This window comes from Thunnus maccoyii, chromosome 16 (genome assembly GCF_910596095.1).
Source record: "Thunnus maccoyii chromosome 16, fThuMac1.1, whole genome shotgun sequence".
Classification (NCBI taxonomy): Eukaryota; Metazoa; Chordata; class Actinopteri; order Scombriformes; family Scombridae; genus Thunnus; species Thunnus maccoyii.
The window spans coordinates 21,132,103-21,248,523 of NC_056548.1; the positions used below are offsets into that span (position 1 = coordinate 21,132,103).

Genomic DNA, 116,421 nt, shown 5'->3' on the forward strand with positions numbered 1-116,421 from the left:
AGAGGTCAAAGGTCTGCTGACGGAATCAGCCACCACAAGGCACTTTAGGAAAATCAGAGCATTATGTTCTGAGGCCAAAGTCAATCTGTGTATTGTACAAAAGGACAACTGATCCCATACGATCAACCATACGATCAATCATAAACGTGAAGTGAATGCACATTGATTTAGTCTACAACTAGTCTACAGCAATTGGACTGGAAACCAAAGGCAATAAAAAACATTTTGATGGCAACAGCAGAGGACAACAAATGCAGACGATCTGACAGATAAGATAAGCTAACGGCAGAAAGAAAACCATATGGATGAGAAGTGAAGAGAGGAGAGATTCAGGAGTGGCTCGTCACCATCTCTTCACCATCTGGTCCCCATCACCTCTGCCATGACTCCAATGATGTCACTGTGAGAGGGGATGGTACCAATTACCAACCAGATTGAAGACATCTCTTGTACAAGGAGGCACGGGCTCAGTCCCAGGTCTCTATATCAATAGTCTGCTGCAGAGTCAGTGGGTCAGAAACCTAAAGGGCTTTGCTACCAAGGCCAGTTATCCACACACCAAAGTATTGATCCTATATTTTTATTTAATGGTGCAGAGCAAATCACATTATCAGTACTCAGCTTTGTAGATAATGGCTGTCTAGCTGGGAAAATCCACCACATTTTAGAGCTCTACTGTCACCTCAGGAGCAAGACGAGCAACGCTGGCTCTCCTCTTATTTCTTTATCAGGACCGGAGACGGCTCAAGCGCTTTCCCAGAATCTGTCAGGGCCCAGCGAGTGCAACGCTTCATCCATCACAGGAGCCAGCTCCACAGGCTTTTCATTTTACTGGGGAGGCCCACTTCAGAGGCCAGGCCCATTAAGTTTTCACATTTATGTCCCAACGCCTGTCATTTGGCTCACATCAACCGAAACACTCTTTCATTCTTGCAGTTTCTCTCTCTCGATTCTTCTTGTCCCATTTATCTTTATTTCTCAGTTTCTCCCTCCTTGCCCCCTGTCGCTCCATCACTTTTCTCACTTCTAATGAGGAGCGAACTCGTTTTGAAAATTATGACGTGATCCCGAGGTCAAAGCTGCAAATGAAACACACGTTTCGGAGCTCACCCAAGACAAAGCAAAGAGGGGATGTGCAGCGCTTCCAAAATAAAGCTGCTTCAGTGTGTGCGTGCATTTGTGTTCCTTTCATGGTGTGACTATTAGTTCCCATTTATCCCACATAAACAGAACATCACACTGTAATTTCTGGTCTAACAAAACAATCTCCCTTAATCCTCAAGTCACGTGCATACCAAACAAAATAGTGAGAACAGCGCTGTCTCCCTCAGAAGTTAAGCAGAAAATTCCTCGATCTGCTGAATGGCTGAATTGACCATCTAAACACTATCAGGTTCCTGCTATTACTCCATTTCCCCTTCTAAAAGCATGGCGTGCACTGTGTGTCATTCTGGAGGGCCCGATCACAGACTAACATTGTTGACAGTCAGATTTAGTCTTGGAACAGACCTGATGCCTCAATCGCTTTTCCCCCCTTCATCTTCTCTGACCATTTAAAAGTGGTTCTGGTATCACTGCCAATCATTCCGCAAACATTTTCCCTAATAGGAATCCGATGACTCAAGGCAATTTATCCCTCATTCTGGCACTGCCTAAAATTGTTTTGGGGCCACAATTCTGGCATGATAACATTTGGTCTCAAAGGAGGAGCGATGGCGTCTCTGAACTATCCTTGTTATGGTTCTATACTGTAACAAAGTGATGCAACACTAACCATCAAACACTCATGTAGTCTACAGCATATACCAGGGTGCTCAAATACAACTCTTAGAGGTCCACTTACCAGATTTCCACCACTTCAAAGGTCCAGTAACAGAGCATTAAAAAAAGATAGATAGATAGATAGATAGATAGATAGATAGATAGATTGGGTCACACAACAGAGACAAACACATGGATTGACACTTTATACACCACAGACTTGATGTCTTGTAACTTCAGAGAAGGTTACTTATTTAAAGCTTTATGGCTGTTAATAGGAGAAATAACACCTTTGATGTGTAACCAAGTCGTCAAACTTGAGCATGAAATGATGAGATGTCCAGGCAGATATCCAAGCATGTTTATTAATGAATCTCCTGTATGTGGTATGAGTTCTTCACTGCATTCATTGTTGAAAATGTCATTGATTTTATAATTATTCTGCTGGAGGCTTGATATGACTTCAATTGGTTCAGTTTTGTGGTTCTGGTGATAGTTTTGTTCTAAATGGGCATGTTTGGTGTCATGGTGGCGTTTTACACACTCAATGCATCACTCTTCAAATGCAATCGTATTCCTCAGTCCGCTCATCCTTTAATGCACAGTTTTAACTGTCAACCTTACTTTTCTTTGGAAATGCAAGGGGGTTTTGGGGTTGTTGTTTTTTTTTATAAAGCCATTTTACGTTATCAGCCGGAGCTCCAGCATCCAATAACAACTGTACTAACAGTGGTGACTAGCAGGTAGCTGAAAGATGACAGCTGAAGTTACATGATATTGATTTCTCACTCAAAAGCGGTCTGGGTTTCTGATCCAGAAACAAAACTATTTTGTATGCATGGTATGTACAGTATGTGCCCCTTTTTGTACACTTGCCATAACGTATTCTTCATTCAAAGCAAGACTGTGCAACACCGTCTTCCTCTCAAAAATACAATTATAAATAAAAAGTTGAAGTCATCGGCAATAAATTGCATCCTTGCTCAAGTATAAACACTCAGGGGTCCGCTGAAGTCTTACTTGGTCTGGTATGACCAGTAGTTTATGGTGGCTAATGTTAGCAAATTTAAGATTGATATTGCTGTGTAACAGACATTATGGAGTCAGTTCAACGACTTTATGACTCTTCCCTACTCTAATTGTGCTCCTGTCACACTACATTTTAGTATTTATCATTAGCCCGTTAATACCACAGGTCACCAGTTGTCACTGTTCAGAAAAAGTTACATAGGCTCATTTAAACCAGATTAATTTACGTCTATAAGTCGCTGATTGTGAACGCCCCCGTCGCATAGATTATCTATGCTAAAGTTACTCAAAATTTTGATTGCTGAAGAATCATGGGATTAAAGGCACCCTGTGTTTACATTCAGTATTTCTCACCATGATAACTATCACCTTCAAGGCCTAAAAAATGCATTCCTTCCTCATAAAAAATTGCAAAGCAGGTTTTTATTTATATTGCACACCCATGTTTACATTCACTGGCAGTCTTCGTCTTTCCTGCAACTCGCTGGCACATTCGTACATTTTTTAGCACATTATCACTACCAATTATCAATCTGTGGAAACGCAACAAATCTGTCAACAGGAATATATAATGCATAGAAGCTGTAGCAAATCTTTTTTATTGCCAAACCAAAGATTAAGTGATTTGTTCTACATATTATTAGTTTAATAAAATAGAATAGTTAGTTCATGCTGTCAAACATGAGCATTATATATAATTTCACAGTCAGTAAAACATAACTGAACCGCTAATCATTTTTGAAAGTAATTACCAAGTCCACAATAGGTTTTCATTAACTTGATGTAAAAATCATTAGCACTGAGACAATAACACAAATTCCCAGTTCATTTAAAAACATGTCCCAACTACCATGAAATTTACCTCCCTCCAGCTCTTCATTACAAAACACGCCACAGAATTCAGTAAATCCCATGTAGTATTTCTGTAATAGGTGTTCTGATTGTAACCACAGCTCCTAACTCATTAGACATGAACAGACATGACCAGGGTTGGATTTTGCCATCTCATTTACATGTCTTCATTGTTGTTGTGCCAAGCAAACATTTGTGGGAATCCACATCAGACTGCCAATAAGGCAGCATTTAAAGTAAACATGCTGAACATTCCTGTGTGTTGTGATTGTGGTACAGTGTGTTCTTACACGTTTTGTGGGCAGAAGCACGTATCGCCCTCTGCGTGTCAACACTAAACAGTTAGGGTCCAGAGAGGGAGTATTGATTAGGGGTTGGTGGTGTGCAGACGGTTTATTTACTCTCCTCTGACGCTCGCAATTTGGAGGGAGGAGCTGACAATTTTTTCCTGAACAGCCTCTTTGTCGATTTTGACCTTTTCTCCTCTCTTATCCCCCCGTACCACTCGTACCTCCGTTCAGGAAGGAAGCAGTTGTTGTGAAACACTCTGCTGGCTTCCTCTGTACATCATCTGTCAGCTCTCTTGGAAACAGCAGCAAAGACAGAAACGGTTTTGGACATTGTTCTATCGATCCATCACTGTGTTTAGGTTATCTTGCAGAGCACCAAACATTTACTTTTGAGTATTTTTGCACATGTGCAGCACTCCAGTAAAAACTCCACTTTTATTTAATCTCTACATTTTGACTCTTTTACTCTCTTTCCCCCTCTCTCTCTGCTCTTTAAGGTGTTTATATAATGAACATATTGAATTTGTTACTGGGTCCAAGTCTTATTTCCACTTCACTCTGGGTAAATAAAAGGATAGACCCTATATTAAAACATATTTTTAAAATTATATGATAATTAAACCAATTAGGAGTTGTTTATGGGCCCGTGCTTGGGTTATGGCCACTTTGGGCATGCCATTGAACAATGTGGATCTTGTTTGGCTGACGTTTGAAGCGGTTTGGCTGTTTGGAGGGTCCTGTTAACTGAGACTTTTAAATAGCTGCTTTTTGAAGCTCTGTCGTGCGCGCTGCACTCAGCCCAATCCGTGGGCTCCTGGAAACCCGAGGGGAACATTATCAAATTTAACACAAAAACACGCATTCTGTTTTATATTTTGTCAACCATATCCCTTCTACCAGCCCGCCACCAATAAAAAGACACCGGTTCCTTTTTTCTACAGAGCTCCACCTACTGTATTCTCTCATCTTCATCTTGAGTATCAACCAAGTGTTGATCGTACAAGGCTATATCTCTACTATCTGAAATACATTACTGCCACATTTTGCATCTACATCTGTAATTGTTCGTCTAAATCTGAATTAATTTATATTACAGTTATAAGAAGTTTACAGGAAACTTTTTTTTATGTTCATACTTATGAAAAGTCAACTTTTAAAAGATGAGATTCTACTTTGAGAATTGCATCACTCCTGCTCTCTTGCTGTTTGGAGTTGAGACAAGACGAGCGAGAAAGCATGCATCAGTGCCTTCCCCACGCACATTTCAGAGAGGGCTTTCACAAACCACTGGTAAAAATGTTTGTCTCAAGTTAATGGTCCTCTTCTCACACTTGAGACCAAACAGAACAAACAAAAAGCACTTATGTCAAACAGCATCCTTCATTACATAGGAAAGAGAATGTTTTATTAACTCTAAATAAGCCCCACACCTATCGTAAACACCTATATTACTGTAATGCTATAAAATGAATGAGCGAGAGGAAGCCTTTCAGCCTGATAAACAGCAAACAGCTCTCCATTTGCCTCTGACTAAAATGATTTAATGGCCAGATTGAATCAGTGAAATTAAGTTGTTGTTTCAGTCCCAATGTATAAGCAGCCCGGCCTGAGCCAATGGGAAATCATATTCCTCTAACTCTAGGTAACCGTAACTTCTCCATGTACCATGTGATCCGGTTTATCATGCTCAGGTTTTATCAACACTATGCGCCCATAAATCTATCCACAGTCTGTAATGTTGCTGAGTGCAGATAGACACGTCATAGCAGCATCACGCTGCATGATAAGGCCTTGTTTACTTTTGAATATCAAACAACTTGGTGCGTGCCCATAAAGAACCCACATGCCTTCATGTGTGGGAGGACTCCCGGGCCTGCACTCATACCTTTGGTTAACCATTATCTTACATCAGGTTTAGCATGCTAGGCCGCAACCCAGATCAGGCCTGAAATAGGCGGTTGATGTGAAGTGTGTGTGTGTATCTGTGAGTGTGTGTGGGGAGGGTGAACGACGTAGGCCCGCTCCGGATCGGCGTTACCTGCAGCAGCGACGCAACTGCTGCTCAGGGCCAGCTCGGGGTATTTTTAACTGTCAGCACTAAATGCCTCATTCAGCCCCGGCATACCCCCCCACCCACCTCGTAACCTCAGCCAGAATACCTTCACTTCTGTGTACACAGTACCACAGGCAGGCTTGCCAGCTGTTTACACATGCGCACACACACTCAGACGCTCACACACACACTTACACATACTTAAAAAACACAAATATGCAGCAGGCTTTCTCTGCTATACACACAGACAAACACTCATAACAGAACACATCTATATACACTCAGTCTCCATGAAAACATATTCATATTAGCAAATGCAGACACACAAACAGACTCCTCCACTCATACTGTACACACACACATTATGTGATTTGGCCCGGGCCTGTCCCGTCTGTTGGCGAGTTAGAGGAACGGAATGTGTAAGAAACGGTGCCCACACATCGAGCAGCCGCCCAGCGCTCGAATTGGCATCACACACAGTCGGGTAATATACCAAGTGAACAGCAGGAGAGGAATGAAGACAAATAACTTGTCTTTATTAAACAATAGTGCTGCAATTAAACACACACTGTCTCACCTTCTGTCTCTTTCTCTCTATCATGAGATCTCGGAGATAATGGGTGGCACTACGTGACGAGACGATGGTTATCTATGAGAGCTAGTCAGAGGCCAATCCATCATTTCAGTGAGACAGCTTTATGACTTCTAGTGAATCTCTCCCACGCCACCAACAACACTGGATTTTCAGTCCCAGCCAGAAGAAGTTTTTGTCCCCAGGCTGAAATTCAAAGGCGTTTATCTGACGTTCATCTGAAGTTGTGCTTGTTTGGCAAAAGAACCGGTGCTTTTTCTTGAGGATTGATGAGATCTAAAGTTGTCTCATAGTAGAGGCGCATTTCTTTTTTCCACACCTACTGTTAGGGATGTTTCGACATTGCATCACCCCGTGTGTGCAGCTGTCTCGTGGGTCCCTGCTTTCCCTCTGTTAGCTCCTGTGTCTGTTCAGTGCTAATGAATGAACGAGAGGAGCTGTGGCTGAGCTGCTCTGTATTTTTAGGGCTGTGCGCCTGTGGTCTATGTGGCCTGTCCCATTCAGAGGAGCCATGGGGGGATATTTTTGGCCACAGGCTGAGTTGAGTCCAGGCCCACACAGAATCGCTGACAGACGCAGGCAAGGAGGAAAGAGGGATGTTTTCCTATTGGGAGGAAACCAGGCCTGATTATGGAGGGGAGAGAGAAACCAAGAGAAAAGGCAGATGGATCTGTTTGAATGTGTGTTTGTGTGTAACAGAGATGAGGAGAGAGAAAAGAGAATTTTTCTGATTTCAACATCCTCCGTCTTTGTACCCAAATATTTGACAGGCTTTTAATATGATATTTTAGTCTAATAAAAGGAAGAGAAAAAAGAGAGCACATTTTGTCATACCATTATCAGCTTTTACCTTAAATTGTTAATTTTATTCACTGACACACACACAAGGTCAATGCAACCATATGCCACAGCAGGTTCACATGCAAATTAAAACAAAATAATGATAATTACAGTAATTGCTTCCCAGTTTTATATTATTTTTTCCCTCCGCAGTTGGTTTAGTCCATATTAATGATATTAAAGATAACCCTAGTCTTATTTATACAGCTTACCAGATGCTATTTCAGTTGGCTCACTGATTGGAGCGATTTGCATGCTCCATGTAATGTGGATACAGCTCTCAGGCTATGATTCCCCATATTAATATTTAATTGCCATCAAAGTGTGTTTTCAAAGTATAGGGTGACGCTCCGATCTCCCAGCCCAGTCACGATAGAGCTGATTCCGGAGCGGGGTGAGGAGCGTAGTGTGGTTCCAAAGCAATGAGTTCTCGGTCATCTTATCCCTCCCTCCTCATGCACTGGCACCTGTAGCTCCTCTCCAGCAACAGTAAATCACGTGACCATTTCCTCGCTAAGAAATTCTAATCCTCGTGCCAGATCCGTCCGGGCGCACGCAGCTGCCTCGGCCCAAGACATATTGAAACCCGAGGCGACGGCATTAAGAATTAAAAACGCTAGAAAGTGGTCCCTGTGCGCACCTTGTTTTGTCATCAATGTTCCATTAGTGTCACTTTATTCCGCGCCTCCCCTCCTTCTCCCCTCTGTGTGTTTGAGTCAATATCGGGAAAGCCGGCCCGTTTCTGCCCAAATGGTTACAATATACCATCTTCACGCCTAAAGAGCTGACAAAGGTTATTAAGCTGACCTGCGCTCTGAGCATCAGACAAGGCCAAGCAGATAAATCAGAGCTGCAACAGATATGTTATCGCAAGCCCAGGGAATTTGCTCGGAGATGTCTATGTAGGAGGAAGTGTGAGGGGATATAAGCATGTTGAAGTCCATTAATTATGCTACTGCAAATTAAACCCCTTAAAAATCAAGAAAAAGCAAAACAACATTGAGACACATTTTAATTTCTCTTTAGTGTTGGTTACAGAGAGGGGTACTGGACTTCCTGGACAGTGGCCTTGGTGTTTAGAGGCCTGTCCTGCAGCAGGAAGTCTCATGGATATAATACCTATGTGTGTCTCCAGACAGTGGCCAGTGTGGTGATGTTGATACAGAAGCAGACCTGACACACAGCTGTTGTTTATGATGTGGCTAGCCCAGGTGGACGGCGCACAGCCACAAGCCAACCTGACCTCGAATCCACAGATCTATAGTCCCAAGCAGAGCTGTTTTAAGTCTTTTGGGGGAAGTCTAGTCACGTCTATCCAAGCAAGTCTCAAGTAGAGCCCCAAATCCTTTCGAGCAAGTTTACGTCAAGTCTTATTATGAATTTCATATGCAAGTATTTCAGGTTCTGGTGAATTTCAACATTTTATTTTAAAGCTATTTAAATAGTGTCAATGGCTGAAACAAAATCCCTCAAATGGAAATTATTAAAAATCAAAAATGTGCCATAAAGAAGAAAGATTAGACACTCTTTTGGAGGGAAGGGCTCTAAAAGATTTTAGTAACAAACATACTCAAGTCTCATGTGTACAGCTCTGGTCCTGATACACATACACACATGCAGAGGGTGGCATATATACAAATACATAGACATAGATTTAGACATACATGCATATGCATGTATGCAGGTTGTAAATCCAGAATGTTGTATCTGCATGACAAATTAGAAAAACCCTTCTTTTTCCAGTTTTATAATAACTTCAATTAATTTCAAAAAAGGAGGTTGTGTATAACTGGTAATTTATTAAAAAAAATCCTGGAACTGACCATTATTATATATTTATATTGAGTGAAATGCATTAGGCCTTCCAGTTTATTTGAGTTTCTAAGAAAAGTTAAGTAATTATATAGTAGTTACATAAAAATGGAAGAGGTCAGTTTGACTGAGTTCACAAGAAGCTGTTAATGCCTTAAAAATAATTCACTGGACAGTTCTTTCCACTGAATTATTTTCAGATTCTGGATTCATAATTGGAAAAATTGAGGCAGAGATCCACTTACTAACCCATGTAAGTGAGGAAAGTTTATTTACTGTATATGATGTAGCACCTTTCTAGAGAGAACATCACAAAATGCCTTAATAGACAGTAATAAAAACAAAACGAATGATGGACACACAAAAAATAAACAACAGGCCTGTCTGTCCAGACTAGATTGTTGTATACAATATAAAGACTGTAACAGGTCCAAGGAGCCACAATGGGAAAAGCTTGGTCACCCTCGCAGTTGAATTTGAATCGGGGGACAGTCAGTAAGTCTTGGTCCAGAGTTCTTCCTGTACAATACGGTGCTAAAGGAATTGTTTGAGATTTTTGGAAATACACTGATTTGTTTTCTTACCAAGAGTTAGACAAGTAAATCATAACCACTTTCATATTTGGATGCTAAATATGAAGCCAGAGCAAGTAGATGATTAGCTTAGCAGACTGGAAGCAGCTTCTGGCCGTAAAACCACAAGTGATAAAGTGATGTAACGTGTTAATTAGTGAGCTTTAGAGGTGCTGCTAGCTGGATTTTTTTAAATGTTTGGACAGAGTCAGGCTAGCTGTTTTCCTTTTCTTCCAGTTTTTATATAGTACAACCATGAGAGTGGTATCAATTTTCTAATCTAACTTTGAGCAAGAAAGAGAATAAGTCAAACTGTCCCATAAAGATTTCCCCATAAATATTGATTTACAATGAAATAAAAACTGAATTTATATCTACATTGGAAGACAAACATCTTGTTTGAGAAGTTGTCTTGATGGCAACTAACCCAAAGGCTTTTAACACAACTGTAGGTACCCTGACCTCACATCCACAGCTTCTTGAGCAGACACGGTTAATAGGCTGAGCTCATAAACTTGTAAGTGGCCTAATGCTGCACATTACATTACATACAAGTAATTCTTATCTACCTCTATCTACTTTCCAAAATCATTTCCTAATGAATTATTTTAGGAATTATAGCTTCTCATAAACTTTTCTAAAGCTAGCTCTTCCGTTTTCTGTGAAACAACAATTTCATTTTATGGCTGTTTTGTAGAAACTCTAATTAATCAGGAGGTTTTAATTAACTGTGCCTGCTGTTCCTTTTGTCCACATTCACTGTTAGTAGTGCATAATGCTAGGAAATGCCCTCAGACATTACCATTTACAAATAAACTCCATTCTAGGTAGTTACCAAGAAACTAAAGGAGTGGTACCTTCGATCGTTATCCATTGTTCAGGGACATTGCTCTCCCAGAGGCTTTCAACATTGTATAACAATCCTTATATGGTTTTTATCTTATGACATATGATATCTGTGAACCCATAAGCAGCAACTGTCCTAAAACATTGTTAAAGCCTGATGCTGCATGTACAGTGCATGCATTCAGTTGTACTGATACACATCTATACACACAAACACAAAGGCAGAAACAGAGCTCTCTGCTCCCTGGCCTTCGAGTCATCTCGCTACATCAATAAATACAGCAAAATAGCATTAGCAATAACTTCAACTATATGACCAGGCTCTAATATGATAGAATTAGTATCAGTGTTTTAAGGTTTGGCCATTTAGGTGAAATTCTAAGCCGGGCAGGGAGTAATTTGGACACAGGAAAAATTGATTTTGACCATCAGCACTTTCTCATTTTCAAACAGCGCCTGCGGCTAAATGGGTTAGCCTGCTAAGCACATTACACAGGTAGCTTCTCCTTTCCTCCCCAATGATTATGTGTCCGCCTTGAGCAATTGATATTTCTTGCAAATAAGAAAATTATCATATTCCATGACTGGAAAGAGAAATTAGGGCCTGCTGTTATGGAGCGCAGCCTCAAGACTGAGTGAGGGAGACTGAGGTACATTTTTTCTTTTCTTTTTTTGTTTTTAAGGGTGCGGTGTGAGTATCAAATGTCCTAAGCTATATTAGAATTGGGGCGCTGTCAGGCTTCATCAATAAAAATATACAGTGATAGACTGTAAGTGGTGGAGGGGGAACAAGGAGGGGATGGAGGGACGCTAAGACAGAAAGATGGGCTTTTACTCTGTGCTGAGGCAGAAAAGGCTGGCTGGGAACATATACAGTAGGGCGTGTCATAAGAAAGCTGTAATTTCATTACCAAACTATTCATTGGTCTCATGAATCATACTTCTTGTAAAATTCTTCCTCTAAATTTTTATTTTGCTTCTGTGTCTGATTAAAAACTAAAGAGTAAAGAAGCATTTTATGCAAAACATTTGTCAAAATGTATCAGTTTATTGACTGTCTCACATTAACCTTATAATAAATAATAACCAGATTGCCTTTTTGTTGCAGTGTCACTTCTTACTTGACCTATCTTATCATCCCAAGTAAGCAAAGAAGCCCCGTCCTGAATAACAGTAATGATCAGTGGGCAGTAACACTTTCACTCTGGGCAGTCAGGCACCAAAGAGGCCATGAGGCACCAGTTGCTAGCGATGAGGTGTGTATCATTATGTGGGTTATTGAGCCTGCTCCATATCCAGTCGGTGGGGCCTTCCTCTGCATCACTCCTGCCCTGTGGCCTGAGAGGCTGTCTGCAGACTTGTAGCCGGAGCCCCTGGCGGTCTAAGTGGAACCACATGGGGGAACCTGATAGTGGCGCTTGGCCAGAGAAGTTAACCTGGGCAGTGCGGCAGGCAGCCCCATGCCTGCGAGATGGATGGTCACTGCCGCAGGGCCTGACCCTTCAGCATTCAAACAGTCACACACATACACAATATCATCATGTATGTCTTGATACATGCACACTTAAATGTACAGTATGTTCACTCACAAGGATGCTCGAACAGACACTTTCTCTTACTTGCCCTCATGTACACACTTCATCCATCCTACACCCTCTCAGGGGTTTCTGTGGCTGCGGTGCCCTCAGGAGTGGCCGACCGATAAGGAGCATTTACCGTAGGGCCAGTCGGAATGTGAACAACACCGAACACACTAATGGGAGCGAGACAAAGCCACAGGCCACAGACATCCAGTAAGCAGCAGACCACAGTCCACGAGATGTAAGCTCTCTCCTCCATTTGACCATGCAGGTACACCAACCAGAGTTGTGACTTCCTCAAGTCTTTTGTGTGTTACCGCTTGCTGTGTGGCCTGAGTAACTTGAGTAACTGTCTACAGTAGGCTTGTATATAACAGAGAATGCCCAGCTACTGCGGAATAACAGTGTCATTAGGTTGGTTGCTCTCTTACACCTCAGTACCGTGAAGGATCTTTAATCGGTGGGTCAGTTAATAGGAATAATCAGTCTCTCTCTGTTTCTCTCCTTGTATCTAATGTGCTCTGCAGCCATGTGCTTCCAGTTAAGTTGACGCTCAGCTCTGAGCAGAGGTTAAGTGAAACTACCTGCTCCTCTGTGTCTGGCGATTATTTGCTTTGTCCGCGGCGCTGCCAGATCATAAAACACTTGCGTCCACTTTCCTCCCGCTCTCAAAGTCCCTGAGGTTCATTATTGTTACGCCTGGACATGTGGCTGTACAAGGCCGCCTTTTTAATGTCACGCTGTGACAGCCCACTGAGGGTTTCACTAACAACACGTACCGAAAGCTAATATTTCAACAGCAAACTATTATGCACTTCAAACCTTTTCCAAAAAGATTTCCCCCCTCCTACATTTACACAATATTGATGATCATCAGTCTGGAAGTGATACAGTAAATAATGAAAAATGAGGTTTCTGCAGGCAAATGGGATGAGACATGAAAGCGGACTGGAGTGCTGGCTCTGGTTTCCTGTCTGAATGGCTGTTAATTAATGGAGCAGACGAAGGCCATAATTCTTCACTGGCCCGAGACTGCCACAGTGCCAGGCAGTTCAGCGATCACAATCATACACATGCTGCTGGCCTCATGCGTACATTGTTTTGGGGTTTTTTTTTCAGTTTTAAAGAATTCGCTTCCATTGGTCCTCAAGGAAACTCAAGCCACTTTTCTCTTTCTCCGTTTCACGCCACACACACTGCATAAAGAGAGAGATAGGGAATCAAGAGTCGAGATCAAGGCTTTTTCAAACCCTATCAGTTTGGAAAGCCAGTCCGTTCTAAATGATTTCCAAAACCGCAGGTGATTCGTCTCTGTCTCTCCCCCTGACTTCATTTGCAGGATTCAAAGATCAAAAGGGCATGGAGATCTTCTAAGATGAGCTCTAATCGCTTGAACTCCAGCGCGGTCATTAAATACAGTAGTATGGATGTCTCTGCCCGAGTGCCAGCTAAAAAGTCCCGCTCTAAATTTCTGCTCTCTTTAGCAGACGCCACTCATGGGGAAACATTGGCGCCTCCCATAGACTGTGATTAAAGTAAATGAATGAAATAAGATACAAGGAAATTGAAATGATTAGTTTTTATAGTAACCACGACGACTGGCAAGGCCCCGCTGCTTCAGAATAGGAACGACGGAGCCAATAAAGAAATTGCATTCAACTGTAAATGAGGGGGAGGGCAAGCAGGCAGGGAGGGTATATGCACAACATAGCAGAGTAAGACAAAAATTACATTGATTATGTATTCCAACGCATGGATTTTTCTATGAAATTTGGTCGGCTTTCAAACATGGTTGAATTTCAGAGGTACATTCAGAAATCCCCTAAACAATGTCTGGTTTAGATCATTGACAGACACTGACATTTCTGTCATGTAATTCCCAGAAATACTTTTAACATGCATGTTTAAATGTTCAGACTAAAGAGTTTCTTTTTTTTTCAGGCATCTTGGAATTCACTTAATTGAACAACATATTTTTATCATTAGAATATGTAAAAAGCTAAATTCCTCTCTCACCATAATGAGTACTCAGTCACTCTCATGACTCATTCCTACAATTTAATGTACATCCCTTTCTAAAGAGTGCATTCATATATTATATTCATGCTGACTTGTTGATGTTGTTTTATTTTATTTTATTTCAAAATTTAATATGAGGATAAACCCCTTGAGATGCACCATCTCATTTTCAAGGGGGTCCTCAGGCACAAAACATGAAAGTGAACAAACATTGAAACAAAAAATAAATAAATACATAATAATAATGATAATAGATTAAATAATCCAATGATGCAAAACAATCAACATACACGTAAGGGCTCTCCCACCATCCTAAACCACATCCACTACATCTGTTACATGTGTCATCTGTACAAAAAATTAACGAGAAATAAAATAAATGAACAGACCAAATAACATTATGTCAAAATACTGAGTCTACTTATGAGCTAAAAATGAAGGTAAATAAAATCACGAACAAGAACAAGTAGATGTAAGATAAACAAGCAAAGAAGTTTTGAAGTCATGGAAAGAAGTAATCAATCTGAGTGAGATAGGCAAATTATTCCAGTCTGATGGTGCTTTAAACTTAAAAGCATGTCTCCCAGTTTCTTTAAAGATTCTAGGCACAATTAAAAGAGGTTGTTGAGTGTATCTAAGTGAATATGATGATCTGAATGGAACTAAAAGCTGTTTTAAATATAAAGGATAGTTAAAGTAAATGCATTTGAAAACAAAAAGGAACTGGTGAAAATGTCTCCTAGAGTGAAGTAGTAGCCAGTTCAGTGTGTTGTACATGAGACAATGATGTGTGTGGTAAGGACACCTCAGGACAAATCTACAAATATTATTTTAGACTACATTTAAACTGAAGATGTGTTGGAGATAAAAGCTGTTGGACAGTTTGTTTTCTTACTTGGAGAGTAGGCCTAAAAGAAAAGAATCAATCCAAAGTCCCAAGTATTTAAACATATCATCTTTAATAAGTGGAGACCCATCAGTAAAATGAATAGCCAACTCAGCAGATGAATTATTAAAATTATAACTAGTACCAAACCACATACTACAAGACTTCTGCTTGTTTAATATGAGATTATTTAAAAAAAAACATTTTTGAACAAAAGAAAATTCTGATTGCAGAGAGCTTTGAATTTTAGTTATATTGGAATCAGATGTGTATATAACCGTGTCATCTGCATATACCTGAACAGAACAACGAGAGCAAATTTTTGGAAGATCATTAATTAAAATAGAGAAAAGTAAAGGTCCTAAAATGGATCCTTGAAGTACACCCTTTCAACAGTTAAATAACCCAATTGATTGTGATGGTTAAATCAATAAAAAATTGCACCTGTAAATTGACCTTGACCTATACATCATTGGTAAATTTTACAAAGGCAGTAGTGGTAGAAAAATTAGACCAGAAACCAGACTGAAATGGGGATAAAATATTGAGATCATTAATATACTGTGGTAATTGATTAAAAAGTAACTTCTCAAACATTTTAGTTGTAGTGCAAATAATAGAAATCAGTCTATAGTGGATCTCCACCTTTATGAAGTGGAGTGACTTTCCTACATTTCCAAATAGATGGAAGTTTATAAGTAGATAGGGAAAGATTATAGATTATAGATTTAGCCTCTAAGCCATCAGCTCCAGGAGCACAGCCAACATTTAGGGCAGAAATAACTTGCATAATTTCAGTAGATAAAATACATCTAGAAAAAAATGAGCTACTGGTAATTGAATTTCTAATTTGATGATTTAAGTAAGATTAAACAAAAGAGTAAAAACTACAGAGGAAAAATAATGATTGAAAACTTTTGAGATAATGGCAGGGTCATGGACAACTTCATTACTAACATGGATCTGTGCAACAGAGCTTTTACTGGGACTGAAGATACTTTTCATCCTGTTCCAAAACTGTTTAGGGTTACGAAAATCTTGAGAAAGACTATTTCTATAATAGTTGGACTTAGCATTCCTAGTTTTTGTCATACAGAAATTTCATAAATGTGTGTGTGCTTCCCACTCAGCTGGATCCCTAGTTGTTTGGTATTTTGCCCAGGCTTTATCTCTAAGTTTAAAAAGACTCATCAAATCTGAACTAATCCATGGTACATGTCTACCTTTAACTTTCATTGTTTTCCAAGGGGAATGCTTATGAACAACTTTAATAATTTCACTCAAAGAAAATTCCATGAGTCTTCAACATAACATATCAGCTGAAACCTACCCCAGTCTATTGCAACATCTTGAATAAAGTCATCAATATTTATGTTTTTACACTGCCTCATACTTATGTATCTTTGAGGAAGATGGGGGATTTTAAATTTCCAAACTCAGCAAATAACAGAATGGTCGTTAAAATGATCAGAAAGCACCTCTGACTTGATCATCCTATCTGGGTGAGAAACAAACATCAAATCTAGCAGAGATGATGATGTTTCAGTAACTCTGGTAGGTTCAGTAATAAGTTAAGTTAAGTTTTTATCATTTGAAGAGGAACGATCAAACCAATTTAGATTAGAGTCCCCTAAAATAATCAACTCAGACAGATAATTAAGAGAGCCAATTGTAGACAATATATATTTAGTGGATTCAGAAGGTGCAGATGGAGATCTATAGAGATTTCCTATGACTAAACGTTTATTGTGATGAAAACATTGTCAGTTTGAGAAATAACAAGTTGTGACCTCAATCTCCTCACCCAATGTTCAGATGGATAACTCTTGAACCTTTTACGTTATTAATGATGTAAAAAATTTAAAATTAGTATGACAACTGCATACATACATAGCAAGTCAGATGAGAGAGGGATGAGAAAAGGAGAAAGCCACACCAGAGCACAAGACACACACAGACATAAACAAAACAAAAACAAGACAAAAAACAAACAAGCAAAAACTATTTACCCACAAAAAAAACAAATGGAAAAATAAATTCATCCGCCCACCCTCCCAGTTTTGCAGTGTCAACTTATTTTTGTATTATATTTTGTATTTTTACTCTCCCTCTTCCTACACCTCACTCTTAGTCTGTGTCTTTAGGCGTGGGTGTAAAAGGGACCGCATTCCCAGCAGGGACAGTTAAGTCCCTCACGAGGGGAAGCAATCAGACCCAAACCTCCAAATGATGAGTGTCGTCTTCTTCCCTCCCCATCCGGCCGGAGCCTGTGAGTGGTGGTTGGTTTTTGTCCGATCCTCACCACCACTTCTGGGCTGGGGTTCCCCACTGAGAACCCACACGGCTGAGCTGGAAGGGCTGGGATAATGAGACACTGTGGGGACAACAAAGGCATCTGCCCCTGCTCTGAGTCACATCACTAGTGCAATATGTATGTGAAATTCCCAACCTCAAATACAGTATGCAGAATCAGAGTTTGGACAGTGACGCTGTTGACTGGCAAATTACAGACATTGGTCATGGTGGACAAAAAGAGTGGTATATTTCATAGAATATGCTTTGCTAGTGCACATGGAGTAGCAATTTTAAACATGACTGGAACTATAAATACCTCACATTAGCAACTGTTTTTCAAGTCTTTTAGTTGAACCTCTGCAGGGTAAACAGTGCAGAATCTATTTTCAGTTAAATGTTGTGTGTCATTTTTCCTGGTATTAAAGAGGGAAATGAAACACAGCATCTAACATTTCAATGAATGGGACATTAATAGCCTCAGTAATATTCCAAAACCAGAGATGTGGAAGCCTCATTAACACTAACAGAGGGGAGAAAAAAAAGCCAGAGGAAATGCACAATTTGTGCAATAATTAATTTCATGTGAATTAAAACCATCCAGTCAATTGACCACTCCTCACACTCCTTGCACCACCACCACACCACCCTTCACTGCCTCTCTTCTGTTTGATCCCTGGCCTGTGTCCACCCCCGCAGTGCCCTCTTTTATCCCCCGCCCACCTGGCATGAGAAGAAAGGCTGCCTCTAAAAAAAAAAGTGCAGAGTGGGTCGGGCCCAGCGGGCATCGTGCCATGCGTACATTTTCACATTCTCTCATCGCCTGTGCTGTGTTTCCTCTCCAGAAGCCATACATCAGCCACCGCTGGGCCTGCGCCTCGCCCTGCCCAGCTCCTTTACGCCTCACAACACGACTACAAAGTCATGGGCCAAATGACAGGCGTGGAGACGATGTACAGGATGACGGGGATGAAGAGAGGGGGGTAGGTATTTAACATGGAAGTATTAAAGTGAACACAATTCACATTCACTCTCCGGTAAATTAAAACATTCAGCTACATCAGTGGGTGTCTTGCTGTGAAACTGGGTGAGGGTGTGGATGTCATGGCTGGTTGCCATGGTGGAAGCTTCAGGGCTTCCTAGTAGAGCACAAATTGTCACATGCACCAGTGGCCAAATCCAAACCACCATGACCATGGGTGGAAGTGACATCATTCGCTATGGCTTGGCAGGCAGCGATGATGGCATTATAATAGCAATGGCGTCGCTCTGAAGGAGTGAGCCAAGAATTGGTTAACCACCGAGGAAAAGACATGGGGGCACAGTGAATGACAAGAAAGGAAGGGGAGGATTTGTCAGGTGGCGGTTAATTGATCTTGTTTTTAGCCAAAAAGACCCAGTAATGATCAGTTTTTAGCATTGCTATATGGATGACAATGCCAGTCTGCCAGTCCGCCAGTCGGTCCACCATTTTGGTCCACATGGAAATATCTATTGGAAGAATCGTTATGAAATTTTGTACAGACATTCATGGTGCCCAGAGGATGAAGCCTAATGACTTTGGTTATGAGTTTTACTCTAGTGCCACCATGAGGTTCACATTTGTGGTTTTGAGTGAAATGAACAACAGTCCATGTTCCCCTCAGGATGAATGATAGTTACATGGTGGTCCCGCAACTTTTCATGATCAGGAAAAATTTTTAATTGACTTAGGTTTATGACTAAATAATTATAATTATTAATCAATAAATAATAATTATTTTTATATAACTTATTTGTGTTTAGTGCTGATTAGCTAACGTGAACATGCTAACTATATAACTTCTTTGTGTTTAGTGCTAATTAGCTAACATTAACACACTAAATTAAGATAGTGAATACAGTAAACACTGCTAAACTGCTAAATATCAGCATATTATCATTGTCATTGTGAGCACGTTAACTTTGTCAATATGAGCATATTAGCATAGTAACCTTAGCATTTAACTCGTAGCTGTGCCTGAGTACAGTCTCACAGAGCTGCTAATATGGCTGTAGACTCTTCACAAATGCAACGCTAAACATACATATTACATGTGGTGCAACAAAAATTGTGCATCATACATTAGTAACAAATAAAATTTACAACTGAAATTAAAACTAATCCTTTGCCAAAGTATGTATGAAAGATTTGATCAATCAAATAACAAGTTAACTAACTAAGTAATCATTAAACTTGAACTGAGATGCTACAGAAAAGTCTATCCATCTACCAAACTTACTTAACAAATACCAGTTTTTCTTAGCCCACTACAAATTTACAGCAGCCTTCTTAATTGACACAGTTTCAAACACCTTTTTTAGGTTTTTGCTGTCAGGACATTGAAGCTCTACACTCAGCGCTGGGGCTTTCAAACGAATGATACTCCCGAAGCATCCTGAATGTGTGTTTATAAACAAGACTCAATATTATTGTGATGTCTGAGCTGAATTCGATAGATTCCTCCTCTGTCAGTTGGGCTTCCGCTGCAATATGATCCGAAATTACATTCAACAGCAACAGGAGACGGGCACGGCTCATTCTCTCTCTGCCGTAGCGCTCCTGCTGCCTCTCTAACTTCATCACAGGGGCTCAGCGGGCCCCGTGAGGGGCCATGGGAGTCTGAAAACACCCTGGTCCATTACTCAGAGTGAGAGGCTAACCTGGAGTTAGAGTGTCTTGGCTACCTCCATCAGAGTCCCATGTCTGGCTAGAAGCGTTCCCTCAGAGGCTTTTGGCTTTAATGGACTCTGCTAAACACATTCTCTCTGTATATTACCTTTAGGATTGGCCCCTATCTGGTTTCTATATACTCTGTTTACACATAGCTCAAGCTTGTTCTGCCTCATGCTCGTCTTTCCTTTTTTTTCTCTTCATTTCTTCATATATTCCTTCTTACTCTTTCTCTACATTCCTGTGTTTTTGTTTTTTCACGGTCGACAGCAATTCTCTTTTTCCCTGCACAAGATTTTAAAAAGGACCTCTAGTCTGAATTTGTGCTGAATATTTTCCACGGCACTCTGTCTGCTCCTCCCAAGAGGGTCAGATTATAGCCCACATTAGGGGAAACACCTCATTCATTCACACACATAACCCTACATCACTGCAGATTGTCTGGCTGAGACAGTTCATTGACTCTGGAATATCCGTCATTGTTTTCCCTGTCCTGTTCAGCGCTCCCACGTGCACGTCTGGTTTTAATGACTGTAAGTCACCCACAGACTCCATTATAACTTGACACACCAAATGGTGCCAATACCACACTGGAAATTTTTACACTTTAAAAATACATTTTTTTCAGTCTATTTGAACAGCAGCAATTGTCTTTGTCATTAATTGCATTTAGTTGTCATGGTTTGATTCTGCCTCCAGTTCTGAGTCATCACTTTATCATCTCACCTGCCCACCAGCAGGCCTACTGAGTTTACAGCCTCAGCTCATTTCATCTGTATATCATCCAAAATCCCTTACAATGTTGCCAGAGGTGTGTTTTATGTGTTTTTATTATGTTGTCAGGTGGTCTGTACATCCATCCGTCCGTCCCATTCTCTTGAACGCGATATCTCAGGAATGCCTTGAGGGAATTTCTTCAAATGTGGCATAAATATCCACTTGGACTCAAGGATAAACTGATTAGATTTTGATGGTCTAAGGTCAAAGGTCAAGGTCACCATGACCTCCAGTTTTCTATCGATTTAGACCCCTAAGGTACTTCCTCTCCCTGGATGACAACCAGCACAGGGGTCCTCCTGTTCCTCTGGTAGTCCACCACAAGCTCATTTCTTTTGCTGATCTGAGCTTCAGGTGATTATCGTTGCACCATGTGACGAAGCTCTCTATCAGTCCTCTGTACTCCTCTGTAAAAATAGTCTCTAAGTGAAGACAGCAAGTTTCTCGCTGGAAATTATTCACTGGAATCATACATGTCAATATAGTGAAAACTTCCATTTCACCAAAAAATACACTTAAGACCTTTCATTAACTTCCTTCAAAGTCTTCAATATAAATATTATATGAGCCTGGACAGACATGGATGTAAACTGCAACTTGACTGGTTGGCAGAGGCATACAACCATGAGGCGGTATTTCTAGTTATTCTTTATTTGGTTGCCTGCTTGTAAATGCTCTGATGACCATCTGCCTGCCCATTCACTATACAATCTGTGTAGACTTCTGAGGTTCAAATAATTGAAGTGATAATTGCTAGTTTCTTAACTTTTTTGCTGTTGTTGTTGCACATGAATCTTTACAAGGCAATGAGAGGAATTTGTTTAAGAGCTGTCATAGCACTGGTTTGAATATAATATTGTTTTTCTGTCTGTTTTCAGTTTAATTTGTCATTCATTCATCTATTTATTATGCATTATATATGTATTTCTCTTTTCCTTTGTAATCTCCCAGATATAGTTTGAGGGTTTAAGGAGAGGACTGCTGGCAGTGTGGGCGGAGTAAGGTGGTTACGAAATGTTGCTATGGGAGGAATGGGAAAATTGTGGGCATGCTGTATGGTTTGTGGACATACAGTGCAATATATATGTTGATATGTGTCTTCATTACCACCTTGCTGCACCCGCATAGTGTGTATGTTTATGTTGTAAAAGCACTTTTTAAAAAGCTGAGCACAAAAGCACTGTGCAAATGTACGTTGCATTCATGTGCTACTCTTAATTGCAGCAATTCCCTTGAAATTAATAGATTTTGGTTCAGTAAGCGCTTCCTCTGCTTTTGTTTGCTGGTCTACAAGCCAACAGTTTTATAAAAATCTGCTTTGTCTTCTTTGTCTACCTTCATGTATCAGATCTGTGTCGTTGTGTTATAGGGCATGTGCTAAAATGTATTGTAACATGTAACAGTATATAATGCTATGAATACTTATTGGACCTTTTTTTATGATTGTAAAGTTTATTTGAAAATGCTTGTAAATTGTGTAAAATACTGAAGTACAAACTGCATATATTCTTTTTTCCAGATTTTTCTGTATCAAGGTGTTGATAATTTCTCGCATCACAAGTTCTACTTTATTCCCGGGGGGAAATACTCCCCACCTTGAAAATGACTAAATTAAAATTTTCTGCCTCACAAAATAAGTTGGTTCATGAATATAAAAGATCTTTTTAAGCCCTAAATAGTTCAGAGAATAAACCATACTGACCATGAAGAAAGAGCTCATTTAGCAGTTCACAGTGGTGTTGTTGTTGACACTTGTTTTAGATATTTGGCACTCGTTTGTTCATCATCAGATTTGGAATTAGATCATTGGCGCCTTCAACTTAACATGAAAGGAACTGCAGTTTTTGCCCTAAACAGATTGTTAGTTCTCAGAGCCCAGAATTGGGTGGGAACGGGATTCACATTTGTGTGTGAGTGGTGTTCTGCGCCCACATGCATTTTGACACGTGTGTGTGTGTGTGTGCCTTTGTAAAGTTATTTGATCGGGCAACTGATTTTGCGTGTCAAGCCAGGGACAGATAGGGAAGACTGTTGGCCTACACAGCTGCATGTCCAGAGGCTGTTCGCTGGCCACCTCTTATCACAGCCCTCTACAACAGCGTATTGTTTGGCCAAGTGAGAACTTTACTCTCTCATTAAGGTCACTGGGTAAGAGGATGGGAACTCAGAAGCGGAAACCCATGACACTTCTGGGCCCCGCTCAAGGGGAGACACTCGTGTTGAACTTGTGTGTGGGTATGGTGGTGAATAGATGCTTCACAGCAGATATGGAGCCCACTGCTTTCATCTGTGGTGAGAACTCAAATCTATTGGTGATTGTGGCTGTGGGAAACAGAGACACAATTGCATAAGTAGGAATAGGCATGAAAATGTGGCATTTTTATTTAATATTCTCACTGAGGTTTAATACGACTGTCATTTCTGGTAAAACATCAGGGAAATGCCTCCCTCTTGTGGTAATTTAGAGTGTAATGGGTTGCAGGAGAAAGTGGCTTCAGCCACTCCTTGTCATCACTTCAGTGTTTTTTCCTTCTCAGGATGAACATCTCACAAACACTTCCCTCTGATAGTCCCATTTGGCCCCACTTACCGGAATCGCTCAAACTTTTTTTTTATTGCAGTCCTCTGAGTTTATATTTTTGCTGCACTTTAATTTTGATCAGTAATTATGATCATAAAGTTTGTGGATCATTCTGAGTTCCTTTGGATGACAACACAGGAGACATCTGTGTGCCCGCAATGTACGGGCCGTGGAGCTGCTCTCCCTGTGGTTGCTGCTAGTGGAAAACCCATAATGGCCTTTAATTGGGACTTTAATTGTGTGCGGTGGAGCAAAAGCATTGACTACAAAACTGGTGGTATTTGAGTGCATACATGCATCTTTTGTGTAAGTATATGTGTCGCTTACCAAATCCTCTTCCTCTCTTGGCCTGTGAATGGCTTCAGTGCGAATCAGAACGGCTAGCACTGTGTCAAATCATATATGTCATGATATATATGATGTTAGCATTCTTTTGCCTTCGGGGAAAGAAGTTAATTGGTGAGTCGAGCTCGAGAAAGACACACATACACTGGCATTTGTGCTGACACAAAGATGCATTTGGTGTGAGGCATTTTATAGGGACTGCCGTCCAAATAGTTCTGTATTCACCCCATTCATGCATGCCCTTTGGATATGTTTAGCAGCAGCAGTTCTGAAATCAATGGGATGCATTTTCAGTGCTATGGATGGCTGATAATGAGGTGATGTGAGGAATAGTTTGAAAATTTGCTTGTTGACATATGACTGTGTGAGAGATTGCAATTTCTCACATAAAGTAGAATATGTATCGCTGCAGTAAGTATTTGTAATTATTTTGGCAGCATTGCAGACACATGCTCTCTCTCCAAGGTCTTATCATCACCTTATATGTTATGTTAACAAGCATGCTATCTGATATGAATAAATAGAATCGGGAAGCATGGATAAAAGAGAGAATGGATGAAAGGCAAGAGTAGTATAAATGAGGTGGATAAAAAGGTGGCAGAGCTAAAGAACAAGAGGAGTGTGGAGGGGCGGAGAAAGGAGAAAGATGAAACAAGGCTGGTTGTGCCTGTCATGATTATCCTGGCACCAGTGGGAACATTTGGATGAGATGGAAAACAAGACGCCATCTTGTGTTCCATTCATGTCTGCAGTGCCTTGGCCCCTGTTCCCTATACATACACACACTCACACATACACATCCACACAAACTCACACTGGCAGAGCGAGGCAGGAGCTTGTGGTTCCAGTCCAGTGACAGCGGCCTGTAGTCAGGGTGGCGACGCTTCAGGAGTAGCTCCTCGTATTGGAGAAGCATGTTTGTGTTGGCCCTGAATTAATAACTTTTCATTTAGTGCGGAAATGACAGGAATAGTAATTAAGGAAATGGAATGATTTTATTGGCCATGATGTTTATATTAAGTTCCAGATGTGAAGCAGCTGCTTGCGCAGCAAGAGGCCCAGCCCCCCATGTGCTATCTAGAGAAACTCTTATTAAGAGCAAGATAACAGCACCAGTCACATGTATTTCTGTGTGTATAAAAACATATAGTATCTCATTCACAGCATGTCAAAAAGTGAACTAATATCATGTCCAGTTTGATTAATGGGAGACGGTTATGAAGGACCATGAGGTCTGTTCTGTATTTATAAATGCGCCCCTAAAGTGCAATTTATTTGCAGATATAATGTTACTCTATTTCAGGCCTGATTTGCCTGACTGGAAAAGTTAATATTGAGGAGTGGTTGTTCAGCATTTTTGGGTGGCCTCCCCCAACACATGTGAGATCCATGTCATACTGCACTAAAGTTCAGTATCCCTTAAATGGCAGTGACAGCATTGCTGAGACCCTCACGCTGCCTGTCACAAAGCCAGTTTGGATTTCAAATTTAGATCAATCCAATCTCTACTGTTACTTATGAAGCTGTTGTCAACTCATGTCAAGCAGTGGCACAGAAACAAAAAAAGACTCTTTTTCCTTTGCTTAAACCATATTGTGCATATTGTTCCTACATTGCGCAAGTGTTGTATTCTCTTTCCTGATTAATGTCAACTATAATGTAGTTTATGTGTCCCCAAACACCGTTTAATTATTTAAATGTTGCTAAATTGAGAGCTGCTGTACATTGGGTTTATACATGACATGAACATTAAACATGAAGGTACAATTGTTACATGAGTTTGAGAGTTTTGTTAAGCTTTTTGTCCATTTCTGGTTATTCTCCGTGGACTGAAAGCAAAACATGTTTTAGCTTCTGAGGAGGTGAGTGACGACACCCTGAGGGGAGTTCAGCTAACATATGAAAATGCTTGAAAACTGTAAAAAAAAAAAAAAAAAAAAAAAAAAAAAAAATGTGTGTGTACGTTTCAAATAAATTAACAGATAGTGATGAAGGACAACACCCATAAACTGTAAACTCTCACACTCATTTTGTATCGATGTCTGGAAATTTGAAAGTCATATACACCACCCTCTCTTTTCCTGTTGTTTTGCAACTGTTCTGCACACTGCCATTATAAATTTAAATTAAGTACAGAGGAGAAGCTATTTTGCTTCATTCTCTTTTTTTTCTGGTTACTTTTCTCTTTTGCATGGCAATAGTAGAGTCCTGCCCATTAATGTAGCCAATGATGTTTTGTTCTGTTGTGATGTTCTCCCATCTGGTTTCCAGTGAAAATGCATCACTTCATTAACATTGCCTGTGATCTAGAGGATGCTTTAATCTAAGACTATAAACTCCATTTAATTACATCCTCCAAAAGAGCTCTATTAGTATAATGCAATCAAACAGAGAGCACATCCATTTTGGCAAGTCAAACATGCTCAAATGGCTCTTGAAAGTGTTTACTTTTGTCTTCTGATCAGATCATAGAATCATATTTGGAGGTCCAAGGTTATGTTCCAAGGCCCTGATTGATACTTTTGTTTTTCGTGGGTAAAAATAAGTTGCTATGGTAAGAAGTTTGAGATTCCATTTCTCTACAGCAAAAACAACCATAACAATTGAGTTTAGGGGAGTCTAAACAGACTCTCTGTGTGGCACACTGATGACTTTATGGTTGATCTTTCATGCCTCTCACTGTATAACCTCCAGTCATATTCATAATTGCTGTCTGTGTGCATCGTGCCAGTTTCCATTAGTTTGGCAGTATTCTTTGAATTCAAAATTTTTCTTATTTAAACTTCAAAAGGCAGCAAAACGGCCTAGTTTAAAATTATATACAAAGACATTATTGTAAAACTCAAGCTGCCTGGAGATTATTTTTGCCATGAGTGCCGCGATAAAAAAAGATCTAACATATACACAACTGATGCAACATTACAGCACATTATTATGAGGCTGACATGTTGATATATCAGATTTGTCATTGTTTTTATGTCTAATAACTTGGCTCTGATGACACAAATCTGCAGCTGGGTTGTCAAATAGAATAAGACTGTCAAAACCTCAGTTCCTGTTCAATATCCCCTGCTGGAAAACTTCCTTAAAAAAAGATAAAGAACATCTACAAGAGATGTGGTAAATAACAAAACACAATCTGTTCAACGAGTACAAGCCTCCAGCTCTTTGAGTTCATCTATTTTTATGACATGGGTCAATAAAGGATTGTTGTCCTCTTTGGTACTAATATAGTAGGTGCCTTGAGTTGTTCTGTAAGTGACTGAAAAAAGCTGACACATATTTCAAAATGAAGTCTATCCTTCTATAATTTATACATGTAGCTTCTTTGTTGTCAAGTCCCTTTTTCATGCAGTGTTACAGCTATTTTCCCCAGCTCTTACAGGGCATTAGATCATCTGCTCCTGCACATTCTTCGAGTAAATCATAAGAAATTCGTACTGTACACAAGGTCATAAAAATACTATGATGTTATGTTGTGAATAGCTCTGCAGTAAATAACTTGGAGGTATAGATATTACATGGGTAAGATGCATGTGTTTTGTCTTTAGGAGGTCAAAATAAAAGATTTATTTCATGATGAAGAAATAAAGTTCACATCATTCAGATGCTTTTGAAATGTATTTTTCACTCATTTTTCTTAAAATAAAGGATAACTCATCCAAATTAGAGAAAAAACATGTTCATAGTGATGAAGGATCAGTGTTTTTTGTTGTGTAATTTAAATCCATTTAGCAGAAAATTGTGTTAAACAACCAATTAAATCTATTCATAACATTTATGTACTGTATATATGTGTATATTTTCTAACAATATAATTCAACATAACCATTTATCCATTTTGTAATATCTGGTACAACGTCAGACTTCTGCTGTGTAGTACAACAATGGCGTCCTGTTCTGCAATGCAAGCTGAAATGGGGGAAATGCCTCTGCAAATTAGGAGGGTCAAGCCTATGTTGGCAATATTGGGTTAATTTGCAAGGACGCAGTAGATCAAACCCTACAAAGGCCATTTTGCAGGAGTGTTGGGAGCATAATAAGTCTGGATTTTTCAGTTTTGGTTGGATGGGGAATGCTAAGGCGCAAAATGCAGGTCTATGTAATCTCAAAATGAGCCCCACTGTTCCATCATCAGCCATACATTCTTGGAGATTCATTATGCCATGTATAGATACAAGTCTGCAGCAAAAATTGAAAAATAAACTTAAACTGTTACCAAAGTTGATAACAGTACAAAACTATAAAGATCAAGGCCAACATAAGATATTTATATTTACAGTTCAAAAGAACCGGAAACTTGGCAAACAGGTGCTGGATTCCTCATCCTACATTGTGAAATAGCAGTGAAAAAGAGAGCATCAGACCATCTTTCAGTTTACACAGCTGAATTACTTGGAACATTGTCAGCTTTACAGTGGGTGGAAGAAGTGTCGTAATTGCCTCTGATAGCTTATCAGCGCTTTCAAGCATTAAGTCTGGAAAGTTGTCATGTAGGCAGATTATTGTGTATGAAATCTTTCATGTACTACTCAGGCTACATTACAGGGGATGGGATGTCTCCTTCCTTTAGGTTCCTGCTCATGTGGGGGTGGAAGGAAATGAGATGGAAGACATATTAGCTAAAAAGTCAGGTTAAAACTATCATTAAGGATTATATTTGCAAAACTTGGCACTTGACACAGGAAGACATCTTTGCAGTGCTCAAAAATATGTTAGCGTTGGTGGAATACAGGGCAAGAGCCAAAGGGAAGAGATAGTTATTACCCGTTTGAGAACAGGACATACAGGTTTAAATCAAATACTCTATAGAATAGGCAAGCATCCTACTGGAGTATGTACACACTGTAATAAACCTGAAACTGTCAGACGTACTGATAGATTGAAACAGCTATATTGAAGAAAGAAGGGAATTAGCATCAGTATTAAATGGTGAAAAACACAATATTACATTGGGGAATCTGCTAGGAAAGACATTATGGAAAGTACGTGATCTTCTGATTAATTACTTAAGAGTTACAGGAATAATAGAGAGAGTTTAAGTTTTTTTCCCCTGCCGAGCTACTGTTTCACACTCCAGTCCAGTAGGTGGCGGTAATGCAACTTTAAGCTGGTTTGCCAACCGCCATTAAAACTCAAAGAAGAAGAAAACAAAGACGACGAAGAAGACGAAGGAGCGGAAGAAGAAGAAGAAGAATGGCGTCCTGTAGTGAGGTTAGTAGTTTCTTCATTTTAATGTCAAATTACCCAGTTTATTCGATGTTTTGGCAGATCATAGTCGGTTAATATAATTCCTTTGAGAACAATTTGTCATTATGCGGGAGGAGGATGTGTTCGTGCTCCACACTTGTTGTTTACAGTCTCGTGCTGTGGTGCTAAGCTAATGCTACTAATAACGGAACATCTTTTCCCTTCGCTCTCCGATTGTTTGATAGTTTCAGATAACTAGTCTGTAATAGACAACAGTCGGCCACAAAGCAGTCCTTTTCAATTGAGTATTTACACAAAGTTAACGGTAATGGTGTAATTTGCAGGAGTCTACTAACGTTACAGCCACCGAGGAGGAGGCGACAGAAAGTGTTGCGTCCCAGAAAAGAGAAGCGAGGCTACGAAAATTTCGAGAGTTACATTTCAAACGGGTGAGTTATTTAACTAACATTGCATTTTACAGCTGTTTGGTTGTGTGTAGGTGGTAAACTTGACTGACATCACCTGACACACAAGTGTGACAAACAAATTGAACACGAGAAGCACTGTTTATGTAAACAGTGTCAGTTTAAGACATATTCATTTTCACTTCCTAGTCAAGTCATCAGATATTTTCCTCCACAGAATGAAGCACGTAAGCTCAATCACCAGGAGGTTGTGGAGGAGGACAAGAGACTGAAACTCCCCACTAATTGGGAGGCTAAGAAAGCCCGGCTGGAGTGGGAGCTTGCTGAAGATCAAAAGAAAAAGGTATTTCAGTCTCTTAAGTATGTAAGTATAGTACCCATAAGCTCCGTGAAGCTTCACATATTCAGCATGATATATACAGTACCAGTCAAAAGTTTGGACACACTTTCTCATTCAAGTTAATGGGAAACTGTGTCCAAACTTTTGAATGGTTATTGCAGTGTTTCCCACAGAATCAGGTTGTGTTTGTGGTGGTAGAAGGTGGGGAACTTGTTATTACAGTCTATGGTCAGCGCTTTACAAAGGAATGTAGACACACAATCTATCTTTAAGTGTTCATGTGGAAATAGTGCCTCTCAAGTGTAGATGGTGTGATGTGACTGTAGGGTAAAAGTTCAGAGGAGGCTGTTTGTGTGCAGCGGGGGGAGAACAAACCAGAGCAGGTGTGTCTGTGTCTGTTTGGGATTATGTCAGCGTGGTGCAGCTCCAGAAATAGAAAATCAATTTGTGGCAGGCAAAGTTTTATTGTGGCAGGCTGCCACAAATAAATAAATGAATGTATGGGAAACCCTGTACTGTAGATAGAGATGTTTTGAGTGAGTTAAACTGAGCTGACTGACCAAAGCAAAGTGCAGTAGGAGCATAATGTCCTAACATCGTGCTCCATACAGGGTGCTCTTGGAGAATGGAAAACATCCACCAGTAAATTGTAAATGTTGCCACAGACTTCAAACTGGGAAAACTTTACTCTGAAATATCACACCAAAGATTTTAAGTGAATAATTTTCATATACAGTAAATCTCCAAAGCAACATGTTTTTTCCTGCTTTGCATTAATGAAATATCAATACTTGTCTTTCAGGATTGTGCTTCCAAAGGTGAGGACTATGACAGAGTGAAACTGCTGGAGATCACTGCTGACGATGCAGAGCGGTGGGAGAGAAAGAAGAAGAAGAAGAACCCAGACACAGGATTTGCAGGTTGGTGGAAGGGTCTCCAGTAGTAGTGCAACGGATGGTAAAATCTTGGTCACAATCTGTGTCAGACTGTATGATATCAATTTGAGACTGTCAGATTGTGTCCATGGTGAAGTGTAGCAATAAAACGTTAATAGAAAACAGTATATGAAAGCAGAGACACGTCATCAGCTTGCATCATCCATCTGCTGATCTGATGTTTTGAAAATGCAGATAAGTCACACAAATTCATTTTGTTTTTTGTGTGCCATGGATGTATGAATTGAGGAGTGTGTTTTCTCCCTAAACTTTATTTTTAAAAACTGCATTTAGGAGATGTCACACTGGACAGTGTAACATTTCATGTCGTATTCTGATTTATTATATCTGGTTTATTTGTAGACGTCATAGCAGCAGTCAGAGAATTTGGTCTTAAATTTATGACACTTTCAGGGTTTTGCCTCAGGTTGTCTTTGGTTGCCAAACCTCCAAATTGGTCATTGGTCAGTGGAAGTGTCTCACAGTGCGATCTAGGACCACCGTTTTGGATTGACAGCCAAAGATTTTACCATGTTTCTCTCATGATGGTCAACTTTAGTCTCAGGCAGCCCAAAATCACACAGTGTAAAGGGGCCTTAAGTCTACCCAGTTGTTTGTTTGTCCTCCTCGGGATGATGTCAGCAGCTCACCTGGTGGTGCACCTGGGGCTGCTGCATATGAGAAACCTCCAGCACTGGTTTGCACAGTTTTGGCTGCATTCAAGCCAGGACAACAATGTCCCGCCATGGCTGCAGGTATAGGTTTATTCACCTGAGGGCTTTCTCCTCCCTCCTCACACCGTTGGGAGGAGGAGCGTCTTCACACCTCACACCTCACAAAACAGCAGAGCATGCGCACGGCAGCTTTCAGGAAGTCCGACTACAGAAGTTATTAGGTGGTTGGTTGCCCACCCCCGGTGGGTATGAGGACGCACTCCACCAGGGGCATCGTATCCTCTATGGCGCCAGTGTCCTCAGTGGAGGACATCTGTTTGGCTGCTTCCTGGTCTTCCACTTTGACCTTTATGCAGACAGATCTCAGGGACATGACAGGTGATTCAATGTTTCATTCAATGCTTGTTGCACTGTCTGGGGGGGACCTCGTCTGGAGTAGGCTGAGGTGTTTTGGTAAGCGTCCAGCTTGTTACTGGCTTTTTGCAGTCCGGTGCAAGGCCCTCAGGCAGCTGTCAGGCGGCTGCTGTTTCTTGGTTGTGGCTGGGTTTGGACTAGTGTCAGTTCAGGCCCAGCTGGGAGTACATCTCATCCCTAACGGCCTTAGCCTTAGGTTTTAACCAATAGCGAAGCCTGTTAGAGGGTGGAGTATGCATGACATAAAAATAGTAGTTGCCTGGATGCAACTCCAGTTCAACGAGTATGTGCGTAGCCCTCTAACCACAAGCCCAGCTGACCTCAGTTGTTTGTTTGTTGAGTTTCAAAGGGAGACGAGCAGCAAGTGCGCTGGGGCTTTATACTGGGAGGGTGCTGTGTGGTAGCTATGTTCTGGTTGGGCGGTGAGCATAGAGGTCTTTCTCAGGTGCCAAGACAGAGCCTCGTAGGGTAAACCAATAGCAAAGCCCATTAGAAGGCTACACACATACTCATACATAGAACTGGAGTTTTTCTGTTGTTATCTGGCAGCATCTAGGTGTGGGATAGTTGAAAGGCTACCACAGTACCACCCTTATCCTGGTTAACTGTCCGTTTTGCCCCTTGAATATTCTAGCTTATTTCTTGTCTACTGTATACTTACAGCTTAACATATGATTTGTAAGCTGTCTGAAATTTACAATTCACCTCTTTTGCTTGGAGATGTTTTGTCAAATTTCCAATGTGGTTTGATGTATTCTAGAGATTATATATAGATAAGAAGAGGCGGTGCTGTACTGGAACTCGTTATCAAAGTTGCAAGCTACTTTCCTCCCTCAAATGCTGTGTGTGACTTTCCAAACAACTTGTATTGAGGTAGGTGGGTGGAACCATGTGGATGCCATCTTTTGATCACCCAGCAACACATGCTGTCACAAGCTCTATATTTCAACTGACAAATAAACAACTGTGTGAAGCAGTTAAGCTCAAAAGTAAGATCTAAAGACAGCATGCTTATTTAGCTTAAAGTTTTTAAAAAGGAATCTAAGCTGATTACACATTTCTTTATCGATTATAGGAAATCATGTTTCTCTCTCTATCACACCTAATATGATCAAGGTTGTTTAACACACTGAAGTGGTTGTCACTTACTGATTGTATTGACTTTGGAATCCTTTTGCAAGCGTTTATAGTCACGTCAGGAAGTAACCTGGAAGCACATAGCAATTGGATCAGGGCTGCTCTATTTTAGGCATGGGTAAACCCCCCCGTCACGCCGTAGAACCTCAGTCTATTCATTTAGTAAATAGTAATTTAATACAGTTTACTGTTGAGGAAACAAGTGGTACACCGTGATTCTTTTCTGCTGTGCTGTAGCATGTTTGTTTAAAAAGTCTTTCCACTTCCTTATCACACAGTGTTGCCACTAAAAATGGCTCCACCTAAATTATACATAGTGTACACAGCAACACTGGTTGCATGTAAGGACCCCTTGGGTTATTAATCCTCTCAAACTGCTCCCAATTTAATCTACTAAAAAAGGGGCTTGTTCTGTCTCCTAAATATGGCTGCCATCTGTTGCATCAAAACCTCGTCTGAATTAAAACCTCTGGGGAGAAAATTATCACCAGAGGGGCTTCAATAGAGGAAGGGAGGAGGAGAGTTGCCTCCTCGTCCCTTCTTAACCAGCCGCAGGTTGTGTTGCTGAGCCTCGTGCCTGCTTGCTGTTTGTTCCGGTAATTATAACTCACTCAAATTTTCTTTCTTTCTCTCTCTCTCTGTGCCTCACTCACACACACTCACACAATGGGCCGCAGGTTATGCTGAGGCCCAATTCAGACAATACCAGAGGCTCACCAAGCAGATCAGACCAGACATGGAGGGCTACGAGAGACAGAGAGAAGAATGGTGAGTTAAGTCCGTCCCATCTTTTCTTTGCTGTGACAGTACTGCATCTGTGTCCTTGATGCTCTCTCCAGACAGCTCAAAATGGGAAGAAATGTCCTCTGGCAATACTAGACTTTTGTGCATTCCCACTAAGAGGCCCATAAAAATGATACATGAGGATAACTCTACTATTAAGAGCATAACTGTGAAATCTCTAGTCAAGTAAAATGAATTGTAAGGATTTTCTCAGCGTAATCCTCTTAGAATTCACCCATCACATGTGCACAAAGCATTTCCTATATGTTAACTATAGTGCCCCATCATTTGCCCTGGGGTTAGTGCTGACATAAATGCCCATCCCCATAATAATTTAAAGATTTTCAAATGTAAATTCAAGGCATACACGCTAAGGTCGAAGTAGAGTTCAGGGCCTGCATGTTTTTTACCCTTAAAGGCTTGCAGAACCGTGAAGGATGCACCGACACATTTTGCCCTGAAGTCGCATCATCTTCTTTCATCAGGATGACTGTAATTACAATGATGGGATAGAAAAGCCAGTTCAAGTATGTTAAAATGGTGATTATCTGTGATAATGTATTTCTAATTTCCTTTGCTGGGGTTCCACAGCGGTGAGGACTTCCACCCCACGTCCAATAGCCTGATCCACGGCACCCATGTCCCTACAAAGGAGGGCATTGACCGCATGGTGGAAGATGTCGAGAAACAGTAAGTCATACTCAAAAACAGACAGATATGCCATATCCCTTCCTGACCCTCCATTAATATCATCTCAGTCTCAAAATCACTGCGTGTAGACTGAGATAACAACTAAGATAAAGCAACGTACTGACTGACTATTGCTTTCCCTTCTATCCCTGCAGTTTTCTCTTAACTAGCTAATAAGCTAAACGCTAAATAATTGATAACTTTGAGAAAATATTGATCCCTACATAAGTCAGCCATTAGCTACTTGTAAAAAGGTCCTCAATAGCATTTTGTCCCTTCATCACTATCAAACAGAATCACTGGTGAGCTCAGCTCTATCAAGGCTCAACCTTGCTGATTGTGATTGATTTATTCAATTAAAACAGCCAAATTATTTTTCCATCCATCTCAGCATGACGGTGGGTTCAGTCAGACCTTTTCCGGCACTGGTACACCACAAACTTAATCTGGAGATAGTTCTCGATGATGTGAGACTATTTCAATCGTAATAAATTGTGTGGAAGGACTGAGTTTGTGATCTCTTTGCCAATTTGGATGAGGGGGATGTTTTGTGTGAACCAGGGCCTATCTGATGAAATCAGCCCCGGAGTGGAAATCCTGATGCAAGTGGCTGATAGCAGGCAGCTCATTACTATCTGCATGGGGTGATACTTAGATGGGAGGAGGCCAACTTACCCAACTGGACTATTTTAAACATGTTTACCAGGGTCCTTGTCAGCACACGGCTCCTGGGCAGACCATAGCAGTCTATGTGCATGACCTTTCATCTGTTTGATATCTCATGTCACCACAAGGAACCTCGATATGTATTTTGGTCAGTGGGTGTTGGTAGATGGTTTGGCAAACCTTTATGAAAACCACGAGAGGCCAGTAAAATCATGTAACAAAAGATCAAACGGTACCTTTGGTGTCTCATATTTAACTTAAAGCTGCTTCAAACCGTTTAGTTCTTCTACTTGTCCTTGTTAAGTTTTTGTCTTTGCTACAGAAGTCCCTTTCACCTTTGATTAGCCTGGTCTTTCCCTGAGCCGAGCTATATTTGAGACAGTCTAAGGCTTGTGTTAGAGATGCGACTGTGGGGCATTAGACAAGAGTTCAGCTGCCAGGGTATGACGCACAACAATGCTTTGAAGACACATTGAATCAAGACTAGGAGCTCACAAATTGACAGTATTTTCCTCTGAGTATGTGAGTGGGTGTGTGTGTGTGTGTGTGTATGTATGAGTACGTTACGTTTTCCATTGCCACTCTCCTTGCCAAATGTAAATGCACGGCCCCAAATTATTGCCTGCAGCCAATTATTGTTATTGGATATGCCATGGATAGTGGCCATATTGGTTTACAAAACCTTCACTAAGCTGCTTTTATTTGCGATTGTCAGAATCGAGAAGCGGTCCAAGTACAGCCGACGCAGGGCTTACAATGACGACGCAGACATCGACTACATCAACGAGAGGAACGCCAAGTTCAACAAGAAGGCGGAGCGCTTCTACGGCAAATACACAGCAGAGATCAAACAAAACTTGGAGAGAGGCACAGCTGTCTAGTGGGTCCAGTCACCTCATGGACATGTTCATTGCTTCAGTTTTCTCTTCATTCAGGAGTCTTGGATGCATATTTTTCTTCCAAGAATACATGTATTTCATAGCTAAAACAGACTTTGTTGTAACGCTGAGTTTATTTTGAGCTGAAAGATAATTCAATCATCTGTAAGATATGTAATGTTTGGTGTTTCTTTGTACAGTATAGGAAGTGAGAACAGTTATGAGTATTCTTATCCTTTTTTTTTCTTTTAAATAAACCACTTTCAGTTTTCCAGTTATCTTGCACACTTATTGGTTTTTCTGCGTGTGGTCTCATGACAGAGACCTTTCGAGCGTGAGAATGAACTACCATTAACTAGCATCAAAACCCTCGGGGGCACGTTGAGCAGAGGATGCCAGCCAATGAATGTTTTAGTGTAGGTGCACATAGAGATAAGGACCAACAATTGAGCAATTCAATTTATTCATTATCACCCACATCTCAGTTTAACCAACTTGCCCCAAGCTGTGACATGAGCAGGAAAGCCTTGTGACTGAAGATAAAAAGAAAAGAAAACAGGTTCCCATGCGAGTCTCCCATCTCTGCAGTCCTGTCGGTCAGAAAGTAATGGCATTGCTCCCTCTACAGGGCAGACAGCTATCACTATGTGTGGGGGGGAATGTAGTATTAACAGTGAATGTGTCCTTACTTGAAATGCAACGTTACATATCATCTGCATCACTCAATCTTCTAAATAAGCCTCAAAATAAATTTATGAGATGCCCTCAAAGGGTAGTAAGCAAAGACGTTTTGACAGAAGTTGTTTATGTCTTGCTGATGAAGGCTGGGGGCCGGGGCGGAGGGGGGTCATCAAATTATGCCTTTGATAGCTGACTCAACTTTAGAGCTGTTATGGAGTGTATTAAGTGTTCATGTGTATGATTGTGATATTTTTGTAGTTTTATCTGATTAGCCCAAGGATATTGGCTGGGGATTTTATATGGAACAACGGCATAAATTGTTGTTGTGTCTCACACACGATATGACACCTTTGATTCTTTCAAGGCCAACTGCCAGTTGAAATGTTCCCCTTATATAACAAAACAATTTAAGCCTAATAAACATAAGGAAATGACTGCGTAACAGTTGAGTGTCAATAGGTGAGTTTGCCTGCAAGTGACTAAGTGGCACTAATTCTTATTTTTAAAAAGAAACCTACAAGAAAAAAACAAAACATGCATATTCACGATGAATCAGTCATAAAAGAATGACAGGACGAACTTGTCTGTCTTCTCTGCATTTCCTCATACAACTAGGAAGGAGTGTGCTATGTGTGCACATCACTACAGCTGACGTGTAGCAAGAAAACAGCACCTACTCCCTGCTCGTAATTTCTGTAACTGTGTTACGTGTTTTCATGTCTTATCTCCTATCAGAGTAATTATTCAGAAGTGCAGGTCAGTTTACAGCAAGAGACACGCAGTCTGGCAGTTAGATTTTACCTTTCTATTACAACAGATTGTGACACGCATCTAAGTTATCAGCCTGAAAAATCTTGGGAGGATACATATTTGTCACTTATTCTATTAGATAAGTTACCTCTAGCGGTAATTCACTAGTATTTTCAACTTAGGCCAAGAAACCGTCAAACTCAGTAAACACATGCTTTAGGATAAGACGCACATAAGCCACAACAGCAGGATACATCAAGTCACTCGAGAAGGAACATGTTCAAGTCTTGTGTTAGTAGACAGTTGATGGTGATAGATGGTTGGATCATCTGAGCTGCCAGAGAAAGAGCTGAGAGTGTGGTAGTGATACATTAATAAAGGCTTTTTCTCAGAGCAGATGTTTTGACTAGTCCAATAGTAGGAAAAGCACAGGTGAGACTTATAACATTAACAAAGGCTCCGTCTTATGCAAGTGTCCCAGTGAGCACAATGATGCACAATACCAGAACTATTCACTTTATCATTCACGCCTGCGATTGTCCTACTGTGACATGTCAACATGAAAAAGGCCTATTGTAAGATTTGATGCATGAATTTGATGTACAGTAATACAGCCATGTCATTTCATTTCATTCATTTCTTACATCCCTCAACAAACCGGACATGTAGGCTGTAATTCAGAGGTCTGTAACCAGGATATTACATAAACCCAAAAATCTCAATGAAAAGAAAACGCCCCTAGCAACCAAGCGGGGAACTGTTTAAAAAAGAAAAAAAGTTTCTGTATTATGTGATAATGCTGACACTGTGTGGTCATGCTAGAAAATGCAACTAACTTGAATGAGACCTGTTGACATTGTGCAGTTGTAAGAGGACAGAAATATCACGGCCATGAGAACATGTATTTATGCTGGAATGTAGGAGAATCCCTACTGGCAAAACTACAACTAGACATGCACACAAGGCCAAAAAACAAACCCTGCACCTTTTTTGTGGTGAAGCAAATGTGTCACCCTGTTCTCTATCTCAACTGCCTGATGTATTAACCCGCATGTACATGTACTCACTATTGTAGCTACTGCAGGATGATTTATAGATTTCTTTTTCATTGGTGACAATAAAACTAAATGTTCCATGTCGTTGACACTTAAGGATTTTTATTGATGTATTTTTATTGAGCTAAAATGATTAATCGATCAACAGAAAATTAATCTGTAACTGTTGAACAAAAATGCCAAACGTTTGATGGCTCCTACTTTTTAAAATGAGGATTTGCTGCTTTTCATTCTTTAAACAAAAGCAAATTCAATGTCTTTGGGTCTAACTGTTAGACAAAACAAGACCTCAGATAAAATCACCTTGGACTGTGGAAAACTAATGGGCATTTTTCTAGTTTTCTGATGTTTTATAGACCAAGTGATTGAGATTTTATGCTCTATAAAAATGGATTTACCTGGGTTATTTTACAATTAAACAGATGTCTCTTCATGTTTATTACTACTTGACTGTCCATTAATGCATCATTATTTTCATACAGACTAGTAACTGACATGTACTGAGGAACACTTTGGATCCTCCTTAGCGTTCATTAATAGTCTGTATAACCATTGTGTCGTCATATGATTTAGTCAGTCTTGGGAACATCTGAAACCTGACAACTTTCATTCAAGGCTCAAAATTGGCTCACTGACTGCAAATCAGCAATATATGTGACCAATTAAAGAATGAAAAGACACATTATGTATTTTTTTAATCAAATAAAGACTTTATTGAATTTATAAACAGCACCATATAAAACTAAGGGAAAAAAAATTATCCCACCTGAACGAATTCTTCAATTCTTCCAACTTAACTCTAACATCTGAAAGAAAACATCTGCTATAAAATGATTGAACATAATATGGACAAAATATTTACAGTATTTACAGTGTCCATGTACTCTGCCACACTAGTGTGACGTTTTGAGTGTATGTTTGCGTGCGCTTGACGTTTGTCGTGATCTGACTGGAACCCAGTGGCCGTAAGGCTTCCTGCTTTCATAGCTGTCCACTCTGGGAGTTACCTTAGCACAAGACGGAGCTGCCACTGTTGGTTTGGCCACAGAATTCTGAAGGGACAAGATGAGGAGAAACAAAAAGTAATTAGAACATGTTCAGGGTAATGTGAAGCAGTGTTTTTGGCTTTTAACATCAACAGTTTAATTAAAATAAGAAGACATTGCAATTTAAGTCACTTACATTAATGCTGAAAGAGATGGTTTTCCTTTTAGGGGACATCTTTGGGCTGAACTCATCAGGCTCCACATCACTGCTCTGTTTCAAAAAACAAAAATCAGACTTAGTTAGATATGAGTGTAAAACTTGTGGTAGAGCTTTGACAGTTTGTGAAGTTCATACAGATTGATTATAGGTGCCATTACTAATATTATAAAGCACTTCTATTGTATAGGTAATCATTTAAGTGTTAGCTTCAACAAACTGCAGCTCTCATGCACATTTTCTCCTCACACTGCTGTCAAAGACTAGGCCATTAAAATGAATGTTTCAAGGACAGACCTTGAAACAGAATAAAGATAAAAACAAATTAAAAAACAAAACTGCAAACAAAATAAAGTAAAGAGGATGTCTTCTCTGTCTAGAGTGGCAGAATGATGGTGACGTAGGTTTCCCAGACCCTCAGCACACGCCTCATGTACCAACTTATCTTTGGCATATGGAGAGGAGTTCTTCATCTGTTTTTAGTTCTCGACAGGAATAGTCACTATAATGCAGCCCACACGCCTGCGCTCCATCAGCGAGTGGAGGATTCTGCTAAATAACAATGACCCATTTCAACTGCAAGCACAAATACATTCGTCATGTCAAAATTCTACAGCCTGTATGAAGTATGAAGTCAGTGAAATTCAGTGTCTGAATTGCTTGTGTATCTAAATATCTATGTGTGTAATTAGCATTTACAAAGACTGTGCATCATATCTAAATGTGAGATAATCTGTGTATTTATAATTGAATTCAAACCTCTAGTTGATGAACTACGCATTGTGAACATTGCAAGAATTATCAGTTAACCTTTCACGCAAACACATATTGTCGTCACCCAAGTCACATGACAGCCCTTTAATCCCAGGTGCCGATGAGTGAAGGAGACCACTGTCATGTTATCTATGAAGACAGGAATAAATACAGAGAGCATGTGTATTCCCTCAGGGGTCCAAAGGTCAACACAAGACACAGGAAATTCAACACAACATAGACCTGAAGCTTAACAATACACAACTTTAGAGATTAGCACTCTGTTTGCACACTGTATCTTTGTTGCAACTTTGGTAAAATGGTGCAACAGCTAGAAGCAACTTATTTTAAAAAAGAAAAGAAAACAAAACAGTACAGCCAAAGATATGTGTATCATTTACCCATATAGTAAAAAATTAAATAATGGACAGTGCATTGTCATGCACGAGTGGTTTGGAAAAACTGATCCCTAAAATTCTCATCACTTGCCTTGTCCAAGATAGAAGAAAGTACTTACTTCTAGGCCTTTAATTACAATTTGTGCCAAAGCCTCATCTTTACTGTGTGATACGTTTTGTGTATACCCATCATTCACTCTCAGACACCCACCTGTGATGGAGTCTTTTCAGGGTCTTGTCTCACCCATGTCTCTGACACTGGTGACTCTCCGCACTGCTCTGACAGGCTTGGTTTCACACTCTCAGGAAGTTCAAGCGTCTCCAGTCCTAGGATCTTCACAGCATTGGCAGCAGCATCTTTTAGGAGTTCTCTTTTATCTGTGGAACAAGTTAAGAGTAAATTTTAATCAGTTGTATGATTTAACACTTTTACCAACTTCAAAGTCTGCCTCTCTAGGCAATAATTAGAAATACACAAAATTATGTTCAGTCATCTCATCTAATCAACTTACCACCCAGACTCGAACTGACAGAACGTCCTGAAGATCTGGACCTTGAGCGGCTCCTGCAGCTTCTGGGTGAGGATTGGGAAATTTGGCATCTTAGCCGACTCCCAGCCCCCCTGTATCTTCTCAAACCACTTGAAGACCTGGAGCGGGACCTGTAGCGCCTACGACGTGAGTACCTGTCTGGCGAGGGCGAGCGAGAGTGGGCCTTGTAGTGCCGGGGTGGGGAGCGGCGGTAGCGGCCACGGCCATATCTGCGATGGTTGTCACAGCGACAGCGGGAGGAACGTCTGTGGCAACGAGGGTGAGAGCGGGACCTGGCGCGAGAGGAAGACCTGCTGCTGGATGAAGATGATGTTGAAGAAGAAGACCTGTACCGTCCCCTGTTGCTACCCCGTCCCCTGTAGCTGCCAGAGCTAGAGGGACAGCTGCTGTCACTGCTGGTTCTGGTTCTGGACCAAGATGAGGGAGGACTGTTCTGGTCAAAGATAACATTGATGCCATCACTCTGACGAGCAAGGGCCATTTCAGACCTTGCGTCTTCTCCCTTGGCCATTATGATGTCTTGTGCCACAGGCTGAAATGAAACAAAAATGTGCAGGGATATTTAAGAAATGTTCACTTTTTACAGTAACCAGTAAATCTCGAATGGGCTGGCACATTTGCCCTTTCTAGTCATTACAGCAATAACGTGCGTCATTAAATCTTTTCAGTTAGTGCCTCAGTGTTATCAGCTTATTGCTCTAACAGCTGGTTGCACAACAGCTTTTCACTCAGCACTGCCCACAGCGAGCACAGCAACGTTACGTCACTGCAACGGCCAACTGGAAAATTCCGGACTGATGCAAGCTAAAGATAGCTTGGCTAGCATTAGCTTAGGTCTGTTATCGCTCGAAGATTTCATATTCAATTCTGTAGAATTTGATTCAGAGGCAAGTTCGACATAAACATTGCAAATACACATGAATATTAATAAAGAGTAACTTAACACCCAACTCTAGCTTGGCAAAACAAAGTTTTTATGCTAGCGTGGCCTTTCTTACCTAGTCGACTGTAGCTCGAAACCTTCGTACGGTTATCGTCGATATAGATCTGTAGAGTCGCCTTCAACAAAGTATCACGAGTTGATGATTTTCAAATATAACTCAAAATGTTCAAATTTGGTGGTTTTAACTAGCGGCTAGTTATTAAATGATTAAATAGGTTCAAAAACGCGACCGTTTCCTCTTCGAAGTTCAACCGTCTGCAGTCGTCACTCCAATGAAGCGAGGCGGAGCAAAAGACTTTAAGTAGCCTCTGGAAAATTCCAGTCACGTGGTGAAGAGAACGATTTGATTCTTTTGAACGACTCTTTGGATCTGTTTGGTTTGAACCGAAAGACTCGATTTGCTCCGGGCCAGAGTTGTTTTTTTTAATGTTGTTCAAATGTGACATTGTCGCATGTGCCCTTATTATCCAATAATGTGCCGAGCTGTCTGGATTCAGGACAGTAGGAAGCCATTTCATCAACATCATTTAAACTCTGACAAAGTTGTTCAAAAGAATCAAATCATTAGATCGACTATAAACCAGCAGGGAAACAGCCATACAAGCAAATGCAAGTGTAGCAGAAAAAATACAACAGCGTGTTGATCCACCAAAGTGAAAATAGAGTAAATGCAGAAAGCATTATTTACAAAGCAAAACTATCCTTCAAAGTAGGTTGTGAATATATTCATTAAGTCCTAGTACTTCTCAAATGTTATTAATGTACTCACGGTCTTTGCGTGTTCATGTTGGTTTCATGTTAAGGTTTACCCATTGATTATATGGTGCAGATAAGGAAATCATCTCATCTCATGTCGCTACATTCATTAGATTTGGGGAAAATGTACTTAAAGTGTGAAATTAAAGGTACACGTTTGGTCCCTCTGGCTGATATATTATTATGTAAGACATCATTGGACTGTTAATACTGAAGCATCAGTGTGTAAGCAGCATGTTATTGTTGTAGCTGCTGGAGGTGGAGCTAGTTTTAACTACTTCATATACAGTTAGCTAGTTTAATCCAGTGGTTCCCAACCTAAGGGTCGGGCCCCTCCAAAGGGTCACCAGATAAACCTGAGGGGTTGTGAGATGATTAATGGGAAAGGAAAGAAGAAAAACAAAGTTTTTGGACTTTTTCTCCAGTTTTTGAATTTTGATGAAATATTGGATCATTTGAACATTTATTGAAATGAAACCATGTGAGAAGTTTAGAGGGAAAAATCGCTATTTGGTGGAGCTGTTCACAACTTATAGACATCTGAAATGTGACCCTGACTACACACTGCTTTTTGTAAGACGTCAAAAGCTAAAAAGGTTGGAAACCACTGGTTTCATCTTTAACAATGTGTTGTATTTTAAAAGCTTGTTATATTATCCATTGTGTCCGTGTTGTACTTAAGTACAATACTTGAGTAAATGTACTTACTTTTCACCACTTTACGCTTGTTTCCTTTCTCCTAATTAAACAAGTGCTCTCCTCATCTGAGACTCATGCGTAATGTGACAAAAATGAGGGAGGGGAAGTTTCCAGGCAGGGTCCTATTCATGGATGTACCAAGGTCCTACTCTCTACTATTCACGAGCTCAGCCACATGCAGGATTAGCATATATTTTGTTGATAAGTCACAAATTCTTTATATAGGCTACAGTTGGTGTCTCAAGAAGGTATTGACAAAATGGCATAAGATCAAATCAGTGCACATTCCATAAATACAATACATGCTTCGCGACAACAGAGCTGCATTTTAGGCAGTGCTGATATTTTTGATTATATATAGATTTTATATATAGACTTGTCCTACAGACACAGTCTGCATTGATTGGTATTGTGAGATAATCCTAAGCATCTATCCATGTTGATTCTAGAAAAATAAAAAATCATGAATAGAATGTCATTTTTTTAACATTATATACTTCAGACGACAGCAATTATGTAATTCCGTCACGGCTGTAGGTCATAAGTAAACAATACGATTATATATGTATTATAATGTTTTATGTTGTCATAAGGACTAGAGCCTTGAAGGTGATGATAATGATGATGATGATGATGATTATTATTATTATTATTAGTAGTAGTAGTAGTAGTAGTAGTAGTAGTAGTAGTAGTAGTAGTACAATTTTGGGGTGTAAGAGTGGGAAAACATTCATGTTTCAGCATGTGGACTTAACTTGATCAACTGAAATATGAGGGGTAAAAATTCCTGGCATTGCCCTTTAACTATAACCACAGCAAGCACGAGATCTCGCGATATTTTTATATAAGCTCAGCTCTGTTTACGTTAGTTGCTTCCTCCTTTTACACAACGCTTTAAAGCAGAGTCGCGTCCTCTCCACTCGTCTCGTTTGCGCGCCGTCGTGTTCTGTACACCTGCAGCTTGAAAAGCAGGCTAAGTATCGACAGGAGATGGATATTCTGACAGTGTTACCGTCCAGTTTTGGATATGTCATATTTACTTACCTCTACAGCTGGATAATGCTGGGCTATCTCGCGGTCAAGGTTGGGGCTGCCAGAAAGAAGTACGATGTTAAGGTAGTTAAAATTTTACTTAAGAGGAAAATATTGAAAAAAGTTAGAATTGGACGCTCAAAATTGTTTAAAGGTCACTTTACTGTGTTTCTTGCTCTTTTGCATGATTAACGCTTGCTTTACTTTGCAGTATCCCACTATGTACAGTGATAAGGAACAGGTATTCAACTGCATCCAGAGAGCACATCAGAACACCCTGGAGGTTTACCCTCAATGGCTTGTTTTCCAGACCATTGCAGCTCTTGTCTATCCAGTATGTATCATTTTTATACACTTAATTATACACAACCATAATTTCTCTGTGTTGTCTTTAGTCTTTTGCTGTACTTTTTGGGCATAGAAGTGAATATTAATGTCCACAAAAATTGTTACAACTCATCATGTCAAACGTGTGGGAGGGGCAAACATTCCTCATGATCTTTGGCATGAATCACCAGATAACAGTCAAGGCTGAAAAACAGTGTCACAATGATTAAGCACATTTTCACTTAACTAAATCACCCTTGTTCTCTCCCATTGACTCTGATTCTGTGTTTATATACTCAGCTATCAGCATCTGTGCTGGGGGCTATTTGGGTGACCAGCAGGTTGTCCTACGCCTGGGGCTACTACACTGGAGGTAAGACTGACACTGGTTTAGTGGAAGTGAGGACGCACTTGAACTCAATTTACCCACAAAAAAGATTTTATATACATTTCAAGGTTGAATAAATTTATAATACAGACCAATGTAGCATCAGAGTATTATGTGTATATTTGGAAATATTATTGCAGTATATTATGATGTGGAGTTATATCAGGATAGAGCCTTTTTAGGAATAAAACACACTTCTGAAAATATAATAGTTTGTTCCTAGTTGTTTGCTTTGTAATGATCACTGTATAAAGGTAACAGTCAAACCTATCACTGCACTGCTGATAAATAGACAATATATTTACTCTCATACTCAGCAGTATAATAGGACCATATCATTGATGCATAATAAGATACCATTTTTGTAATTTTGAAGAAAAGGCAGCATAACACTGTAGCGTTAGGTGTGTAAAGGCTAAAGTTCAGGTGTCACAGAGGTTACAGAGCAGTGATTTCCTGAACTTTTTTTTTTTTGGCTCTTCTTTATTGCTAGTTTTGTCAATAATTTACACAAGATATGGACATGTGGATCATAGGTTATTACTGAACGGTTATACAGCTAATACATTCATAAATGAGTTTTATGTGTTAAAAAGTAAATTACAGTCATTGCTGAAGTTAAATGGTGATAAAACAAGTAATTCACTTTCATGTATTAGCTACAAAATATTAGATGATTAAAATTTTAAAATCAAACGTCCCTTGTGAACAAAATTTGTATTCACTGTTCATACTTAATTGTATTAATAAGTTTCAAATAATTCTGCCTTGGTTTAAGTTTGCATTATGCTTTTTTATGTTTTTATTCCAGATCCAGCCAAGAGGATGAATGGTGCCTATGGCTACATTGGATACTTTGGAGTCATCATCCTTTCCATATCTGTAGCCTTGCAATTGCTTGGAGTTTTTTAAGATCATCTTGTATTTGCCCATCTGGCTGAAGTGTTTACTCATTTATACTGGCTCGCATGGTACTTTGAAATGTAGACTATCAACTATAAAGTAGCTGTACAGCTTGTTGAACTACTAATTTCAAATTATGATGCACAACATAATATTTTATGGACCACTAACTTAATAGTTGATGTCTTTTTTTGCAATATTGATTGTGAATGTATATTCAATGTAATCAACAACAATAAAATACATGTTGACTAGTGATACAGCCCCAAGTGTAATCTCTATAGCAGTGGGTACAAACTGCCACAAGGGATGGTGAGATAAAACTGAAGAGTCTTCAGATGAGGAAAATAAGGAAAAAATCATATTTAGGCTTCACGAAGTTATGTTTATTTTTATGTTTCCATTTTATTCTTGAGAATTAGTGTATTTTTTTAATTATTTTTCTGTCAATGTACAGTGTTCAAATAAAACAATGGAAAATAAGTCTGTCTTTGGTTGAACAGGTCACAACTGGTAGACGTGTGCAACCAGTGACAGTTTGTCCCAAGCAGACTATTCGCTGCTTCTTTCCAAAGGGTCACGAATCAAAAAGGATTGGAACCCCTGTTCTGTTATACCCTGATCACAGTTGCAAGGATTATAGAGTGTAAATAATAAAGGGTCAGCAGCAGGCGTGAATGCCCCATGTGACTCACACATGATGTCTCTGTCACTAATCCCCCAAATGCCTCCAAGCCAATCTGTAGATCATCTTAACAGAAAATGTAATGAAAATGTTCTGATGACTGTCTCAGGAAAGTTGCTTCCACTGAGATAACCAAAGTGTAAACTTTTTTTTTTAAAAATAATAAATGAATAAATAAACACCACTTTTTACATATGTTGCTGCTTTCTCTGCCACCACGAACATCCCTGAACCCCTATTTAAAGTATTTCCATGTTTATTGTTTGAGTCCAGCATTTGTTGCAGTTTGCAATATCTTCATAAGTAACTTTACTTGTGCTATACTTATGCAAAGTTGTAAAGTTTGGCGAGCATTTTTAACATTTGCGCAGATATTCAGAATTCCATGCTGAAATATTGTATTAAACTAGAAAAAGCGTGTTCATGTGTGTTGTTTTATATTTCACTTTTAGTACGAACTGTTTACAGCATGATTTTACTCCCTTCTTGTACGCTGTTTTATGATTAACGATGTTAAAAATCCCTACATCCCATATATGGCTACCACTTTTTGACTCGTCCATAACCATTTTGTCCCACGACACCTGAAGGCACCAACATCAACAGCGTCTCAGAGGTTCACTTCATCAAATGGGTGTGGGGTGAACTGCGCATGTGCATGACCGAGCTCTTTCGGAAGCAAAGTCGAGCTTAACCAGGGGGTGCACATCAAAAACCGAAAATAAAAGGTAACAGTTCCCTTTTAAAATGACATTGTGTTAGAGCAACGCCACCGAGGTGTATGTTTTTCCTCGATAACACCGTTGTCGTTTGAGTTGTGTAATTATTTTCAGCGACTTCGTAGCGAGAAGGAACCTTCAAGGAAATGATAGCTAGTGCCAAAGCGATGAACAAAAGAGCCCGACGACACTCTGGTGTTTTTTGACCTGCTTTATAAATAAACGGCGTGTTTCCACTGTTTTGAGGCGGATACGTCGACAGCCTTGTTGTCGAGTAGATGTCACTGATCATTTGCGGTTGAATATCTCGCTGTTGTTGGTCTGTGTGGGAGTCAGGAAGCTGAGCATCATCCTTACTGTACAGCGATTGCGCACAAAGATATTCATTGTTTGTGAATTCCGATATAAGTTTTTTTTTTTTTTTTGGTGGATATTGTATTTAGCTGTTACATGTCGGTCAGTATATATAATGGACGCCTGTGTTGTCGAGATGACGGAGTTTTTTATAAGTTTCTAATGTTGTTTTCACTTTTGTCATTGTTCGACCTGACGCTGTTTTCCCAGAGTCATGTCAGGATTTCTGGACGGGATCCGGTGCGGAGACTGTGAGTGCAATGTGGACTGGGGTGAAAGAAGAAACACCATCGCATCTATAGCTGCTGGAGTCCTGGTATGTCACTTATTTCCCCAGCTAGGGCATACACACTGTATGTAGCCTTGCCTCTAGTTGCAATTTATTATGCACAGCTGTGAATTCCTGTTTAAGAGTTATATATTACACATTCTCATTAAAACTTTACATGTCACCATAATGGTCATTGAGATCCTCAGGCTTACTTTGCATCCTGTTTCGTTGCAGTTCTTCACCGGTTGGTGGATCATCATCGATGCAGCAGTGAAATATCCTGATGAGGGACAGTTTCATCACGCTTATCACACTTGTGGAGTCATTGCCACGGTGGCTTTTCTCATGTAAATATGACATGACTTTGCAAACTGTTCCTGTTTCATGAAAATATTGAATCCTTGAGTTTGACAAAAATCATTCTCATCACAAGGTCCACTTACATGGTGTTTCTGAAGCTTTCAGCTGTCTGTAGCTCAGTTGTCATCTCATGTTTATGTTGTCACATGACGTCAGTATGGAATTTCGGTCACATAATAACAGTTGTTATGGGGTGAGATTGTTAACACTGTCTCTGAACTGTCTGTTCAAAGATGGCCTCCTTAATCTTTTTCCAACCATCCACTGATTCCTTGTCGATGAATTTGAACCCTTCCCAGTCGATGCGGTGACTAGTTTACGTCTAGTGCCCACACAACAAAGTCACATGACCAAAATTCCATATTTAGGTCATGTGATAACAACTAAACCATATCCATGACAACTGAGCATATCTGTTCGCTTAGGAATCAATCAATCTTATCATATGTTTGTATTTAAAGTTTCTTCTTTCTTTGATCCATCTAGGATAAATGCTGTGTCAAATGGCCAAGTGAGAGGAGACAGCTACAGCGAAGGCTGCATGGGACAGACAGGTGTGTATGATAGGAAACATATGGTGAACTACTGGATATTATGAGTTAAATTCCCCACAAACATTTAATTTTCTCCATTTCCCATTTCTTTACTGGCTAGCTGAATATTTTGATACTGTTACATCCGGTTGCAGTACTTACAGTATGCCTTAATTTCAGACTGTATGTATGACCATTACAACATTTAGTACAGGCTGTAAAACACAAACCTTTAAAGATCCCCTCCAGACATGTGAAAATACTCTTTGTGCGTAAATAATCATTTGTGTCTAATACGGTTTTTCGACAAAAAAGTTCAGTTAACAAGTTAAAAATTCTTAAAATAACATCTTCTCCTTGTCCTTCATTGAAAATCCAAAATCTATGAATATGCACATATTTTTCTGTTCAAAAGTTTAACTGCTGGACACAAGATGTTTTCAGCTTCACTGAAAAGTCCTTTCTCAGTGTATGTGTGCTGAAGGCTCCATGTTTCCACATTACATTCTTATAAGCTGCATATTGGACCACTATTGGCTCCAAACTGGTTGCGATGACACAAATCCTGCTTGTACATACACGTCTTAATCTCAGATTTATGGTGAGCACAGAGAAACTTTCCCCCTTCAGTAGATAAGTGTGGAAACAGCTTTCTAGTGTTCAACTCTGCACATACATAATTCTGCACAGTGAAGCTCAACCATCCAAGCGAAGTAACAATAATAAAAACTTGCGGTTGAGTGGAGGTGAACCTTTAAGAAGTGCTGTGTGGAGTCACCCAGTAACCCGCCCTTTCTTATCTTTGTTTGCAGGCGCTCGTGTCTGGCTCTTCATTGGCTTCATGCTGGCTTTTGGCTCCCTCATTGCCTCCATGTGGATTCTGTTTGGAGGATTTGTAGTGCCTCGTAAGTCCTGTTTGTCTGCTTTCAGCTTGCACCTACTGTATAGTTTTTGCGGTGTGACAACGAGAGGCTCTTACAGTGTTTTTTGAAAACTGTAGTGATCAAAGATAAGCCAATTTGATGCAGTAACTGAATATACATACTATGCTTTATAAAGTGAATCAAATTTGATATAGTTCTGGTGTGCTATTGTGCAAAATAATACATACTGCCTCATTTTTTCACCTCTGTAAACCTGTTGTCTTTTGCAGAGAAGCCTGTTGTGTACCCTGGTATTGCCATTTTCTTCCAAAATGCATTCATCTTCTTCGGGTAAGTTAATAGTCCTAAGCGGCGTCTTATTTCCAACCCTTGCTTACACTTCAGCACAGGTATTTTGCAAATTGTGTTGCTGACATTACCATCGTTTCTCCTGATTTAGGGGTTTGGTCTTCAAGTTCGGACGTACAGAAGATCTGTGGCAGTAATGGACTCTGTGTGTCTGTTTGTCCACTGTTAAACACTCTGCTTTCTATATTGTATGAGACAATATGCTTTAGTGGTTATCCACTTTATATAGAGACTTTTTTAGCTTTCAGATTAACACATTTAATTTATGTTGTTTGCTGTATAAAAAGGCTAAATCATATCTAAGCACAAATTTTCACAGATTCCTTGAAAGTTTGAATATTTTCAAAAGTGGCACCTCTTTTAAGTGTCTGTTTGCACTCAGACTGCATAGCCATGTTGGTATAATGGTTTACAACTTGTGTATAACAAAATGTGTATTTTGGGAGCTATACTTCCCTGAACTGTCCACATCTCTTTTGGGTATACTGACTTCTATGACATCCTTTAATTTGACATTTATTTGTCTGTAGAGTGGAAATATCAAATTATCATGGTACAAAATATCATTGAGAGAAATGCATATTTCACATTACTGTACACACACATATTTACTGAATGTAATCATGTGGGACTGTTTGTATTCCTCTGAAATAACACTACATCAGGTTTAAAATGTTGCAGTGATCCGGATTTATTGTTAAAGGTTAATTAGCTTACACTGCTGACCTAAAATCAACAAAGGTTTCACAACTGCAGGGTGTTATTTATGTACTGGAGATGTGTTTGACTGCAACACATCAATTTGCTCGTGTAACATCCATGGCAGCATTAAACAGAAACAAACGGAGCAGTAAATGAGTCTTATATTCCTCCACATCTCAACCTTGCTTTTTGTCCCAGTCTTGCACACATAAAAACATCTAATAACTACTTTGCATATACATGATATAAATGTATCGTATGGAATGTAATATGTTGTATGAAATTATATACACTGACATGAATGAATGCAAAAAAAGGTTTGTACTTCCAGGATCAGACTTGGTCTGCTTCTTTTTCCATCTTCTTACTTGCGCACTACAAGATGGGGAAACTGCAAAACAGAGATATTTTGTTCAGTTCTGTCTTATTCATTTGAAGAAAGGAAACATTCCAAGTGCATTTCTGGTTATTATCCCTGTAGATAATTAGAATCAATAATATTTTTTACAGTACAGTGAATTATCTTCTGGTGGATGTTTTGTTTCCTTGTTAAAAAATTAATTTTGATCACCAACCTCCCAGAAAGCCTGATCATCAAAACATTTGTTGTCTTGAGGGGGTCTCCAGAAGTTCCACTTCAGCAGCAGCCCTTTGAATGGTGACATAAAAGTCATAAGGAAAACAAGCTAACAAGTGACATATAATACAGCACTGACTTATGGATGTCAACCTGAGTAAAAGGTGTTTACATGCCGTAAAAAAGAGGCAACTTCAGGTGACTCCTGGATTTCACAAAAATAGTGAAAACTTAACGTAAAGTAAAAATGTACTGCATCTTGTGGTAATATTTCACTTTCGATTGCATTAAGTTACTACAGGATAATGCAAAAAAAAAACAATCTTCTTGTATGATTGTACAAACGTGCAGATAATCAAAACCTTACCAGTAATGATTCCCGTCAACAGACTCAGACTTATGGTGATGAGGAGAGCAGAAATGTGAAACACAGCAAACCTGATTGCCCTGCAAATGGAAGACCAATTAATAATAATAATAATAATATTCATAATAATACAGTTAATTTGTACTGCACTTTTCATTCATAGTGAAACTCAAAGTGCTACAGTATTAATAACATAGAACACACAACACAAAGAAAATAATAAGAGTTAAGATGAAAAGGCCTTCCTGAATACAAAGGTATTGTGAAAGACCATAATATTGTGTTACACCTTTAGTGTGTTTATGTGTTAATATGCATATGACATGATAGCACACTCTTACATTCTGTGGTCATCAGAGTCTATAAGCTGCAGGATGAGATGTGCCAGCCATCCCAGTAGACCAGGGAGCCCATATGTGCTCAGAACAGCACAGGTGTCATGGCACTGAAACGCGAGCAGCATGTGGATCTGGAAGATGAGAGGTTATGAGGAGTTGTGATGACTGGATTATTAAATCAAAGGGTTAAATGTCTTCATGTGGTGATCCAAACCTTGAGGTATCGGAATCCAATGGTTGATACAACAGCGGCAGTGAATCCGATTGTCATGGCCTGCCACGGTTGATGAACCGCTGATATGGAAACCCCGACAGCAACACCGCCAGCAAGGATACAAGACTGCATATGGATCTAATAGAGGAGTGAAGACATAAGCCCCATTGTAGATCAGATGTTGCTGGTATGAAGCACATTGATAAGATTTATTGGTGGTTGTCATGGTCTTAAAACAGGTATCAGTCCTTCTACTCCAGCCATTAGTGACTCTATACATGAAAGAGCATAATATTGTGCTAACATATTAAATGTCAGACGTACTGGGTTTAGTTTTCCCTTGGGACTGGTGAGCACAGACACAGCAGCTGCTGTTACAGCACTAACAGCCAGGGCCAGGTAGGTGTTGCACACTGCCCCCAGCTTCCTCCCAGGAATACGGTCATCCACAAGGATTGCGTTAAAACTGGGCCAAAACATCCACAGAAACACGGCCCCTGGAGAACAGAGACAACAGATAACAGGAGTAAGAGGTTTGTTCTCTTTCTCAGAGACGCTTCACCAAGGTGGATGCTTGCTTTGTACTCCCCCCTACAGCCCTGTTTAACAGTAACATCAGAAAGACAACACACCTAACATGGAGAATAATCCTGTTTTGCGGTCAAATGTCTCTTTCTCAAATTGCTGTTCTGATCCTTTCCGATACAGGATCCACGTCAGCGTGAGCCCAAATAAGGCCCCAAAGATGTGAAGCAGCATGATGCTGTTCAGAAGCCGGACCTAGAATCAGGAAACATTATCATTAGCAAATTACCAACAAAAGCAGGATAATCATATTATTTACTTGAGTAGCGTGCACAGTGTGTGTGTGTACAGTGTGGTGTGAATTTTTTTGTCCTGAAGGGTGTTAAAAGTTGCTCACCTTCAGCAGAGTCTGGAGGAGCCATTGATTCAGGACAAACCCTGACACCTCCAGCAGGGCAATGAGGATGAGGTGGACAGGGTTGGTCTTCCCCACCACAGTTCCAATTGCAATGAGTGCAGAAGATGCACACATCTCAGCAACCACCAAGCTATGTTAAAATGTAACAAGAATTTACAAAACTATATAATATATATATATTATATATATATATAACAAAAGTTAGGAGTGAAAAGATATCCTACAATATTATGTTCCTTATATTTGCACATTTAACTGATGTTTTAAGTTACCTTTGTTCCATCATGTAACTTTATCTTTCGCTATACGCCATACACACATACTGTATAAGGACAAATGGATCCAGAAGAGATCCGCTTATCAGAATTAAAACATGATCACTGTACCTTTTCAAATCTAGCCTGATCTTCCCTCTGTAATACCAGGACTCAATGCCGTTGAGTATAATTGCCAACTGGGTGGCCATGACAGCCACAAGGAGGTTGAACCCTGTGCCACTGAAGCCATACCGCACTAAAAAAGTGCATAAGAAGCCAAAACCTAGAATCACCATCACATTCACATCCTGGAATTCTGCAAAAGAGGAGAAGAGTTAAAAACTGTCAGACACCTGAATCACAATACAGTCCTATATGATCTTATATACAGTCATTTTCTGCTGTATTTCAGCCCAATTTTCATGAGACAATTTAACAAAGTCATCTGGTCCTAAAGTTTGAGCCAACTCTATGAGCTTATCAAGGGCCAACAGTAATAACTGCAGCCCCTCCCCAATACTCTAGGATTCTGTATTACTTTGTTTTGCTTTTTAAAGTTTCTATACGACGTTAGTTTAAACATAGTTTCTTCGTTAATGGGCTTTTCAGATGAAACATGAAATGCTATACATTTTACCCTCACCATTCCCACTCCAAACTCACAACAAACTCACCTGGGTAAAAGTTGCTGAATGTAGTCCTATCTTTTTGTACGTTGTTTTCAATCTCAGTGCAAAAGGCATATATAACAATGAACCCTATCTGCAGGAAAAGCAGAAAAGGTGCCAAACGGGAGCGCAGACTTGGTGCGTACCGCGGAGCCATTGCAGATCTTTGCGTACTTCTCTTTCAACTGACGCATGTGTCGCCCTGGCCCTTTGAAAAGGGGCGCAACCGTAAGACCTTACCAAAGGCCCCATCTGAAAAATATCCCATGATGCACAAATACAGAATATGCATATTTGTATATTTTAGTGAGCCCGTTAGCTTTTTTTTTTTTTTTTTTGCCATATATACAAAAAAACGATAACAAAACTAACAACAACCAAAAAATAAAACAGGAAATTTGTCAACTGCTTATTCATGCCCTAAAAATATGAATTTACAGATTTCTTTTTAAATATTTGAAAATTCCTTTTATATTTCAGCTAAGAAAATGATCAAGGTCACTTCACCTTACATATTCTCGCTCTACTTTTATCCTTTTATTAATTAAGCCACTTTGTTATGGTCCAACAGACAATACTGAACAAACCAGCCACAGGTAAAGTTAATTATATTATAGGCAACTGCCAAAGACACCCTTTTGTCAAATACACGCTCACACCAGGCACATAATTTAACGTGGTAACCAAACATAGATGGCATACAAGGCCCTGGGGCAAGTATGTCAATGAACCACAGACAAAGGCTCTGATATAAATAACCTCGCAATGCTGGAATGGATGTTTTTGTATGTGGCACAAAAGGAATTTTTCCCAAAGACTGCATATTTTCAGTTCATAATAAACCAAAGGCAAAAACCTCTAAGAAAAAAAACCCGCCTCTGTAATCAGTTGATTGGTCAAGCAGCGATGCCCGATTTGTCCACAAACAATCTGATTGGTTAAACGTCAACACGTCCCACACACAGCGGCCCTCATCTATTCTCTCTCCCTTGTTTGTCTTTGGTGGAGGCGAGCTGAGCGACCGGACACGGTGCAACATTAATGGCCCATCTCTGTATCCGTCAAACAGAGAGGCCTCGACGGATAAGATTGGTTGGATATAAGGACCGTCTGACAACTAAAACACAGCGCGGTTCGGGCTTTATTGAGCCTGCGCTAACAGAAAAAGAGGAGGTTCCCGAATAGAGTCCTTTATTTATTTCTTTGTTTCCAGTGTGGGGGGGATAATAACAGCGACATACACCACAGGCACTTCATTTATTATCTTTGTCCGTATACACAAGAAAACTGGATAAGATTACAGTGGTTACTCGAAGGCCCAAGCCAAGAGGAGGAGGATGAAGCGGCGCAATGCGGACTGCAGCAAACTCCGACGGCCGTTAAAACGGAACCGAATCACCGAGGGTATATACGGCAGGTAACTTACATGCAGACTGGCTCCTCACGACAATAACGGGGGCACTGAATGCACATGGCCCGAAAGCTGCAGAACATGAAACTTTCCTGACGTTAACTGTTTATGTCAGTGCCCTGCCATGTTTTCGTTGTACATTAGCAGGTAGCTGTTAAGCTAGCTGTAGCGCTAGGCCCCAAAAACAGCCTGTTTTTGAACCATGTCACAAGGTCTCTTATAACAGCAACGTCCCCGTTTGAGAATGAGTTGTAGCGGATATTTGGATACTAATTAAACAACACGGACTATCTACCGTTTGCTCACGTCAGTTGTCAACTGCCAGCCGCGTTAAAATTAGCCGCTTTCCTTGTTAGCTAAGGTAACTTGAAGGAGCTAGCACCAGCAGCTTTGTCTGCTCATTGCCAACTTCACTACATGCGCCTTATTTATTCAGTAATGATATAGCTAATGTTAACCATCCACCAGTTAATAAGACAGCAGTCAGATTCGGTAGTGCTTCTGCTGCACTGTTCAGTTTGAACAACTTGGAAGTTGATTGGTTGTCCTTCCCAGCAACACCTGACAGGTCCGACCTCTCCGAGACTTTCTACTTATCTGACAAGACAAATGCTAAAGGCCACTAGTTACACATGTGGCATCTAGATCTACAGATGTGAGGCAGTCCTTGAATTATTGAACAGGTGCCCCATCACAAAACAGTCATGCTTTCGAGATCAAAGAGGAACAATCCCTGCTGTGTCACTTTCTGGGTCTCAGTGCTTTTAAATACAAAATAATGTCAGCTGCAATCCAATATATTCATCCCATTCAAGTGGCATGGATCGTGAAACAGGAAAGACGGCAAATCCATCACAACAACGTAACCGGGTGTATGCACCTCCTCCACAACCCAACATGTTGTCATGTCCAAATTTTTAAAGCAGCGTCACCTAAGAACATATCAAGGTGCAGCCACAGACCTCTTACAGAATGCTTACACAAGTCTTTTACATGTTTTTGTATGTGTCCTGTACATACGCCCAGTTGCATTTCATAACATAAACCACCTCTACTGATCGCAGCACACACAGGCATCTAATCTATCAAACAGCCGCAAAAAGCACCAGATATTCTATACATTTTACACTAGATTCACCTCCTACACATTCACAATAAAGCTGAATCTCTTTGTTCTAACATTATAATGATTTCCTATATATTGACTGTAGATGATGAAGAGGAGGGCCATTCTTGTCAACACATCACATGGCCAATATGAAAAAACACTCTTGAAGGTTGTTGTGTGTATGTGCTCCATAACATATTGTGTCAATAGTTGTCCTCTCTCTCTTTTTTTTGTAGTACCTTCCTGTACCTGAAGTTCTTGGTGGTGTGGGCACTGGTGCTACTGGCAGACTTTGTACTGGAGTTCAGGTTTGAGTACCTCTGGCCATTCTGGCTCTTCATCCGGAGTGTGTACGACTCCTTTAGATACCAGGGGCTGGTGAGTGGCTATATCCTGTCATTAAACATGCCTTCATAAAGATAGAGAATGAGCAATGTCTTACAGATGGCTATCTCAGCATTTTGTTTTTTCCTGTTTGACACTCATCATGTGCTAGTTATCACATTTAGATTACATTGCCTTTTTGCAGGAGCTGTATCGCTTAAACGCCATGCAAATGAGAATGAGTTGACTCTAGCATGATAAGCCAGATTACTGTTTGTGAAACATGACTTGTTGGCCGTGTACGTACATGCTTTACTGGGCTTTGTACAAGCACATATGTGCATGAAAAAGAAGAACAGATAAAGTATCGCTTTGACAGCAGTGTGTTTGAATGAAAGGAGATATGAGAACACATAGTGGTGCCTCTTTGTGTCCAAAGTAATTCAATCCAAAATCAGACTGAAACTGAAATGAAGTCTTAATTCTGTAGGTCATTTGTCACAACTGAACTGTAAATGGTTGTTTGTAAAGTACAGACACACACACAGTAAGACAAACGTGTCTCTCACAGTACATGACCTTTCTTATCACTTCACCATGAGTCCAGTAAGTGAAACCAAAGAAAAAAACCAACTTGACGCTTATAGACTTAGGAAATGTCAGCTTTGATTCAAATATGTCACAGAGGGTTAGAGGAGAGATTGTTTGCTGACCAGCTGCAGGTGAACATGGATTATACCGTAACACACTTATTGCAGTGCTCTGATTTCTTGTCTTACCGGATTTCTCCCAACACATAATTTCTTGTGTGCATGTAAACATAATCAGTGATTTAGTTCATTAGCAAGAGGAAAAGAGAGAGTGTGGAGTAAAAGAGTCAGACCCTATCCCTTCAGAAGCATAGAATAAAACAGAAGATGATTACGTTGATTCTTAGATAGCCAGACTCAAACAAAAAGAAGTGTAAACTTCATGAGAACCCGGGAGGCAACAGAGGGCTGATCAACAGGAGAGAGCAGTTACAAATATCAGAGGTAGAGACTCATTATCCATTGTGCACCTGCTGCAGCAGAATATAAACACTGGGCGACCATAAACAAATTTCAGCTTTCAGCCAGTCTTCCGTCACCTCAGTTGAATTCTGTTAGACTCTCAAAAATGACAAGCTGAACTACAGATCTGATCAGACTTGCAGGTCATTAGTCTGTCTGTCTGTTATAATTTATGGTACATGTTGTCTAAATCTTGTATGCTAATGTTAGTCAATCATAGTTGTAGGTCCATTGTGTAGGTGTGTGTTTGTTTTGTGTGTCTGTGTCTCGCAGACATGCAGAAAGAGAGAACTGAAAATGTAATATTGGTGTAACCATTCTTGGCACAATTTTCAACCCTTGTCTCAACCATTTCCCTTTTTTCTCTTTTAAGGGAATGGTTCAAATTGAGATTTGATCTTAATCTGCATTTTTATGTTTAGCAATCATACATTCTGTTGACTTAATGTGCTTTTCATTTATCAGAGTTGAGTGTGAAATACTAACCAGGATAAGCAACCTCCATCTCTTTCTCCTGCATCTGTTGCTGTTTTATCATAGCCACCTCTAATCTCCCCCAACAGGCCTTCTCAGTATTCTTTGTGTGTGTGGCGTTTACCTCGGACATCATTTGCCTCCTCTTCATCCCAGTACAATGGCTGTTCTTTGCTGCCAGTACCTATGTATGGGTCCAGTATGTCTGGCACACAGGTAAGGCCCTCCTCTGTTTAGATGTCTTGATATTTGTTCATTTAAATTCTGCATTTGGGAAATGCTATTAATTTGACTAAAGATTTGCGAGAGACCCATAAATGGAGAACAAAAGCTACCTCGAGACCACGGCCTTTGTATCTACGTTAGTTCTGCAAATGCAAACAAATGAAGGAAAGAAGGAAGAAGCTTTCTGTGTATTTACACTGTGGACCTAAAGTTGTAAATTGACCGAATTCTTACATGTAGAACTTGTACAGGTTTGAGTTGTTCTTCTTCCACTGCAACAGGGGAGAGTGTGAGAAGTGTTGCACAATGCCCATGCACATCGATGTTGATGTTATTTACAAATAGTTGGCTTGCTTCTTAGAATTTTGCGTGGTGTGTAAGTGAGCTGCACACCGCGGATTAGCTGTCAGTCTGATTTAGCGGTATCCTCCTGTGTTGACCAAAGGCCAGGTGTCAGATTGAAATCCTAGTGCCAGTTGGGGGAGGGAGGAACACAGTGTGGTCCCCAGTTGCTTTCTGAGCCATCCAACTTTACTCACCAGTGACATTCATACATCCATTGGTCATGGGAGTATTAATATCTCTTACCACTCTGCAGCCTGGTGGTGAAAGTGTCTGACTTAATTACAGCCGAGAAGACAATGGGTAATGTTCGTATCCTTACCTCTCTGTCCTGAGGCACCTGGTTCAGTAATGGTGCGGCAGTGGGGAGATCACCACAGAAGTTAAATGTATGTGTGTGCGTGCAGATCTTAATTAATCAAGTCTAATGATCCCGCCATTGTCCGTGTTCTAAAACATTTGTATGGGACAGTCACATCATCTAGTGGGCACTTGGCCCAAGTCAGCAGTGTTTGTCTAAAAGCAGGTCAGGGTGTCCTTTGATATTTCTTTCTATACTAGTACCATACCTGAGTTTTAGTATAAATGATAAAATAATACTCAGTTCAATACCTCTCTTTGCTAAGTAAATACATTTTCAGTAAAAATATTTTTCTGTCATTTAGAAAAACAAGCTCATATGCATCGTTTTGACACTGAAAGACCTATAAGAACGTTGTCTGAATACAGCATACAGTTATGATTCAGGTAGTATCTCGAGAGAGACGTAAACAATGACTGAGCATTCTTGCCAACTTTTGCAGTTTTTGATACTCATTGCTATGGACACAATGTGGGTCTTACCTCCAGCACTGAGGTTTGATGCTCAGTTCTAACACCTTCGTCCTGCTTTGTTTCCTCAGAGAGAGGCGTCTGTCTGCCCACCGTGTCTCTATGGATACTCTTTGTGTACATAGAGGCAGCCATCAGATTCAAAGACCTGAAGAACTTCCACGTGGACTTGTGTCGTCCTTTTGCTGCACACTGGTGAGGCCCTGTTCTGTGTTAAATAGAGGCAGTGGAACGCTGACGTATTTCGACTGAAACGCATGTTTCGGTTTTGTGTGTACTGTGAATGTGTCAGCACGGTGCAGAGGAACGATGTGGACTAAAGGCAGCATTATATGAATTAGTCTCCATCTTCAGTGTCACATGATTGGTTACATTGTGGGCCTCATGCCTCTTTTTTTTGCTCATTTTCATGGTGAATCAGAGTAAATTCACTTAAATATGTCTGTTGCGCAAGTAGGAACTATAAATATGTATCGCTCCTTTAGCAAGATGCAAGATTTCCATCACTTGTATTTATGTTATGTTAGCCATTAGCTTTCAGAAAACAGTTAATTATAGTTATAAGCAGATAATTAGCCTATTTATTAAAAAAAACTGAAATTGGCATTGCTTCTATAGTGTACGTTCATGTACTGCATAAGGCTAAGAGAGGTCCACAATTTTAATCTAATGTGCTTTTAAGACCTTTGAGCTGGATTTGGATTTGGCTATGTTAACTTATAATATGTTGTGAGGTCAAGCTGTTTACATGTCTCCTTGATTGAATCAGTACTTAGTGATTTTGATCTATGACGAAAGAGTTTACTTCCTGTGTCCATCTCTGCAGCATTGGCTACCCAGTGGTCACGCTGGGCTTTGGCTTTAAGAGCTACGTAAGCTACAAGATGCGCCTCCGGAAGCAGAAGGAGGTGCAGAAGGAGAATGAGTTTTACATGCAGCTCCTGCAGCAGGCTCTGCCTCCAGAGCAACAGATGCTTCAGAGGCAAGAGCGAGAAGCAGAGGAAGGTAAGATTCATGTGCACATACATTCACATGAAGCACCTGGCTCAAGAAATCTGAGGTTCACGTACACTCTCTACCAGGACAGAACAATAAAATCACATTATGTCATTAATTTGACATGCACAACTCACAGTATAGAGATTTCTTCAAGTGTGCATAGTGTTATCTTGTTGCTCTCTATCAAACAAACAATGCTCATTACCATCTGGTTTGCTAGCTTGCCTCTGTGAGTCAGTGGTGACACAGTCATGGATTGCGTATTTGAAAGATGTGCCAGTCAGTCATGCATCAGTCAAAACTGTTGTTGGAAACTGGAGCAGCAAGCAACAACAACAGTGATGTCTTCAGTGTGATACAGATGTGATATGGTGTTTTAAAGTCTTGTGTAGCATCACTCCAATAATGCTCTTTGTGCAACTGATGTTGTACATGAAGGCCTGATTAGTACAGAGTACTGTGTCTTTGAATTGTGTCTTTGTTTGTGTAAAATTGGTTAAAATCATAATCATCCATAGCTTTGTTTTGTTCTTGAGAGGTTTTTCGTTGGACCTGGGGAGAAAGTTCTCAGCAGATTTTGGTCGGAATCCTTCAATTTGATGATGAAAAATACAGACCCTAAAAACATAACTATTATCAAGTTCTTGTTAGTTTGTCATGAATCTGTTTTGTCAAACAAGCCAACGTTACTCGAACGTACACTTGCAGCACATGCTTTTCCTCTTCAGCCAAAGTCTGTGGTTGCAGGTGCACCTGGCTCATAGTTTAAACAAACTATGCACACAACGATCACAAGAGGCTCTGCTCGTTGGGTGTCATTAGGAAAAGATTTGAAAGGGGTTCTAGTTTTTCTTACAGATGGAGAAATTGATGGAAAATTGTCACTAGACAACCAATATGAAAAAGACAACGATCAATTGAGACACAACACAGCAGTGTGGTTGTGTTGTGCAGTTGTTTGGCCATTTCACACATTTCAGTGCTCATACTGGTTACAGTCATGTTTCAAATAGGATGTGGAGAGTTACACACTGGTCAAGAGAGGAAAGAGAACTTTGTGAGATTTTCTTTAAGATGAAGTCTTGTAGCAGTTCTATATATTTCATATACCATATGTATCTCTTTCACTTCCCTCTTTGTTCATACAGCAGCAGCAGCAGCAGCTAAAGGAATATCTGAAGTGGACACACCCCCAGTGTCACAGAATGGCGCGCCCGCCAATAAAAAGACATCGGCACCACTGCCGGAGCTAGAGTATAGAGAAAAAGGGAAAGAGGGAAAGGGTGGCGGGGAGGCTAAAAAGCAGCACAACAGCAACAGCATCCTGCCGTCATCAGTGGACTCTAAACTCCAGGAGATGGAGTATATGGAGAACCATATGAACAACAAGAGACTGACCACAGAGCTGGGCAGCACAGAGAACCTGTTGCTTAAAGAGGACAACAATTCCTCCTGCTCCTCCTCTTCCTCCTCCTCCTCCAAAAACTACAAAAATGCTAGCAGCAATGCCGCAACACTCAACTCCTCGCCCCGCGGCCATAGTGCTACCAACGGCAGTGTGCCCTCCTCTAACTCATCCTCCTCTTCCACGGCGAAGAACGAGAAGAAGCACAAGTTAGCAGTGAAGGGGACATCGGGTGGCTCCCACAGGGATCCCACAGACAACTGTATCCCCAACAACCAGCTGAGCAAGCCAGAAGCACTTGTTAGGTAAGAGACACATGCACAGACCTGTATGTACTCATTAAACCTCAAGCACATTACAGTTGTGGCATGATATATGTTTTTTTTTTGTTTTGTTTTTCTTGCTTCACTTGCTGCCATACTTTGGCTCTTTGGCTGGCTGCTGTTTTATTTTATGCTTCACTCAAAAACTATGTGTTTCCAGTTTTTTTATGGATTGCACCAGTTAGTTTTAACAGCTGGTGTACCTGGAAGAAACAAATGACCAGAAATGTATGATGCCAAAACAGATCATCACAAAAATGGCCAAATCTGCCCCTATTCCGCTGATCAGCTGATCAACTTCTGACCTCCCTAGTTAAGGCCATCCATGATGGAAAAAAACTGCACAAAGCAAACAGATGGTCATGGTTGAGTCTCATGTGGTTTTTATGTATTTTATGAGTCATTTCCCAGGGGTAAAAGTAGGTTTAGTGTTGGGTTGATGATGGCAGATAATTTGGCATAATGTGCAGTGTATCATTTTCTTAGCGCCCCCCTGTGTGTGTGTCTAATTTTAGCAGCGGTTTACATTTTGCAATCCCAATTTTTGTCGCAGATTTTTCTCTGTACCTCACAGATGGCAGCAGATAAAACAAGACAAATTTTAAAACAATATCTGTAGCATCAAATTAGATTCTTTCTCAGGAATTATGCTGAAAGTTTGACTACGGCAGATAATATTTCTTTCCTCAGAGTAGGATATTAGAAACTGCTGTGAAGCTTCACTTTCTGCTCCTGTAAGAATTAGTTACATCACCACACACCCAGAAGCATAAATGCTTAGTTTTCTTTGTTAGGCTGTGTATTTGACTGATTTAAAAGACTTAGGTTAGTCTTTATTTTATTTTTAAGTCTAAATAAATGAATGTGAACATGCCTTGGCTTGGCTCCAATAATAATTTAGGCAGTGCTTTGCTGAAGAAGCTGTTTGCTACCATGTTCTGGGCATGTGCCTGACTTTCAGGCTACAACATCTGGAATGATGTATTCATAACTATATACATGTAAGGCTGGGCGATATGGACAAAATCATACATACAATACTTCTATGGGTATTGTGACAATATTGTAGAGACAACTATTGGTGCTTTCACAAAATATTTACACAATGAGATTTTTGATAAATGATCATGACTAATGTGTATATAATGACTAAGTGGGTAAATGCAAATAATAGAACAGCTAGAACAGTCTGGTAAGTTCAGAAACTTACATCACTGTAATGCAGCCTTTAAAACCAGGAAAAGGCAACACTTATGCCATGTCACAATATCCAAAATCTAAGACCATATCTAGTCTCATATCACGATATCGATATAATATCGATATATTGCCCAGCCCTATATACATGTAACTGTTTTTTCTATTTTTTAGTTTAGTTTAATGTCATATAAGTAGCATGTCAAGGTGTCTCTCTGTTCTTGCTCACCCGGGATAGATTGGAGCAGGACGTTAAGAAGTTAAAGGCGGACCTGCAGGCTAGCCGGCAGGTGGAGCAGGACCTGCGCAGCCAGATTGGCTCGCTGGGCAGCGCTGAGCGCTCTGTACGCACTGAGCTGGGCCAACTGCGCCAGGAGAACGAGCTGCTGCAGAACAAGTGAGTGGCTCTACTTTCCAGTAGGTCGGAGAAAGGTCAGACTCGTGATCTTTTTGGTTTCGGATCATTACAAGCTTAGGGGTATTGGGGTGCTGTCATGTCATGTGTCAGTATAAACAAACAGTCAGGAAAGAGCAGCTGTCAGCAGAAAACCATCACATCAACACTGCAAAACAACTTTACATTTACAAGTTAATTTCTGCTCAGGAAATCAATGCATATTTTTCAATCTATCTGCAGTTTCACTTTCATTCAAAACAATAAGCACAGTTAAGAAATACTGATCCTTCCATCCGTTATTTCCTGTTTGCTAATGTGCTGTTTTATGATATGTATGTGTGTGCTCTTGTAGGCTCCATAATGCTGTGCAGGCAAAGCAAAAGGACAAACAGGCAGTGGGCCAACTGGAGAAGAGGCTCAAAGCAGAGCAGGAGGCTCGTGCCAACGCCGAGAAACAGCTTGCAGATGAAAAGAAGCGCAAGAAGCTAGAGGAGGCCACAGCAGCCAGAGCAGTAGCACTAGCAGCAGCATCCAGGTAAGATAACATCTGATATTTGAAATGCAGTGTTCAAGTATTTTACCAGAATGGATTGTTATACTCCCGACTTATTGTTTGTTTCTTCATTTATTTTAGTTTTTACTTTTGTTTGTTTGTTTACTTATTGTGTGTTTATGATTTGTTATTGCCATCAAAATAAATTCACTTAATTTCTTTTCCCAGAGGGGAGTGCACAGACACGCTGCGGCGGCGGATAACTGAATTAGAAACAGAGTGTAAGAAACTAACAATGGACAACAAGCTCAAGGAGGACCAGATCCGAGAGCTTGACTTGAAAGTTCAGGTAAGGATTTGTTTTATGAATTTAAAATTCACAGTTTTAAAAAATTGTCTACACTTTTTTAAGTTTAAAATTCTTGTGTTTGAGTGAAGAAAATAAACTATTTTGTTCATAATCCTGAGAATTCCTATAGAAGCCAAATTTTGCGTGCATCCCACAATCCACTAATGGGTGTTCAAGTCTAGTGAAAAGAGTGTAAAATCTGTACATATTCAACTTGAATGGCAACAGAGAAGGATGTATGTGCTGGATGAATTTGCCACTCACATCTGTTATGGAAGTTGTTCAGCATCTGTTGGGGAAAATGGAAATATCAGCCAATATTTATGTCAGACAGCATTCACACTGCTCACTGAGCCATTTACAAAACATGAAATTTTGCCAAAGCATCCGGTCAAGAGACGTGACCCTGACTGTATATCTCTTCTCCCTCGTCTTTTAAGGAGCTTCATAAATACAAGGAGAATGAAAAAGACACAGAGGTGCTGATGTCAGCGCTGTCAGCCATGCAAGACAAGACCCAGCACCTGGAGAACAGCCTGAGCGCAGAGACCAGGATCAAACTGGACCTCTTCTCTGCGCTGGGAGACGCCAAAAGACAGCTGGAGATTGCACAAGGTCAGTCCGATTCACAAAATATTTATTCACACACGAGACTCGGAATACGAACTCTCAAAAGTTACCTCGTTCTTTTTGACTGACTCGTTGATGTCGGCCCGTTTTCAGGTCAGATCCTGCAGAAGGAACAGGAGATAAAAGATCTGAAGCAGAAGATAGCTGAAGTGATGGCCGTCATGCCAAGCATCTCCTACACAGCCGACACCAGCAGCATGACCCCCGTGGCCCCCCACTACTCCTCCAAGTTCATGGACACCAATCCCTCCGGCCTAGACCCCAACGCCTCCGTTTACCAGCCACTCAAAAAGTGAACGCTTCGTCCCGTCCCTCCATCCATCCTCCCATCATTTTTATTTCCCCTGCAGGCTCACCACCTTCCAATCTGCTCGGCATGTCTGCGGCTGAGAACGTTGTTTTTTTTCTTGGGTTTTTTTTTTGTTTTCTCCTCGCCAGGTCAGAAGGATGTTGTATTGTGTGACTGTATTTGTTGTAGTTAAAACAAAAGACAAAAAAAAAAAACTTAAACGGACATCACATGTCAACTAGGAAGTCCCGGTTGTTTTTGGGTTTTTTTTTTTTCTTCTCATAAGTGTCTAGTGAAACCTCACAGATTCGGGTATGTATCTTCATCTCAAGGGTGTTGCTCTCCCTTTCCCACCACCACTGCAACTACCTGCAACCAGTTACCTGCTCTTTTGGTCCTGGGGAATAACTGCTTTATTATTTAAGTTGATTTTTTCCCTCCTAAAATTGGAAAACAGTTCTCCTTTATCTGTCATACAGCCCGACTCGGATCCCAATTTATTTGACAGATTGTTTTTCTCCCAAGGTAGTATGGCAACATCTGTAAAACCAGAGGAATGTAGTGCAAAGTTAGCACAGCCTCTCGCCCTTGTTGTATTTAATTTATTCTTTTAATCTACAATCAGACACCAAATTAACCCTGCTCTCAGCTGCTTTGGGGTTTGGTGGCAAATTGTTCTTTTTAAAAAATGTATCATGTGGTTCTATTTGTTTGCTCTTGAAGAGTCAAGTGTTGATTACAACAAGTTGGAAAAGATCTTTTGATGTTAGCAGAAGCAGACCTTGAAAATCTGTAAAGCATGAATGAAACCCAGGCAGCACCAGTGAAAACAGCAGTTTGGTAACCCCCCCTCCTCCCCCCCTCCTGCTTTGAAGAAAGAGTGCAGAAAAAGAAGCCTGTGTTAAAAGTGTACAGTTCGTCTTCTTCTGCAGTCTTTCATCAGTTGTCATGATCACAGTGCCTTGAGTGAGGACATAGAGTGAGTTTCATAATGAGATACAACCCACCCCTTCTGAATGAGTTGCAAAGCATCTGGCTAAGCTGGAAAGGATAAGAATTTGACCCCCACCCTGTAAATTGGAACAAAGTTGCCCTCGGATGCTGATTTGGCTTTCGGACTCCCTACTGATTTCCCCTCTGGTGAGGAAGCTGATCCATCATGCGCAGGCGAGGGCAGCTCTGTCCCTTTATACATGTCACATTTAACAGATACACCGGACAGCACCAAATCCAAGACTTGGTCATTCTGTCCTTTTTTCTTTATAATCTATTTGCCAATTGGTCAGTAAGTTGAGATGATGTTAGCCACCACAGAGTCTACTGCACACAGGTTTCCGGCTCATCACATGTCCGCTCATCTCTACTGCTGTTTAAACTCCAAATCCCTCAGTTTAGCTGCTGCCACCTCTTCTTCTTTTTTTTCTTTCTGAATTTAAAGTTGCACTGTAGGAAACAGATGCTGTTTGAAAGGGAAACATTTGTAAAGATGGACTGTGCAATGTAAACAAGAGACAAAGCTTCGGAATGCCAACTCTAATATCGCATTCAAAATAATTGTATTTAATTGATCCTCCACTTCAGTTCATGTGCCAAGAATGGAATGCTTGTTTCTCTAGTAATGTGATCAAGAATGTACTGCAAATACATTGGTCGACATGTTTTGTCAGATATCCAGTTTAATATCTCTTAAAGGAAGTTTCTGTAAAGCAGGAAGAGAAAGTGGTCACCTGTTTGAAGTAGACTGTGTAGTTAAAAGTAAGGGACTAGAAAATCCAATTTCTTTTTGTGAATGTTACAGTATTTGCAACTGTCGGGCAAAGTGGCTGTTAAAAGTTTTCTTTATTCCTGTTTCTGGTATTATTGTTATTTTCCTGCAGGGAGAAAATCGCTTGAGTCCGATGTGGTTCCACCATCATCTGAAATGGTCATTGTTGTGCGTGTGGTTTTCACCTACTGTATATGGAGAAGCTTTTTTTTGCTCGATTGCTGTCATCGGCTCCTGGGGGAAAAAAAAATGTTGTGAAAATTACAGTTTAGCCAGTTGTTTGGTCAACTGATTGTTGAAAGTATAGAAAAGTGTTTTGGTTTTGTTTTTTGTTTTCTATGCCCACAGTCACTGCTCTGTTTCTCCCCAGGTCTGACCTTGGCTGCGCTCTCGCTCTGTGAGGTTTACAAGGAATAAACATTTTTTTTCTTGCAAATTGACTTTCTGTTTGTTATTTTGACCATGTGTACAGAAATTTCAAAGCAACTTGTCAGCTTTGATTAGCATGCATAATTGATGTATGGCATCATATGTCATTTGATTTTTGTTGTAATCATATTGAAGAAACATTTTTTCTCTGACTGAGCTCTAATGCAATATATTGTTACAGTAATTTAAATATATAAGGCAAGTAAAACACAATATAAAGAATGAGTTCTATTATAAAATTTAAAATGTGCAAAATTTAAAACTAGATAATATTAACTGCCATATGCTGTATTTGAGCCTCACAAGATGTATTATCATCTTACTGCCACTAGGAGGCAGTATCTATCTGTATGTTGCAGGTTAAAGGAGATTATCTCTGTCTACGCAGACTCTGGTTATTAACTGTCAGGATCCACTAATTCCCTCTTTTCACGACTGCAAAATCCCATTCAGCTTTGACAAAAGGAACTTATAATGATTTATTCATACCTACTACTAATCACAGCTAGTCAAAACATGGTGATAACCAACGGTTATCCCACAACGCTATCTGGAAGCTCTAGTAGAGCGGCATTAGATTTGGTAGGTAAATGAATTTGACCCTGTGTGACAGGGGGAATGCTAGTCTTCAATGTTAAAACTGGGTTTTTAACCACATCTTTCTACACTCCTCTCTTTGTCTACATTTCAAACTCAGAGGTAATCACCATGGGGGACTTTCTGCACTTGCCTGACCTCTGGGCCTGACATTTCAGTCAGCAATGCAATCATAAAAGGGAGCAAATTATGGGCTGCCACACAAGTGATTTGAGGAGGGTGGGGGTGGGGGATAAAGAACCCCTCTTCCAAGGACACTGAATTTCAGTACATGAAAGAAGCCCCTCTGCTCAGCATTCTGTCACATGCCAGGTTTCCCCAAATACGCTTGATTAACCTGTGCAGCGAGACAAATGTGAGTAAAGCTCCCTGCTCATTTTCTCTGCATTAACTGGTGCCTAGGTTAGACATAAATTTGTTTTACACTCAATCCTCTATATTTTATTGCTCCTCCAGTTCCAATTTTGGCACCACACTGTTTGGCACAGTCGACCATGTGGAATTAACAGATTATAAAAGGTCTTTTCTAGCAGTCGGTATTTGGCACAGCTGTACCTGCAATGCCCGTTCGGTCTCTGAAATCTACAGTAAATCCAGCTGTTCAAAGAGAAGAAACTCCAGGCACAGCTCTCCCATTTTTCTTGAACCTACTTAATTAACATAATGTCTGTGAGCAGTTTTCTCTGTGAAAATACACTTTCCACTCTTTGCCTCTAGGCCTACCCCTCTAGAAAATATGGAACATAGTGAAACATTAAAAATGAACTAGTTTTCTCAGATGATCACATAATATAAAGTGAATGTGCTGTGCAGGTAAATAGCAGTGTGTGTATAGATAAACTGTACTCACATGGTTCAAGCTGTGATACTGCTAACTTGTGTTTGTCCTCATGTATAAATCAATTATGCGTATTTTATCTTTCATACAAACCCTCACAGTGAAGAATCATCTCAGTTGAATGTTGGGAAACCTGCTCGCAAGCTCCTCCACAATGTGCAGTTGGACCTCTCTTCTCTCTCCAAGCAGAAACTCATTGATTTTTTTCCCTCTCAAACACACCTACTGTAACTATTACCTGTGTTGCTGCTTTAAAAGTCAAAATATGTCTTGCACGCTTCAGTAACTGGCAGATTTACTAGCATGGTGCACTCTTTTGTCTCAAGCCTCTCAGTGAAGCACGGTTGTAGCTGCCAAGTGATTTAAAAGGAGTGCACCTGCCCGAGTACAGAGGCACCCTTTAGTTCACAATGCTACACTGATGTGGTGATAATTCTCCCTTTTTATCTGTTTTTGTTTTTTGTGCAGAATGAAGCCGGTTCTTTGTCACTGCCAACCCAGCTTCAGATTGCAGATAGGAGTGTGATGGTGTTGCCTAACATGTCCTTGGGGACATTTTAGCCTGTTGCACTCTTGTGTCTGAGTTTGTCATCTCCTGTGAAATCTGGTACTGCAAGATTTTTTGAAAGCCATTCACGCTGGAGTGACTCATTTACAGCGTGATGATGTAAGCTCAGTGAAACTCGGTATAGAAATTGGGCTTGGTATCATTTAAAATGTTTTTAGAGTGGAGCCAAGACAATAGCTAAATATCCTTTTAAGCAATATTTCCACGACTAAATGTGTAATGTCTCAACATACACAGCTATACAAGAACTTTGCCTACAAAGAGTCTGGCAACATCCCACTTTAAATCAATATGTTATCAAAGAAGACAGAGTAAGACAAAAGCTACTACAGTATGTTCTATGGACATATTTTGGTCAGTGTTGGTATTGAGGATCCATACCCAAGCGCAGACAGAAAAACATTACTTGTGGATATTTTTGTACTTTATGTATAATTACTGATTCCTTGCATTATCTAAAAAGACAATGCTCTGCAGAAAGAGGGACTATAAAAGGTCACAAAGGGTCATCTTGAGCTTGAAATTTTAACTGTCATGTATTTTTAATCATGCACAGAGGAGGTCAAAATGACATGCATTGCTGTTGGCTGGACTCTCCTCCAGATGTTCATCAGCCCAGGCCTGCGGTTTGTTTTTGAACAATGACTCACTGACATACAGTGCCTCTTTCATAAAGAAGTCTATGTTCTTTCTCCCCTGCAGATGATTACTTGTATGACATTGGCCATCAGAGTACTGAGGCAGAACGTGAGGGCTAGGGTTACATGCAATACAGGGAATATGATGCACTTGATCAGAAATAATGCTATTATATTTAATGCATATGTAACAAAATCAAACAGACAATAAATAGGAGAGTGATATATGATTTTCATCCTGTTACCAAAAGGAAAATATTAACAATAAACAAAGACTTACGGTATATACTCAGAGGTTTATGTTTTTATAGCAGCTTTTATGGCGCTTTATGTCAACCAGAAATGGTGAGTCAAGTGAAGTAGTCCCCCCTCCAACCTATTATTCCTGGTCATGACATTACTGACATTTCCTTTGAATAGACGACGCTTTTAGGAGCTAGGGAAAGAAGAAGCCATGTGGCTGAATTAAACATGAGAGAGGTTTAAGCACAGACCGTGATATGACTACCAAATCATTTGTCACAAAAGACACTGGGTGGGAGTAAAACTGTACCGTGTATTAACAGGAACAACAGCAGCAGCGGCGGCAGCAGCAGCAGCACCGCCCGCCCGGGATGCGAGTGCTGCAACAACCTCACTCGCGTGATTCCACAAACGGGCGTCACGCACATTATCCGGTTAATTTACATACATAACACCGCCCACGGGGACGAACATGATAATCTACCATCGATTGAAAGCTAACCGTGTGGAGGGGAGAAAAAAAACAGCAGGAAAAAGTTCGCAGGGGAGAGGGCTGATTTAAACCAAGCCAAGTGTTTCGACAGAGACGGACAGGGTTGACGGGGTGTTTGCCCCACTTTTGGACTGCGATATGGACGCTTTGAAATCCGCTGGAAGGGCGATTATACGGAGCCCCAGTATCGCCAAACAGTCGTGGGGTTCGGGCAGACATAAAAGTAAGTATTCAATTGCTCAATACATCAATACGAAGGCGCTAGCATGTGCTAATTTGGCTAAACCAAGCTAGCCTCGACGAGAAGCTAACATTACAACCGGCGTTTAACGTTACTTAGCGTTACTTTACAACTCGCCAGCTACAGTTGTTGGTCACAAAGTAGCTGTCAGTGTAGTAGATGTTTGACAGACCCAGCAACTCAAACGTGTCATAGCAGAACACTAGAGTGGCTAATTAAAGTCGTAAATGTTTTGTTATGCTTTTGAACTTGACTCTCAAACTGACAGCAGCGCCCCGCAGCTTGTAAACTGACTCCTGTTGAGGCTTTTGCGCACAGAGTAGCATGTTCATCACCCTAACTGGTTCCCCAAACCTCCAACTTGCCGGAATGAGTCGCTCAGTTGTGTAAACTGAGACTAAAGGCGGACTCGTATCATGAAAAAAAAAAAAGTTTGAAGGTCTTGTGTGGAAATCCTGTTGTTGTCTGCCACGTCACTCTGCCAACCAACTGACTGACACGGCTTTGAAATGGACAACAGAGTCTCAGCAGCGGGGAGCTGAAAAATGCTGCGATGTGGACTCATGAGCGACAGGAGAGAGGAGCAGGAGAGACAGGAGTGAGAAGGCATGATAAAAAAAATGAGTGGTCGTCTTCCTGGCAAGGCTGTACAGTCCTAGCAACACACTGTTGCTAGGCGATACACTTTGTGAAACAAAAAATGAGTGGCTGTATATAAGGAGTGATGAATTAGATAAATAGATACTTTATTGTCATTGCATGTTAAACACATCGAAACTTGGTTGGACAGCAATCGACTCCACTTAGCAGCATATATATGGTTGTGGGTTCTTTTAAAATCTTATAGAGTCGTCTAATTTAGCTCAAATTAGGGGTTTAATGATCATGAGAGCCACCTCAGGATTAGCTTGGGATTTCCCCCATGATGTCTGGCTTCAGCTGCTGCTCAGCACCCTCCAATGTGTACAGCCATCACCCAGGCATGATCACATTGACTATGCTGGCGTGGCTTTCACATGCAAACCCTTTTTATGTTTGCTTGTACAAAAGGGGAATGTCCCCTGCCTGCTCACACCCCCTCCCCCCTCCCTCTTTTTTTAATTTCATAGACAATAGAGCAGTTGGCAGCGAGATGTCACACGTGCCGGTCAGTGCAATTGATGCTTTGTTTTGGTCCACTCCTCTCTGAGGGGGAGTGATGCACAATCAGCACGGCTTGTCCACATCTGACCAGGCAGTGGTCACAGAAGGCTAATGACCAATTAAATCGCTAATACAGGGAAGCTGAGGCTGGTAGTGAACTTTGCAACGACTCCACATTCAATCTGTGGCAAAAGTCAACCTCCTCACTTCTCTGTCGCTGCCACAAACAGACAGTCAAACAGCTGATCCTCTCAGTCATTTTGTATCTATCACATCAGTTTCTCACAAAATAGGTTCCTCTTTTGTCTGTGATCAAGTGACTGTTCATCATCTTTTTTTCCTAGATGTAATTTATAGACTTAGCTCTGTTCGAGAAGGCACCAGTGTACTGCAGTGTCATGAGTAGAAAGCAACTTGTTTTTATCTTGTAGTGTCAGTTAGTTTCTGCTCTTTTCGCATGAGGTGCATGCATTGTAATTTTAGACAGCAGAATAAAAATTGTGGGAATTCTTTGATAATGTGCCTTCATACTTGGGTTGTTTAACAAATGCGCTATTTTTAGTCTTAGACAGATCCATAATTTGAGGCAAAGTTTTGCCACATGTCTCAAGTATAATTGTCTCTCCCTCCTGCGTGCGTGCGTGTGTGTGTGTGTGTGTGTAGGCTCGGCCTTGTCAAAGCAGCATATTCACATCTTTGGCATCTATCAGCACTGCATTCCTTTCACCCCACTGTCAGTTTTACATCACAACAGCTTCCAGTATTGTTTTCACCGAACTGCCCGGTGTCCTGTTGATGATCACTGCACACCAAAATAAAAGGCAACACAAATGTCTGTATGCCCTGCTTTTGCGGTTATGTGTCTCTGCACAGGCAAGAATGTGTCGGCTATGTCATTTCCTGCATGGTTTTAAACGGCTCAGTTGCTTTTTCGGCAGTCTGCTGAGCTGACAAAACCTTTTCACTGCACTGCCCTCTCATTACATCCAAATAGTTCCCATTTTTCAGAGGGGGGTAAATGGTATGCAACATCAACCATCTTTTTAGGTCATAAAGGCCCTGCTTTTCTGTCTTTGCCAATCTGAAAAGTGTGGGAGGCAGAAAATCCCTATCTGCATTGAAGAGAGACAGCTCCCTCCTACGTTCACGGTCAAGGAGCTGTCTTCTGTGCGGTTGTCAATATTGAAACGGCTAGATATCAGGATATCTGCTCAGCCGACACATGCAGGTGGGTAAAGGGAAGTGAGTCTGACCTTAAACACCTAAATGTGTTGTTGACACTTTCCCCTGAGGTGGTACCGGTGGGTGTAGCTGTCAACTAATTTGCATTTTGTGCATTAGCCTACTTAGATAGTGTCACTGCAGTGATAGAAGTTGAGGCTGGTTTTAAATAAAACATCTGTAGTTTCAACTTAAATGTCATAATGATTAATGGCAGACACAGTAGGCACTTCACTTTACAAGCAGGCAGCTGTTGGTCTGTATCCTCTCCGTGGCCTGCACTGGCCAACCCCCCCCCCTCCTGCACCTATGGCCCTGCTCTGACCAGTCAGTGGTATGTCCCCTACACAAAGTCATCCAAAGGCTGGTCAGGTTGTAATGGAGATTGCTTCTTGCAGGATTCCTTTATGGTGTTGTAAAGCTCTTATTGATTTATAGCCCTGTTGGGTCCTCTGTATCTCTAAAGCCGAGCTCAGACTACAGAAGTTTTAGGCCGATTTATCCTCAATTCACCCCTCCTGACATTCGGAGGAGAAATCTGGTCTGGGACCTTGGTCGGTACCGATTTTCGGCTTATTATCTGGTAATGTGAGGAATTTACAGATCCAATCTTAAACCTCCAGAACTGCTCACAGACTCATCGGAGCCACCCTGATAGTTTCAAACATGTTTGATGTTTAGGATTTTCAAATCTGGATGATTACGTCACTACTTTCCAAGCGGGACCACAATAGCAAATGAGAGAGACGTGTTCAAAAGGAGATGGAAGTGAATGAGAGGACTTTTGAAATGGCGACCACAAAGAAACAACAACAAGCTGTTGTACGGGTGTGTTGGACAGCTGAGATGGAGGAAAAGCTTGTCTATGTGGCAAGAATAAAACACGACTGCCCGTATAATGTGCCTTTTAAGACATATCATAACCGTACCGGGCAAAGAGAAGCTTAACTAAAGCAAGTTTTACACCATGTCAGTCGCGATTTTGTTTACATCTACTTCCCCATGAGATCACATATGGTGGTGCATTGCTCTCTCTGGTGTGATAATCTTAATAATATCCTGTAGTGTGTAATGCGCCATTATTTTCAGATCTTGTAGTGTGTGCGTATTTCAGATTAGAGAGAAGAACATCTGAAGTTTCTCCTTATGTGCGTGATGCATAAGCTGCTTCTGTGTGTGTATGTGTAGTCAGTGCATGCAGTCACGTGTGAGTGAGTGTGTGTGTGTGGATCAGCTTGCACAATCATGCTTTGTCACTGTTTCTCCAAGAGGACTGTTTTTCATCCTGCGGGGAAATAGATGTTTGACTTTCTCTTGCTTTAGCTGACACAGCAGGAAAAAAATATGATACTTTAAACATCACAATTATTATCATTACAGCAGTAACTGCATAGGCAAAAACGAGCACTAGATTGCAGAATTTGTGAAGAAAAAGCCGATCTATTTCCATCCGTCATATTGACCGCGCTATATTGCATCCAGTCGACTATGATTAGAAATGTACATCTGCTCTCATGCGTGTCTGTCGGCGCAGGATCTTGCCGTTATTATTTCAGAGTAAACATCATTTCCTTTTCCATGTAAACTGCAAAATTATCCCTATAAGATATTCAAATTAAAAAAACACATTTAATGGCAGAAACAAAATTATAAACACACTACTTGTAGAAAAAATTGCCCTCATATCGGTTTGTTACATGACAGTTTTCTTATGGAAGGAAATGAGTCTTTTCTTCGCCCCAGTTTTTAAAGTAGCGGCTTCTTTGAAAGACTAGGCCGTTCTGTTTAAGCCAGTGGGGAAGTCTGGGTCAGAGGCACTGTGGTTAACCAGTTCGCCTTCCTGGTAAGAAATAATTAATGTAATCTCCTTCGCCCATATGTCTAGACATATGGTCAATGTTTTAGTTCACAGTCCTTAAGCCTCATTGTCATGTCTTGGTGAAGTGACGACTGAGACCTTTTATAGCAAGGGGGGAAAGCCTACAAATCCCAATTAAGTATATTTAGACAGCTATCTCAGCTTGGAAACAGTTACGTTGTTTGGTCGTTCTCTACTCTTCAGCAATTACAACTCCTTTCCTTTTAATCTGCTTTGAGCAAGTGAGGTAATGATTTGACAGGTACAACTGTGGGAATGCCAAGAACATTGTCTAAAGACTTTATTGGGCACCCACAGCAGCAAAAGAAGGTTCCAAGTTGTCAGTCAAGCTGTGGGGGTTGAGGAATGTCTTTGGGGTGTTTTGGCCAGTACTGATAAGCAACCTGTCCTTCCCCTCGCTCCACTTTAGTGAGCGTGTAATTCAAGTAAGACTTGCTCTTTTTTTTTTTTTAGTGCCCACTCTAAAACGTTCCTCCTAAGAGCTTCACATGCTTTTGACTCAAAAACACATAATTGCATGGTGGCTGTGTGAAAGAAGATGCAACAAAAAACCTATTTTTTTCTTAAGTTTTTTTTACAAATCCCCATAGCTATTGCTTGGAAAAATCACTGTTTTGCTCTGTCAGTCACACAACACACCCTTTATCCTAAACTCACCTCGCATATGAAGTCTCTAGGAATGCAAGCCAGATGATTTTTCTTAATGGAAGATTCCTCTACATCTCATTGACCTGTCCCTCTCTCCTCCTGTTATTTCCTGCCAATGCCGTTATAATTACAGGTTGAAACATGTCTGCCAAGAAGCACATAAACATATTTGAGTGTTGATGCAGAGAAGGGCTTTCTGGATATCCACAGTTTGCAGAGACGTGCAAAGGAGGTGATATGCACAACTCCAAAACTGCATGAGTAAATCAGTGATCCCGTGTGTCAAACACCAACCGGTTGAACAAGAGGAATATTAATCAGCCCTCAGGGTAGTATGTAACCAAAACAAAGAATCAGTCAAAGCAAACAACTGATTTATTTCTTTTTGCACTGGTTTGGTACAGCGGTCTTAACAGGTCATCTTGGTTTCTATATAAGGAGACCTGACCCAGGACCGGAGTTATGTCGTGTCCAAATTTATATTAAGTCTAATTGGATCCAGGTAGGTTCCTGTTCTGTTGTCGTAGGTCTCAGGTCAGCGTGTCCGTCAACATGTCGAGTACCCAGGTGGATCCAGGCAGACTCGCTACCAGCTATGATCAGGTGGTGCGTCATCATCATTCCAGAGGAAAAATGCTTTTAGGCTTTTTGACTGCTGTTAGTTAATTGGTGGCACATCATGCTTTTACCAGTTTTTGTGTTCTCCCTCTATTTAGGAGTGTTCAAGTCAGCAAAGTTCTGGATCAAGTCTAATTATCCTTGCATTTCAGACCTGTTCTGTCTGTCCTCTGGTTCCTTTCCAATGTGGTCTCTTCCTTTGTGAAAATGAATCTATGCATGTCAGGTTTGGGTAGATTTTCTACAGATTTAGACTTGTGAAGGCCCCTAGTTTAGGGCGCACTGCTCCCCAATGTTTTGTTTTTGAATTATGCACATGTTCATAGACTTGAAGATGCACCCAGCCCTCTGCATAAAAACGCATCCTTATTTGTCTGTTTTATCTGAGCTGCAGTAGATACAAGCTTCTCCTCTTTAGCATGGCTGTACTCAGAGTGCTCTAAGGATCAGTTTCATAACCCCGATTCTTGTTGTGAGTACATTCTGGCCTCAGCTGGTCATCAGCTGTAATCCCTGACTGGCATGATCACTCATTTCTCTTCGCTCTCCTCACTTTCCTTCTTTGAGTGGATTTAGCCAATGCTGAAAGACACGTGTCTCAGTGTTAGGATGGCTATAAGACTCTTATCCTCTGCAAATCCTTTCCTTTATCCAACTGGAATTGTTTTGAATGGTCATCAAATTAAAAACGGACTGCATCACAGTCATGCAACACTTCCCCTGTATCTTTGGGAATGCTCCACCACGGATATGTAAGAATATTTTAAGCCTGCTGGATAAGCCTGCTAAGATGAAACTAAAGGAGCATCCTGGTTCCCGAGGACAAAGAAAAGAGGACAGAGGCTGTAAGGGCATAACAGATCCCCACTGACTGTTCATCTTACTTACTTTGTATCGATTGTTCCTTTTAGTGAACTGGCCTGTCTTCTGCGGTCATTTGTACCTAATGCTGTTATTTGTGTATGTCACACAGAGAGACTTTGACCCGGGTCTCAGATAATATGTTAAACATTTCCTGTAATCTGCTCCACAGAAGCTGAAGTTAGGAGTAGGAACAATAGTACTAGATTAGTCTTTGTACGAGGCAGGGACAGTGACAGTCGCCCCATGTGTAGTAACACACTTTCCTTCCTTAACAATGCTTTTTCTCAGCCTTCTCACATAATGTCTGTCCTTTGTTAGGCTTCGGAGATGTTGGTGCTCATCTCTGACCTGCACTGGAACGAACAGCCTCAACAGGATATATAAGGTTACTAATTACATGGCTAAATGAGACTTAACCTCAAAAGACAGTCTGCAGTAGAGATGTAGCACTTAAGTTTTTTCTGCGGCGTAGTTAGAGGTTGTCCAAGGCTCTCTCTCAACAAGCTCTGTGCTCTGTGTATCCCTCCAGGCATCTTTCTTCATCTGAGTCAGCAGTTTCTAAATTAGCCCAAAGTGTCCTGATTGGAATCTAATAATGCTGGAATAGGTCTTTTTTTTTTTCTTTTTTTTTTTTTTTTTTGCATGTCTTGTTGTTGTGAGATAAGAGGAGGTCATCTCGCCACAGGCGGAGGTCGACTCTGGCTTTAAATAGCTGAAGATTCACAAGCAAATGTTACTTTGGTAATTGCTTGCAGTTGGAGCTAAAGCTAAGTCATAGTAGTTGCCTACTGTTGATCTTTTAGACACTTGTTTGTGATTGGTCTTAGCAGACTATGACTTGCACATGTACACACAAACACATCTGAGCTGACCACGTGAAAGTCAGCCAGTTTTTCCTCAATATCCCGGGCAGACGCACATCTCCAACCAAAGCAAGAACTCAGTGGCTGTTACTCGCCAGATTTCTGCACTTGCTTCGCAGTGTGGCAGCAAATGTGTTTTAGAGCAACAGAAGCCCCAGTGGAGATGTATTCATTTCCCCATCTTGTTCAGGAGAAGGCACGCAGGTGGGCAGGAGTGCGTCCAGCCAGTCCGAAAACAATGAGTCATTCACAGTTTGGGATCCAGAGGGGCTCAGATGAATGCGCCAGGATTCTCTCCTCTCACTCATTCACCAAAGCCAGTGCGACACCACATGCGGAGAGCTCTCAGTGCTCAGAGGCTCCTTTCAAATCTCAACAAAAGGGAAACTGTTGATATAGCAGGCTCGACTCGTGGAGCCTGCTGTGGAGTGCTGGGACTTTGACGATTGACCTGAGTCTTTATTTATTGTTTGTATAGCCCCTTTATCACTACAAGGTAGCACCTCAAACGACTCTTCTCGCCTTTTTTTTTGGTTTTCCATCGGGCTGAAGTTGTGGATAGTACCTGGTACCTGGTACTTTTTTTGGTATCATCTCTGTCGAGGTTCCAAGCGAGCTGAGCCGATATTAAAAGGTGACATGAAACACCGCAGACCACTGATTGATCAGTCATCTCTGTCATTCACTGATCTCTCTCTCTCTCTCTACCGCTGCTCCCTCTCCTCACTCCATCACTGCCGTGCCGTCTCTCTCTCTCTCTCTCTCCGCTTGCTTTCGCTCCTCAGCTAAAAAAAATTCACACATGCAGAGGAGGAAAATGAAACTAAGAGCGTCTATCTCCACAGTAAATGATCTGCTGAGTGTTTGATGGTTATTTATTTGTGCTTTGGAACGTAACTGCCTTGAAACAATCAGGAAATAACGTTTTATTTCTCTCATTCACAGGCTGTCTCTCCACCATCGCTCTCTCTCTCACTCTCTCTCTCTCGCTCGCTCGTGCTCTCAGGTCACTCGCACTCTCTTTTTCTCTCATCTTTTTTTAAAATGAGTCGGGAAGCCGACAACAAAGTCTAACTTTTAACGTTATCAAACGAAGAGAAATGTCCTCATCTCATCCTAAACTGGTCCTAAATCGATACTAGAGTACTTGTTTTATGATTGAAGAGGTACACAAGTTTAAGTAGCTGCGCTGTGTGTGTTTGATCAATCAGCGATGGTCATACCCCGACCCACACTGAGGGGGTGCTGCAACGGAAAACGAAATCTGAAAAAGTAAAGCGAGTCGAGCTGGTACCATGTAGTGGACAAACGGCATATGTTTAAACCAGGCTGGAGCCATTTCTTTTCTGCTAGTCCCCCTCCCATCCACCCCTAGAATCCCCAAATAATAATTCACGACAGACTCGGTTGAATATCTAACTGCTCCAACTGATTTCAACACTGCAGCGCCTCACTCATGTACTCACAGCTTTACTAACTTGATCCGGTGTCACTTGTAGTATAATGTCAGTAACAAGGATGTGAAAAGATTTTCCCAGATGCTGCTAGAACATGAACTCATATTGTCTGACATAATGGCACTAAGTCCGACTCAGTCACGCCAAAGTCATGTCATCTGGTCAGCTTTGTGATTGACGAATCGGTTTTGCGTTGAGAACTGTGACGACGGAGAGGAAGAGTGGACATTTTCATCTTCAATTCATCCTTGTCTGCTGGAGAGTTATATATATGTATTCAGGGAAACATTTTCATCCATTTTCCAGCAGAGAAACACTATTAACGTTAGCTGGAAGCAAGCTAGATCACAGTGATGAAATGAAAAGTTGTCAGGACGGCACTGTGATTTGTGTTTTTATGCCTGTATTGCTGCATGCATCTCTCTCCCTCTCTGCTACCCCCAGAGTATTAACTTCATTATTTAGCAGGCATTCACAGCATAGCGGAGCACTCCTGCTGTTTCCACGGTGATTAAACTGTTGCACCCCCCCCCCCCCCCCCCCCCCCAATTGTCCATTACATTTGTTGTATGAAGGGTTTTGCGTTTGTGAATTTATGGTGGGAAATTTTGACTCACTGCTTTCGTTTACATTACCTCACTTCCTATTTCCCTTTTATCTGCTTGTTCTTCATTTATGAACGTCTCGATGCCTCTGCCTGTCTTTTCTCCCTCCCCCTCCATCCGTCTGTCCGTTGTCTTCCCTTCTTAAGGCCAGGAAGAGCAGATCATCTCTCCTCATTATTGTCACTGTCACTGGCTGTTAACAGGGATCGTGATAGCGATCCTCTCTGACCCTCCCGTGTCCAAATCGCCAGCTTCATTTTCTGTGTGCTCGCTTTGACCAAAATACCCGCCACCGCCACATCCACCACCCTTCTCATGCTCTAGTGCTGCACAGGCTCAGCCCTCAAATCCCTTTGATTATAATTCCTGAGTAGTGGTTGACCAATATGGGTTTTCCATGGCCGATATTCAGAGAGCAGGGTGGCCAATATATAATGCCGATATCATGTTTTTTTTGTTTTGTTTTGTTTGTTGTTGTTTTTGCACCTGATAAAATACAACAATTTAATAATAATAACAAATGAGACACAAAATTGCTGAACTTAAATGAACATTTATTTAACACTAATGTTATTGTCTGCATTGTCTCTGTTTGCTTAAGTATATCTGTGCAGTGCACTTATTTTAAATTGAAAAAATGATCAAATAAATAAATGTCCACAGGTAGTCAAAAAACTAAAGATTGTAAAAAAAAACAAAAAAACAACAACTTATGAATGAAAAATAAAGTTTTAGTGCACTTAACAACAGCATTTATAAGCAGATAGTAGCATCTACTTGTTTCTGAGAGAGAATGAAAACTTGTAAAGTTAAACAAATAAAAAATAAATAAACAATGTTAGTGCACACAGTAGCATCTCTTTGTTTGTGGTCCCTAACCCTAACCAAGCGGCAACCTCAAGGGCTGTAAAATGAAGCCAATGCAGAAGTGCCAAAAACTGCACTTCCTCAAATGGTAACTTGAGGCTGGCTCCAAAAGCAAGTCAATCCCTCTAGACCCCCCATTTTTTTATAACTCACCTGTTTAAATTTTATTAAACCGTAAAGTTATGCATAATGAAGGACATGGCTGCTTTGAGTGACAGGTCCGCCAGCCGCTAGGTGGCTTGTTTCAGCCATTCGGCCGGCCTCTTTGCCTATTTGTGATTGGCTGGGAGTTACATGGCGTCACGCACTGCCAAAATGGCGACAGCCGGAGCGGCTCACTGTGAGCTTCAAAACCGCTCTTCAGAAACCGACAGGTGACGTCACGGTAACTACGTCCATATTTTTATACAGTCTATGACCCTAACTCAACCAAGATGGCGGCGTGCTAGGTTGCTTCCGTTTCATGGGGCCTTTAAAGAAGAGTCTAAGACCATTCTAGTGCGTTTTCCTCCACCACGGTCTTGTGTAAGCACTAGAGGAGTTAGCTGACCACAGCTTGGCCTGACACTCAGAGCTCTCTGACAACAGAAAGACTGACTGGATTTCTGCCCCCATCCACTGAACCCCACAGCTCCAGTAATAACCTGCCTGAAATCTGAGAAATATTGGCCATTGTTGGTAGTACACAGTATAGTTTATAATAATTATGTTTGGGACTCCTACACTTTAATTATTTGCATATCTGAGAAAAATCAGGGGGAATACAACAGGAGTGATGTGGTGTACGCTAGTGGTGTAATGGAACGTAGTTGATCGTGATCCGTACCACAGTTTGGCAGGCATGTGAACTGTGGATTGATTGCAAAATTTAATGTCTCATTGGAGACAAAGTAAACAAACTGCTGTAGCCAGTCATGGACAGACAGCGTGTCGCTAACAGGGATTTTGAAGAGCAGGCATCTAACAGGTCCGAAGTGACATCTGCAGGTATGTTTACAAGCTGTTTAATGTGCTGCAACCAAGTTGAGCACTTTTCCCCCGGTGAATGTTTGTTTGGTGGCTCATTCAACAAGCTAAGCTGCAAGACAAGACGTGTGTTCATGTTTGTAAGTTATCATCAAGTTTTGATGATGTGGACACAGGCTGTTGTTTCATTCACTACCATGTTTTAAGGAGGGAGGTATCATGCCTCATATTGCACTTGAACAGTTGAGTATTGAATATATTATATATTTTAAGATTTTATTTAAACTTTGGACATCTTGAATGTTTTTTCTTTTTCCATTTTAAGCCCATGGGTAAAAGTTGCTTTAAGTGTTTTACAGAATAAATGCAAAGCAAAGTTATATTTGTTTTTTTTTTTTCTGCCGATCTGAAAAATGATCTGATCTGTGACTCAAAACCGTGATACGATCTGAACTGTGAGTTTTGTGATCCGTTGCACGCTTAGTGTACACCCAGTCTCGAATAATGCTCATAGTTTCTTTTTATTGATTTGTTTGTAATTTTCACACCACAGAAATCTGCTGAAACGCAGACCACAGGTTTTAATTTGAAATGTGTTTTAACACATTCTGACATTGTCATGCAGTCAAGAATACACTCAGTCACACTTCTTGTGCAGAAGTATATTGCTTTAGTGACCTGTTATCACACTCGTCTATGGTAGCATTCAATCCAGAAGTCAGATGTCCCTGTATTATTAAACCTTTGTCTCCTCAGTTGACAAAGGTTTAATAATACAGTGTGATATATAGATTTTTAATGTTTGTAGACTTGTACTAGTTCAGATGAGGTGAACTGCAGAGAGAGGAAGTATCTGCTTGTATTTTCTTTGTTCCCCTCCTGGCTGAGCCTCGCCAGTGGAGTGTTGAGACTTGTCTGAAGCAGGAGGAGACACAGGGCAGGAGACACAGGGGATGGAACTAAGTTTCCATCTGACTGGCAGAGTGGAGTTCACACTGGCTGTGTGATTACAGGCTGATTACGCTTCAGTGAGTGGATGCCAATGGGGTTTTGTTTTGTTGAGGGTTCTAAGTATGGCAAACTGCTACACTAACAGTTATCCCAGCACAAACTAAACATCAAATGTGTAATTATAGACAGTTATGTGTTGTAGTTGCACAATATCATTCCAAAACTAGACCAAAGGTAACCAGAACAGTTTTATTTTTCTGAAGCATATGAGAAAAATTAGTCCCTGAAATTCTTTCCTTGGACAGAGATATAATTACTCATGCTTAGAGTGGTTAGTGATATAAAACAATTTATAAGGACCAATAAAACAATGTTCAGTTAAGTTACCATTTCCTGTCTCTTGAGTTTTTCCTTGTGTGCTGAGATTTTGTGGAGCCTTTCCTTGTCTTAGAGAGCATGGGCAGGGTCAAGAATCCCATTGAGACCTTGTATGTGAAATTGGGCAGTACAAATAAACAGAGACCTTTTCTGGGTCAAAAATGTCTCATGATTTGAGCAACTGTAGACTTTAGGCCTTTCTCAATACAGAGTACACCAAGTTTCGACTTGTGTGTGTGCACTTGGGAGTTCAAACTTGGCAAGTTGAACTTGGGAGGGGAGGATGAACACTGAATTTACACTTGCACAACAGCATTATTGCTGCTTAGCTTAGCTTAGCTTAGCCTGGCTCCAGTCTTCACACTTCAACATAACTAAATAATCTCCAATAAAGTAAATAAAATAATTGCCCAATAAAAAATATGGACCTTAACTTGGCTTTTAGACAAACTAATTTGGCATCAAAAAATACTGATTTTGACTTTAAGACCGATGTTTGTCTTTTTTATTTTCAAGTAGTACTTATTTTTGTGAAATTGCTTACTTATAAAATACTTTTTATAGATGTATAAACTGGTAATTTCTCACTTGGAAAGAATATGAAAACTTAATATGGTGACAGAATAACAGCTGTGGGACAAAAATGATAACATTTGTGATTCTGGCTCAAATTCTCCACCATCAAACTGGTTGGCAAGAAATGCATGCTGGCATGTGTATTTTCCCCAAGTTCAGACTAGTCGGTTCCCAAAGCCTCTTAGACAACACGGGTGGAGAGAGAGCACCTCAGGTCATTTGGACAGCACTTTACTCGGTGGAACAATTCTTGGGCCGTGACTGATGAAGTTTCACAAGCCCATGAGAACAGAGAGTAGTACAGACAGGAATGATGATTGAGAAAGGCCTAGTGTGTCTCATGAGGTCATCATATTTAAATCCTCCAGCTGTGTGGATATTGTATATGTTCATGAATATTCATAAATGTCCAAGGTTGCCTAAGGAACTCAGATGTGAATTGTGTTTTAGGCTCAAGTCTTTTTGTTTGTACATTTTCATGCAAGAGCCTTGCAACAGAGCAAAGGGGATTCTCACTATTCTGTTTGAGCACGTTACTATAACTAATTCTTTATTTAGAAGACCCCCTTATCGAGTCTAATTTGGGAGTTAATCCAAGGTTGACAGATGCTGGGAGAGATCATTTCTAATTTTTCAAACCCCCCTCCCCTCTAATCATTTGGCAGTCAACCAGCTGATATTTGTTTTGCTTCTGTTCAGCGACTTTTCGCCTACAAAAGTTCCCTGGTCTGGCATGAGCCTCTCTGTTGTAGTATAGTTGATATTTACGTGATGGTTTATGTGTGTGTGTATGTAAGCTGGGCAGCTGTAAAAAGTTTTCCAGAGGATCAACGTTCAGGCACCTGGCCTTGCAAAGACTTGCAGATCAGGAGCCAGAACAAGGCCGAATGAACCCCTCTGGTTCATTATCCACACTATTCTTTGAAGATGATTGGCTAATTAAACACCCACACCTCTTTTTTTTTTTTTTTTTTGCTCACTGATGTTGGCAACAGCTGCAGCCCTCTACCTGCCCCCCCCCCCCCCCCCCCAGTCCTACCCCCTTGCACTCAGCAAACATCAGTGCTCCTTTGCGTGCTCTCTCTGGCTTATTTACAGGCAGTGCCACCCAGGCGAGCAGCGTTCACTGACCAGCCAGAGCTCCAGCGTAGCCAAGAAGCCTTTGAAGTTTGCTCTAATCAGCACCCCAGCTGCAGAGAGCTGCCATGGAGGGGTGCTGGTGGTGGGTGGGGGGGGGTTGGTTGTATGAATGCAAATGTGACCAGTATGAAAATGGATTATTACTCCATACAAAGCAGCACTCACTGGGTAAATACACCACTCTAAAAATGGGTTCGGCTCATGAATTGCTCATTTGAACTGTCAACATGTTTTTTTGTTTTTTGAAGAAAGGTGTTGTTTCGTTTCATCGCTCACTGAAACTACCACAGTGAGACCGAGTGTTTTTCTTCTTCTTCTTCTTTTTTGCGGCTTACTCTTCCTGAAATAGAATACTCATCTGTGCCTTCTGTTTTCACACTGGGCTAAATATTTCTCATCATCTGTGTAGTCCAGTCTTTCAGTAGCCTCCTTAGTATTTCTTGCGACGGGGGATTCCTAATACTCTGCAGTCAGGGTGAACTGCTGCTCATCCCTAGAGACCTCCTGCGAGCAAGCATTAGTATGGGCAGTCGAAGCACAGGGGCTAACTCCTGATATCTTTGCTGGACCAACACAAGCCGGCTGGTGCTGCTGCGTGTGTTATGTGAATGACATCTCTCCTAAGCCTTGAATCACTCAGAGCATCTTCAAAGCACATCTGACAGATTGTTGAAATTCAGTGGAGCAGACCTGTCAGCAGCATTGCCTTTTTGTAAACACCGAAAATCTCTGGACTTGAGCGTTCACTGTTGCTTTTGTGAAGACAAGCACGAACTGAAGGTTAGAAATGTCATAGTAGCTGAGGTTAAGCCTGCAATACTCCCCATCATGTTTGTGTAACTGTCTGCAAATGTTCTAAGTGGCTACACCTCATAATGGACATTTATAGTCCACTAGGACCACTTGGTAACTTGATTTAGGTCACGAATAGCATGTGGTGATTCCTCGCCACAGATTATATTACAGTATGGGTGCTACTTATCCAGGCACTAATGTAACTACAGGATCAGCAGAGGAGGACAGCTTGATCTGTTCCCCACACTTAGGAGCTTGAAGACCTTGACCTTAGAGTGGGTGTTCACTGTCAGCCTCACCCATTACTTAAGTATGGGTTTGGTTAGAGCTGCATTTTTAGACCATTAAAACCATTCCCCACAACCACTCAGGCTTGACATGGTTTGGCTGGAGAAGAAATGAACGTTATAGTTATGAGTCTGCTGCTGTCCCCAAATGGTTTATGTTTCCTAAATGATTAGGTTCTTAAGCCAAATGATAGTGTTCACAAAGAATAAATGCATTCAAAAAGCTTTAGAACTCCTTCGCTTACTTGGCTGAGTAATGGCTATTTTTTCAGGTTAACTGTATTGTGCAGCTGTCAATCACAACAATTCACAATATGTCATTGTATCTTTGACGTCCAGAAAAAGCAAATATAATTTGAAATGCCAATCAATAATATTTCACAGTTGACATGAGGAAGCAAGTAGCACATTTTTACTGCACTGAGGATGAGGTTGTCAATGAAAAAATGTATATAAGAAATTTTATTATAAAAATAAAGAGAATAAACTTAATAAAAATAAACTTAAACCTTTTTTGGAGTGCCAGCATAGAAAAACCATTATCGATTAATCAGCAGATTATTTTCTCTCTCTATTGTTTGATCAATAATATATCAGAAATTAGACAAAAATATCCATCACACTTTCCCAGAGTCCAAGTTTACAGAATTTAAATGTTTTGTTTTTACTGATTAATGGTCAAAACCCCCCAGATACTCAATGTACTATCATATAAGATCAGCAAAACAAGTAAACATTCACATTTGAGAAACGGGAACCAGTGATATTTGGGCATTTTTACCTCTTTAAAAAAACAACAACAACAATAAAGCAACTAACAAAATGGTGGCTGATGAGTTTTCCCATGAGTATTGGAAAGCACTCTTCTTACCGTTCATAATTGGCTGCACATCTTCTTGCACAAAAACACTTCTGTTTAGATCACTCTGAAGGTACTGGGTGCCATGAAGACCACCCAAGAGGGAAGGGGTTTTATTGATGGCTATGTCTTCTGATGGGCCTTTTTAGGAGACAAATGGATCCCTCTGACCCCCGCTAGCTCTCTCACCACATAGTTGCAAGTCCATAAAGCTTTTATGGGCTTCAAGATTACTGATATTGTCAACTTCCTCTCTGAGATTTTGTTCCTGCTTTGGCTTTATTGAAAAAAAGAATTGTACAGCTGGTTATTTAAGTTTGGTCAGTGTGATCTGAAATGTTGCTGAGTGTAAAATAACTAGTATTGACTGTCATTGCAGTGTAATTCATTTGCATGTGTCACCATGAAACAGGAAGTTGTGGTGACTAGAATGTACAGTGCCCAATCTGCCCCAAATTTCTCATGCTTGATAAGAGTCCAGGCCTGAACACATCTGCATGTCAATATTGAGTCATAGTCATAACACCACTTGCGGACAACCAGAAGTAAGCTTATGTGACATTAATATTATTATATATATATATATGTTATATATTATTGAGAAGCCCGTCGATTCACACAAGTTGTTCTTTTCTCTGCTCTGCTGGTCTTTGCTGCTTCATCTCTGTGGTTTAGTCCCGTGAGCAGGCACCCCCGGCTATCTTCATAGTGATACAGTATGAAGCAGCTCACCCAGCTTCCCTCTGATAAAAGAAAACAAAACTGCAGGCTCAGTGTTAAATTCTCAAAACAAAGTTTACTATACTGTGTTCTGGATGTTACTGTCTCGTATGCTGGAGGAGATGAATTTTTATGAATGACTTTAGTAGGAGTACTGGACAGGATTGTAAATGAATCCTAGCAAGTAGTCACGGGGCCAGTTTTTAAACATTTTATTCTCTTAAATTTGGTTTTATGGCATTTATGCTTGATTAGTCTGTATACAACATAGAGTGATAGATGAGAGGAAATAAGGGTTTATAAGTGAATAAAATAGTACATGTTATGGGCACTATAGGCTGTCAGAGTGGAATCAGGAAACGGGGCAGATAAGAAATGTGTATGATATGATAAGAGAAAAGTTATTGACCCTATGCAGGGAAGTTGAAAGTGTTACAGCAGCAGAAGGACAGAACAGCTGCACAAATGAGGGTTTTGGTTAAATGGGATATAAGCATCTCTAGCTCTTTACCAAATTCGGTCACTTGTCTAAGGCTGTCAAACCACTGTCAAAAAAGCAGTAAACAATGCCCATATATAGACATTACTGATATTATACGTATACAGTAGCAGAGCTATTTCTCAGGTGGCCAAATAGATGAGCCACCTTTTGATTTAAATTTGCAAGAAAAACTCTGCACCTCATTCTATATACTGAAATATTTCTGAAAAAGGTCCTGAATTATTTTAGCCAGTAAAAATAAATTCCATAAGAGCGCTTCCCTGCCTTCAAGGAGAAGATCAAAAACATGTGCTCATTACACACACCCATACTGAGGACATGGTTTGACCTCAGTCACATCTAATATAGTTGAATATGTTCTCCTCCGAGTGGCCTGAGAGAATGCCGCACTGTACTGACACATGTCTGACAGAGCATCTCTCAGCTTACATCACAGTACAAGCAGCCAGTTTGTCGTGATCAGAAGTGTCACTGGTGCGTGTCTCTCATCTGCAGAGCTTCCAGAGAACTGGACGGACACAAGGGAGACCCTTCTGGAGGGGATGGTGTTCCAGCTCAAGTACCTGGGGGTCACCATGGTTGAGCAGCCCAAAGGAGAGGAGCTGTCTGCGGCGGCTGTCAAAAGGATAGTGGCCACGGTGAGAAAGAACACACACACACTCATGCTCTTACGTAAGCAGCCAAGACACACACACATAAGCATCGTAATAGCTTGAACACAGGGTACACAAAATCTCTTATCAACGCAGTGCTGTTCAAGAAAGTATTCCCAGAAAATGAGTTTCTGTCAAGCACCTATAATATTTTTTTCCCACATCATCACCCCTGCCACTTGAAAACAATAGACACCCAGTAGTTTCCTCCTGTTCATGACCTGACTGACACCTCAGTGAAAAGTGACTGGTTGGCTGCCTACTTCTCCCCCGAGGCCCCAGCTGACATTTAGAGGAGGATGCAATTAGTTTGGACACTGTTGCTCCGTATAAGGCTCAGCCAGCTTTATCATGGTAGAAAAGGCTTAATGTTATTGGATCTGGCAGCTCAGTGGATAATGAAGTTAGCAGTGGCAGAATGGTGGGACTCAGGACACGGTGATGTATAGAAGAGGAGGCCGAGGCTCTGATTGGGCCTAATCTGCTGGATGCCCTTGTTGACCCTCCAAAAAGGATGCTAGGCTGCTGAGTTGGATATGTTTTAACCTGTCGTGTTGTGTAATCTGTTTTTAGTAATATTTTGTTAGGCTGTAGTTGTGACTCACACACAGGCTCGTGCTTGTTTTCTTCAATATGTTTGCTCAACTTTGTTTGTGTTTGTTTGACAGTGTTTTTGACAATCAAGCCAGGGACTTTTGACTCTCCTCTTTTGACCACACCCTCCTCTCTTTCTCTCTTTCTCTCCCCTTCTTCCAGGCCAAAGCCAGTGGGAAAAAACTCCAGAAAGTCACATTAACGGTCTCCCCTCGCGGAATCATCCTTTACGACAGTGCCTCCAACCAGCTGATAGAAAACATCTCCATATACAGGTAAGTCGCCCTCTTTCAACTCAATGTTACTCACATGTTCTGTGTCCCTGAAGCAGTTGGGTGGCCCCGGTTATGAAATACTTTAACCACAAGCTTTTCCTTATCACCCACAATAAAACAAAACTCAGTGCTTGCTCTCATTCATCACCGGATGGACGCGAGTGCAAGGAGGTGTGGTACTTTTGAGGAGGCGTAAAGTGTTGCTGTGTGTGTGTGGGTGTGTGTGTGTGAGTGTGAAAGAGAGGGAGAGTCTATTAGCAGTACGTCTCATCAATCTTAACTCTCTTGGGAGCACTACAACAGCTGTACGTCTGATCTTTCACCTCAGGTCTGACTGACTATCTGACACACACACACACACTCACCCTCTCTAATAAATGCCTACAGATTTCACAAAACCCCTTGCCTGCCACAGCCTGCATGCTTAAAGCTGCCCAACCTCCATTGGCCTTGAGCTTATGAGTCAAACTTGAATCACTTCTCTAAAATTCCACATTTATGAGTCTACATATCAAGGAGAGATGGGACAGCTGTGGCTGGAGGCATTATGTTTTTGGGTTGTCCGTACATCTGTCCGTCTGTCCCATTCTTGTGAGCGCAATATCTCAGGAATGCCTCGAGGGAATTTCTTCAAATTTGGCGCAAACGTCCACTTGGACTCAAGAATGAACTAATTAGATTTCGGTGGTCAAAAGGTCAAGGTCACTTTGAATTCACAAAACACATTTTTTGGCCATACCTCAAGAATTAATATGCTAATTATGACAAAGTTATTAATATGCTAATTATGACAAAGTTTCACACAAATGTCTGACAGGATAAAGCCTTACATGTAGCCTATGTGCATGAACGGTACTAAAACAAAGTTCACTTTGCTTCACCATCGTCATATTACAATTATTAATCTTACATAGCCACAAACAGATACATTACCTCATTGCTATGCATCCTGCAAATGGCCGTTTTTAAGGAATATAGTATTATAAAATAAGTAGTGTCTTTCTTTTACTCTCTTCCAAAACAAATAAACATGCTAGCTAAGATCTTTATGACACGAGGCAGTGGTGCGCTGGGAAATGCAGTTTTTATTCCTGGAAAACACTACCGCTTCTGTCCACAGGGGCCGCTAAAATCAACACAAAATGAAAGTTCCTTGTAGTAACTTTAAATTCCTTCAAAGTCTTCACTACGGATATTATTATGAGTCTGGACAGACATGGATGTAAATTGCAACGTGACTGGTTGGCGGAGGCATACAACCGTGAGGTGGTATTTCTAGTCTTTTCAAGCATGGATAGCCCTGTGTTGAATAATTTCTTATAAAATCTGACAGATTGAGGGCAAAATCTCAATTGCTGACAGATTTCTTAAAGTATCCTGGAACAGTTCAATTGACAAGTCATCCTCACTGACCATGTTTCTGGATTTCCAGTGTCACCTTAGAATGCTCTTATATTTTAGAGCAAAGTTTCAATTTTCCCACCCATCCTCTCTTCCCAGTTCAGTATTTTTTGTAACCAGGATGGGAGTTAATTTCTCAGACATACAGCATTTATCTATATTAAATCTGGTCTCTACATCATTGGGCTGTTTTTTTTTAGATTGAACCCAAGTAACATTTCACATTCAAGTCCCTGGAAGGAGGGGCGTGGTAGAATGACAAACATCTGTGTCGTAGGCTGAGATAAAATTGAATCGATATGGTTCTTAAATTGCTGTAAGTGCATCCTAACACACTGAGATCAAACTGAACATCGACTGTCTTGTGCAACGTGGATTCACTGACAATTAGTGTTCCCTCTATGATTATTTTCACCATTGATTCATTTGACAGTTACTGTCTCAATTAATTGTTTGGTCTATAAAGTTTCAGAAAAGAGGGAACAATGATAATTATAGTGTTCAAATTGCTTGTTTTGGAAGGAACAGTCCAAAACAAAATACCAAGTTTACTATCATATAAGACAAAGAAAAGTAGAAATCTTTACATTTTAGAAGCTGGAATTAGAGAATGTTTGGCATTTTTGCTTGAAAAATTGCTTAAATGATTAAGTGACAATGTCTACATCACAAATCTCTCAGAAAGCGGTTGCACAGTCTCCTTAGTTTTTGTGCAAAAAAACCAAGGCTGCAGCTAGCGATTATTTTCATTATTGATTTCTTGATTAATAGATTAGTCGCGTCGTCTACAAAATGTTAGAAAAAGGTTAAATAATGTTGATCAAGGTGACATCCTCAAATGGCTTGCTTTCTCCCAACTAACAGTCCACAATCCAAAGATATTGAGTTTACTGTCATAGAAGTCTAAAGAAACCAGAAAATATTCACATTTGAGAAGCTGGAACCAAAGAAGTTTGGCATTTCGTCTTTATAAAATGACTCAAAAAGATAAATCGATTGAATAGTTGCTGATAATGATTAGCCTAATTTACAAAATGTTGCAGCTCTAAAAAAAAAAAAAAGGTCAGTGCACACAATCTCATCCTTTTGCAATGCTTCTCTAGTGGAAGTCTGCCATGAATGTTGATTCTCTTGTTTGAAGAATATCAATTAAAAGGTGCAGCACTTAAAAGGCTGACTGCATGAGGTGAATCCAGCTGTGACCTCAGGATGGTGTGAAGACATAAAGCAGCTTGTCGTATCTCGCACCCCACTGGAACTCTCCTCCCCAGACATCTGCTAAAGAGATGGAAGACCAATAAAAGAAATAGATTTGCCTAGACATCCAATTTCCCCAACGCCCTCCCTCCCAAACATTTCCCTGTAAATCTCGATTATGTTTTTCAGACCACAGCTGTGATTCTTAAAGCTCTCCAAACTTTTTCTCCCTTGCTTTTTTATTGATTTATCATTTCCACTCCTTATATTCTTTACTCATCAGTTAACTGAGTGTGTGACTATGCCACAGTGAAGTTAACAGTTGGAGCAGAGTGCTGATGCTTGAAGGAGAAAGGAAGGACAGATGGCAGACATTCATTATAGCCTTCCTCCGTCGTTTTGGGTCTCCCTCCCCAACTGGCCAGCATGCCCGTCACTTTGGTCTTTGGCGTAATGGCATCATGATCAAACAGTGGAGAAAAGCTATTTGCAGAGCATTACAGCGTAATTTAAAACCCCCACTCTGCACCTGAGACTGAGGAGCAAGACTGACACCTCTCACACATGCCACACAGAAGAATGCGACAGTGCAGCTTCGCACCTGAGTAGATCACCTTCTTCTACACCACAACAAGCCAGGAGCACTCCCCTCCGTCTGTGTGTGTCTTTTCATGTACCTCAGAGTGGCCAGGCCCAATGTAAAAGCTATAATTTAAAACTCTGTGTGTGTGTCAAAGTTGTTAAACAGGTGGACACAGTTAGGGTGTGATGTAGCAACTTGTTTGAAAAGCAGAAAGGAACAGCATCCCTTTGGTGAAAACAGTGCAGATGTCCAATGTTCGGTGTCGATTAACGACATTGTTCAGCTCTGTACCTGCACACAGCTGGGGTGTGTATTTGATCATGTGCAGAGCGTTATGAGCGTTAGGCTTCGAGATTGCCGGGGATTTTTTTTTTTCTATAATAGTTTAGAGAATTGCTAGATTGAACAGTTTAAATCAGATTTCTGGACTAGCTTAAGGGCTTAGCGTAGATGAAGTTGCACGATAGCCCCACCTGATCTGTGATGACTATAAAGTCATTGAGTTTTTATTAAAGTGTGTGTGTGTGTGTGTCTCTTTGTGTGTCATTTTCTCAGAATATCATATTGCACGGCGGACAAGATGCATGACAAAGTGTTTGCCTACATCGTCCAGAGCCAACATAATGAGACTCTTGAGTGTCATGCCTTCCTCTGCACTAAGAGAAAAATGGTGAGTAAATGAGTCTGCGTAATTATGTGTCACTGCACAAGTAGGCTGTTTATTCCAATGTGTGCAATAACATTCTCATCTTTATACTCACCAAACGTTTATGAGCAATTGAATCAAAATGTAAAAGAAAATGTTTTACTGCCTCTCCGGTGTCGTAATCCAAATGAACGCTGTGGGTTACTTGATGATAAATGCAGGCTGTAGGTGCAAATGTAGACTTCAGATTCTGCATACAGCAGAATTCTGCATGCAGGTAACCAATGCAGCTTTTGCTCCTGGCAAAATGTGGAAAGCACTCTATGCAGATATTGCATGTTGCAAAGAGACCTCAGAACAACCACACAGCCACTTTTAGTCACACTTGACTTGTATGTACTGTATGCAAATGTCCAAGTATTAAGTCAGGAGCTAGACAAGGAGTGAGCACATGAAGGGCGGGTAAGCTGTCATCCCTCTCTGGCATTCCCTCCATCCCTGGAGGTTTGCTGAACGAGTGAGCCGCTCCCTCCTCTTCCTTCCCCTCACTAATTTTGCTCTGGCCAAAAGGCCACATATCCTCCCAGTTACGTAAACAAGTTGTCATGGAGCCCACGAGTTTTGCTTCCTCCACTTCAAATATCTGTGTAGGAACTCTTCCTTGCGTCGTCGGTCAGTTCCTGTTTTTATCGTGCTCATAGTTCCTCACGTTCCTGGTGTTTCCTTCCTGTGGATGAGATGCATATGAGTATTAGTCATCTAATGTTTCACTTTATTCTCTGTCTCCCTATTGTCTGTTTCTCTGCCTCCCTCCAACAGGCGCAGGCGGTAACCCTAACGGTGGCTCAGGCTTTCAGAGTGGCGTTTGAATTCTGGCAGGCTGCCAAGGAAGGTACGCATGGTCGCCCCCGACGACCAGAGTGTGACGGATGAGTGAAAACGTTCCCCTCCTCTCTCTCCTCCCCCACTGTTGTTATTCTCCACTCCTACTGTATACATCCGTTTTCTAGCATAGGGTGGCCAAGCAATGACTTTTATCCCGAGGTTTCCCGGGCAACGTAGAAACATACATTTTCTCATGTCTTCCTGGTCTTGCCCTGGACACCCTCTAGGGGGGTCATGTCATGTGAAATACTGTAGATCTGTTTGGCTGCTCCTGCCAGTCACTGTTATTTTTTTCTCTTGCACACTTACACACTCAGACAGAGGAATGTCTCAATTGATTGAACCTGTTCCTCCCTGCAGTGGTTCAATCACCACCACGGGAGCAGAAAGACCTGTTTCGGTTTAGCGACGCCTCTTTATAACAGGCAACTTAGTCATGGCTAAGACTCATCTAGGTATCGACAGAGGAGAGGGTGAAGAGAAATTAAGGTTAGCCCGGGGCAGAGGTGGTCTGAATGGAGTAAATCTTCTCCATCTCCTTGATGGTGAGAATAGGACTCAGATGTGTGAGGACTGGGATTTTCCCTCGATATATTTCATCTTTACTGCACCCCAATCAACAGAAATGTAGTTCCTCCTCATTACATATTTATATATTTTTTTCATTCTTTTATGTCAGACTTGTAAAGCACTCAACCCCTTTGAAATTGCCAGCACCCTGAATAGTTGACTATTGCTGAGGAGATAAGCAGACGGTGCATGTTGAGGCACCACCGTGGACACAGCAGGCGATCAAAGTGCTGTGTAAGGACGGTGTCACACACAAGCAGCTCGTTCTTTTGTACAGCTCAGCAGAACATGCATGTAATTTACTGCATGTATGACTCCAGTGTAAATGAGCGGTTCTGAGGACACATAATATTGGCTTCTACGTCACCCCCCCCCCCCTTTCCCATCCTCATCTTTACATGTGTGTTGGTGCTGTTTGAATTCTGTGATTATCCATTGTTGCTGTCTGTCTTGTTTTGCACCTGGCACCTTGAGTCTACCCCCCCCCCCTCCCTTGTCGAGTTATTTTCTTCTTTCTCCTCCCCCCATCCCAGCACTCGCTTCTGTTTATTATAAAGGAGGAGACGAGTGAAGAGGAGGAGAGCGAAGGAGGGGGATGGGGATGAGGAGAGAGGGCAAGAGAGCATGAAAGGCGGGGCAGAGAGGGTGTTGGGATGTCGAGAGAGAAAGGAAAATGATTGTGTGCGTGTGTCAGTGGGAGCTCAACCCCATGACAGATTCAGTGTCAGTGCCATTGATCCTGTCTCATGCGAAGGCAAGCTTATTTATTCAGTCCTTCAGAGACCCGCACTTGCACTGTATGAAAATTCCAGACGCCTTTTTTTTTCAGTCACTCCACATTTCTACCACGTCTTCTTCTTCTTCTTCTGCTGTGGTGTTGAGGAATGTTTTAATGTGGGCACATTTCCATTTTTGGAGAGAGGGGGGGTATTTTTCCAAGATCAAGGCTGTGCCTCATGCCTCTTCATTTGTTTTTGTTTTTTTTTTTTTATTTCTGAGTTGAATATTAAAAACTGCAAATTAGTGCATGCATCCTTCTCACTCTTTCACCTTACACTCTTTCTCTCTCACTTAACAACCCCATCTCTCTTTCTTTTCTTATGTATCGCTCGCCCTTTCTCTCGAATTCTTTACCTCTCCTCGTTTTCTCCAAGAGGCAAGCCTAGTTGGCCGTTTAATTTGGTGAGCTATTTTCTCATAGTTCGGTACAGTGTCACTGATGAAGGGGAACTGATGCCAAGCTCGTACGAGGTTACAGTGGGGAAAGGAAGGATTTTTTTTTTTTTTTTTTTCCAGAGTAGAGTAGTGGTGTTCTCTTGTGGCAGAGAAGAAGAAAGTAAGATGAAGAGAAGGGAAAAAAAAAAATCCTTTCGAGTCTGTTTCATTAAAGTTACAAGACCCCAGAGGATCAGGGCAGGAAGAGAGGGTATCTATGTATGAAACGAGCAACAAACTAGGCAGACAAACTCTCCTCCACCACCCACCGCGGTTCTCCGCAGCCCACCACACATTCCTGACCCACATTCCTCCGTATATTACAGCTTCCATCTCTCTTTATTGGAAATCTGTGTTTGTAGAATATTCACTCTAAACACTGCCGCCAGCTTTGAACTGGTGTATCTTTAAGTTGGTTCCATTTTTTTGCAGATACTCAAGTCAGAGTGAAAACCAAGACCATGGGGGGGGGGGGGGGAAACAGGTGCCTGGGGAAAATTTTGTAACACTGCCATCGCTAAGCTACCTGGGCTTATGGGAAATGGGATGTTGTTTTCCAGACTAAGAATAGTTATGAAATAAAGAACACCTCCTTTCTGAAAGCAGCTTTCTTTAAATGGAATGGATATGGCCATTTAATCTCTGACCACATCATTGAAAGCCTGAGTGGTGGTTGTTTGATCTCTGCCCTACCTTCACATCAGGGGAAAAGGAGGCTATTTTAGATAAGGCAGAGATGGATGTTGATGTGAGCATTTGTGAGTAGACTTGAAGTAGTTTAAGAGAGCAGGAAATACAATGAAACTTAGTGACCTGCGCTATGTTATAAACCTTCTTCTTGGCAGGTGAGAATGTTTGGAGCGAGCAGAGCTTATTATCCGTCTGACACAGTCTGTTTAAATGCTGCAGTTACTGCACTAACTGCTATGAAGTATGAAGTGTGTTATGATCTTTGAAGCCCTGGCCTCTAGGTTTCCGCTGGCAGATGGCTTGAGTAAAGGCCTTAACCTTATCTGCTAATTTAGTCCTCCTAATTTATTTACACACGCTTATACGCTTGGTTAGCGAAACATTTAATACAAGCATTTTCAGCAGTTAGACAAGTAAACAGCTCCTGCACAGCTCCTGAATCATAGCCGTTCTTCACTGACAGCTCTTTCTTTCTTTCTTTTTTTCTACTTTTTGTCTTTCCCAATCTCCCGTCATTCCCCCACACAGAGAAAGAGAAGCGAGTGAAGTCAGGTTCAGACGGGGAAGGAGCCAGCAACTCTCAGTCGGAGAGCTCGGCCAGCCTGGGCAGCCTGAAGGGAGGAGGTGAGTCACGTCGCCCATCATCACGTCTTTCTCTCACTCACCCTCTCTGTCACAGTGGTCGTAGCCTCAGGGGGAGGAAGAGTATTCAGCCACTTGTCAAAGGTTGGCCTATATTGAGGCTGCGGTTCAGCTGATAACAATCTGCATTTCCCCGGGTATTCTTTCTCCCTAGCATCATCACAATGAACAGCAAATGACATTTTTGAGTGATTATGTATGATGATAATGGTAATGATGATGCTCTCTTTAATTCGGAAACATTAAAGGGAATTGCCATATTGTGGATTCATTAAAAACAAGTCTTGGTTCACAGATTCTCTGTGACGTTTTATGATATTAGAGAACTGTTCAAGAGACAAACAGTAACGTTTTGTGCAACTATGGTGACACAATCGCAGTCCTGTTTTGTGAAAAGCATGAAAGAGGCCTACGTTTCTCTGACCCAGTTGTTCAATCAGATTCACTGAGATTCCAGGGCCTGAGTCGCGATTCATACCTTATAAACATGTAGCAGACAACCTTAAGGCATTATTAGCTCCATGTATTGTCCTCAAATAAAAGAAGACAAGGAGCATCCTGTTGCCTGTGGCACAATGGCTGTACACTCATTCTTCTGTGTTTGTGCATATGCCTTTTCCCTGTCACACTTAGTACACCAACGACCTAATGTTCACATTCTCCCTGAGCCGTTTCAGAAGGCGGCAGTCTTTTTTTTTGTTGTTGTTGTTGTTTTGTTTTTGCAACTCCAATAACATCTAAAAACCCCAGCTTTGGACTGAGCCTCCCCCTCTGCCCAGCCAGGTGGCCTCCAGCCAGAGAGGGATCTCTCTAAATCTGTTCTGACACTTTATTTGGGGCTGTGGCCCTGGGTATGCTGTATTTTATGGCTGACATGGGTTTTATGGATGATCCCTAGTGAGAAGACTCAACAAAGTAGGACTTGGAAACAAATCGTGGCAACAGAGAGGCTCGTCATGCGTTCGGGCTGAACATTATCCCGCTGATCATTCAGTGGATCATTTGGTTGCCAGTGGATTGGATTTCTGTAAAGCAAATTGGCATAATTGTACAACTGAGTAATACGTGGTAGAGGCCTCTGAGTGCCTTATGAAACAGCCAGAGCATTTCTCTCTTCGCCAGAGGTTCCGTCCTAAAGCGGTGATTGGGGACAGCACAGCTTTAGAGCCATCAGAAGGTTACATTTATGTACCCTTCACTTTGGCTGATCAATCGGCATGCCACTGAGTCAGAGGGACTCACGGGATCAGTGGTGTTATCAGGGTTGAGTCAGCTTTATTCATGAGATATGATACCTACGACTCTCTCCCGGCGCCAGGCTTCTTACAGTGGCTACATAATATTAATGCTACTTCATTGTTAGGACGTTCTGCCTGCTTGATCCTCTTCTTTACATAGTTACATGCATCAGCTGGTTGTTTGCTCTCAGAGCCCCACTTCCACCTTAACAGACACTCAAAGCTGTTAACTCGGAGGGATTACCATCAGATGACCCTTGAATGACAGCTCCAGCCCCACAATATTGCCTACTTCATAAAGGGAGAATTCTCTAAATGCCTTCGAGCCAGTGTTGACAGAGAGGACAGGATGGAGAGAATCGCTATCGCAGGCTGACTCAGTGTGTGAGCCTCTCTTTTGAGGAAATGGTGAAAAGGTCAGTTGAGGATATTAAGCTTTGGCATAGAAGAGTGAGCATAGCAGAGTTAAGTTTAGAGAAGCCATTGAGTTTTTCCTGTTCCCAACGGACAACATTAGCCTAAAGACTAGACAGAAATTAAGGTTGACAGATTATTGACAGACATTAATCATCAGGCGAGGCCATTACAAGCCAATCCCATTACAGATCAGTGGTGTCACCGTGCTTAGGCGTGCAAGTCAGGGGGTTACTCCATGCTCACTTATCACAGAGTGACAATGCACAGATGGTCATATCGATGAGATACATCAGAGGCTTGATAAGGAAATGTGGAAAACACTTTGTACTGGGCTACTACCACTAATGTATTCTTACACTTACATTGAGGTTTGAGGATTTTCATGCATTTATATGTAAATTGTCTGACATCTTTCCTGCTTTGTATTGCAGAGGTAGCCACAGGGAAACTTCTGGATTTGGCAGAGGGGGCCAATATGGCGCTGGTCCACTCAGGAACAAAGCAGACCGAATCGGATCCTTTTATGGTGCATAATCACGCAACAGAGAACAACAATACTGTATGGGTAAGACAAGAGTCAGGGCTGGTCAGTGAGTTTCAGCTGTTTAGGCTCGATATGATGCACTGTACCTGTTGTATTCAAAGGAGTGGATTCTACAGTTACGCTGCTGCTACGCTGAGTAAGACAATAGCCTATTGAACAGAGCTGGTCTTATCAAATGGTCACATAGCTGTAGAGGGTGTGGGGCTACACATACATTAACCTCTTCAGACCATTTTATGCTAGAGAAAAGTGGTGAAAGGTGATTGTGTGATAGTTAGCATACACATACAAGCAAACGTTTGCATGAATAAACACTGTTTACTTATCTCCTGACCAGAATTTAACTTTTTAACTTCATCTTTAACCACTTCACATGTTCTGTCTGGCAGGAGTTGGAGGACGGTCTGGATGAGGCTTTCTCAAGGTGAGAAGAAGTGTGGATTTGGTTTTCCTCATATCCCAGTCCCAGTTAAACAGCCACACAAGCTGCTGCTCTGGAAATAGCGACCTGTGGTTTTGGGCTGCTCTCTGCCTCTGCTTGGCTCACCCCAATGCACTCCTAACGACAGGAGACAGGCTCAGTTTACAGGCCCTGGCACAGCCGACACCCGCCCTGAGTCACACTGCTTCTGTAGGCTCCGTTTACAATCGTCTCAGGCCCACACACCCATTTCAGATGAGCTCTCCCTCTCAGGAAGCCTATGATTTTAAATGGGGGGCACATTGTTGTAGGATTTAAATCACAAACCTATTGGAAAGTTACTAATTTTGGTTCATAAGTTATTTAAAAGAAGCTACAGCATTGTGGTGGAATAAAAGCAATGAAGACTCAAGAAGAGTTCAAGTCTCATAATTTTCTGGTTCAAGGCTGACAGGAAAGCGCATTGTCTATGCTAATTGGAATTCCTTAAACTCGGTCTACGCCATCAACAAAGTAATCAGAATGAGGCCCGAGTCCTCTGTGATTAATGTTTCAATTTAGTCTGTATCAGCGGCTCACTCAGATAAGCTTTGGTGGTCTGCTGTCAGGTTGCACAGTGCAACTGTTTACAGCTATTTGTTTTAGGCCGCCGCAAGGACTCATTCAACCCTTTATTAGTGCATTTATTAACTTTGGCTCTGCTTTTCATTCCCTCTGCTAATTTGACAGTGGCCCCTCTTTATTCTTACTTTCATTTAGTGGAGGGAGAATGGGCTCCACAGTCTCTGTAATCAAGCACTAAGAGGCTATTTTAGCCCCCGTTATCGGATGATTATTTGTCTGCACACACTGTAATTACACCCCAACTCTGTTAATCTTCCATTCTGTGATTAATGAGGACGCTCCCACTGTAAGCAACGAGGTATCCAGATGTAGATTTCTTTAACTGAAGGATATTCAGGGGCCTGAGGGCCAGGTTGACGTCTTTGTCCGTCAGAAGAAGATGATTGTGCTGGTAGATGTTGGAATCAGAGCAGAGGTGATAATTAGAGACAAGTAATGGTTCTGTGAATGAGGATAATGCTGATTGATGGTGTTATTTTCACTTTACCTGCTGTTTGGTGTGTAGCACATGGGTGTGGTTTTGCGTGAGGACTGAAATATGCTCCGGATTAATGAAATGTTTTTGAGTTGAGTAACCTGAATGTGCCTTGTCATCACTGTACTTTGAGTAAGCTCCTCTACCATATTATTTCACACAAAAACACTATAAACAGCAGAGAGTAGTAGTTATAGGATGTAACTTAAATTAGCACTAGAGTACTCAGTATGTAAACATTTCACTGGCACCAGGGCCTCGTGCGCTGAGATAACTTGAGAACTGAATCATGTAACAGGCAGCATCATAAAAAAACATCTGCTCCCTTCCTGCAACACCAAAGTTTTCAATCTGAGCATCAAAGTGGCTATTCCCAAGTTGAACTCTTTTTTATCTTTTGATTTGTGACATTTCAAGTCTCTTAGATGAGTCGTTTTGTTCATATATCTTTCCATAGAAACTGCAGATCTGCTCATAAGTTGTCAGGGATATTTTTTGTTGTGAGAGACTGTACTGCCATCTGGTGGCTGTGAAGTGTGGATTTACCTTGTAGATGTAAAAGCATCTAAAGTGCCTGTTGATCATTATAAGAAAAAGCCAGTATGGTGTGCATATGTTTTCTGTCTTGCGAAAAGAAAAATTGTGGTTAACCCACTTTGTTGTAAGGCAGTTCAGAACAGAGTTTAATTGTTATGTTTCCTTTGCACCCCCAGCCGCAGTCTGGATAGCTTTGAATCCTACTCAGGTAACGTCATTCACTGGATCTAGTGACTTCCACCTCATTCCCCGTTAGTCACCCCACTATTCAAACCTGCTCATCTGTCTGGATATCAGTGTTCAACCAGATAAATTAAAGCACAAGTAGTTTTGCATTTTCTTTCAAGGCCATCAACACAGACCAGAACCCTCATCCGACTTGTTCGCGGGAAAACCCCTCCTATTACCATTCCACAGTTCAGTCCATCCCTGTGCTTCACGAGACACGTTTCTCTGCCACAGAACCTAATGTTGTCCTCCACTGTGTCCACTTCTTCATCACAAATATGTTGTTTCTCCAACTCACACATCATCAGTCTTGTAATGTTTAATGTCATGTCACTGAATGAAATGTCCCGGTGAGACAAAATGCCGTTCACATGTACATGTAGGTCTAACATGTTTGTGTTTAAATAGGCCTTGTGTGCGCATATTAGAGCGGTCTCATGTTGCTAATTTTTACGTCCACACTTTGTCCCATTGTTCACGAGCATTTTAAAATGTCATGCATTGTTATTCGTACTATCAGTAATCTTTATTACACTCCAGGTTTTATTTTGGCAGTTGCTAACAAAATGTCTCTTTTCCTCTGCTTCTCCAGACTCGCTGAGTCTCGCACTAACCCCCAGGTCCTGGACATTGGGGTAAACCCTCAGGACTTCAACACTGAAGAGTGCCTGTCCCCAGGCAAATGGGACCAAGAGGACACAGACTTCCCCGCACAAAAAGACTCTTTTGGGTTCTAATGTGAAGCCTCCGCCAAGAAGGAGAAAAACAGGGAAAGATGAGGAGAAATGGTGGGTAAAACATGTTTGCATACTGGAGAAGTGGCAAAACAAACGTTTGTTACATCAGTAAGGTTTCCCACCTTCTCCCTGCTGCCAAGTCCTCTGAGTGGTGCAGTCTAGTGGCTCTCGGATGCTTCTGCATCGACACGACCAGAGAAGGGCAACATGAGCAGGCTGCTCACAGAACAGGCCAAAGCAATACAAACCAATTTATCCCTTTTCTACAAGAAAACATGCAGTCATTTCATGTTTGTTACAGTCAGTGTATTACTTCCTTTTTTGGTGTCTGTTTACCCATTCATTGTATGTAATGTGTTTGTGGTATGTGCTTTTGTACATTATGTTAAAGAAAGCGTGTGTGTTGATGTACAGTATATAAATGTACAAAATGAGACATGATAACTAGGACTTGTTCTGTTTGGAACAGTTTTTTTATGTGAGGTAAAGGTCAACAAGGGTGCTGTCACATATTTTATTTACTTCAAGATTTAGAAATGTAACTGGATTAGAGGGAAAAGTCACTGGTGAAGGTCACCAACACACCAGTACTCATATCAGTCAAAACTATAAAGTTACTACCTGTGTGCTTCAAGGCTTCAGCCTTTTTTTGGGCAACAAAAGCTTTAAAAAATGTGTGTGTGTGTTAGTCAAAGGAGTGTGTGTGTGTGTGTGTGTGTGTGTGTGTGTGTGTGTGTGTGTGTGTGTGTGTGTGTGTGTGTGTGTGTGTGTGTGTGTGTGTGTGTGTGTGTGAGTGAGAGAGAAATTGATGAGAAAAAAATGACAATCCTATTTTTTTTTTGTAATGCAAAATCTATTTTTGCACTCAACATTAAACCATCTTTAAAAGCACATATTTCATGTAAGGGAATTTAATGTCAAAAAGCATCAAACCCATGACTTAGGCTAATTTACACTGCCTGGATTCACTCTTCCCCTTGGATTTTTTTATGTCATGTTTTACAACTTTTTATTCACAGTGGATTAACTAATCTTTTTGGATTGAGCCTCAACCCTTTTGACAATTAAACAAGTAGAGCATTTTCTGATCTCTTTGATAGCAGCGTGAGTTTATTAGCAACACAGTTCAAGCTAAGCCAGGCACACAAACATGTCTTGGTGGGAAATAGGAGGGAAGCTTTGATTTGTATGGAGATCACCTGTATCGCACAAGGTGATCTCCATTCAACTTAATATTCATCTTCTCAAAACAATTAGCTATACATGCAATGATTTAGGTGATATGAAAGAGCAGCTGTCAATTCTGTATGTTTGCTCAATTTGTAGAGATTCATGTCAGCAATCCTCATTAATCCACTGTGATTCATAGCTGTAAAACAAAACATGGAGGCCAAGAGGGTGATTGTGTTTTATTGGCACTCTACCACTGTAAATTAAATTACATTGTTACATTGACTTTGCTCTTTTTTCCAGGGATGGTTCCCAGTGTTATTTTTGGCATTTTGTTTATGTATGAATTAATTTAATTCATCAATTTACATAAACTTCAATAAAAGCACATTTGCATATGAGTAATATTTATTCCAAGATCAAATTGTTCAACTTTTTTGTAAATTCTCATGTGCACCTAACTCTAACTGCTTCATGTTATCTGTTACCTCTTTCTTTTATTTTCTTGCATCTTTAGTCTGAATCTAACCAGTGCTCAAGCTTGGAAGGTCTATGGCAAACTTCAACCCATTAGATTTTAAATGTCCCGTGTAAAATGGGAAAATGTGATGTTTGATGTTGAATAGAAGGTCACATGGTTACCATAAATGGAGGTTCATCCTCTGAAGAGGCCTGAATTTCAAGAGCACATTCAGTGGATGTATTTTGTTCACATATTTTGACCAAAGGAAGTGACCAATCAACAGACTGACATCATAATCTCTGAGCTTGTTTTATCCTTCCAAAACACACGACTACATCCGAAACCATTTTAAGTTAGTAAGGCAGAAATGTACAATTTTCAAAACATAATATTATGTTGCTGTTGCCTTATGGTGTAAACACCATAATAAATCTGGCCATGGGTGAGATTAGACCTGTAACAATTTGTTATCTTTTTCAAGCAAATGTCAGATATTCTCTAATTCAATCTTCTCCAGCATTCTTCACAGTTCTGTGCTGCTTTTTCCGTTTTATATTATTGAAAACCTACATTTTGAACTGTTAGTCAGATAAAACAAACAATTTGAAGATGTCACCTTGGACTTTAGGAAATTGTGGTGGCCATTTTCCACTATTTTCTTACATAATACGGACCACACAAGGTCAACATAATGCAAATAACTGAGTTGCCTGTATGATGTGCTATATTACACTACAACTACATAAACATTGATAAATTCAATGCAAATGTTTATATTTCAGGGAAAGAATAATTTTGGTTTCACTGAAGAACGCAAACATTTTTCTTCCAATCTATCACTCTTTGTACCATCTGCTTTGCCACACTCAGAAATCCTCATCTCCACTTGTGAGCAGCAGCTCTGTAAAGCAATTCAGCAGATTTACTATCAGATCTGGCCCAGGGGGTCTCATTTGTATGCTTAATTTAGTTCTCATTTATATTGCATCGAATATTTCTGTATTACTGTACTTAAACATGTTAGACACCAGTTCGGCAAATGAAAGGTATGCACATGCAGGCACATAATGTTCTGTTGTTTTGCATTTGGAGGATCAGTAGCTGAATAATAGAGTCAGATATACTGTAGTGGCCTCTGGGGGGGAGTCGGTGCATGTTCTTGACCTGGAATGACTTCTGTGGTTAACTCAGTTTGTACAAAAATGTTTTCTGTTGCAGGCCAGTAATCCCAGACATACAGATGGACTGGGAGTGTTAGAAACAGCTGTATGAGCCTTTTGTTACCAGACTAACTTATAAATGATCAATGTATGAACCTGATCCTTACTAGAAACAACTAGACAACCACTCTGAGCTGGCCCTTTGTGGGACCGCACTGCCATCTGCTGGCAGTTTGGGAAAATTTGGAGTTCATTAATTTTCTATTAGACTACGATACAAGTGGTTAGACACATTTACTTTTAAGGCCATATACCAATCATGTATATGGATGAAGGTCTGGTAGACTGGAGGCTCGCTCAAAATAAAGTGAAGTACTGCATAGATCTAAGTATACAGGAATTTCTTTTACTAAGAAAGGCCATATACCAACGCCAAATTCAGCTTGACCTCTCTAAGACCAAGCTCCTTGTCATGCCAGCAAGTCCTTCCGTACAACAAAACATCAGCATCCAGCTCAAATCAACCCAACTCATGCCCACAAAATCTGCCCGGAACTTGGTCGTCATGGTTGATGACCAACTAACCTTTAAGGTTCACGTGGCCTCAGTTGCTCGATCGTGTTGCTTCGCCCTGTACAACATCAGGACGATCAGACCCTACCTGTCTGAGCTTGCAGCACAACTCCTGGTACAGGTTCTCATAATATCACGCATCGACTACTGCAACTCCTTACTGGCAGGCCTCCCTGCATGTACACTCAAACCCCTGCAGATGATCCAGAACGCGGCAGCAGGTCTGGTCTTCAATCAGCCCAAAACAGCACGTCACCCCACTGTTGATATTTCTCCACTTGCTCCCAGTTGCTGCCCGCATCAAATTCAAAACCTTGCCACTTGCTTACAAAACAGCAACTAAAACGGCTCCTGCCTACCTGAACTCCCTCATTGAGGTCTACACTCCCTCCCGCCCACTATGCTCTGCCAATGAAAGGCGCCTGGTACAACCACCACAGCAGGGCCCTATGTCACTTGCTTGACTCTTCTCCTCTGTAGTTCCCTGGTGGGGGAATGAGTTACCAAACTCTGTTCGATCTGCAGAGTCCCTCTCAATCTTTAAGAAAAGACTAAAGACCCAGCTCTTTCGTGAACACCTCTGCACTTGATGGACTGTAAGTAGAGAAAAAATAAAAAAGACAAAAAAAACCCCCAAAAACTTGCTTCTATGCAATCTATGCACTCTATGCATTGCCTTGGTGCACTGCCTGTTGGCATCGACGTGTTGTATCAGTCTCATATGTACGTCACTTTGGATAAAAGTGTCTGCTAAATGAAAAGTGTAAATGTAAATGTCAGAAGCCTTGTTTGACTGGTTTGTAGAAAACCACTCACTGTCATTTCACAGTCTGATTGATCCCTGTGCTTTAGAAGTTTCTCTACAACAGACCATGTCATGTTACATGTTAGCGATGTGTGTAGTTCACATGTAGCTCTATCATATGTTTTTTCATGTTTGAATAGACGTCTGTATGTTAGAGCAATCTCACATTGAGTTGTCACTGTAAGGTGAGCAAGGGTATCGTTTTTTTGCAATTCCTTTTTCATCGTGATTGTTTTGAAATGCCACTATTATGATTTATGTTTATATCTAGAGTTTTTTCACACAGAAATACCATTGCACAGTTTCAGGTTAAGCCAGGTTCAATCTAAGATTAAAGGTTGTGCAGCAAATGTCTTGTCATCAACCTGTACTAAACCTTCACCTTTGTCCTCCTCCTTAAATTGAGTTTGTTCACTTCAGCCTTGAAGTGCAGATCTTTGTCCAGAGTAAAAAAAATGGGTCAAAGCAGAGGCCAGAATGAATGACCAAGGTATCAAACTCCCTGCAAGGCTGCAAAACTGAGCGCGATAGTGTTATCATATGATCATTTTTTCTACCTGCTGAATAAAAAACTACAAACCTGTTAAAGATGTTGGTTATTCCTGAGAAAAATGGGACAGAGCTTAAATCTGTCTACTAGTAAGACCCATATGGAAATATCCAGATCACCAATGGACATCCAGTAATCCACTGAATTTGTGTCCAGGAGATGTGAATACGAAAAATCTGCTGGCACTGTACAGGCGGCAGTGATGCTGTAACAGGATGTAAAAAGTTATTCTATTAATAGCAGAAATGAGTTAAGCAAGTTGCAAATTAAAAAACACATGGGCAAAGTACAGAGCTGTGTCTGAAAAAAAAAACATCAGTGATCATATTATGTAATTTTTCATTATGGAGGCAATAGGTGATCTTCTAAATTTGTGAAGAAATTCTTGAGTTAAGTAAATTCAGCTGTGGCTAATGAGAGCTGAGTTAACAAAAACAAGTGATAAGACTAGTGTGTTAATTAGCAGTAAATGCAGTATTGGACAAAATGAAAGTTCTGATGGTCTGATGATGGCGCTGGATTAAAAGGTCAGAGAATCATCAAATGATTAGTTCATGGGGAAATATGAATGTACGTCATGTCAATATGTCCAATAGTAGAGATTCAAAGCCACTGACAACTTCATTACCTCCCTGTAAGCCTCTGGTCGGGAGGTCAGAGATCACATTGTATAGTTGTATAACAATTGAGGAGCTGATGCCCCCTTTTTACAAATTTAAATTGACAAGACGTCTTCTCCGAGCTACACCATGACATTAGGCTATGAGGGTGCTGCACCTGGTTTGTTATTCTGTTTTAGTGTTTGAAGCAATGTCAAACTAATTACTATACTATACTATACTATACTATACTATACTATACTATACTAGCACTGTAACTGTTGGGTTTCTGTTGCTAAACAGAAACCACTGATTTGTGTCATATTTTTACATTTTTAAATCCTCTGGGCAGTCAGCTACATGTCAGATAAGCATCAATATTTTAATTGAAATGTGTTCACTACAGCAGGTCTTGAGACATAATATCCATGGCTAACCACATATTTGACTAACAAAAGGGCTGATCCCAAAAGTATTGAGAGATGAACTGTTGCATTGTTGGTTTTGTTTACAATGATGAAAATATACAATATCACAAGCCTCATCTTTTAAAATATAAAACGAAGAATATAAAAGAAGGAAAGGGCTTCAAGAGGATCTTTTGGCAATGTTAATGATGATAACTTGAAACTAATAGCTAGAAACTGTAATTCAGAGTTACTGATCGCTTATGACATATTTTCTGAACACAAAGAATTATAGTATATTTAAATAGATATGTAGATATGGTTAGGGTGTGTTTGGCCCTCTGAAAGCCTTTTTCCTTCTGTTATTGAGTAATAATGACCCACCTACAAAAAAAGCATTAGCATATACAGGGTCTTCAGAAATGTTCCATTCAAATCCTTGTAAATAATCATTTACTAGTCTCTATATAAAGTAAGGAATCTCTGTCTGTCTGTCTGTCTGTCTGTATGTTTCGCATATCTTGAGAACCGTTCATCTGATCTACTTCATACCTGGCAGGTGGATTGCTGGGGAATCAAGGAAGTGTAATGTTGATGTCTGAAGTTGTTTGGATGAGCGGTTCTTAAGAAATATATAAAAATACCTCATAAACAACGTTGATTTGCTTCCTCTGAAGAAGAAGAATGGAATGGAAATACAGACAGCACCACTCTGCAATTGCAACCCAAATTGTGATTTCTGTAGATGGATTTTTGCAACTACGGAACACAAAACTCTACCCTCCTTCAGTCTTTTTCATGCTAATTTTCACACTTCACACAAAGAGTTTTGTTGTGTAGCTGACATGTAACATGCATTTAACAAAGACATCTCCTCTGCAAACCTTCTGCTCTCACAGTAAATGAAAGAGTGTAAACACAGCGACTGCACAGCAGTGGTCTCCCACAGGTGGTTACCTGTATGTAACTCCAATTCTACAGTACAAATTAAAACACAATACCGCCTGACGAGAATTACATGGAATTACCAAATTAAGTTGAATCTACTTCACTAAATTTTAGAGGAATATATTGTATTTTTGTGCATTGCATACACTACCAGCTATTATTTATTACTTTTTAAGTTATGATTTAACGTATTTTTCATTTGTTTTGTGAGTGTTTGTTTGGGACCCCCTTGAAAATGAGATACATCTCAAGGGGTTTATCCTGATATAATACATTGCTACATGAAATCAGTGGCTCGGAACCTTTTTGGCGTGTGACCTCTTGTAAAAATCAGTGTGTAGTTGTTTCTCTTGTAAAAAAATCAGTGTGTAGTTGTGGCTCATTGTCACATTTCAGATGTCAATGAGTTGTTAGCATTTCCACCGAAGAGACATTTCCCCACTACACCTCTCACATGATTTCATTTCAATAGCTGTTCACATGATTCAATATTTCAAAAAAAGCTAAGATCAGAGAAAAGTTAAAAATTTAGATATAGATTTTTGTATCAGAATTTGTTTTTTTTCTTCTTTTCTCTCTTGTGATTGATTCATCTTGTGGTCCATTGGATGGGGCCCGACTCCAGCTTGAGAGCCACAACTAAACTAATATTTAAGTAGCTCAAACCGGCAGCCCCCTGGACCCTCTTCAAAAGTAAAATGCTGCTTACACATTGATGCATCAGTACCAATTTAATAATGTTACATATCATAATTTATCAGTTACAAGGGACTTTTGAGGCCATAATTCATTTGGAGGCCCAAGGCAGCTACTTAGTTTGCTTGATGTGTGACAGCTTGTGAGAGAGAAAAGTCACAGTTTAAAACACTGAGGAATTAAAAAACAGAACTTCATAACTGTCACAGTCACTGAATTTTAATGACCTGTTTACAACAAATACATGGAGGGAAGAAGAAATGTATGGAGATAGGGATAGAGGATGAGGGTAAGGGTGAGAGTGAGGGTGAGGGTAGGGTGAGGGTAAGGGTGAGGGTGAAGGTAGGAAGGGTACAGTGGTGGGTGAAGTGGGGGAGGGGTTTGGGGAAAGAGGGGGCTGTCACTGTTGTTATTTATTGCAACTCCAGCTCCAGAAGCTCTTCTTCTTCTTCCTTGAGCTCCTGAAAAGAGAAAGACAGCATATTTTGAGTTAAATTCCAAAGCTCTTAAGTTATCTGAAATCAGTTATTAGAATAAAAAAGATGAGCTGAGGCAGCAAACCTGAAGCTGAAGATTTTCCTCTGTGAGAGGTTGGATCTCCTCTTTCCTCTGTGTCTCCTTGTGGATCCAAATTTTGTCTCCTCCAGCTCTCTCTTTTCTTTCTCCCACTGCTGTGATCTCCTCTCCCAACTCTCACACAGCATTGAGAGCTCCTTTCTGGTCTATCTCTTTTTTCCTACTGTTTTTTCTGTTTTCTTCAGTGGCAGAGAGCTTACTTTGCATGGTCGTCCTGTTATCCAGCAGCTGCTGTCTGTCACTTCTCCAGGCAACCCAATTGCCAGAATAAAATATTGGCATTGTACATTTTGGAAAACCAAGGATAAGCTGAATATCTACGTTTCATATGTAAAATCACTACGTTTCAATGTTGGCCATTATGAGTTGAATAATGATGATCCCGACGACTCGCCAAAAATGCCCGACTTTGTCAATACAAAAATGTGTTCCTGTATTATTCAGTAGGAAAATGGCTGCAAATATCTCAAAAACTCGCCAAAAATGCCCATCGAAAAACGAAAAAATGAAAATAGATGAAAACGACTGCAAATGTCTCAAAAACGTGCCAAAAATGCCCGTCGGAAAATGAAAAAATTAAAATAGATGTAAAGGACTTCAAATATCTAAAAAACGCGCCAAAAATGCCCGTCGGAAAATGAAAAAATGAAAAAAGATGAAAACGCCAGTAAATATCCCGACGACTCGCCAAAAATGCCCGACTTTGTCAATAGAATAATGACTGCAAATGTCTCGAAAACTCGCCAAAAATGCCCATCGAAAAATGAAAAAATGAAAATAGATGAAAACGATTTCAAATATCTCAAAAACGTACCAAAAAAGCCCGTTGGAAAATGAAAAAATGAAAAAAGATGAAAACGGCCGTAAATATCCCGACGACTCGCCAAAAATGCCCGACTTTGTCAATAGAAAAATGGCTGCAAATGTCTCGAAAACTCGCCAAAAATGCCCATCGAAAAATGGAAAAATGAAAATAGATGAAAACGACTGCAAAGGTCTCAAAAACGCGCCAAAAATGCCCGTCGGAAAATGAAAAAATGAAAATAGATGAAAACGACCATAAATATCCCGACGACTCGCCAAAAATGCCCGACTTTGTCAATAGAAGAATGGCTGCAAATGTCTCGAAAACTCGCCAAAAATGCCATCGAAAAATGCAAAAATGAAAATAGATGAAAACGATTTCAAATATCTAAAAAACGCGCCAAAAATGCCCGTCGGAAAATGAAAAAAGATGAAAACGCCAGTAAATATCCCGACGACTCGCCAAAAATGCCCGACTTTGTCAATAGAGGAATGGCTGCAAATGTCTCGAAAACTCGCCAAAAATGCGATCGAAAAATGGAAAAATGGAAATAGATGAAAACAACTGCAAATGTATCAAAAACGCATCAAAAATGCCCGTCAGAAAATTAAAAAATTAAAATAGATGTAAACGACTTTAAATATCTCAAAAACGCGCCAAAAATGCCCGTCCGAAAATGAAAAAAGATGAAAACGATTGTAAATGTCCTGAAAAATGCCCATTGAAAAATGAAAAAATGGAAATAGATGAAAACGACTGCAAATATTCCGATGACTCGCCAAAAATGCCCGACTTTGTCAATAGAAAAATGGCTGCAAATGTCTCGAAAACTCGCCAAAAATGCCCATCGAAAAATTAAAAAATGAAAATAGATGAAAACGACTTCAAATATCTCAAAAACGCGCCAAAAAATGCCCGTCGGAAAATGAAAAAATGGAAATAGCTGAAAACGACGGCAAATATCTCAAAAACGCGCCAAAAATTACCATGAAAAAATGAAAATAGATGAAAATGGCTGCAAATGTCCTGAGCATCGCCAATAATGCCCAACTTTGTCAATAGACAAATGACTGCAAATGTCCCAACAATTCACCAAAAACGGCTGACTTTGTCAGTAGACAAATGGCTGCAAACGTCCTGACGACTCGCCAAAAATGCCCAACTTTGTCGATAGACAGACGACTGCAAATGTCCAGGCAACTCGCAAAAACGTCCGACTTTTTCGGCAGAAAAATGGCTGCGTCTCGAAAGTTGGCTGCAAATGTCTCGAAAACTCGCCAAAAATGGCATCAAAAAATGAAAAAATGAAAATAGGTGAAAACGACTGCAAATGTCTCAAAAACGCTCCAAAAATGCCCGTCGGAAAATGAAAAAATGAAAATAGATTAAAATGGCTGCAAATGTCCTGAAAATCGTCAATAATGCCCGACTTTGTCAATAGACAAACGACAGCAAATGTCCTGACGGCTGGCCAAAAACGCCCGACTTCATTGGTAGACAATTGTTGCAAATGTCCCAACGAATCGCGAAAAATGCCTGACTTTCTCAGTAGACAGTGAACTACAACTCTTTAGAAATGTTGATATGATAAGTATTGTAGAAATGTTGACATGCTACGTATTAAACGCCTTGAAATGTACAGATTCATCTGTCCATGGTTTGCAGAAACGTACAATGCCAACAGTTTTACCTGGCAATCAGGCTGATACAGGAGTACCTCTCCTTCAGGACCATGATCTTTGCAGCAGTCCTCAACTTTACTTCCATTTCCTGCATCTCAGCCTTCATGTGTTTCCTCATGTCCTCCGTCCCCGTTATAGTCCTGTGCAACACAAATACAGAAATACATGAAGACATTTTCATATCACTGATAGCTGTATTTTTCCTTACAGGAAAACAGTAATATGTTAATACTGAGAGGGAATAGATATCACATTTACAATATATACTAGAACCATTTGATAAATAATTTATTTAAATTGTATGTATTCATATCAATCTGGGTAGACATTCACAGGTATCCATGTTTTCATCTGACTGACTGTGAAGTATGAGTTTAAATTTAGACGACATTGTAAATTTGTATGAAATGTAATCTCGACATCCATCTCATTACAAACTGCATCTGTGCTGATAAAAATGTATTTGTCTATTGTAAGCTTTAGACACAATACAAAGCCATCAAAACATGCATAGTCTTGTGTTAGTAGTGCAGTGGTGTGTCCTGGGTTGAACATCTTACCCTGCTGGCTCTGCTCTCTTATCTTGCCAAGGTGGCTGATAACATTGAAAATTATCCAACACGTGAGATGGAAGTAAGATCTTGTTGTGTATCTGACAAATGTCTCTCTCTGAAGACAAATGTCTCTCATTTCATGTTGAGAGAGAGTGTATTGTGTTTCTAACTTATGAGGAACTCACTTATAGACACTTCTAGAATGTTCTAGAATGGATTTGTCATAAAAGCTGATATCATAAAGGCCCCAAGCGATAATTGACGCGTGTCATTTGACGCTAAGTGCCTGTCTGTACAGTAAATCACCTGTTGAATGATTGATGGGTATTTATTCGTGCTGTAGAACGTGACTCCCGTGAAATAATCAGAATATTATGTTTTACAGCAACAACAGGCTTTTGTCCTGCAGTTCGTGGACACGGCTTTATGTATCACACCATACTGAAGTTTCCTTCATTGTTTTCACTAATAATATTATAATGTAGCCTATACCATCACATCCAGATTCATAAAAGTGAAAATGTTTCCTATAACAACAATGATTTTCATTCCGTTTTTATATGAGTTATTCTGAGGTCACACACACCTTGCAGAGAGAGTATGTGTTTGTAATAACAGTGCAGTGCGCGGTCGAAACGTGCCTGTTTGAAACGGGTCGATAAACAAGAGGCTCGCCGATCGCTCGTTTATTCAAATTTTATTTATATTTAACGTGTCGAGAGACCACATTGCACCAAATTTGAGCCTGCACTCCCTTGTGTCTGCAGCAATGCACCCTCCGAGTGTGAAGTCGGATGAACGGTTCTCGATACGAAGGACAGACAGGCAGACAGGCAGCTTTAGGCTATATAGAGAGATAGAGAGATGTGATTTTTTCCAATGTCATTACTAATAGTATCTCTGATGAGAACTTGAAACTAATTGTCAGAAACTACAGTCCGGTTACTGACCTTCACATCCACGTGTACACTTTGCTTTTTCTCATCACTTTCATCCCTCTAAACTAGTTATCTAAACACTCTAAACTAAAGCAATAAAATGTAAAAAGACCATTATGTAATCAGGCAAAGTACTGAACCTCTAAACCTTTCTTTTCCCTCTATGCATTCTTTGAAAAACTAAACTAAACTGAAAAACAAAACAAATACAGAAGAAAAGGACCAAGCGATATTTCCTACACTGCAAATGTTAATATGATGACAGAACAGAGATCATTTCCCCATGTTAATTTTAACTTTTAACTTTTTTAAA

The 116,421-nt window shown here is 40.7% G+C and overlaps 7 protein-coding genes across 14 annotated transcripts; 5 read left to right on the plus strand and 2 right to left on the minus strand.

Annotated features, from left to right (window-relative positions):
• Nucleotides 1-28,971: 28,971 nt before the first annotated feature.
• On the plus strand, nucleotides 28,972-36,225 carry syf2 (SYF2 pre-mRNA-splicing factor). Its single transcript, XM_042389231.1, has 7 exons — nucleotides 28,972-29,033; nucleotides 29,354-29,458; nucleotides 29,652-29,777; nucleotides 30,577-30,694; nucleotides 33,612-33,702; nucleotides 34,309-34,407; nucleotides 35,789-36,225. Exons 1-7 carry the CDS (start codon nucleotides 29,016-29,018, stop codon nucleotides 35,952-35,954), a joined length of 723 nt encoding a protein of 240 aa, XP_042245165.1. The 5' UTR covers nucleotides 28,972-29,015; the 3' UTR covers nucleotides 35,955-36,225.
• A 2,899-nt stretch (nucleotides 36,226-39,124) lies between these two features.
• rsrp1 (arginine/serine-rich protein 1) lies at nucleotides 39,125-42,572 on the minus strand. 3 transcript variants are annotated; one of them, XM_042388186.1, is made up of 6 exons: nucleotides 42,341-42,572; nucleotides 41,304-41,874; nucleotides 41,003-41,169; nucleotides 40,086-40,189; nucleotides 39,620-39,694; nucleotides 39,356-39,489 (listed from the first exon to the last, which is right to left on the minus strand). In XM_042388186.1, the coding sequence occupies exons 2-6, from the start codon at nucleotides 41,851-41,853 to the stop codon at nucleotides 39,441-39,443; spliced, it is 945 nt and encodes a 314-aa protein (XP_042244120.1). In that variant the 5' UTR covers nucleotides 41,854-41,874; nucleotides 42,341-42,572; the 3' UTR covers nucleotides 39,356-39,440. The 3 variants fall into 3 exon arrangements, with proteins under 3 accessions (XP_042244118.1, XP_042244120.1, XP_042244119.1); XM_042388185.1 differs by having other exon boundaries at nucleotides 40,086-40,192; XM_042388184.1 differs by lacking the exon at nucleotides 40,086-40,189 and having other exon boundaries at nucleotides 39,125-39,489.
• Nucleotides 42,573-44,592: 2,020 nt separating this feature from the next.
• On the plus strand, nucleotides 44,593-46,648 carry mgst3b (microsomal glutathione S-transferase 3b). The gene is made up of 4 exons (XM_042388541.1): nucleotides 44,593-44,856; nucleotides 44,984-45,106; nucleotides 45,400-45,472; nucleotides 46,299-46,648. Exons 1-4 carry the CDS (start codon nucleotides 44,731-44,733, stop codon nucleotides 46,397-46,399), a joined length of 423 nt encoding a protein of 140 aa, XP_042244475.1. The 5' UTR covers nucleotides 44,593-44,730; the 3' UTR covers nucleotides 46,400-46,648.
• A 1,047-nt stretch (nucleotides 46,649-47,695) lies between these two features.
• On the plus strand, nucleotides 47,696-51,579 carry tmem50a (transmembrane protein 50A). Its single transcript, XM_042387984.1, has 7 exons — nucleotides 47,696-47,803; nucleotides 48,359-48,464; nucleotides 48,654-48,766; nucleotides 49,266-49,333; nucleotides 50,125-50,217; nucleotides 50,466-50,526; nucleotides 50,636-51,579. Exons 2-7 carry the CDS (start codon nucleotides 48,363-48,365, stop codon nucleotides 50,679-50,681), a joined length of 483 nt encoding a protein of 160 aa, XP_042243918.1. The 5' UTR covers nucleotides 47,696-47,803; nucleotides 48,359-48,362; the 3' UTR covers nucleotides 50,682-51,579.
• rhd (Rh blood group, D antigen) lies at nucleotides 51,211-62,503 on the minus strand. 2 transcript variants are annotated; one of them, XM_042387983.1, is made up of 10 exons: nucleotides 61,511-62,503; nucleotides 54,072-54,258; nucleotides 53,665-53,815; nucleotides 53,375-53,522; nucleotides 53,067-53,239; nucleotides 52,743-52,880; nucleotides 52,532-52,659; nucleotides 52,191-52,270; nucleotides 51,822-51,895; nucleotides 51,211-51,637 (listed from the first exon to the last, which is right to left on the minus strand). In XM_042387983.1, the coding sequence occupies exons 2-10, from the start codon at nucleotides 54,236-54,238 to the stop codon at nucleotides 51,611-51,613; spliced, it is 1,086 nt and encodes a 361-aa protein (XP_042243917.1). In that variant the 5' UTR covers nucleotides 54,239-54,258; nucleotides 61,511-62,503; the 3' UTR covers nucleotides 51,211-51,610. The 2 variants fall into 2 exon arrangements, with proteins under 2 accessions (XP_042243917.1, XP_042243916.1); XM_042387982.1 differs by lacking the exon at nucleotides 61,511-62,503 and adding an exon at nucleotides 54,617-54,922.
• On the plus strand, nucleotides 55,574-68,664 carry maco1b (macoilin 1b). Of its 2 annotated transcripts, none has more exons than XM_042387981.1 (11): nucleotides 55,574-56,027; nucleotides 57,366-57,507; nucleotides 59,069-59,195; nucleotides 60,449-60,572; nucleotides 61,204-61,382; nucleotides 62,528-63,086; nucleotides 64,540-64,698; nucleotides 65,051-65,233; nucleotides 65,420-65,540; nucleotides 65,981-66,155; nucleotides 66,264-68,664. In XM_042387981.1, exons 1-11 carry the CDS (start codon nucleotides 55,948-55,950, stop codon nucleotides 66,464-66,466), a joined length of 2,052 nt encoding a protein of 683 aa, XP_042243915.1. In that variant the 5' UTR covers nucleotides 55,574-55,947; the 3' UTR covers nucleotides 66,467-68,664. The 2 variants fall into 2 exon arrangements, with proteins under 2 accessions (XP_042243915.1, XP_042243914.1); XM_042387980.1 differs by having other exon boundaries at nucleotides 55,578-56,027; nucleotides 62,525-63,086.
• Nucleotides 68,665-71,879: 3,215 nt separating this feature from the next.
• Nucleotides 71,880-104,626, plus strand: ldlrap1b (low density lipoprotein receptor adaptor protein 1b). Of its 4 annotated transcripts, none has more exons than XM_042389167.1 (10): nucleotides 71,880-72,253; nucleotides 90,106-90,248; nucleotides 91,020-91,132; nucleotides 94,869-94,983; nucleotides 95,779-95,851; nucleotides 98,848-98,943; nucleotides 101,048-101,181; nucleotides 101,550-101,584; nucleotides 103,394-103,425; nucleotides 104,038-104,168. In XM_042389167.1, the coding sequence occupies exons 1-10, from the start codon at nucleotides 72,169-72,171 to the stop codon at nucleotides 104,082-104,084; spliced, it is 873 nt and encodes a 290-aa protein (XP_042245101.1). In that variant the 5' UTR covers nucleotides 71,880-72,168; the 3' UTR covers nucleotides 104,085-104,168. The 4 variants fall into 4 exon arrangements, with proteins under 4 accessions (XP_042245101.1, XP_042245102.1, XP_042245100.1 ...); XM_042389168.1 differs by having other exon boundaries at nucleotides 101,048-101,142; XM_042389166.1 differs by lacking the exon at nucleotides 103,394-103,425 and having other exon boundaries at nucleotides 71,881-72,253; nucleotides 101,048-101,142; nucleotides 104,038-104,626.
• Nucleotides 104,627-116,421: the final 11,795 nt, after the last annotated feature.

What these genes read in the sequence shown, in the direction of transcription:
- syf2 (XM_042389231.1), top strand. An exon ending in GAGAGTTACATTTCAAACGG is followed by an intron (nt 29,459 to 29,651) that starts GTGAGTTATTTA and finishes TTTCCTCCACAG; the next exon opens with AATGAAGCACGTAAGCTCAA. An exon ending in CCCAGACACAGGATTTGCAG is followed by an intron (nt 30,695 to 33,611) that starts GTTGGTGGAAGG and finishes AATGGGCCGCAG; the next exon opens with GTTATGCTGAGGCCCAATTC.
- rhd (XM_042387982.1), bottom strand. Translation starts at nt 54,767, where the DNA reads ATGGCTCCGCGGTACGCACCAAGTCTGCGCTCCCGTTTGGCACCTTTT. An exon ending in ATCAGGCTAGATTTGAAAAG is followed by an intron (nt 53,816 to 54,071) that starts GTACAGTGATCA and finishes ATTTTAACATAG; the next exon opens with CTTGGTGGTTGCTGAGATGT. An exon ending in GTTGACGGGAATCATTACTG is followed by an intron (nt 51,896 to 52,190) that starts GTAAGGTTTTGA and finishes CACCATTCAAAG; the next exon opens with GGCTGCTGCTGAAGTGGAAC.
- rsrp1 (XM_042388184.1), bottom strand. Translation starts at nt 41,853, where the DNA reads ATGGCCAAGGGAGAAGACGCAAGGTCTGAAATGGCCCTTGCTCGTCAG. An exon ending in TGTCAGTTCGAGTCTGGGTG is followed by an intron (nt 41,170 to 41,303) that starts GTAAGTTGATTA and finishes CTTGTTCCACAG; the next exon opens with ATAAAAGAGAACTCCTAAAA. An exon ending in CTGAAAAGACTCCATCACAG is followed by an intron (nt 39,695 to 41,002) that starts GTGGGTGTCTGA and finishes TTTTTGAAACAG; the next exon opens with AGCAGTGATGTGGAGCCTGA.
- mgst3b (XM_042388541.1), top strand. Translation starts at nt 44,731, where the DNA reads ATGGATATTCTGACAGTGTTACCGTCCAGTTTTGGATATGTCATATTT. An exon ending in GAAAGAAGTACGATGTTAAG is followed by an intron (nt 44,857 to 44,983) that starts GTAGTTAAAATT and finishes TTTACTTTGCAG; the next exon opens with TATCCCACTATGTACAGTGA. An exon ending in CTGGGGCTACTACACTGGAG is followed by an intron (nt 45,473 to 46,298) that starts GTAAGACTGACA and finishes TTTTTATTCCAG; the next exon opens with ATCCAGCCAAGAGGATGAAT.
- tmem50a (XM_042387984.1), top strand. Translation starts at nt 48,363, where the DNA reads ATGTCAGGATTTCTGGACGGGATCCGGTGCGGAGACTGTGAGTGCAAT. An exon ending in GCCACGGTGGCTTTTCTCAT is followed by an intron (nt 48,767 to 49,265) that starts GTAAATATGACA and finishes TGATCCATCTAG; the next exon opens with GATAAATGCTGTGTCAAATG. An exon ending in AGGCTGCATGGGACAGACAG is followed by an intron (nt 49,334 to 50,124) that starts GTGTGTATGATA and finishes CTTTGTTTGCAG; the next exon opens with GCGCTCGTGTCTGGCTCTTC.
- maco1b (XM_042387980.1), top strand. Translation starts at nt 55,948, where the DNA reads ATGAAGCGGCGCAATGCGGACTGCAGCAAACTCCGACGGCCGTTAAAA. An exon ending in CCTTTAGATACCAGGGGCTG is followed by an intron (nt 57,508 to 59,068) that starts GTGAGTGGCTAT and finishes CTCCCCCAACAG; the next exon opens with GCCTTCTCAGTATTCTTTGT. An exon ending in CGTCCTTTTGCTGCACACTG is followed by an intron (nt 60,573 to 61,203) that starts GTGAGGCCCTGT and finishes CCATCTCTGCAG; the next exon opens with CATTGGCTACCCAGTGGTCA.
- ldlrap1b (XM_042389164.1), top strand. Translation starts at nt 72,169, where the DNA reads ATGGACGCTTTGAAATCCGCTGGAAGGGCGATTATACGGAGCCCCAGT. An exon ending in GGGTTCGGGCAGACATAAAA is followed by an intron (nt 72,254 to 90,105) that starts GTAAGTATTCAA and finishes TCTCATCTGCAG; the next exon opens with AGCTTCCAGAGAACTGGACG. An exon ending in AGAACAACAATACTGTATGG is followed by an intron (nt 101,182 to 101,549) that starts GTAAGACAAGAG and finishes TCTGTCTGGCAG; the next exon opens with GAGTTGGAGGACGGTCTGGA.